Source organism: Castanea sativa, chromosome 7 (assembly GCF_040712315.1).
Source record: "Castanea sativa cultivar Marrone di Chiusa Pesio chromosome 7, ASM4071231v1".
Taxonomy (NCBI): domain Eukaryota; kingdom Viridiplantae; phylum Streptophyta; class Magnoliopsida; order Fagales; family Fagaceae; genus Castanea; species Castanea sativa.
Window position 1 is genome coordinate 531,929 of NC_134019.1, and position 110,406 is coordinate 642,334.

The 110,406-nt window shown below is 34.8% G+C and overlaps 2 protein-coding genes across 5 annotated transcripts; both read left to right on the top strand.

The window, feature by feature from the left end:
* The first annotated feature begins 34,008 nt into the window (after positions 1-34,008).
* Positions 34,009-37,510, top strand: LOC142642573 (arginine--tRNA ligase, cytoplasmic-like). Its single transcript, XM_075816954.1, has 5 exons — positions 34,009-34,279; positions 34,733-34,785; positions 36,624-36,693; positions 36,859-36,963; positions 37,192-37,510. The coding sequence occupies exons 2-5, from the start codon at positions 34,763-34,765 to the stop codon at positions 37,348-37,350; spliced, it is 357 nt and encodes a 118-aa protein (XP_075673069.1). The 5' UTR covers positions 34,009-34,279; positions 34,733-34,762; the 3' UTR covers positions 37,351-37,510.
* Positions 37,511-61,051: 23,541 nt separating this feature from the next.
* On the top strand, positions 61,052-94,845 carry LOC142642073 (cyclic nucleotide-gated ion channel 1-like). 4 transcript variants are annotated; one of them, XM_075816422.1, is made up of 12 exons: positions 61,052-61,169; positions 63,441-63,561; positions 64,371-64,524; positions 76,949-76,972; positions 78,982-79,124; positions 80,717-81,096; positions 82,714-82,781; positions 84,717-84,929; positions 91,874-92,157; positions 92,643-92,754; positions 93,038-93,271; positions 94,137-94,845. In XM_075816422.1, the coding sequence occupies exons 5-12, from the start codon at positions 79,087-79,089 to the stop codon at positions 94,575-94,577; spliced, it is 1,770 nt and encodes a 589-aa protein (XP_075672537.1). In that variant the 5' UTR covers positions 61,052-61,169; positions 63,441-63,561; positions 64,371-64,524; positions 76,949-76,972; positions 78,982-79,086; the 3' UTR covers positions 94,578-94,845. The 4 variants fall into 4 exon arrangements, with proteins under 4 accessions (XP_075672537.1, XP_075672538.1, XP_075672541.1 ...); XM_075816423.1 differs by having other exon boundaries at positions 94,170-94,845; XM_075816426.1 differs by having other exon boundaries at positions 94,130-94,341.
* The last annotated feature ends 15,561 nt before the right edge of the window (positions 94,846-110,406 follow it).

The window sequence follows — 110,406 nt, forward strand, 5'->3', positions numbered from 1 at the left end:
AATACCCTTATACCCAAGAAATGTAGAAAGCTTCTAGAGAGAATTTTGAGAGAGAAACCCTAGAGAAAAACAAGATTGACTTATCCACAATCTTCATCATTTGATTTTCCAAATTCCTCTACTCTCACCCTCTCCATTATCACATCCTTGAGAGGTATATTTAGCCAAATCCTTATCTCACCATACCCATACCAGTGAGGAGGAGTTTTGGTGCTTGGGAAGGTTCAAAGGGACCAATTCATTTAGTTGATGCAATGAGCTTATTGCGAGATCCGGTAAGTTAGAGAAGACAAGATTCGGCGAAACCCGTTGGAGCAAGAAACTTGGAAGGCTTAGGTGCACTAGGTAGATTAGGCTTGGAGGGTCTTCTGCTATTCATATATCCTAACTTCATTCTCTAGTAGATTATTGACCGCTTAGAGGGCGGCGGAGAGGTTTTTTGCTGAGTACTTCAGTTTCCTCTTCGATAACACATCACCGTGTTATCTTTGTGTTTGCATCTTTCTTCCCTTACTCTTTACCTTTTAATTGCTGCTGTGTTTGTAATTAATTATGGTTTAGAGTGTGTTACCAATTTGGGTTAAGCTCATATTCATCATTCCGCACATATATTGTTTGTGTATAAGCTTGTGTTGGTAATTTTGGAATTGGGGGTCTAAACATTCATCTTTGCAAGTTGTTTCTATAGTGAATGGTGGCCGAGCCCCTCCAATCTGAGTTTTTGGCTCGGTGGGTTTTTGGGTTTTCAATATGGGTTTGTGAGTTTTTTTTTTTTTTTTTGGCTTTCTTTTGGGTGGTTATGGAGTGGTTTGGTCGGATTTGTGATTTAATGCTCATATATTGTGGATTGTTGGTGGTTTGTGGTCAGATTTGTGGTTTAACAATTAGATTTTTAAGTGGTGGCTATCTTTTTTTCTCTTCCAGTATTTGGTTTTTGGAGTGGTTGGTGGTGGTTTGATGGTTTATGTTGGGGTGGCTATTGGTGGTTTTTGCTCATTTGGGGTGGCTTGTGGTGGTTTGCATTTTCACGTATTTGGTCATTCCAAAAACTTGAAAATATTTTACATCAAAACAAATGGAACGTAAGTTTAAGCAAACGAATTCTAATCTTTTTAAATCGAAGGAGCTTTTATTATTATTATTATTATTATTATTATTATTATTATTATTATTATTATTATTATTATTATTATTATTATTTTGGGTTTTTAGAATCTTTAAATGTGATTTAGTAATAATAAAGAGTTTTACGGTTTTAATTATAATGATTCAATTTTATGTAAGTGGAGTATGCGGTGTGTTTTTATGTTAGAAGTTAGAACCTCATCCTTTCTCCTTCTGCGCCCTTTGTGTGTGTATGTGGATGTGTTTGTTTATCCACAAAAAAAATTCTATGATTAATTTCTGATTACAGACTATAACATAATTATGTATTTTATCTGAATTTTTAATACTAAATATTAGTCATTTAGTACATGTATAGCGTATCAATTTATTGTAGATAAAGATAGCAACTTGAGGCAACTATAAGTTTTTAGATCTAACTTATATATAGTGTATCAATTTGCTGTAGATGAAGATAATTACTTGAAGCAACCATAAATTTTCGAGATATAACTTGTATTATCTTCAAGTATAAGATATTGAAGTTATACGTGCCTTGCACATATACATGCAACGACAAGCACAATTAGAAACTTCAGCACCTGCATGCAGCTCCGGTCTCATAACAATATCCACGACCTTCTCCATAGTAATACTGTGCACACGAGTTATTACAACATTGATCATTGCACTCAGCACTGCAAGATCCTATGTCCGCCTAACATGTTTTTTCCTAATCATTGGCGAGGGGAAATTGAAAGACCAATGACCACCACGACCTCTGAAAAACCATGACTTCGATTTGCAGTCAGCATCAGATCCACCAAATTCTTCAGAGCACAGCTTCCTGTCCACCATTACCAATAGTTCACAAACTAGATTATGACAATAAAATTGAGAAGTATCAGTTACTAATCAATGCCATATTTATTTTAGTATAAAATGGAAACTAACACACATTATTATTATGTTGTTGATAACTTGATATAAAGAGAGAGAGTGCTTTAAATCAATGCTTGTGACGTGATGTTATTATATAGAAAACAATCAAATGGTGAATATGATCAAACTTCATTATTTTCTGTATGAATTTCCTGTATATCTATAATTTTCTTTGGAAAACCAAATGATATTTGATGAGCAAGAACAACATGGATAGAAATAATATATATAAAGAGAATTGTACTTGACGCAAAGGCAACAAGGGTAATTGTTGGGAGACCACAATTTAACTCTCTACAATCACTCTAAAAACAGACTCGTATGGTGTGATGTTGAATGCCATAAAATATTTGAGTGTGTCTTCTTCATCACTAATTAATTTTGAGGTAGAATAACATAGCTCATAATCCGACAATAAAAAAGTAATAAGTTGGGGAGAGCTTTCCCATCTTTATAGAAGTTTTCAAAAAATATTTGTGTTCTTCATGATTGCTATGCATTGGTATTTAAAGAATAACAAAATTAGGTTGACACATTTATGGGGGAGGAAATTTGCCTTTCCAGCTTTGATATATGGAAATCCCCGGATGTGGATGGTCTTTGTGTCGTGTCTGTAAGTGCACATGAATTTAGAAAAAATAATTTACTTGTATATGTTGTGGATATTTAAATAAAAAAAAATTCTCTATCCAATTCTAAGTGTTCCATTTCTATTTCATCTGATATATATTTTTTTTTTAATCATTGGATATATTTTATGAGAAAAAAAATTGTGACAAACTACAATTAGTAGAACATAAAGTAGACATGCAACATACGCTCAGAGTGAGAAACAAGATTTATGTTTGTGGATATACAATGGTTGAAATAACGGGACATGCCATGCATATAATTGATACTAATATGAATCGTGAAAAAATTTTACATTGAAATTTCATAATGAATTTGATCGAGAATGAGTGTAGCCAAACATTGTCATGATACCAATATCTAAGACCCTTAATACTAAATTGCACATTAATCTTTGGTTGTAGCAATTGGCTTCTTATTTGATGAACAAGAGGTGCTTAAAACCAGAGATGCTTGAACGAGTAAATTTGATGAACTCATCAGAACTACTTGGAATAAATGAATTAGATTACTTTTTTATTTTCGTTCATTAGAAAAAGAAAAAATAAGTTGATTAAATTTTTAAAAATGCTAAGATTACTACTAATTTTATAAATAAATAAAATTAATTACAAGGCTGCATGTAAGTTACATTCAATATGTCATACCAATCTATTTAATTATCATATTTCCATGTGGATGTGGGTTCAAGTTGGTTTAATTAGTAAAAATATATATATATATATATATATATATTTTTTTTCTGTCAAATAAGAAACTTGGCTTGAATTCCATCCATGTGAAAAAAAAAATTCATTAGTGTCTTGACTTGATGGTGAAGAACAATTACTTTCTTAGCCTAATAGTTTACATGATTCATCTTCAATGAGCAGAAGCCATAGATATGAATCCTATTGAATCTATCCCAAACCATGTCAATTAATTAATTAATTTTTCATTGTCCAGAGAATAATAATAAAAATTACTCAGGGCAAATTACACCCTATAATTAAGATTGAGTTTTGATTTTGATTTTTTTTTTTTTTGGCGAAGGAGGTAATTTTGATTTTAGTTCTTAAAATTCAAAAAAAATTATTTTATTTTCTAATATTTGAGATTGTTTATAATGCTTTCTTTCATGTTAATGATGTAATAGTTAAAAACCACCTAAGCTGTAGCAAGTGCTAGTTGGTTCAATTAGGACATACCATCTCAATCAAAACAAGCCAAAGCCATATAAATTAAATTTCAAATCATTTTCTAAAATTTAAAATCTACATAGAGATATAAAACAACCTAGAGTTTTTGGCATTTTCTCGGCATCAAAACAAGAAATTGGCAATCCCAATCTCTAAATAGGCTACAAACAAAGCAATCTCCATATCTCAGTGACGGTTTTAGGAATTTTTTTCAGGGTAGTCATTATGAAACTTAAATTATACAAAATTTAATAAAAAGAAAACTTCATATTTGTAAGGGTATAATATATTGTTAATGGAACTAAAGTTTAAGGACAAAATTTGGCTACAAACTTAGTTATAGTTTATGGCTACAACTCTCACTAAACAAATTGACATGATTACGTATTTTAAAAATCTAACCGTTGAATTGTATACTCTTTATATTTTTAAAACACATGTTATTTACTATTCGATCCATAAACTTATTTTATTGTGTATAATTTTATATTACAACTCGAAATTTAAACATTTGATTGATCGATAACATAGCTATTAATCTTTGATCTTGTTGAACTTTTGTAAGCATGGAAGATATAAGAGGAAATGGAATCCAGTGGTGAATTTATCAAATTCACATCAAATAAAAAATAAATTAAGCAGAGTTATAGCCTTAGTCTATAACCAAGTTTTTTTGGTCAAATTTTATCCAAAGTTTAATTATGTTGGGCATAAAAATATTTAGGGTGATCACATATTTTTCAAAGGTAAAAAATCTTTAAATTTTTAAATTTTATATATAATATAATTTTTTTCTGTACGTTTTTAGACCCCCTTTAATACAAGTTGTTTAACCTAGTTATTTAGTCAAGTGATTACTTAGATAAGTTATTCAGTTTTAGGTTAACACAATAAATATCATATCATGCAAATAATGCGAAAATATAAAGAACACCACGATATGATGACCTAAGAAAACCTAACCGGTAAAAAACCTGGGAATGATTTAACCTAACTATTCTCAAGATAAAAAACATATTCACTATGAAAGAATTGAAGTTTTTACAATAGAATTTCGACCACTAACATCCTATTGCTACCTCGAGTAGAAAACTTATTACCATGACCACGTGACAGCTCCGAGTCCACGGACTACTTCTTTCCTTAATCTATAGCAACCACAAGTTTTTCTATTTGTGACTTTGAGACTCCACTCAAAGGTTTCGCATCTTATTTAAAGTTCTTTATGCAGCAATTGAAGAGATCATGAAGTTCTTGATGTGAATCTCGATCTTGACAACTCTATGTGTGTGTATGAAGGTAAACACCTTTAGATCTCAAAGAAGATTCAACACACAACACTCAAAAGACCTCTAAAATGCAGCTAGGGTTTTTCCTTTTATACTTGAAGTAAAACACTTAACCCTACACGTCATATAAGCTTGGGCTGAATTGGAATTTCTGCAGAAAATTAAATCTGCACGAGTTTCGATCGATTGAGTCTAATTTTCGATTGATTGAGCCTTACAGATTTTGTCCAATAAATCCTGCAATCACTCGATTCCAATTTTACGTTAAATCACACTTTGAGCAAGCCTAAACCTAGACTTTATGTTTTGATCATGATTTGCCAACATAATACACATTGAAATTCTAATACATTAGTTCCTAACATCTTAGAATCTAACATTTCCACATCAGGCTAGTCCTGTGACCACCCTGGGTTTGATGTGGAGCTACCTTACCATAGCCAACTCATCAATACTACAAAAAATCAGGCTTTCTGCCAAGTTGCAAGCAGTATCGCCAATCTCTAAAACCACTCAAGCATCTATGTGTTCTAAATAGTAAGAACGAAATAAATACAGAGAATTTGTTGAAGAAAAACGAAACTAACCTTAAAAGTTGAGGATTAAAAAACATATTTACTTATTTCTTTTTATCTATAACATTTTTTTTTTTTTTTGATGAGTATCTATAACATTTGTTGACACCATTATTAGTGGAGAAAGTACATGAAATTGTTTACTAATACTGTGGTACGTAATAGTGTAATACGTATTTTTTGTTGTGGCAAAAGTTTACAAAAACTTCTATCGAGTCCACAAAAGTTTACGTACCTGTCGCTGAACACGTATTTGATCGAATTTTTTGAAAAGAATGCGCGAATTTGATCTAAGCAAAGAAAAATGTTTGGAAGGAGTTTGTTCATGGGAAAAAAAAGTCTTACTATCAAAGTATCATAAAAAAAAAAATCATATATATATACACTAGTATATATAAAACCGAAACTTCTGCTGGCACCACTATTTTTCACGTCAGCATCATTTAAAAAAAAAAAAACAAAAATTCTGATTTTTTTTTTTTCTCTAGAACCCGATAATACATAAAAACCTAATAAACCTAAGAAGATTTAGGGCCTATTTTGTAGAGTGATTCAAAACCAATCTACCAAATTTTAAATAATTTTACACAAATTTTCATACACTTTTTCACCTACCACACGTATTTCAAAAAACTACAACTCAACTCCAACTCCTCTACAAACGGGCCCTTAATACCCACAGTCCCGACTTGACCTATTATGCGACTCATTCTCTTGAGAGATTGATTGAAGATTGGAGAGCAAAATCTGAATCCCAACGCTAAAATCAAGGAATCTGCAATTGAAGCCAGCCTTCTTTGAAGAGCAAATTCTGAACCTGAGGTAAGAATTTCAATTGAAAGACTATCTACATGTTATTATTTTCAGCAATCTTACTTGTTTTAGGATAAGTGCTCCGCATATTAGGCCAAGAGCAGCAGCTTTTGTATTTAGTTTTTTTTTTTTAGATTATGCCTATGTCTTAGCTGTAAAGGATTAGGAGTTAAAGTTTTAATTTTGGAAGTTAATAACCTGTTGTTGATGATTTGATGCTTGTGTTTGTCCTTTCTTCCTTATGATTCTAAGAGTTTGTTTGGCTAATTTACTTTGTTCAAACACAATCTGTATTTTGTAAGTTTCACTCAAGCCATAAATTCAACGTTTTGTTTCTTTTGCAGGAAAAAAAAGTTTACATCATTGGTATTGATTTTTTTTTTTTGTATCATCCAACTTAAAATTCATTTAAAAATATGTAATATGCCGTTTGATTTGGCATAATAATAGAGGCATTCATTAAAGCTTGCTATTTGTTAAGTCTTTCTCAACCCTTTCTCTAAATCTCTTCCTCAAATTTATAATATCCAATACCATGCCCATCTTGCATAATCATATATAACTGAGTTATATAACTTATATTTTTGACCAAGTTACAATTTCAACAACAAATACTGACATAGGAATTATATTTGTAGCTTAGTGGTTCAACAGCCCCTGGTGAATGAGGGGAGAGTGGGAAAGCTTAAATCTTATTAAAAAACTCACAGGATATAAATGGAAAAGGCCTGATGAATGTCAAAAATGGAAATAGGTACACCACTGTAAGTTATGGTAATTCTAATATTGATTTTTAATCTACGAATTTTATTGTTAGTTATGGTAAGGTTCGTACAGTTCACACACTAAAGCCATTGAATGTCAACTTTGGTGTTTGTTTGCATCTTGATTCTTTTACAAAAAGACTATAAATTTTTGGTTTGTTTATTTCTTTTTACATCCTACTGCTTAGAATGGTCCCCAGCCACATGGTAAGGTTGTTTTTGCTCACTTGGTAGGGACTTAAAACTATTTGCCGCTTTACTTATACTTACCAAACTCTATTGTGTTAGTTGGCCTATTTTGAAAGTCCCTTCAGTTAATATTTAATATATTATGTTATCCGTTTATTGAGCCAAGCTTGGTTTTGATGCAGGGAATGCAGCTGGAGCTGAATTTGAATATGAGGGTATAATTCCTATTATAGAACTTCAACTTAATATGTACAATTTGTTTGACTTATTGCAGTCAGCAATTTATTTATTTATTTTTAGAAACCATTTTGTAAGCAAGTTTGTGTATAGCTGAGTGATGAAGGCAAATCTTAAATAGGGACATTTTTTGGATGTTCATGGTTCACTGAAGAAAATAAGTGTCTACGGCCAAGTAATACATGATGAAACTCCATACTGAACCACATGCTTCACTTTCTTTAACTCATCGTCATTAGCACTTGAAACAAAAACATGAAAACTAAATGAATACCTTGCAGTAGGTCTATCAAATCACATATACACTAATTTGCAAACTTTCTACATTTATTGTTAAGGTTTGTGGTAGAAATTTATTTGTTCTGTTAAGTCTTAGAATAGGCAAAGAAAAATGAAATCTTATAATCTTAATGTTTTTAGATTTCTATTTGTATTCAAATTAAAGATGTGCATTTCAACATTTTATCAGGGACGTGTCTGGGAACCCAAAGATGGATGATTTAGTTGATGATAATTCAAGAATCTCATTTGGTCACCAATTGATACTTCTATTAGATGAACTCTATGAGGTATGCCACGTCTCATCTTGCTTCATTTGTTCTGTTCATTCTACTGCACATCCCTAAGCTAGCAAATAGATCGTCTTTTAATTTGAATTAAATCATTCTAAATCAGTGTAATGTTTCATGCTTATGTTGTCAGCCAAAGAAAGCTGCAATGGTGATTGTGTGAATTTAAATGAGAGCAACATATAATGTATATTGGATATTCAAGTGATCAATGAGGTCGGAGGGTCTTCCACTTTCTGATATGCTTAGATATATCCTTATCATTATTAAGCCATGTGCCTGTGTGGTAACCTTTTTTCAGAATACTTTTTCTATAGGAACAGCCTTTTCAAATAACCCCATTTTCCAAAAGCTGAAAAATAAGCTATACCAATCTGGCACGTAAGCATTTAAATAATTTTAAATTTTAGCTATTACAGTTGCTGCTTCAAATAAACCTCATTTAACTTCTGCATCTCGAAGATCAAGTAAATAAATACCTTAATTGAAGATTTCTCAAAGAGAACTCCAATGAGAGTCTTCTTTCTGTAACAAATCCTGCATATTGGTGTTAGGTAAGCCTTTCCCTCTTTGTTTATGTGATTTTTTTAATAACATATATAAATGTCCTTAAGTTTTTCACATTACTTTTGTTGTTTTCTAAAATAAATTTGTTCTTTGGTGTTAATTTCCCTATTTGATGCAAAAAGCTTTGTAGTTTTCTAAAATAAATTTGATGTTTGGTGTTTATTTCCTTATTTGATGCAAAAAACAAAATATTATAAACAATTATTCTTTTTTCCGTTTATAATGATATTAATCAGATAAGAATGATCTTATTTTGCAGATAATATTTTCAATTGTAGATTAGGAGCTGCGTACTAAAGAATTATGTTCTTCCACCCTTTATAAAGACAAACCATGTCATCGTTTATGACATTATTAATAACAACGATTGATTGATATTGACATTAATTCAAATGTTACAAATACTGCCTTACCTTATGACAATAGTAAGCTAGAGGTTCAGTTTTTATCTTATTTGTAAATTCTTACAATCATGGACCAACAAAATCAGTGATCTGCAGTATGCATCAGAGCTAACAGTGATAGTTTAATCATAATGATTGGTGTGTAGGTGTAGAGAAAAGTTCTAAACACCTAAAAATGGATATGGTAGGCAAGATCCCCATCATGCAATTGCTGCTGAAAAGCTGCCAGACTTGAATTGCACAAGCGTAGAATCAGCAATGAGAAGTATAGCACGGACATTCTTTAAAATTTGGCCATAGTTGTCATAGCTGTCATTCTCTATTTGCTTAATTGCTACAAATTTTATAAAATTTGGCCTAGTAGAAAGAAACCTAAGAAATCATGAAAGAATTTTATAGAGCTACTAAATGTTATGGTTTGTGCCTTTGAAAAACTTTTTGAACAATTTGGTGGGTTATTCTTATGAAAAGCATGACAACTATGAAGTTTTGAACTACTTATTGCTTATCCGGAAAACATAATTATCTATATATATATATATATATATATATATATATATATATATATATAAATATATATATATATAAGGAAGAGTTTCTTAGAAAAGAAAATAAGAGTTTAAATGAGAACCCATATCTAAAAAATTTGCCACTACCAGATAAGGTTTTTATTTTATATATTATTATTATTTGGATTGGTTTTCATTAAGGTATTTGGGTTTTAGTTGTCTTAATTGGTTGTAGTTCTTTTGGGCACTGATATATATTTTATTATGAAGGATACTTTGAAAAGAACAATGTTAGTCGAAGATGCATATCAGTTTTTTGATGAATTTATTGCAAGAGAATGGGTGCTCAGTGGCACTAAATTAAGTGATCACATTATATTTTACTACCATCCTTTCACTTCTTTCTTTTCGCATGTGTGTGTGTGTGATTTTTTTTCAATTATTGTAAAAAAAAATGTAGGAAATGCGGGCTATTTAAATAAATTAGAGCTTTTTATTTCTTTTTATTTCAATTGTTGTAAAAAAAATGTAGGAAATGCAGGCTATTTAAAAAGAGAATTTGTGATTTTTGCTTATATGACAAAAAGCTTTGAGTTCTACTTTTGATTCTTTTGTTTTTAATTCTTGAAATTATTGATGCTTGGTTGAATTGTAATTCTATTTAGAATTTTACGCATTAATTTTGTTTCAGATTTGTTCACTTCATAGAAACAACATTATCTCATGCTAATTTTGTTTGATGATGCGCAATGTTATAAGATGTCAAAATTCAAGAAAGTCTAAGGTGTTTTTATTTTTATTTTTATTTTTTCTGCATAGTAAGAGCACACAACTACGAAAGGCAAAACCTACTCATATGCATTTTAATGAGCAAAAGTTTTATGCATTGAGTACGACCTTTTAATGAGCAAGACGTTATAGTTGTAAAATGAAATTATAAGATTTTATTAGCTTAATTATAAGATGTAAGGTGAGTTAGGTTGCTTAGATTTTGTGTAAATGTAATATTTGCTAGAAATCACTTTTGACATGCAAGTTTAAAGGAAAGAAATGAGATTTTATAAAGAGAATGCTTGGGTCAAGATTGTCTAATTGTAGTTGCTATTGGTTTATGTGTAAATTAAATGTCTAGAACAAAGATAGAGGCGGCAATAGTGTTTATTGAAATTCTTGACACATTGAATGTTTAGGAGCATGATCTCCAAAAATATAGTAGAGCGAAAACTAGATTCGTGTAGTGAGGTTGATTTATAATTAATATGAAGTTGTATGTTTTTATTGTTGAAAAATTAAATTTGGATTCTAGCTTTGAGCCAAGCCAAGTAAACATACAAATAGTTGCAATTCTTTGCCAATAGTTTTCCCTTTCTTTTACTTTTTTTAAGGTTTTTTCTTGATGAACAAATCAACCTCTTATCGATTCCTTTAGCCTTTTCTTTTACCGTGAGGTTGATTAATTATTTTCTTATTTAACTATCACGTGCATCACACGAGTTAGCGACTAGTTTGACTAATTACAGAATTTAAATTGATATAATCTAAAGATTAAAAAAGACAAATAATTTCTAGTGTGAAAAAAGAATGAGTATCTATTTAGTGTTATGTGCATTGCATAGTTGGACATATACTATACAATCAAATAGAATAATTACTAGAATGATACGTGAATAAATTTGAAATATTCATGAGAGTAAAGAGTTATTATTGAAAGATCTAAAACTAAAATGATATTTTATAAATTTTATAAATCATAGTCTATAAAAATTTAAATATAATCATGATCTAAAAGAAACGTATTTCCTTCTCAAAAAAAAAAGAAAAGAAAAAGAAATGTATTCATTATAAATAATACTTAAAAAAAAAAGACCCCCTTGATTCGTTATAATCCATTAATTTGATCTCCTAGTATTAATAATGTAAAAAAAAGAAATGAAATAAGAGACTTTGCAAAAATGAGTATATTTCTCTTTTTCACCCGAAAAATTCCCCCGCCCCCCCCCCCCCAAAAAAAAAAACCATTATTTCCTACCTTGGAGGAAGGGTTTGTTCTTATGTGAAACTTTATAGGTATGGTTAGAATAGTTGGTATCTTGTCAAAGTCCTGTAATTTAATTGACATTTTTGTGTGTTTTTAACTGACATTTAGAGTGTGAATTGCCCCTCCCCCAATTATCAAATTAAAAAAGAAATTTGATAGCATCCTATACTTCAAATTGTTGAATAGATGAGATAATAATTTAAAAAAATTTTATCTTGTACCTCAAGTTTGAACTATTTATTGTAAGCATTATATACACACACACACACACACATACATACACGCGCGCGCGCGCACACACAATAAAATATTAACTTATAACATCCACTCTATGATGATTTCTTTTTAAATTTTGGAATAGGTCAGGTTTAAATCAATGTAGTTGATTTCGTACCGTACCAATCGGTACGGCCAGTATTTACCATACCGAAACCTAGGTTAGTACCGAAACGCTAGTATTTCATCTCGGTTTAAATACCAGCCGTATCGGAGTCATTCTGGCAATACTAGAGCGAATATCGAATTTCATCTGGTAAATGGATACCGGGCCTAAATTAAAATTAAAAAAAAAAAAAAAAAAAAACTTCCTTTGTTTTGTTGTAGATTTCTAAGAATTTGAAGACCTTTGAAGAAGAATAAAAATAGAAGAAGTTGTTGAGGCTTTTGTGAATCTTTGAAAATTTTCTTCACCTATTACTGCAGATCGATTAAGCTATTGCTTCTTTTCAGTTCTCTGATGCTGCCTCATGAACTTCTTCTCCTTCTTCATGAACTTCTCTTCTTTTACTTCTAGCAAGTTCTTTCTTCCCCACTTTTTCTTTTTCTTTGTTTTATCCGGCTATGTGAATCTCAATGTAAAATTTTGAAACTTGTGGTCAGTGGTAGGAAGTGAAAAAACAAGTCTTCATGTTCACTTTTTACCCATCCAAATGGTCATGTCACTCACGTGGCCTATATTTTTTATTCCCTTTAACTGTGTTATAGTACTAGTCTTTAACTAAAAAAAAAGTGCAATAGTATATATATATATATATATATATATATATATATATATATATATTATAATAAACAGGTTACCAAAAAATATATATTATAATAAACTATATATATTGTGTAGGATTAAACATGGTTTGTATCTTATACAAAACATACGCAGTGGAAATTTAACGGATCTACTTCATTCACAATCGATAACATGCACTATGTAAGTTTCAGAATTCAAGAACAAGAGAGCGTACCTTGGTGTGTTGAATTTCAAAAACAAAGATCGGAAGCACTCGGAAATACTTTTGATTTTCACTCCAATTCCACTTTTCGCCCAAGATGTGTGGTCCCTCAATCAGTTTTCAAAGGTGAATGTTAGAGTGTCTCACTCTCACATATATCTCGAATATAAAAATTCCTACAGAAAATCCTGTATGTTTCTCCTTTTGTATCTAACCGATTATTTAATCGAGCTGGCCTTTTGAGCCTTTCCAATTGGGCTTTAGTATATAGCTTGGAGTAGGACCAAAATGGACCAATAAGATACCAGCTTCAATGGGCCTTGGGCTTTTCTGTCAACTCTTGACAAGTCCAAAGTTATCATTAACTATATTTAATACCACTATATAAATATAGTTGCACTCTAGGCCTTATCTATAAATTATATCCCAAGACTTTATTGTACATGCAACCCCTTTATAAAATATTCGTAGTAATACAAAGTCATGAATGTAGACTGCCACTTTGTAAATTACTACATCTTATCATTGAGTTCCCGGTTTAATCCTTTAAGTTATTCATCATATATTTATGAAATTCAATTTTATAAATATATACTCTAGCAATAATTTACTAGAGTAGTTAGGCCTAACATTCTGAATAACAAACCCATTAAATTTATCTCAAGGGAATATTTTGTATCTCCGTTAAGAGATTATGAATTCCATCTTGAGAATATATATTCCATCAACATTAAATGTAGTTGCCCAATATACTGAGGTTTTTTACTGTAACTCTAGATCTCACTCCTGATATATCAAAGCAACCTATACCTCATGATCAAGTCCATTATTCTTTCAGGATTAAGAGTTCATGTACATATAAGTCATGAGTTTATTATTCTTTTGACAGTCGTTAGGAGAATAATAAATCTCACACCGGTCTAGTTTAATATGTTTTAACTCTTAAAACATAACAACATATCAACTAGAAATCTCCATTTTCATGATCAAGACAAATCATCTTAGTTGATGTGTTATAGTCTTTGCAGATGAAACGTCCAATTTCATCAATGACTACGAACTAAAATTCTGAGTTTACAAAGAACTTGTGAGTTATATCTTCTGTGACTAAATCCCATAAATCACATACTATGCATCTCATGGACTATATGATAATGTCCAAATATTCATGTTACAATTATTTTAGATAAAAATAAAACAACTTTATTAAACACAACATTAAGTCATACATAATGTCATACATAACATCATGTAATAAGATTTAAAGACACTAATCCTAACAATCTCCCACTTGCCCTAAAGGCTATTGTGCACTAGTCTAACTCTCATTTCCTCCAAATGTGACTCGAAAGTCCTTCGAGGCAAGGTTTTGGTAAAGGGATTCGCTAGATTCTTTGCACCATCAATCTTTGCTACAACTCCATCTCCACGAGCAACAATGTCTCGAATGATGTGGTACTTTCTTTCTATGTGCTTTCCTTTCTTGCGATTCCTTGGATCCTTGGATTGTGCAACCACTCCACTATTGTCATAGAACAATGTAATAGGAACTTGCTCAATTCTCACAACACCAAGATCAAAAAGGAATTTCTTGAACCAAACAGCCTCTTTTGCTGCCTCACAAGCAGCAACATATTTGGCTTCGATGGTGGAGTCAGCAATACAAGAGTGCTTAACACTCCTCCAACTTATGGCTCCACCTCCCAAGGTGAAAACACATCCTGACGAGGATTTTCTAAAATCTAGATCCGACTGAAAATCTGAATCTGTATAGCCAATAGGAATCAAATCCTCACACCGGTAAACAAACATATAATCTCTCATTCTCCTAAGATACTTGAGAATATGCTTTACAACTTACCAATGTTTAGGTCCTGGATTAGATTGATATCGACTGACCATGCCAACTAAATAACAAATATCCAGTCTAGTACAAAGCATGGCATACACGAGACTTCCCACAGCAGAAGCATAGAGAACTTGTCTCATCATATTTTCTTCCTCTTGAGTCTTAGGCCTTTGGTCATCAATTAGAGGAACTCCATGTCCAAAAGGAAGTAATCATTTCTTGGAGTTTTGCAGGCTAAACCGTTCTAGAACCTTATCTATATATCTAGCTTGTGATAAACCCAACATCCTATTTTTTTGATCTCGCCAAAGCTTGATCCCTAGAATATAGTTAGCTTCGCCCAAGTCCTTCATATCAAATTGGCTAGACAACTAAACCTTAACCGATAACATGACCCCTACATCACTTCTAATGATTAGAATATCATCAACATAGAGCACTAGGAACATTACTACTTTGTCTTGATGTCCCTTGTACACACATGGTTCATCAAGATTTTGTTCGAAACCAAATGATTTGATTGCACGATCGAATCGATGTTCCATGACCTAGATGCTTGCTTAAGTCCATAAATAGGCATTTTCAACTTGTATACCATATGCTCTTGATTCTTTGCTATGAAACCTTCCGGTTGCAACATGTAGATTTCTTCTTCAAGATTGCCATTAAGAAATGTAGTCTTGACATCTATTTGCCAAATCTCATAATCATAATGAGCAGCAATGGATAAGAAAATTCTGATAGATTTAAGCATTGCTACTGGTGAAAAGTTTCTTCATAATTAATACCTTCTTTTTATGTATACCCTTTCACCACTAGTCTTGCTTTAAAGGTTTCAACCTTTCCATCTATCCCTCTCTTCCTCTTGTAAACCCATTTGCAACCAACAGGTTTAATGTCGTTAGGCGCTTCTACAAGATCTTAAACTTGATTGGAATACATAGAATCTAATTCAAATTTCATAGCTTGAACCCAATAATGTGCATCTATATCATTTATTGCTTCATCATAAGTGTAGGGATCCGATTCAGCCTCTTCTGAGATAGCTTCATAAGTTTTTCCCAAACCTATAAATCTCACAGGAGGCCGAACAATTCTCCCACTACGACGAGGCACTTGTGTACTAGACATCTCATGAGTAGTATCTTGTGGTGCATCTAATACAAACACATCATCCTTAGTTTCATACATTGGTTGTGTAACTACAGGTTCATTCATTTCAGCCAACACAACTCTACTTGTAGGAGTAAAATTATTCATATAGTCAGTTTGCAAGAATTTGGCATTTGTGCTAACAAACACTTTATTATCCTTATGACTATAGAATAAACCTCCAACTATTCCTTTTGGATACCGTACAAAGAAAACAACTTTTGTTTTAGACTATAACTTGTCAGACTTTCCTTTTAACACATGTGCTGGACAGCTCCAAATATGGAAATGGCTCATACTAGGCTTACACCCATTCTACAACTCTACAGCTGTTTTAGGAACAGACTTTGAAGGTACTAAATTCAAAAGATACATTGCAGTACTTAAGGCATATCCCCAAAAAGAAATTGGTAGAGTAGAATAACTCATCATGGATCTAACCATATCTAAAAGAGTCCTATTCCTTCTTTCTGCTACACCATTTTGTTGTGAAGTTCCAAGTGCAGTCAACTGTGATATAATCTCATTTTCAGTCAAGTAATTCTTAAAATCCCCAAGAAGGTATTCGCCACCTCAATCAGATCGAATGGCCTTTATGCGTTTACTCAATTAATTCTTAACTTCAGCCATAAACTCTTTGAACTTGTCAAAAGTTTCAGACTTCCATTTCATTAGGTACACATAACTAAATCTAGAGTAATCATCAGTGAAAGTAATGAAATACTTATAACCACCTCTTGCTTGGATTGGCATAGGACCATATACATCTGAATGTACTAATTCTAGCAAATCTTGAACTCTTCTACCTTTTGCATTAAAAGGTCATTTGGTTATTTTACCTTCCAAACAAGATTCGCAAACTGGGAATTCATCAAAGTTCATGGGCCCCAAGAGTCTATCTTTAATAAGTCTTTGAATTATGTTTGAATTAATATGACCCAAACGCAAGTGCCAAAGATATGCTTCACTAATTGAAGGAAACTTTTTCTTTAATGATTTCATATGTGAATTATTATCTAATTCAGAATTGTATAATTCATACTTATCAGGAGTTAAAACATAAAGACCATACACAATATTGTCAAAACAAATAAACATTTTATCCTTCTTTATTACAACATTGTCTTTCAGGATAATACAATACCCATGTTTACCTAAGTAAGTAACATAAATTAAATTCCTATGAACATTAGGTACAAACAGACAATCTTACAATATTAAAACCCTAGACTCGAAACATAAATTAACAACACCAACAGCTACAACTGGAACTCTACTCCCATCCGCTAAGGTAAGAAACAATTCTCCTTCATTCAGCTTTCTGGTCTACTGAAACCCCTGCAAAGAATTGCAGATATGATTAGTACAACCTGAATCCACACACCAGAAATCTATGGGACTCTGTACCAAACATATTTCAAGAAGAAAGGAAGTTTTCATACCCTTGTTCTTGGCAGCCTTAAACTTTGGACAATTTCTCTTCCAATGTCCTTTTTCACCATAATGGAAACACTTTCCCTTGAGCTTCTTTCCTTTGTCTACAACTCCCAAGGCAATTTGCTTACCATCCTGTTTATTGAAGTCTTTCTTCTTCTTTTCTTTTTCTTACCTTTGTCTTTCGACTTAGGTTGAGAAGTAGAAGCTTCACCCATATTGGCTTCAACACTAGAAGTACCAAGGATGTCTTCCACCGCCACTAATTCATTCATTAATTCAGACAAAAAATAAACCTTTTTGTTCATATTATAATTCAGTCTAAATTCTTTGAATGATTCCGATAGTGACTGGAGTATCATATCCACTTGGGATTCTCCATCAATGTCGGCACCTAAAACCTCTAATGTATTCAAATTAGAGATCACTGTAAGACAATGCTCCCTAACTGAAGTACCTTCAGCCATTTTGGTATTATAAATTTGCCTCATGGTTTCTTGCCTGGCTCACCAAACATCTCCTTCAGACTATGCATAATGTCCGAAGCTAGTTCTACATCCTGCATTTGATGCTGTAGAACATTTGAGATAGATTCTAGGATATAGCACTTGGCCATTTAATTAGATTTCTGCTAACGATCATATCTCTATTTTTCCTCAAGAAGAGCATCTAATGAAGGAAAGCTAGGACACGGTTGAGTAAACACATATTTGTGCTCTTCAGCTGTTAAAACAATGTCCAAATTTCTTTTCTAGTCAACATAGTTGGATCCAGTTAGTTTGTTTTAATTAAGAATAGAAACAAGTGGGTTAAATGATGCCATGTTCAAATCTGAAAATAATAAACATGAATATAATAAGTAAACTAGATATTATCAATTTAGCATATAAACGTATAGTATGGAACCTTAATAAAACCATAACACAATATATGCAACGATAACCTAATCCCATATTCGATATCCCTCAGCATAGAGTGAACATTAAATATTATGATTGATTGAGAACTATTCTTATTATTAGTGATATCATAATAACTCTTATCAAACACTAATAATATGTCGTTTTACATTTAGCCTCTAAATAATAATAGTAAGAACTCAGCATAGAGGATACTATAATACTTAGTCTAGTGTATACCATTGTCTAGAATCATGTGTAGCCACATTTCATCCCTTTAACAGGCTTATTTTGTAGTACCATGATAAAACAGCCTCCGCATAGAATGCAAAGCTCGAAGCTAAGACAAGGCGTTTGATCAAACTACTATAAACCAAGAAATCCAATCTTGTAGGACTATAAAATAAATACTCTCCGCGTGGAATGCTAAGCTCGAGGTAAAGACAAAGTATATATTTTACACTACTATGAACCAACAATGGATGCCGTGAGATCCAACCCTTGTATCTCTCTCCCACTAGATGTTTTAAAATTATGGTTTTTATTTGAAAATTATGTGTAATCTAATCACACACAGCCTTGCACTTTTAAAAACTTGAAAACACAGAAAAAATTCTAAATTTCCTTCTTTCGATTGATCGAATATGCCCTTTGATCGATCGAAAAAATTAAAAAATTCGAACCTGACTGTCTGCCTTGCTCGATCGGTACTCGATCGCTTCTCGATCGATCGAAAAATTAAATTCAATCGATTGACTAGCAATCAGGTATCAATCGAAACAAGCAAAATGGCCACCAATTCACTCGATCGATCAAAAGCAATTTTCGATCGATCGAAACTCGTGAACTTCAAATTTCCAGAATTTTTCCTAAAACGTTTTCAACGGTTTTTTATGAACAAACAATCATCATATGAACATAAGAGACAGAGATTGATATCTAAACTGATTTCCATTGATGTTAAAGTCTTAAAGTTTAATTTAACATACTTAAATTCAAATTTAAACATCATAACATCAATATCAGTTTTTATCAAACCATAGTTTCAATCAACCAAGTAGAAAATCAATTTCATAACTTTCTAACATCATGAAACTATCATTCTTGATTCCAAAACTCACAAAACATGTTATGCAAATTGGAAATTGAAAACACCTTTGATACCAATTGTAGGATTAAACATGGTTTGTATCTCATACAAAACATACGCAGCGAAAATTTAACAGATCTACTTCATTCACAATCGATAACATGCACTATGTAAATTTCAGAATTCAAGAATAAGAGAACGTACCTTGGTGTGTTGAATTTCAAAAACAAAGATCGGAAGCACTTGAAAATACTTTTGATCTTCACTCCAATTCCACTTTTCGCTCAAGATGTGTGGTCTCTCAATTAGTTTTCAAAGGGGAATGTTAGAGTGTCTAACTCTCACATATATCTCATATATAAAAATTCCTACAGAAAATCATGTATGTTTCTCCCTTTGTCTCTAACTGATTATCTAATTGGGCTGGCCTTTTGGGCCTTTCCAATTGGGCTTTAGTATGTGGCTTGGAGTGGGACCAAAAGAAACCAATAAGACACTAACTTCAATGGGCCTTGGGCTTTTCTGTCAACTCTTAACATGTCCAAAGTTACCATTAACTATATTTAATACCACTATATAAATATGGTTGCACTCTAGGCCTTATCTATAAATTATATTCTAAGACTTTGTTGTACATGCAACCCCTTCATAAAATATTCGTAATAATATAAAGTCATGAATGTAGACTGCCACTTTGTAAATTACTACATCTTATCCTTTAAGTTATTCATCATATATTTATGAAATCAAATTCTATAAATATATACTCTAGCAACAATTTACTAGAGTAGTTAGGCCTAACACATGAAATAACAAACCCATTAAACTTATCTCAAGAGAATATTTTGTATCTCCGTTAAGAGATTATGAATTCCATCTTGAGAATATATGTTCCATCAACATTAAATGTTGTTGCCCAACATACTAAGGTTTTTTACCGTAACTCTAGATCTCACTCCTGATATATCAAATCAACCTACACCTCATGATCAAGTCCATTATTCTCTCAGGATTAAGAGTTCATGTAAATACAAGTTATGAGTTTATTATTCTTTTGACAATCGTTAGGAGAATAATAAATCTCACACCGATTCAGTTCAATATGTTTTAACTCTTAAAACATATCAACATATCAACTAGAAATCTCCATTTTCATGATCAAGACAAATCATCTTAGTTGATATGTTATAATCTTTGCAGATGAAACGCCCAATTTCATCACCGACTATGAACTAAAATTCTGAGTTTACAAAGAACTTGTGACTTATATCTTTTGTGACTAAATCACATACTATACATCTCATGGACTATATGATAATGTCCAAATATTCATATTACCATTATTTTAGATAAAAATAAAACAATTTTACTAAACACAACATTAAGTCATACATAGTATCATACAATAAGATTTAAGGACACTAATTCTAACATATTGTACATTAGTTAAATAGTATTAACTTTTTAAAAAATATTGTATACTTTTATTATTATTATTATTATTATTATTATTATTATTATTATTAAAGAATTAGTGGTGATCCCGAAACGATATACCGGTATTGACCGGTACCGAAATATATCGTTTCACTGACCAAACTGGTACGACCTCCTGTACGAAATTGACTCCCTTAATTTAACTCCCATGTCTATTTTTCAAAGAGAAAATACTTTAACAATTGAACTTAACTAGAAGCACTATATTTTAAGTATGCTTGGGAAAAATGGGGATGGGAGAGAGAATGAAAAGGAAAGGATAAGCAAAATATAATAACAAAGAGAGGTAAGGAAGGATGGGAATATAAACGCATGCAGTGCAATGAAACATATAGATTTAACTTCAACCCTTGCACTTGAAGAACCAAACTAACCAACTTGTGTTTAATGTACATGCATTGAAGAGAGGAACAAGGAAAGTATGGCTTAAACCTTATATATTTACCACCATGCACCCTTGGCCTTGGTGCGATGGTTTCTCGACAAGTATAAATGCTTGTGGGGTGTTGGAGGGTAAGGGTCAGGGTTCAAGTCTCTAGGAGGGAACTTCATACACATATACACTTAGATTAGGCTAGAGTAAAAATCATATCTTGTATATAAATTTTTTTTTTTTTTATAAAAAAAACCTTATATATTTATGGGTAACACTAGCTTCACACAAGTTTTTTTCATGCACCTTATTTCTACACTAAAACCGTAACTTGATATGATGATTTGTATCAATTTTTGTGCAATAAATGCAACCTTACATTTATTATGACACCACAAAAAAGAACTCCTATCAGTCCTATGTCAAGCCCAAGCTAAGACCCCATCACAATGTTTACCCCCCACCCAAGACCGAGTGTAAGGGGGAACCCTTTTCCTACGAAGGTGGTCAGATTAGGGGTGTCCACAGAACTCGGTCACCCGTTCAACCCATCGTACCTGCTGGAAACTGAATTGCCACCACCCGAACCGACCAATCCTACAGTCGGCGGCGGGTCGCCACCCACAGAACTCGATCCCTTTGGGTCAGTTGGCAGGTTTCCTCTCCAAAAACCCGAGCCACCTAACCCGACCTTAAAATCAACAAAATCTGACGAGATCCAAAGGTTTTTCGACAAAGAGCTACATGAAATCCACTACAATCCACCAGATCCAGCATTATTTTTGATTTCCAACGAGGAGAAATCCACCAGATCCAACAAGATCTAGCCCAGATTCGACGGATCCGGCCAAATATCGACCAGATCTTGACCGATCTGGTGAAATATCGGCACTAGCGGTGAAATATCGACACCGACAAAAAAACACGAAACTGACTGACACCAACTCGAAACTTGACTAACCCGAACCAGATGATCCTACCATTAATACGGGTTGGTTTTGGTTTTGATTTTCACCCACCCGAAAAATTCGGGTTGGTCCGGGACAGGCACAAACCCGACCCGTGGACACCCTTAGGTCGGATATATATGATTTGGGAGAGGGCAATAAGTACAATTATTTTTTTTAGGGCATGGATCCATACAGTGTGCCTAATAAATTTTCCGTTTGGGGAAGAAGGTGAGCACCAAAAGTCATAATAAGGCTTTGTTCTCTTTCTTTTCTTTCTTTTGCTTTTTCATTTTATATATCTCTGTCTCCTAGACCTTTTTTTTTTTTTTCTTTAGTGTACAAATTTTCCTTACATCTCATATATTATGAGGTTTTTTTTTAAAGAAATAAACTAACTATTAAACACATATACACACACGTGATTACACTCTAACACTAAGTTCAAATATATTACTTAACCTAAAGTACCACTACAAAATGGCCTAACTCTTGTAGTGATAGAGTGGGGTTTTAAGCAATAGAATAGAGTTACACTCAAGCAATGTGGGACAACACCCACTTTATTTTTTTGAGAAACAAACTAACTTTTAAGCACACACGCACACACACCCACACATACACTTAATTACACTCTCTTACCAAGCTCAAACACATCACTTAACTTAAAGTACCACTATAAAATGGCCTAACTCTTGTATGTATATACTATGAGATGAATGAACCTAATAATTCATTTTTTTGTAAAGTAATTAAGGAAAATAGTAATTTAATACCTATTTATGATGTTGTTGAAAGAACACCAAGCAATCAACTACATTATTGTTACATTAATTTATAAGTATATTTTTAATAAAATGTGTAGTAACTTTAGCATTTTTCTAATCAATTTTACTATAGAATATTTAAAAACTGGAATAACAATGGATATAATAGATATTGCAAATAGAGTAATTTATAAATTTTCTAATTAATTATTTTGTATCTAAAAACTTGCATATTAATTTATAAAATTTATATAGAAAAATATGTAGTATTTCTAGTATCACTCGCTAATCAAACAAGTATGATCTCTAGTACTCACAAAGTCAATTGTGACTTAAATAGCTTCAATTACTTCCTAGTGAATTAAAATTTTACAATTTCTTTATTAAAGAAAACAAAAGATGAAGAAAATAAAAACAGTGATGTGGTACTTTCTCTTTTCACATTATAGTGAGTCCCATTAATTAGATTTATGATGGGATTCACACCTACCATTTATATGAAATAATGATATACCACATGTCAGGGGTGGTTTTTTGCGCATAGTCACGTGTCTTCTGGAGGTGTGACTTTGCTAGACCCGAATTTGTTTTGGGGAGTCCAATCCGGAACTCGACATTGGGCTGCATAGACCAATGGCTTCTGATGCATTTTTAACCCTAGAAAATAGATAAAGCCCAAAGTCTTGGAATCGTGATAATGGTTGAAATAAATAAATAGTATATTTAATTGAATAGCTTTGATTAAATGATTAGTTGAACATCATTATTATGTTTATTAAATGATATCCAATATTAGAAAGTAATTAATTAAGTGTCATAAGTCCAATAATAGGATGAGTCCAATAGTCCATATCCAACTGTGGTATAGTTCATGAATAATATAATAAGGTATGTCCAGTAATGTTTTATGTCCAAATCATATATGTCAATTGGTGGTATATGTCAAAATAATATATGTCCAACGGTAGTTTATATCCAAATAATATATGTCCAGCGGTAGTTCATGTTCAAATAATATATGTCCAACTATGGTAGATCAATTTATTAATATGTATGTTCATTATTGAAGTACTAGTGAGACCATGTTTTATTAAATAGTGAGATGATATTAAAGTAACTTGCATCCAACGATACAATAATAGTGGGTTAACATATACTTAATAATGTAATTTCAAAGATAGAGAAAACATTGACTTATCTCTTATGTTTCTGACTCCAGCGGTATAACATCACTTTATTCCTTATATGATTTGTGGCTCCAGCTGTATAGCATTAGTAAGCTGATAGCATTCTAGCGGCATAATAATATGAGCACAACGGTACAATGATAATAAAATAAAATATATTCAATAATGTAAATATATTCAATAAAGATATAATGACTTATCTTCATAGTTTGTGGCTCCAGCCATATAACATCAGTAGACTTATAATATTTTAACAGCATGATAAAATGAGTCCAGCAGTACAATATGATATTATGAGTCCTTTCATGGTGACTTCATGATTGAAGGGGAAAATGGGTGCAACTAGAGGGAGAAAGAATATGTCCAGCCGTGTGCATTGGTTGGTTAAGTTTATCCATTTTATCATACACTTAAATGATTTTCCCCATGTAATGCTCTTTTAGTTATTAGTCAAATATGAGTGATATTGCCTTCCATCTATTTTCTTGGAAGAGTGTTTGGTATATTTTAAGATGTATGAAAATGGTAAAAATATATATATGTTTTGTGAGATATGGTGTTTGTAATACATATAAAAATTATATGTAGATACTTTGTTGAATATGGATCTTGTATATAATTACTTTGTGAGACATGGAGTTCAAAGATATATGAGAAGTATGTATGGATATTTTGTGAGGGATGTGTTTGTAAATTATAGGGAAATATGAGATATATTGAGATTAAATACAGTAAATACATGAGATTAGAATTGCAGCAGGAGTGGTTTTTGTGTTATGTCATGGGTTACATTGCTTTCTCTAAAAAAGGAGATTTTGTATGAGAAATAAAGAAGGAGATGGAGATGTGTTTTTTGTTCAGAAAATGATGAAGTTTCAAAATATTAAAGTGTGGGAGAGATGGGTAGTAGTGTGTATAATAGGTGTTATCTAAAAAGAGAGATTTTGTAAGAGAGATGAAGAAAGATATGGAGATGTTTAGAGATATGGCAACAAAATGAATAGAGTTTCAGAATATTGACAATGAGAAAGGGATAGATGGTGTCTCAGTGTGTGGCTTGGTCCTCTTTATATAGAGCCAAACATGTAACTAGATTAGAATTAGTTGAAGGGAAATTTAGCAAATAAGAAAAAGTCTTTGACGAAGTAAGTGATTTCATTAGTGGGTTTTTGTTTTTTAGCCAAAAAAAGAAAGTTTGAGCCTTTAATACTGTTGGAGCTATTTATTACTGTCGGCTCTATAGCAGTAGTTGCTGGATGATGTCATCTAAATGACATCTTTTGTTGGAGGAAAATATTTAGTATTAAATTCATGGTTTGGCTGAAAATGATATAATAGCCTTTATGAGATCCTTCTATTTTTGGTATTGCAGCTGGAGGGGAAAGATCTTAGTTTAAAATGGTATGAGTTCTTTTATAGGACCCTTGTTTTTTTGGTTATGGCAGCAAGCTGCTGGGATTGGGCATTAATGGGTTGATGATGTTACTTTTGGACATATGTCAGTTGCCTAAGCTGCTATTAGAGCTACTGCAGCTTCTACTGGAGTTGTTGCTGTTTCTACTAGAGCTGTTGCAGCTTCTGTTGGAACCATTGTTGGTATTTTTGGCTAAGTTTTTTTTTTTTTTTTTTTGAAAAATTATATGTTTAGTCCATATATAATTTTGGTAAGTAATAGAATAATTGGTTGATATTTGATGATGTTTTAAAGATGTAATTATAGGTTTTTTTAAAACCAAATCTTGGAGAGCAAGGAGAGCATTTAATGCTAGATATGAGATATTAATATAGATTTAGCCATGTGCTTGGGATTGATTTAAATGAAAATAATAATATAATTTATATGAAATAATATAATTACATTTTAAAACTTATATTATATGATGAACATTAATTTTTACGTAAAGAACATGAGTAGTTTTATCATTTTAAGTGTTATGTGATATGAGAGACTTACCAAATGTTTCCTATTGCACACTGACCCGTCAGAGTTCAGGGAATTGGGAAAGACATGCCAAGCAACATGTTTTCCTTTATCAACTTTGAACCACTAGAGTTTTACTGAACATACTTCTTGGCCCTCCAAACCACAATTTCCAAAATTCTCCCGATGAGACTCATAAGCTTGGATCATGAGTTGAAAATGAGATATTGTGCCACGAGCTTGAACCATGGGCTTTGATGAGATAATATCGCCATGGGTTTTGTACCATGGGCTTTGACGCATTTTTGTGTGAATATAAGCTCTTTTGGGCTTTAAAAGAGATTTTTTCAAAATCCATGATAATGTTGATGTGGTGCAGGTTGACAATGAAATAAAGCCGCACGGTGTGAAAAATTTGTCCTCAACACCACATAATTTTACTCTGATAGTGCTAATAATTTTTCTCCTCTTTATTATATAGCTTAAATATCAATTTATGCAAAATAATCAAAGCTTATTTTCAGAAGACTCAAATGTCACACTCTTTCTAGATCATATTCAAAATGAAATTTCCAGTTAAATTTTCACATGATTCATATTAGTATCATATATGTGGTATATCTTGATTTCTTTTTTCTTTTTCTTTTTTTCTTTTTTTTGAGAATCTAGTATGCCATGCTATTTTATCCATAGTATATCCACAAATGCAATTCTTCTATCTCACTCTATGTGCTCGATTTTTTGTTCCATCAAATGCAGCATACCATACATATTTTTTATTTTCTTATAAAATAACTATCATTCAAATTGGAAAAGATCAGACGCATGGCATACTATAACTGGTGGAAGATAAAGTGAAACACTTAGAATGAGATAAAGGATTTTGATTTGTTTATCCACTGCGTATATATTTATTTTATTAATTTCTATGCACTTAGTGACACAACATTTTTTTTTGATAATTAGATAGATACAATGGGACAAAGAAGATTTGAACCTTGGATGTCTATTGAAAACACTAAAAGGTGGTGGTTGAGCTACAAGGCATTAGGAAACTGATTCAATACTTAGGGGCTGTTTGGATTTAGTGTTTTCCATCAACCATCACTCTATTTTCATCACCCATAACTCAAAACTGGTAGGTCCCACAGTTGTTTGGTTTGTTTGGATTTGTTTTCAGTTTTTATTTCCATTACTCAATTCTCTGATTTTTGAGTGATGAGTTATGTAAACTGAAAACAACTTTTAGGTGTTTTTGAGTTAGGGAAATAGAGTTATGATGACATTTTGGTAAATACACACATATTTGAGGGACCCATAGTTAGAGTAGTCAAATCCGATCTAGTCTTCTTCTTCTTCTTTTTCCTTTCACGCTGGGTTTGGTCTTCTTCTTCTTCTTCTTCTTTTTCATCTTTTCTTTCCTTTTCACATTGGGTTTCTAGGTTTGGTTTTTTTTTTTTTTTTTTCTTTCACGTTGGGTCTGGGCTTGGTTTTTCTATTCTTCTCTTCTTCTTCTTCTTCTTCTTCTTCTTTTCCCTTCTTTTCTTTCCTTTTCACATTGGGTTTCTGGGTTTGGTTTCTTTTTTTTCTTTCACGTTGGGTCTGGGCTTGGTTTCTCTATTCTTCTCTTCTTCTTCTTCTTCTTCTTTATTTTTTTTTCCCTTTTTTTCTTTCCTTTTCACACTAGGTTTCTGGGTTTGGTTTCTCCTTTTTTTCCATTCCTTTTTCACTAGGTTCGGTGAGTTTGGGTATTGGGGGTTGAAGGAAAAAATAATAATAAGAAGAAGTAAAAGATGCACCAAGTCAATCCGTGGGTCCCACCAAAAGTAAAATTTTTTGAGTTATCAAAATTGGAAATAAGTGCCAAACATGCAACCTTAGGAAGTTGTGATATTTTTCAGTGATAAGTGATGAGTTATAGAGTGATCAAAATTAAGTGAGGAGTGATGAGTGATAGTTTTTTTCAAAACCAAACAGCCCCTTAACAATCCACATTATAGTTTTTTTCAAAACCAAACAGCCCCTTAACAATCCACATTATGAATTATTCAATGAGAAGGTAAAAATAATTTTGATTATGCATTTATTTGGTACAGTTAATGACAAAAGCAAGACCTCTAATTAGTTGGTACTTTAATGTTTCTTAATATCACATAATAATGGGTTCTTTTAATAAAATTTATGACAAGACTCATCATTTTTATGAGACAATGAAACAATACTTTGAAAGCATTGAAAAATAACTTTTGCTAATAAATGCCCTTAAGTGCAGCGGTTAAGATGCATTTAATGCTTCATTAAATTATGTTTTTTACATTTTTCAAAATCCTTTGATTAGTGATTTTTTTGTTTTTTTTTAATACAAGAAAAAAATTCTACTTTAGCCTAATCAAAATGTAAATAGGTGTGAAGCTTCCTTATGGAAATCTGAACTTTGGTCCTTTCTCCCCCCTCCCCCCAAACACCCCACAAACACTTATACTTGTCGAGTGACCATTGTGCCAAGAATGTGCGGTAGTTGACTGATTAAAGTTAGATTTGCATGAAATATTGTTTTAACTTTAAGCCATTTATTACTGTAGTTACTATTTCACTTTCATTTATAGAAACTTGAAAGGAAAATTTACTCCCCCATTCAATTCTTGATATTGACTATTGGATCATAAATGTGTCACCTTAATATTGTCATTCTTTAAATATCACTGCATTTGCCTAGCAATCACCATAAACACACCCAAAAAAAAAAAAAAAACATTGATTTGAAATCTTGGGAAGATGGGCAAGCTCTTGCCAGCTTATTGTATTCTTACACTTCTTGCCTTGGCTTCCGGTACAACTCTCTTCTATACTCTATCTATCTCGGTCTTGCACGTTAAATATCATTTGGTTTAAACTTGGTCTTCCCAAAAAATTAAAATCTACAAGAATTCGAATAAAACAGAATGGGGTTTTGATGAGAATCGACACTTGATTGTTTTCAACAATAATAAAAAGTTAATAATATCACCTCTCAAGCATGATTTAAAGCTCTATTTTTAAATCAGGTTATAAAAACATAATAAAGTGCTTTAGTCTTAAATAAATTTACATGTTTATATATCAATGGCATTGATCAGTGGTTAATACTACTCAATTTCTTGTCATAATCTAGTGTGCGAACTACTGCCAATGGTGGATGGCAAGCTATGCTCGGAAGAATTTGATCGATCTAAAGCTGACTGCCAATCGAAAAGTGTATCCAACAATCCATGTAGTTCTAAAACATGCACTACATACATAAGATATTTCAATGATTCTAAAATATGCAATGAGTTTTGGTGTAATATCGAATGCAAGGAAGTATATGGTTTTCGTCGATGTCATGGAGTTTGTACTCAAACTGAATGTCGTTGCATCTGTAGCCACTAGTCATGTAAAACGACATATATTATATAATAAAATATAACAAAGTTAAATCTTGAAAATTATGCTTGTCTCAAGTGGTTATCTTCATATTTACTGCGAATTAACTTTTGTGAACAATCCTAAGCATAAAGGATGAAACATGTTTTTACCCTAAGTTTTTTATTTTTTTGTGTGTAAAACTATTCATTTTTACTTAAAATTGTGCATAAAGATAAAAATACAATAAAAAAATACAAAAAGTCAACCTAAGAAAAATGTATGTGAAATAGTGAATTTTGGCTTAACAGAATGGTACAACATTTTCATAATATCTTTATAATTTTGTTATATTTTATTTTGACTTATAAAAAATTGACACTTCAGTAGTTGTAAATATGTTATGATGACAAGAAGATGTCTTAACATTTTCACAAGTTAAATGTTATGTCTACAACATTTTCACGACAAATTATAAGTAATAAGTTGTTATGAGTTGTTATTGATGGGAAAAATAATAATTTCATTGGTAAGTTTAAATTAGAACCAATAACAATTTACCACCTATGATTTTTTATGAAAAATATTATAGATGTAGCACTTTTTTTTTTCACAATACCTTTATTTTTAGTTGTGGTTAGTTCTAGTATGATATTTTATTTTTACCTATAAGGAATTAACACCTCAACATTTGTGAAAATATTGTGACAATTTGTTGTGTTAACTAACCGCTCTATATAAAAAAAATTTAAAATAAAAATAAAAAAGAGTTGACTAGGCGATATTACTATAAAAAAAAAAAAAAAAAGAAGTAGAAGAAGAAGAAGAAGGCCAATGAATTGAAAAAACCAAAAAATAAGCTGTAGCTACTACTATAGCTTTACAATTCACACTTTTGTATGAAATTGTTGTGAAAAATGTTATAGATGTAGCATTTATATTTTCATAATACATTTATTTTCTGTTGTGGTTGGTTCTAATATAATATTTTATTTTTGACTTATAAGGAATTAATACTTCAACAATTATGAAAATATTGTGACAATTTGTTGTGTTAACAGCTCTGTATAACAAAAAATAAAAAATAAAAAGTTGACCAGACTATATTACCCAAAAAAAAAAGAGGCCAGCAAAACACTGCAAACATTGAACAAACCAAACTCTTGTAGCTATTTACCGTAACTATGATGCATTGGCTCTTTATATATATATATATATATATATATATATATATATATATATATATACACACAAAATGAAATTTTAACTTATAACATCCATTCTATTATAATTTCTCTTTATTAAGACACTAATTGAATTTTGGAATAGGTTAGGTTTGAATCCCATGTCTATATTTTGAAGAGAAAATACTTTACTAATTGATCTTAACTAGAAGCACAATATTGTAAGTATGCTTGGAAAAAATGGGGATGGGAAGAAAGAAGGAAAAGGAAAGGATAAGCAGAATATAATGACAAAGAGAGGTAAGGAAGGATGGGAATATAAACGCTTGCTGTACAATGAAACATATATGTTTAACTTCAACCCTCGCAATTGAAGCACCAAACTAACCAACTTGTGTTTAATGTACACACACTGAAGAGAGGAACAAGGAAAGTATGGCTTAATGCCTTAAACCATATACATTTATGGGTAACACTTGCTTCATGCACCTTATTTTTAAACTAAAACCGTAACTTGATGTGATAATTTGTAGCAATTTTTGTGCAATAAATGCAACCCTGCATTTATTATGCCACCACAAAAAAGAACTCCTATCAGTCCTATGTCAAGCCCAAGCCAAGACCCCATCATAACCTTTACCCACCTAGACCAAGAGCAAGGTGGAACTTTTTTCCTATGAAGGTGGTCAGATATATATGATTTGGGATAGGGCAGTGAGTACAATTATTTTTGGTACTGTGTGGATCCATGCAATGTGCCCAATAGGTTTTACCCTTTGGGATAGAAGGTGAGCACCAAAAGTCATAATAAGGTTTTTTTTTCCTTTCTTTCTTTCTTACTTTTGCTTTTCATTTTATATATCCCTGTCTAGACCTTTTTTTTTCTTAGCGTAAAAATTTCCCATACATCTCATATATAATGAGATTTTTTATAATTAAAAAAAAAACTAACTATTAAACAAATATACACACACACTTAATTACACTTTCTTACTAAACTTAAACCCATTACTTAACTCAAAGACTTACTACAAAAGAACCTAACTTTAATAGTAGTAGAGTGAGGCTTTAAGTAATGGGAAAGAGTTACACTCAAGCAATATGAGACAACACCCACTTTATTTTTTTGAGAAACAAACTAACTATTACACACACACACACACACACACTTAATTACACACTCTCACCAAACTCAAACACATTATTTAAACCAAAGTACCACTACAAAAGGGTCTAACTCTTGTAGTAGTAGAGTGGGGTTTTAAGCAGTAGGAGAGAGTTACACTCAAGCAATGTGGGACAACACCCACTTTTTTTTTTTTTGTTGAGAAACAAACTAAATGTTCACAACACACACACACACACACACACTTAATTACACTCTCTCACCAAACTTAAACACATCATTTAACTCAATGTACCACTACGAAATGACCTAACTTTTGTACGTATATATTATGAGTTGAATGAACCTAATAATTCATTTTTTTTTTTGTAAGGTTATTAAGGAAAATAGTAATATAATACCTATTTATGATGTTGTTGAAAGGATACCAAGCAGTCAATGACAATATTGTCACATTAGTTTATAAGTATTTATTTTTAATAAAATGTGTAGTAACTTTAGCATTTTTCCAATCAATTTTACTATAAAATATTTAAAAATTGGAATAACAATGAATATAATTGATATCGCAAATAGTATACTATATAAATTTTCTAATTAGTTATTTTGTATCTAAAAACTTGCATATTAACTTATAAGATTTATATAGAAAAATATGTAGTATTTCTAATATCACTCGCTAATCATACAAGTATGATCTCTAGTACTCACAAAGTCAATTATGACTTGAAGTAGCTTCAATTACTTCCTAGTGAATTGAAATGTTATGGTTTCTTTATTAAAGTAAACAAAAAAAGAAGAAAAAGAAGAACGATAACGAGGTACTTCCTCCTTTCACATTATAGTGGGCCCATTAATTAGATTCACAATGGGATTCACGCCCAATATTTATATGAAATGAAGAAATACCACATAATTTTACTTTGAAAGTGCTTATAATGTTTCTCCTCTTGATAATTTTTCAAAAGACTCGAATGTCACCCTCTTTCTAGATCATATTTGAAATGAAATTTCAAAGTAAAATTTTCACATGATTCATTTTAGTATCATATATGTGGAATGTCTTGATTTCTTTCTCTCTCTTTTTGTGTCTTAATTTTTTTTAAGAATTTGGTAAGCCATGCTAATTTATCCATAGTATATCCACAAACACAATTCTTCTATCTCATTCTATGTGTTCCATTTTATGTTCCCTCAATTGCAACATACTATACATATTTTTTATTTTCTTATAAATAACTATCATTTAAAATGGAAAAGATCAAATGCATGGCATACTATAACTGGTGGAAGATAAAGTGAAACGCTTAGAATGAGATAGAGGATTTTGATTTATCTATCCACTAAGTATATATTTATTTTATTAATTTCTATGGACTTAGTGACACAACACTCTTTTGATAATTAGATAGATACAATAAGGCAAAAAAGATTTGAACCCTAGATGTCTAATGAAAACACTAAAAGGTGGTGGTTGAGCTACAAGGCACAAGGATACTAATACAAGTATACAACACTTAACAATCCATGTTATGAATTATTCAAAGGAAAGGGTAAAATAATTTCGATTATGTATTCGTTTGGTAAATTAATGACAAAACCAAGACCTTTAATTAGTTGGTACTTTAATATTTCTTAATCTCACATAATAATGGGTTCTTTTAATTGAATTTATGATGGAACTCATCTTTTTGTGAGAGAATGAAACATTACTTTGAAAGTATTGAATAGTAACTTTTGTTAATAAATGTCCTTAAGTGCAGTGGTTAAGATGCATTTAATACTTCATTAAATCATGTTTTTGAAATTTTTCTACTCTAATATAATCTAAGTGTAAATATGTGTGAACATTACAAGAAAAACGAGCTATTGCGGCGGGTGCGAAAATTGCCGTTATATGTCGCATATTGTGGTGCTTTTTTGGCCCACCGCTGTAAATGAGATCTATTGCAGCGTTCCATTGGCCCGCCACAATAGTTCTAGTCTTTTGCAGCGAACTACAGCGGCAGGCCAATGACCTGCCACAATAGACCTGTTTTAGTGGCCTTAAACATAGATATAGCAATGTGTACCCGCCACAATAGACCTCTAAATTGCCCCCACCTAGTCCTAAATTTTCCCTCTACTTTTTTTTGTCCCTTTTCATTTTTAGCACCTTTTCATTTTTAGCCATTTCATTAGTCTCCCACACGCACACACCCTCTCTCTCTCTCTCAAACACGAAAATCTCTTCACTGTCTCCCACCTCAGTCTCCAAACCTCTTCTCTACCGCAACAACCCAACATACTCCCACCTCTTCTCCACCAAATACGTCCCTTTCAACCATCTCACCAAACCTCCAACGAGTCCTACTCCGTCGACGAAATCGTGCACTGCTCTCAATCGCCGCTCGACGTCCAGCACGATATCACCACTCTCAATCCGGTGGGCTTTGGAGGTCAGTCTTCTCTTTCCTTTTCATCAGATCTGTGTGTGTTTCTTTCGAAGCTATTTTGATTCGTTTTGAGTTTCTATTTCTCTGTTTCATTTCTAGGGCTTCAATCACAATCTTGTTTGGTAGTGCAATTGGGTCTTATTATTATTATTTTTATTTAAATGCAATTGGGTTGCCTTTTTCTAACTTATTTTTTCTGATTCAGGTACAAAAGAATTGCAATTTTATAGTGCAAATATTTTATGGGTTTGACTCATGTTTTGAAGTGAAAATGTCCTCTCTGTCACCTTTGTGATTTATTTAAAAACTTAAATTTTCTAAACATGTTGTTTTATACATTACAAATTAGCGTATTTTTGTGCAAGGATTATAGATTGTGTTTTCTTTTGGACTTATTTTCAATTTTTTTTTTTGTTTTATTTACATACAATTGGGTTCAATTTTTTTTTTTTTCAGGGAAGTTTACTAATTCAGGTACACAAAGAAATGCGATTGTATATTCTACAAAGGTAACCCAACAGTTTTCCTATATTCTACAAATTAATAAGATGTCATTTCTCACTCTTTCTTGTTTTGTTTTGTTCACAATTTCTAACTGTAGCTTTTTTTTTCTTTTAACTATCAAACTGAACATGGGTTTCTCATCTTTCAATGGTTTAAGATCTAGGTTTTTACTACCCTTTCTCTAACATGGCAAATTTGACTGAACCCGTAGCTTTAGACCTTGAGTTTGACTCAAACTAGGCTTTGTGAAGTTTATAGTTTTATTAATTTGGAAGACTAACTGAGGTGCCAGTTACAAAATAATGACTCTCTCTCTCTCTCTCTGTTTATTTCTAAAAAATTTTAAATGCTTGGTTTAAACCAAATTAGGACTTGCCCAAATGCTCAATTTTGTGCCTAAGTCTGTACAGGTTGAAAAAAAAAAATCAAGTTCCTTTATAAATATATGTACATATGTATATTCTGTCCAGTTTACCCGTGTTTTACCAAGCTTCTTTTGTTTTGGTATGTGTAAGTGTTATGTTTTTATTTTTCTTATTCAAAATTTGTGTTTGTTGAGGATTCATAGTTGACACAAAATTTCAGACTAAGGATTGGTGGTAATTGTTGTTGTTGTATCGTTCATTACCTTCAAATGTTACACAATTACTACCAAATTTGCACCAAATTGTATACAGAAGTTTTCTTGGCATCTAATCTTGGGAGATCTTTTATGACTATTCACTAAATTTATGATCAATCTTAATGGCGCATGTCTCATTAAGATTTCTTCCCGATAAGGTTTATGATAACTCACAACCAAGTTTGCACTTAGCAGAATTGGTTCTTTGGGGTAAGTTTAATTTCATCTACCCATGAATTTGGTTGAGTTTGCATTACCAACCTAGGGTTTAAAATATTGCAATTTACCCACATGAGGTTTTATTGCAGCTAGTTGCATCTGATATTACTGCTTGAATTAACCTCATTGCTTAAAAAATCTGAGATCATGGTGATGGTCTTGATGGAAGAAGGATAGCGAATTTCTTTGGTAAAACAGAAAAAAGAGGTTATTTTATTTTTCTTGTATTATAATATAGATTGGTGACATAAACAGGGGGCATATTTCAATTCTTGATACAGATAATTTTGATTCCTAGAAACCGAACACCTATCTAGCCAAACAAAGATTAAAAATTATATCCTTTTAAGGACTAAGAAAGAAAATAAATTATGGAAACCCCCCCCCCCCCCTGTAGAAAAAATCATGCCAACAAGCCCTGCAATATGCACATGATATATGTTTTGCATGCTACAAATTTATCTTTCTAAGTTTGTTGCATCACTTAGGTTGGTTCCATGAATGTGATGATTGCTAATTTTAGGCTGTTCAAGACGCAATAGCGAGCAGAAGATACCAATGTATAGGAGTTGAAATGCTGTAGTGAACAAACAGATGACGTAGTATTTTATTAGAGTTCCTTTTGTATGTGGACCATGTGGTAATTAATGCACAAATGGCATGTTCAAAAATACACTTAAATGGGTTAATGACTTTGTTATTCTATAAATGGAATTTGCTTCCCCAAAACATTGTCGTTCTTTTGTAAATGTTGATTGTAAGACAACATTAAGTGCCATTAACTCTTGATTTGAGCAAAATGTGCCTCAAGTGCCATTGACTCTCAGATTTGCATGAATTGTGCCAGCTGACATATTTTTCTACTTTTTCCTCTCTTTTTGCAGGTCTGTTTTTTTGCATCTCTTGCTTAATGATAAGACGTGATCTCTTGTCGATGGTATTAAATTTTATAGAAAATTGATTGATTTATGGCCATTTATGTTATCTTTTTATTTTTTGTAGAGGAAAAGTTGGAAAAACTTATTTGCATACATGGGCTCGGTTTCTATTTTATATATTGATCCAGGAAATTGTAAGATTGTGTGTGTGTGTATTTCCTTTTGTGCCCACATAAATCATGTGTTTACTAATAAACATATATACCATTTTTTTCTCTTAACTTGTACCTAAACTAATGACACCAATATGTTTGTTGAGTTTCTCTTTTACTAATTTTTTGTGGCTTAACTTTCTACAGGGTGGGGAACAGAAAGATCGTGAGGCATGGACACAGATTTGTGAAATCAGTCGAAATGAGTTTAACAGGGTTTATCAGCGCCTTGGAGTTCAGTTAGAGGAAAAGGTATGTGAATTTCAATATCTTATAGTTTTTTTTTTTTTTTGGGATAAAATTACCACTAATAGTGTTGATTCAATAAATTGAAAATGAGGATATAATAGATTTCAATAATTAAAGCTGCCTGAAATGCAAATGGTCCTTGGTGCATATCAACTGCAAAGATCTTTGTTTATAGTGAGGTTTCCAGAAAATTAGGCAACCAACTAACAGTTATACTTTTCTTGCTGACAGGGGGAAAGCTTATACAATCCATACATTCCTAACATTTTGAATAAATTGACTAGTATAAATTTAGTTGAGGAAAGTCAGGGGGCTCGTGTGATCTTTCTTGAAGGGTTTAATATACCGCTTACTGTATTTGATAATATTTCTATGTTAATATTACATTAGTTTGGAGACATTTGTGGTGTTGTTAATTAATTACATTTGTGGTATTGTGTTAGTATAGCTAAAACTATTACAGGTTCTTTGTAACAGGTTTGAATAATATATTTGATGTAAAAAATGGTTTTAAAGCCCATTGAAAAAAAAAAAAAAAAAAGAGAGAGAACCTATAGCGGCGGTCAAAAAGCGCCGCAATAGGTGCACATTTTATGTTTTAAATGAAACCCTATAGCGGCGCTTACCGCCCACCGCTAAAGGTACGCACATATAGTGGCTTTTCCACCCGCTTAATTGATTGCCTATAGCAGCAATGTGTACACACCACTAAAAGTCAATTAACACGAATTCAAACGTCATATGGCGGCGGTTTTATGCCCACTGCAATAAACCAAAACCCCCGCCAAAAGGTGTATCTATAGGGGTGCTTTTTGTTACTGCCACAATAAATCTATAGTGGCAAGACAAACCGCCGTAATAGCACCTGCCGCTAAAGGTCAAATGTACCTTTAGCGGCGGTTTTGGCCCACTGCAATAGGTCTTTTTTTTGCAGTGGAAGCTTCTTCTTGGAGACTTAAATTTCAGTCATTCTCCCTCCCCTTCCCCTAATACCCCACAAGCACTTATACTTGTTGAGTGACTTTCGAACCAAATGTATGTGGTTGACTAGTTAAAGTTAGATTTGCATGAAATATTATATTAAATTTTAAGCCATTTATTACTGTAGTTATATTATTTCATTTTCATTTATAGAAACTTGAAAGGAAAATTTACTCCCCCATACAATTCTTGATATTGACTAGTGGATCGTAAATGTGTCACCGTAATTTTGTCATTCTTTAAATATCACTGCATAGTAATCACCATAAACACACCAAAAAATATATATAGATTTGAAATCTTGGTAAGATGGGAAAGCTCTCGCCAGCTTATTGTATTTTTACATTTCTTGTCTTGGCTTCAGGTACAACTCTCTTTTATACTCTATCTATGTTGGTCTTGCACATTAAGTATCATTTGGTTTACACTTGGTCTTCCTAAGAAAATTAAAAATGTACAAGAATTTGTATAAAACATAATGGGGTTTTGATGAGAATCTACACTTGATTGTTTTCAATAATAATTAAAAGTTAAGAATATCACGTCTCAAGCATGATTTAAAGCACTATTTTTAAATCAAGTAATGAAAACATAATTAAGTACCTTATTCTTAAATAAATTTACATGTTTATATATGAATGGCATCGATTAGTGGTAAATACTTCTCTATTTCTTGTCATAATCAAGTATGTGAACTACTGCCAATGGTGGATGGCAAGCTATGCTCTAAAGAATTTGATCGATCTGATGCTGACTGCCAATCGAAAAGTGTATCCAACAATCCAAGTATTTTTAAAACATGCACTATATAGACATAAGATATTTCATTAGCGGTTGCAATGCGTTTTGGTGTAATACCAAGTGCATAGCAATTTACGGTTTATTTCAAGGAAGTTATGGAGTATGTACTCAAATAACTGGACAAGCAGGTCCTATTACTAATTTTGTTTGACGTTGCACCTATAACTGCTAGTCATGTAAAACAACATATATTATATAATAAAATATAACAAAGTTAGATCTTGAAAATTATGGTTGTCTCAAGTGGTTATTGTAAGCGCACAATTGCACCTGGACCCAAAGACAACTACGGGCTCAGGCCCAATGAGCCTTAAACAATAAAATTTGTAGAGCGTGGGCTTGAAACCTAGGTTAGAAGTACTGAGAGCTTGATAACAGGCTAAGAGTTACAAAACACATGTAAATAACAAAAGATAATTGTAAATAGGCCTCTTCGGACGTAAGCCGAGGACTACTTCTGTATTATTTCTATTTCTTACTTAAAAGTTACAATTCTTAGTTTTTTTCTTTGTTGCAGATCCTCCCCTTTCTCTTTGGCCTTCACCCACCTTAAATACTTTCTTCCCTGATACTTTTTTGGAAAGTGACTAGAAGTTTCAGCCCTACTGTTTAGGGGTCACTTCCCCATTAATGCGGCTAGGGAGGTAGGTGCAGAGCCTTTAATGCGGAGGTGGCAACCTTTGCTCTTGATATTTTCTTCAACACTGGTGCATCTAGAAGGTTCAGGGTGTCTCCCTTTAACCATTAGTCTTCCCAGAGTTGCCTTGACCTTCATAATGAAGTTTTGAGTTCTCTTGGATTTGTCCGAGGAGAAGCTCGCCCTAGGCTGTATCCTCGGATCCTCGGCGTATGGGCCAATTCGTAGAGTTTAATTCTGGAGCAGGTCGGCCTTCCATGCTACAGTCTAAAGGCCCATATGCCCACTTGGGTCCTTTTACTCCCCACAATAGCCCCTAAAAACTCTATTTTTCATCATCCGAGGAGAAAAAATAGGGTTTTGATTCAACGAGGACTTACCCCACATATTTTGTAAATAACTGCACGTGTGGAAATCGTTTCGCGTTCCAGAGGATGCCACTTGGCGGTTTTATTTTCAAAAACGCGCGCATTTATTACCGTAAGTTACACCTTGTCCCCCACGTTTAACAATGAGATGAGCATCCAACGGCCCCTGTTACTCCATGAAAATTTGGGCAGGACAAATGCAATTTCGAGGCCGTTTCCCGCACGTCGTGACGCTTCGGGAACCTGCGCCCTCATTTATTTCCTCAGAGGCTAATCCCATCAAAACATCAATAACCACCTTTTGTCTGCAGAAGCCCGTGGAAATTCGCACAACTTGAAATTTGTAAGTTCTTATTCCTTTTCCTTAACCCTTTCTCCTCGGATCCTGTCCTCGGCCCCCCTTTTAACTGTTCCATCTCTTAGAACTTAGTCTTTCTTTTCTTTCTGATGGGAAAGTTTAAGTGTCTAGTAGATACCGCTGCTGGGATGGAGGGTTTTAGAGCTAAGTATCATATTCCCAGCGACGTAGGTCTAAAATACTGCCCGGCGGAAGCCGTGGCCGGTTCTAGGAAAACCGGAGAGGTCATCATCCCCATGGTCGCCTTCGTAAATGGTGGGATGACCCTCCCAATGAAACCCGTAACCAGGGAGTACCTCCGCAACCACCGATTGTGTCCCGATCAGTGCGCTTCAAACATTTTTAGAGTTTTAGGAAGCGTCGATGCTCTAAACGAGCAAATGGGTGTGAACCTCACATGGCATGATGTCATCTTTATGTACGAATGCCACAAACTCACTGGAGTAGGTTATTACATCAAATCCCGCTCCAGCGTAGTTAGGTTGATCTCCTGTTTGCCCAAGTCCAATAAAGGCATGAAGGATGACTACCTCATCGTCTATGGCAACTGGCATGACGGCCCCCACTGCCCAGTTGAGTGGGGAGATCCAGGTGCGACACCTTAGGATTTAACTTCCCCCTCCATAACTCCCTAAATCATCTAGGCATGTGCATTCGCATTTACTTGAGCGTCTAACTTTAATTTATTATATGTTCTACGAATCTGACCATGTTTGTTTATTTGGATGTTTTTCTTTGCAGATAAGCAAAACGTGCGCCCACACTTAAGCCACTGCAACGTTGCAGATTTGAATAGAGTGCTACGCTCCGAGGTGTTCGTTAGCAGAGACTTACAACTTAGGGCGGCCCACTTGATTCTGGGGTACGATCCCTTCTCCTCGGACTTCCAGGAGATCGAGAACGCAATAATCGCGGGTGACCAAAGGCGTAGGAGAATTAACGTAGCCAGACCCCACTTATTGGCCGACCACGACATCCCTGACGCCCCACACACAGTGTTGTACACACAGCCCATAACGGCAGTTCCCCTCGCTGTGCACTCTCAGGCAATTGATGTCCCAGAGGAGCGAGTGTCTTCTTCGAACACGTTGGACGAGGAGATAGAACAATTTCAATTCGAGGACTCCCCACGACCTCGCGGAAACACGTTCGTTGTTCTTTCCGACGAGGAAGAAGAAGCAGCCGAAGCCTCTGGGATAGAAGGTCTAGTGATAGCGCGTCCAGACGACAGCTCCATTGAAGAAGAGATGGACGAGCTGAAGGGCCTTATGACCGCAAGAGGTGCACGAGTGGCGAAGAAGGGGACAAAGGGGCCCCAAGTTCCCCCAGCTTTACCACTACTTCCTCCTCCTCCAGCCGACCCTAAGCCTCCAGCCGAAGATCCCAAGAAGAAAAGGAAAGCGGAAGCCGAGGGGGCTGGAGGTGAAAAACAAAAGAAGATGAAACAGCCCGCGCCAGCCCAGCAGCAGAAATTGGACAAGGGCAAAGGGCGCGCCCGCTCAGTTGAAAGCGGGGAGATCAGAGACGTGGCCGAGGTGCGCCGAGCACGGCTGCCCCTGGTCTCCGACTTAAAGCTGGACGGCGCACCCATTCCCTGTCACTCCGGCATTAGGGCGGTCCAACAAGGCCACGCCCATCATTTGGCCGAGGAGTTGGAGTGTCACCTCTTGCTGCCCAAGGACATGGAAACCTTGGAGAAGATGGGCCAGCCGCAGTTGTTCCTCTCCTTAAAAAGGGGTTTAGCACTGATAAGTTCCACCTCGCACTCGTACTTTATATTTATTTGTAAATACTTTACCGTATTTAACCTCCTGGCATTTTTGCAGTCCATCCAAGAAGTTTTCGCGGCCGAGAAGTTCGTGGAGGATTCTCGGAAGCGCGCTGGGATGGAGCAAGAGCTGAGGTAAGAGGCAGAAAGGTCCCTAGGCCAGGCCCTAGCAGAGAACGGGAAGATCACGTCACAGCTGGCCGACTTGAAAAGAGAGAGAGATGGTGACAAGGCCAGCTTGAAGACGATAGAGGGCCAAGTGGAGGGGCAGCGTAAGCTTCTCCGCCAAAAGGATGACGAGCTTGCCCAAGTCCAACAAGCACGCTCTGACTTGGAAAAGGAGCTTACGCGGGCGAAGGAGGAGGCTCGCGCCCACAAGCACGCACTGGAGGCCGCGAAGAAGGCCGGCTGAGGAGGGGTAACCAGCCAAACGGAACGACAGAGGCTTTTGCGGCCTTGTGCGAGAGTACCTGTCGGCAGGGTTAGGGGAGAGGCCATGAATGCAGCAGGGGTTCCTCAAGCTTCCGAGCTGAGGAAGTCCGAGAACATTTGGCTTGCCCTAGACATACAGGAAATTGAAGACCCTCCTATTGCTGCCTCTCCTGCCCTTCCTCCTGTGGTGCAAGAACTTGTTCCTGATCCTACAGAACCTGAAGGTTCCTATAAAGAGAAGGACAAGTGTGATGGCGCCGAGAAGAAGCGAGTTCAAGACATGAAGCCCCTTGTCCCTTCAACAGACAAAGGGAAACAAGTTTTGTCCACCTTTGAACTAGAGTTGAAGAGTACCGAGGCTGGCAGCAGCTCCCTCCAAGACCCCCCTACACAAGCTTAAGGCCTAGGATAGAACCTTTTGTACTCCTCCCCCTTTTTTGTATATAATTAATGAAGAACATTTTTATTCAACTTTCGTTCATGTTGTCTTTGTTTTACCTTATTCTTTTTGTGCTTACCATGAAAGTTTTCAATAACAAATAGTTAAAGGGAAAACAGAATAAATAAGTCTAACTCCACCATGCAAACAACTATGACTTCAAAACAGCCACATAACTTAATTTAGATATTAAATAAGGTCACAGTTAGACAACTCACATGATGATTAAACCTTTGTAATCTGACGTATTGCTTTCAGTAAGATGTAAGGTCCGAAGACCATTCCTTACAAAAATTTGTTTAACACTTAAAAATGTGGAACTTGAGATCCAAATTAATGAATGGTGAGATACTGATTTCCATAAAACGTATGATAAGAATAAGAACAGTAACAAGATATTAAGAACAGTGACAAGGTTTGTGGTCCGAGGACTATACTTAACCAAGTTTCTGTTTGACTCTTAAGAATAGTAACCCCAAATGTTAATTTCCCCAAAGTAGGAGATCCGAGGACCTGGCATAACTAAGGTTCTGTTTAACAAATGATAAGATATCAATTTCCACAAGGTTTGTGGTCCGAGGACTACACTTAACCAAGTTTCTGTTTAATTCTTAAGAATAGTAGCTTCAAATGTTAATTTCCCCAAAGTAGGAGATCCGAGGACCCGACATAACTAAGGTTCTGTTTAACAAATGATAAGATGTCAATTTCCACAAGGTTTGTGGTCCGAGGACTACACTTAACCAAGTTTCTGTTTGATTCTTAAGAATAGTAGCTTCAAATGTTAATTTCCCCAAAGTAGGAGGTCCGAGGACCCGGCATAACTAAGGTTCTGTTTAACAAATGATAAGATATCAATTTCCACAAGGTTTGTGGTCCGAGGACTACACTTAACCAAGTTTCTGTTTGATTCTTAAGAATAGTAACTCGAAATGTTAGAGGTACTTATAACTTTGAAATGTTAACTAACAAAAGCACATTTTATTAATAATAATATCTTCTAAGGTTATTTACATTCCACGGGCGTGGTACAATTCTTTCATCTAGGTCAGCTAGCCGATATGACCCTATGCCTGCTACTGAAATAATGCGATAGGGGCCTTCCCAGTTGGGTCCTAGCTTACCCCAAGCTGGGTTCTTAGAAGTGCCCACAACTTTTCTTAGTACAAGATCACCAGGTGCGAGCGGCCTTAGCTTCACGTGGGCATCATATCCCCGTTTTAGCTTCTGTTGATAATAAGCCATTTGGACCATAGCTGCCTCGCGTCGCTCCTCGAGTAGATTGAGGCCTTTCCCCAGGAGTCCATTGTTATTCTCCGGGCTAAAAGAACTTGTCTTCAGGGTGGGAAAACCAGATTCCAGGGGTATAACCGCCTCGGCTCCATAAGTCATAGAGAATGGTGTTTCTCCCGTGGACCTGCGCGGCGTAGTCCGATACGTCCACAGAACATGTGGGAGTTCCTCTACCCATCTGCCTTTCGAATCGTCCAACCTTTTCTTGAGCCCACTAACTATGACCTTGTTAACAGCCTCGGCTTGCCCATTTCCCTGAGGATAAGCTAGGGTTGAATATCTATTTATGATACCCATATCACCACAGTATTTCCTAAAAGCCTTGCTGTCGAATTGAACGCCATTGTCTAAGATAAGTGTGTGTGGAATACCGAATCTAGTGACGATATTTTCCCAAATAAATTTCTTGGAGTCAACGTCTCTAATATTTGCTAAGGGCTCGGCCTCAACCCATTTAGTGAAATAGTCTGTCTCCACGAGAAGCCATCTTTTGTTTCCTGCAGCTCTCGAAAATGGCCCCACTATGTCCAATCCCCATTGTGCAAAAGGCCAAGGACTGGAAAAAGGGTTAAGAGCCCCTCCAGGTTGATGAATATTAGGGGCGAACCTCTGGCATTGATCACACTTTCGAGCATAATCCTGAGCCTCCCTCTGCATATTGGGCCACCAATAACCCTGAGTCAGAGCTCTATGGGCTAAGGACCTTCCCCCAGTGTGGCTTCCACAAATTCCCTCATGCAGTTCCTCCAGTAGTGCTTCCGTTGATTCAAGGTGCACACACAACAAGTACGGTCTTGAGAAGGATTGTTTGTACAGTTTCTGGTCCTCGGACAACCAGAAACGTGGCGCCTTTCGACGTATCTTATCTGCTTCAGCTTTGTCCTCAGGAAGGGTATCATTCTTAAGAAAAGATATAACCGGGTCGATCCAACTAGGTCCAGGCCTTATCAGATGAATGTGAACTGTGCTGACAATGGTAAAAGTTGGCTCTAACAAATCCTCCACGAGGATAATCTTGGGCAAACCCTGAGCCGAAGACGTTGTGAACATAGGCAAAGAATATGCATGAGTATTTCCACTTCTAGAAATGTGAGCTAAGACGAAGGAGTCAAATTCGGCTTGCTGACGCTTGACCTGGGCCAAATATTCCTGCATTCTGGGGTTTCTAGCCTCCATGGTGCCCGTGACTTGGCCGACCACTAACTGAGAATCCGAGAACGCCTGGAGTACCTTTCCACACATCCTATGCACCATCTTCATGGCCACCAAGACTGCTTCATACTCGGCCTCATTATTGGTAGCCGAGAACGCCAATCTCAAAGATTTTTCGAAGACAATTCCCTCAGGGGACATTAGGACAAGTCCAACACCAGACCCTCTCTGATTAGCTGCCCCATCCACATACACTTTCCAAGTCGGAGGTACTGCAGTTGTGATCACACCAACTGGCTTTTCATCCATGTGTGCCTCTTTCAGGGTTTCTTCTAGCAATGGTTTGGTAAACTCTGCCACCAAGTCAGCGAGGACCTGGCCCTTCACCGAGGTGCGAGGCTTGTATTTAACATCAAAAGCTCCCAAAATGGTTCCCCATTTTGCCACCCTGCCAGAGTAATCAGCACTGCGTAACACCGCCTTAAGAGGCAATTGGGTTAGGACCACCACAGTGTGAGACTGGAAATAATGAGGAAGCTTGTGCGTGGCGTGAATTATGGCCTGCTTTCTCCAGAAGCAGATAGCGCACCTCGGCCTCATTCAAAGACTTACTAACATAGTAGACCGGTCTTTGCACCCCGCTTTCATTCCTTATAAGGACCAGGCTGACCGCGTGGACGGCCACTGCCAGATAAGCGAACAAGACTTCGTCCGCTTCGGGGCGAGACAAAATGGGTGGCCGAGAAAGATATTGCTTAAGCTGTTGGAAAGCTAACACGGAGTCCTCGGTCCATTGAAACCCTTTCCACTTATTCAACAATTGGAAGAAAGGACGGCATCGGTCAGCTGACCGAGAGATAAATCTATTCAATGCAGCGATCATTCCGGTCAATTTCTGGATCTCTTTTGGGTTTCGAGGCGGCTGAAAATCCTGAATAGCCTTGACCTGCGCTGGGTTCACCTCTATGCCTCTGTGAGTAATCATGTATCCCAAGAACTTTCCGGACCCCACGCCAAAAGAGCACTTTGAGGCGTTAAGGCGCAGCTTGTACTTTCTTAGCACCTGAAAGGTGTCGGCCAGATCTTTCAGGTGTGAAGGTATTGTTTTACTCTTCACCACCATATCATCCACATATACCTCAATGGTCTTCCCTAGTTGCTGTTCAAACATTCTGGTCATCATTCTTTGGTAGGTAGCCCCAGCATTCTTCAACCCAAATGGCATGACCTTATAGTGGTAGTTCCCTGTTGGAGTAATAAAAGGAATCTTCTCTTGATCCTCCAATGCTAATGGAATCTGATGGTAACCCTGAAAGGCATCCAAAAAACTCATTCGAGGATGTCCGACAATGGCATCCACCAGTTGATCAATACGCGGCATTGGGAACGAATCCTTGGGGCAGGCCTTGTTCAAATCTGTGAAGTCCACACATACTCTCCACGTTCCATTCTTCTTTTTAACCACAACCGTATGCGCCAACCATTCGGGGTAGAAAACTTCTTTAATAGCCCCAGCCCTCTTGAGTTTGAGCACCTCTTCTTTTACAGCCTCGGCATGCTCTTTGGAAGAGCACCGAGATGGCTGCCTTCTCGGCATAATGGCAGGGTTGACATTTAAACGATGACAAATGAAGCTCGGATCAACGCCTAGGGCCTCATAAGGGTCCCACGCAAAAACATCAATATTGTCCTTCAGAAATTCCAACAACTTCATCTTCTCTTGGTGTGGCAAACGTATGCCAACTTGGAAGAACCTCTCCGGGTCATCTGCTATTAAAAACTTCTCTAACTCCTCACAAATAGCGTCATCTCCTGTCACCGCCCCAGATGCATCCGGAGCTGTTAATTGCTATGACTTTTGGATGGGCAAAAGGCCTCCGATTGACTGCTTTATGAAAGCTCGTTGCGGCCGATATGCATTGCCTGGCCACTGATTGGCTGCCAAGGATTTCCTCAACATACTCCCCCGAGGGAAACTTAACCTTAACATGCAAGGTAGAGGAGACAGCTCCCAGAGCGTGCAGCTATGGCCTGGCGAGGATGGCTGTATATGGGGAGTAAGCGTCGACCACAATGAAATCCACCTCAACCGTTTCTGAGCCGGATTGGACGAGTAAACGTCCCTTCGGCACAACGGCCCTTCCTTCGAAGCTTATGAGTGGCGAGTCATAAGGAGTAAGATCTTCCAACTTCAGCCTTAACCCCTTAAATAAATCAGGGTACATGATATCTGCACCGCTGTCCTGATCAATCATAACTCTCTTGACATCATAACTCCCTATCCTGAGAGTGACCACAAGAGCATCGTCATGGGGTTGAATGGTACCAACCTTATCTTCCTCCGAAAATCCCAAGACGGGTAAGGTCACCTTCAACCTCTTCGGCCTGCAGCCTGGTTCCTCGGCCTGAGAATGGGAAACCGCCATCACCCTAGTGGGGCCTGAGCTAGTCCTGCCAGGTGCAGCGAAAATAACATTGATCGTTCCCAATGCGGGCCGAGATGGATTATTCTTCTGATTGTTCGAGCCAGATTGGCTGCCCTGTCCACCAGGTTGACACAAGTGCTGCTTTAGTTTCCCTTCACTGACCAGCTGCTCCAAGTGGTTCCAAAGGGTCCGACAGTTCTCCGTAGTGTGGCCCACATCCTGGTGATACTGACAAAGAGGTTCTGATTCCTCTTCGCAGGGTCTCCTGCCATCTTACCAGGCCATCTGAAGAAGGGCTCCTTACGAACTTTCTCTAGCAGCTGATGTACTAGCTCTCGGAACACAGTGTTCACGGCCTGAGGTATTGCCGACCCGGACTGCCCAACATAATCTCTCCTCGGCTTGTTGTTGTGGTACCTGTCCGACTTGAAATCCCTTCTCTCCTGCGGGATAACCTTCTCATTACCTTTTCCTTGCTGCTGGTCTTCCTCCACTCTCTTGTACTCGTCAATACGATCCATGAGGCGACGTACGCTGCGGACGGGCTTTTTGGTCAAAGACTTTCTCAAGTCGTGATCAATAGGAAGGCCTACCTTAAAGGTATTGAGCGCCACCTCATCAAAGTCACCATCTATTTCATTAAACATTTCCCAGTACCGGTCGGAATATGCTTTCAACATCTCCCCTTCCCTCATGGTCATGGATAGCAGTGAGTCCAATGGCCGAAGTACTCTACTACACGTAATGAACCGCGAAGCGAATGCTCTAGTGAGCTCCCCAAACGAACCTATAGACCCCGATTTAAGGCCGTTGAACCACCTTATAGCAACAGGTCCCAAGCTAGAGGGGAAAACTTTGCACATCAGGGTCTCGTTGTGAGAGTGCACCGCCATCCTCTGGTTAAAGTGACTCACGTGTTCCACCGGATCAGTCCGGCCATTGTAGATGGTAAAGGTGGGTTGGGTAAACCTCCTAGGAAGCCTCCCTTTCTCAATCCTCCGTGAAAACGGAGATTTAGAGAGTTGGTGCAACGCCCGGCTCATAGCATCGTTCCCTAAGCCCCTTGAAGGAAGTTTCTTGCGTCTGCAAGCTGGCTGGTCGTCCTCCTCACCAGAGGACATTGCACTGGGGGGTGAGCATGACCTTGAGCTGTAGCTACCTCCCTATACCTCCTCTGAGGAAGGACTAGATGAGGACGGTGAAGACCTCCGTCTGGCGCGGCGTAACTTCCTCTTCAAACGATTAATCTCCTTCTGCATGGCTTTAGCACCATCCTCATGGGTGGTACTACCCCCACCATGAGTACGGCTAACCCCGGGGTATTCTGTATGGACACTTCCCTCACGATCCCTTCGACGCTCAAGACGCTCGAAAAGATCCTCCGGTTGTGATCCCTGTGACTCTGCATGGTGAGAACCCAGGCCTGCCATAGTATCACAACTCCTTCTAGACTAGATTCCCACAGACGGCGCCAATTGTAAGCGCACAATTGCACCTGGACCCAAAGACAACTACGGGCTTAGGCCCAATGAGCCTTAAACAATAAAATTTGTAGAGCGTGGGTTTGAAACCTAGGTTAGAAGTACTGAGAGCTTGATAACAGGCTAAGAGTTACAAAACACATGTAAATAACAAAAGATAATTATAAATAGGCCTCCTCAGATGTAAGCCGAGGACTACTTCTGTATTATTTCTATTTCTTACTTAAAAGTTACAATTCTTAGTTTTTTTCTTTGTTGCAGATCCTCCCCTTTCTCTTTGGCCTTCACCCACCTTAAATACTTTCTTCCCTGATACTTTTTTGGAAAGTGACTAGAAGTTTCAGCCCTACTGTTTAGGGGTCACTTCCCCATTAATGCGGCTAGGGAGGTAGGTGCAGAGCCTTTAATGCGGAGGTGACAGCCTTTGCTCTTGATATTTTCTTCAACATTGGTGCATCTAGAAGGTTTAGGGTGTCTCCCTTTAACCATTAGTCTTCCTAGAGTTGCCTTGACCTTCATAATGAAGTTTTGAGTTCTCTTGGATTTGTCCGAGGAGAAGCTCGCCCTCGGCTGTATCCTCGGATCCTCGGCGTATGGGCCAATTCGTAGAGTTTAATTCTGGAGCAGGTCGGCCTTCCATGCTACAGTCTAAAGGCCCATATGCCCACTTGGGTCCTTTTACTCCCCATAGTTATTTTCATTTACCGCAAATTGATACACTTCTTCAAGTTAGATCTTGAAAATTATGGTTGCCTCAACTGGTTATCTTCGTCTACAATAAAACCATAATCTATAATTTATAATAGTATATTTAAAATCTAAGACGTTTAACTTTTAGTTGATCTCTAAGACCTCGCAATTTTACAGATCAATATATTAATATATATTTTAATAGTTTCTTTAAATAATAGAATAGATAGTTTAATATATAGTTCCATGTAAAGCACATTTATGATAAATACTCATTAATATAAAATTATCATAATGCCAGCAATCATTATAATAGTTAATTCAAAAAAAAAAATTGTTAAAAGTCTTGTAATTCAATTGATTAATACCTCCTAGCCTTTTCAACAAGAACATCCAAAGTTTTTTTTTTTTTTTTAAGAAAGTAGTTTAAATTATTTTGGGTGGTTTGAGCTTTACATATTCTTTGCCTTTACACATTCATATACATTAATTTATACGTTTATAATTGAAAAAAAAATTATAAAATAAAAAGCCATGAACCATTCAGTTGCCGAATGTGGCAAAGTTCCATATGGATACTTAACCCCAATATAATAAGTGTAAACATAGTTTATCTTGCTTTTGACATTTAGGATCTGTTTGGATACCGCTTATTGCTAAAAACTGAAAACTTATTACTGAAAATACTGTAGCAAAATAATTTTTAATGTGTGAATAGTGCCGTGAGACCCAATTTTAAAACAAAATTTGCGTTTTTCCTTACTTGTGAGTCTTCTGAACAGCACACGGGACACAGGGAAAAACGCCAAACACCCAAAGCATCAGTGCTATCCAAACTCACACTTAGATTTAAGAATAAGCTACAATGTACTAAATGAAATAAATTTTGACAAATCTTAAAAAGTCGTTTGCAATACTACTTATACAAAATTGTAAACGTTGTTCTCGTATAAGGACAAGAACAACATTAGAAAAGACATCCATGAAGAAGATATGGATTTCCTTTATTAAGATTCAGATGTGCTTCCCATGATAAAATATTGTTATCCAATACATCGCCCTCATCATAATTTGGTATATATTTCAATGTGTTTACAATAATCTTGATTTTCTCTCTATTTTGTTACTCTTTTTCCACGTCTTACTCTCTCTTTTTCCCCTTTATATTTCTATCTATTTTTCATTTGAAAAATAATTTTAAATACAATTAATATTAAACTGTTCAGCTACACACCTGAATCTATTTCTTTCAAGAAAATGTTAATGGATGCCCTTAGGGCAATAGCTAATAATCCATTTAAAAAAAAAAAAAAATTTATGAAAAAAGGAAAAAAAAAAAGTAATTAATGTTTTGACAGCTTTTTTCATTTCTCATAAAAGTGGTGTCAAAATTTTCCTAAAATAGATTGTTAACAATTGCCCTAAGGGCACTTGTTAACATGTCCCTTCTTTCGAAACCAATTACTCGTACTAGATGGTGTCTTTTGGTGTTTTCAAATAAGACATTCATTTAAGATTCAAATCTAATAAATCCTCCTTCCTCAATTATCATTTTTTTTTTTTTTGCAAAAATACTATTTTGCTCTCTACATTTTGAAGTCACAATCAATTTGGTCCCTACATTTTGGTAGCAATCAATTTAGTTCCTGTTATTTTCAATTTTTAATTAGTTTAGTTCCCATTGTTAACTTTTAATGGAAAATACTTACGTGGCAAACAGATTGCACAATTGGCAAATTTAATATTAAAAGATTAAATATATGTTAATGTGTCTAAATTTTACTGGCCACGTCAATGATTAACTGGCAGAATAATACCATCTGGGAAAAAGAAATTTTTAGAAGGATGAATTTAAAGAATTAAATTAATCAAACAAAATAAAAATTAATTAAATAAAATTTTAAGTTTTTCTTGAACTTTCTTGACAGCTAAACACCAACCCAGTACACAAAGGTTGGTACACAATTTTTCATCCCAATTCAAGGAATCAAAACCTTACATAAAACAAATCCAAATCCTCCTAAAAAACCCAAATCTGACAACACCGATTCATCAATAGATAGCACATCAGATTCTGATAAAGATGGTTTTGCCAAAAGATTGCTACAGTTCCATGAAAGATCTGTGAAATTCCTAATGGGCTTCGTGCCTTCAAGCTTGATCTTCCGTATGCGCAGTGCGCATATGCTAGAGCCAGAGATCGATGATCCTTTGCTTGCTTTTGGATCTGATCCAATCAAGGCGTGTGAGGATCCGATCGCTAATACAATAATAATGATCTTCTTGGGCAATAAAAAAAAATAGAAAATAAAAAATAAACTTAAATAACAAGTCTTTGATACGTTTTCTAGAAAATTCAATATCAAAAACAAGTTTGTTTCCCAAGAAAATCAAAACAATTACCAATCCGGAAATGAAAGCTTACTTTCAGTAATGAAATTCATTCACTTCAATTAAAACAATATAAACTTACGAGGAGGTGGAGGTGGGAAGCGTGAGAATGAGAAATGAAGATTTGTTTTCTGTGTAAGCTATTTTGATTATTTGAATTGGTTGTGTGTCTCTGAGTTGCACTTTGGTTACGAAGAAAGTAAAAGAAAATTGAAAAATTATTTAATTAATTTAATTCCTTAAATTCATCTTTACAATTTTTTTATTATATTTGTCTGATGTGTATTTTTTTGCCAGTTTATTAATCACTGACATGTGATATGGCCAATAAAATTTATACATATGTGTCAATTGTATAATCCATTTGTCACATAAACATTTTTCGTTAAAAGTTAACGGTAGGGACTAAATTAACTACAAATTGAAAATAACAAACACTAAATTGACTGTTATCAAAATGTAGGGATCAAATTGGTTGTGACCTTAAAATGTAGGAACCAAAATGGTGTTTTCGTCTTTTTTTTTTATTAATTTATATATGTAATGGTAAGTATGCAAAAATATTTAAAGCTATTTTTAGGATCCAAAACATTTTTTTTTTCAATTATTCTTAATTATTTAATACCTCCACAATTTTTTTGGCTTGCCTCCTTAACACCCCAGTTAATTATCCTCCCCCATTAAGTTATTCCTCTCTCCATCAAACAAGTTCATTTGCTCTTTTTTTTTTTTTAGAAATGCTACACATTCACAAAAATTTCATGACAAATCAAGTGTTAAACATAAGATTCACTCTGAAACAAATACTGCAACAAATTAAGTGACACCGTTTATGAAAAAAAATTGGAGCAAAACTGTATTTCGTCTAAGAACACGTGTGGAAAAATCATTTCAAAAGATCACATGTGAAATAACTAAGTCACATGAAGTCGATTTACTAAAAGATGTGCATAGATCAAAACACGACAATGTTTTGTCTAAGCCATCCTTTCCCTCCATGAAATACAAAATACAGTTATAGCAGTTATGGTCGATCTCCCCCGTAAGCCCGATTTGTTAAACAAGCATGGATCACATTGAAAATCCGATATTTGTGGAGTCAGTTTTTTTTTTTTTTTTTTTTTTGAAAAGAGAAGTTCCATTTCACTCAGCAACTGAACTACAACAAAGCACAGAAAGCAGCCCAGCTACAGGCAGTCTAAATGAATCAGATTGCTCACAATAGGGGGAGACACACCCCTCCACATCTGATTAACATTATCAGTTTTAGCAAACCTGGCCAGCTCATGTGCAACCTTGTTGAAGTCCCTTTTCAGGTGCCGGATCTGCCAACTGCTAAACTCATCAAGAGAGCTCAAAATACCATTGACAATGTGGCCGAAACCTCCATTGGAATCCTTGGACCGAATGCTATTAACCACTGATAGTGAATCTGATTCAATAATAATCTGTTGAAGATCCAGCTCCCTTGCAAGAAGAATCCCCGCCTCAATTGCTAGAGCTTCGGTCTCTTCCACAGTAAAGTTCCCTGGGAGAACACGGCAAAGAGCAGCAACAGTTAATCCCCAACAATCCCTTATGATCACCCCTATACTTGACCGCCTCCCATCATCTGCAGTGGCCCCATCAGTATTGATTTTGAACATCCCAGTTGGAGGCTTTTTCCAACTAATCTCACATGACGAAGACCCCAGCCACCTAAACTTTGTAGCTTCCTTAAAATCTTCAAGCATGCTAATTGCAAGATTCCAGACTTGCTCCGCCCCCTGACTAACTGATTCGAACACCCTCAGATTTCTATTATGCCAGACAGCCCAAGCTACCCCACACAACAACTCCATGTCTCTAGGGGTGCCAACATTTAGCATTTTTAAAGCCATATCAGGGAAGTCCAATTTTTCAGCTCCAAAGGCAGTTGGACACTCCTTCCATTGGTTCCATATTCCCTCCACAGCACTACAATAAAAGAGAGCGTGACCAATAGATTCAGCCTCCAAACCACACACAGGGCACATTCCATCAGTATTCACCCCTTTTCTCCTTAAATTTAGCATAGTTGGCAGGGCATTAGCACAAGCTTTCCAGATGAATATTCTAATTTTTGGGGGAATCTTTAACTGCCAAATCCGCTTCCAAAGGGGGGTTCTAGGGTCACCATGAGAGCACTCACCCCTTTCTGATGGATTTATTACAGTTAAGGCTACATAATAAGCACTTTTTACAGAAAATTCTCCCTTTTTATTTCCCACCCAAATTATTTTATCCTCAGGAAGATTGTAGCTCAACGGGATATTGAGGATTGTTTCAACCTCAAAAGGAAGGAATAAAGACTTCAATGTATCAACCTTCCATCTTCTAGAATCCTCATCAATTAAGGCCGACACCATAGGATAGTCATCAAAAGGTTGAGGAGGAGAGATTACTTTGTAAGTTGTTGGGGTGGGGAGCCACTTGTCCTCCCAAATGTGAATGAGCCTTCCATTTCCAACCCTCCATCGGGTACCCTTCCGGATCACCTCTAGGCCTTTAAAAATGCTCTTCCATGTATATGACGGGCTGCAGCCAAGCTTTGAGCTTAGAATGTCTCCATTTGGGTGGTATCTGGCTTTAAAGACTTTGGCACAGAGGGAGTCCGGGTTTGACAAGAGTCTCCAACCTTGCTTGGCAAGCATTGCTAGGTTGAAGGCTTTGAAATCCCGAAAACCCATTCCACCATTTGACTTTGCTTTGCACATTTTCTCCCAACTCACCCAAGCAATTTTCCTCTCTTCATTTCTTTGCCCCCACCAGAAATTTCTTATCATCCCTTCAATCTCCTCACACAAGCCTTTCGGGATTAGGAAGCAGCTCATGGTATAGGCGGGGACCGCTTGCGCTACCGCCTTTATTAAGATTTCCTTCCCTCCTATGGACAATAATTTCCCTTTCCATCCCGCTAATTTCCTTCCAACTTTTTCCTTCACTTCCGCAAACACTTCGGTTTTTGATCTTCCAATAATGGAAGGTAGCCCCAAATATTTGCCATGCCTAGTATCTTGCATTGGACCCAGGATGTTCAAAACTTCACACCTTTTTTCCGGAGGGGTGTTATGACTGAAGAAGACTGAGGATTTTTCGGCATTAACTTTCTGGCCAGAGGCAGCTTTGTAAAGCTCCAGGATCTCAATGAGTTTTTGGCATTCTTGCTCAGTGGCTTTGCAAAACAAGAGACTGTCGTCCGCAAAAAATAAATGAGTGACCATAGGACTTCCTCTACAAATAGAGATCCCATTCAACATCTGATTCCTTGCTGCATCCTGAATTAAAGATGAGAAACCGTCTGCACATAACAAGAACAAATAAGGAGATAAGGGGTCCCCTTGTCGGAGGCCCCTTGTAGGAAAAATACATCCATGAACCGTTCCATTAATAATCACAGAGTAAGAAACAGTAGAAATGCACTTCATTATAAGTTGTATCCATTTCTCATGGAAACCCAATTTTTCCATTACTTTCTCAATAAACCCCCACTCTACCCGATCATAGGCCTTGCTCATATCGAGCTTGACTGCCAAAAAATTTTCCCTCCCCTCTTTTTTGTGTTCAAGGTAGTGCATCAATTCAAAGGCAACTAATACATTATCAGTAATGAGCCTCTCTGATAGGAAGGCACTTTGGTTTTCCGATATAATTTGAGGGAGGATGTTTTTTAGGCGATTTGCAATTACTTTAGATACTAGCTTATAAACTACATTGCATAAGCTTATCGGCCTAAAATCAGTTTGGTATTCAGTCAGTGAGTTGAGGGATGTATAAATATATACATTGTGTATTGAATTAATTTTATGAAAGCATATACAAGTTTTATCTACTGGCTCTCTCTCTCTCTCTCTCTAAGTTCCTCCATTATTGCTTAGCTTAAGAAACACAAAATTTCTTCATGGTATCAAAGCCTTCCTTGGAAAGCTCCGACGTATCATCTAATTCAACTTCGTCTGTGAACTTGATGAATCAGCCTCTGTCGCTTCTTTTTAACATGGGGAATACGAAGACTGTCAAGCTGGATAGTGCAAAGTGCAAACTATATTGTTTGGAAGCATTAGATTACTATGGTGCTTGAAAAATACTCAATGTTCGATTTACTTGATGAGTTTCAACCGATTCCATAGAAATTTTTCAAAGATCTGTCTGGTTCAATTACTGCAATACTCAATCTAGATTACCAGATTTGAAAATCTAAAGAGAAGGCACTTTTAACCTTCATGAGCTCAACTCTTTCACCATCTGTTCTCGCACTTACAGCACGTTGCACTTCAGCAATTGATGTGAAGAAAGTTCTAGAGAATCTTTATCAATCCATTTCTAGGTCTAATGTGATGAGGCTTATAGACATTATCAACTAATGCTAGAATATTAAAAAAATTTATCAATTTTTTTTTTTATCAATTAATGTATCGTATTGTATCATGTATCAGACTATATACAAACACCAAAAAAAAAATTATAGATATACATGTAAAACGCATATTTATATAAATTCAAAATAGATTCAACTAATAACTAGTTTAATTATTACTTATGAAATAATATTTAACAAAACTATCTAAATAAATCAAATTAACATGTGTTTATAATATACACATTCAAATTGATTAATGCCTAATCAACTCCATCTAAGTCAATGTTATCATAATGTTCATCATCTTGCGAAATTATTTCTTTATTTAAATTTTTTTTCTTCATCATCAACATTTATTCTATCTTCTTATTCTTTAATTTTGAATAATTTTTCTGTATGTCCTATAATCGAATATGCAAAAGTTGCTGCCAGAGCAGTAGGAAAATGGGACTTCTCACATGTGATAGACAGGCTAATGAAGTTGCTCATTGGATGGCTTGAAATGCCAAAATAAAAACTTGATTTAGAGAATGTATATATGGATTAAGACTATCCTAACTGTATTGTTGTTATAATTGCCAATGAAGCTTTGTAATATTTTCTTTTAAAGTTAAATGAAATGAAGTTATTGTTTTTCCACAAAAAACAAATAAATAAAATAAGGCTATGTTTTGTGTGAATATTAACATAATTACCATTCTCTAATTGACCCAAAAGTGGACCAAAAAAATACATGTTCTCGTCTAATTGATAAAAAAAAATGATCAAAAAGTCAGTTCTTAAAGAAGATAATTATAATAAAGATAAAAATAAACACAAAAGAGGGATAATGTTGGAATTGAGAGAGAGAGAGAGAGAGATTTGTCTCCCACCCTCATGCCTCATGGAGATAAACACAAAAGAGTGATGATGTTAAAGGTTGAAAGTAACTTAATAATAATAATAATAATAATAATAATGATTACGCCCAAGCCCAAGCCCAAGCCCAAGCCCAACCCTCCTGTGTTGGTCTCAAAGCTTAGGTAGTGGGGAGCTAGTTTATTATGCATGAGTACTTTGCTACCACAATCCCACTATAGGAGGAAAAAAACAGAAGAAACAAAAGCATCAAAATGTGATTGTAAGACTTCGTGTTCGTTTGGCATGATTAATTTTGTCTTCTTATTTTATCATTCAGCTTATTTTTGCTACTATTTATGGGCTCCACTGCACTTTTTGGTACTATTCATGGGCCCATTGTACTATTTCAACTAACTTTTATCTTTATTTACAATACTTTCAGCAAAAAAATTTCAATTTTAGCAAAATAAGCGAATCTCAAACAAACCCTTCACATCGAAATGAACAAAGTTAACGAAACAACCTGAGCATCTCTGGTCTCTATCAATTGAGTCACGTCTCATGATTTAAAAGTTTTGCCCAAAGTTGTTGTCCGATTAACCCAAAAATAAATAATAATAAAATATATACAGGGAATAACCATTTAGCTACTATTATGGTATGTTTGGGATTTGCTTATTTTACTGAAACTGAAAACTTTTTACTAAAAATACTGTAGATAAAGATAAAAGTTAGCTGAAATAGTACAGTGAGACTCATGAATAGTACCAAAAAAGTGCAGTGGGACTTATGAATAGTAGTAAAAATAAATTGAATAGTAAAATAAGCTGAGTTTTTAATTTGGAGCCAATCGCACACTTAGGGTTTGTTTGTGATTCGCTTATTTTGCTGAAACAGAAAATTTTTTGCTGAAAATACTGTAAATAAAGGTAAATGTTAGTTGACATAGTACAACGCCCGTTTGGCTTCAGATTAAAAAACTAGTTTATTTTACTATTCAGCTTATTTTTGCTACTATTCATGAGCTCCACTGTACATTTTAGTACTATTCATAGGTTCCACAGTACTATTTTACCTCACTTTTACCTTTGTTTATAGTATTTTCAGCAAAAAAAGCGAATTTCAAACAGAACCTTAATAAATATATATATATATATATATTGCATACTCAAATAATTTTAAACTATTATTTATAATAGTTGAATTGGACCGTTTTTATTTGGGCCCATCTCTAATGTTATCTTTTTACCTCTCACTAACAATTTATCATATTACAAGTTTATTTGGAACAGCTTATTCTGTTGAAAATGAAAACTTTTTGCTGAAAGTATGATATATAAAGCTAAAAAATAGTTAAAATAATACAGTAGGATCCATGAATAGTACCAAAAAGTGCAATGAGACCCATGAATAATAGCAAAAATAAGTTAAATAGTAAAAAAAACTAGTTTTTAAACCAATACCAAACGCACACTATGTATGATTTTTTTTACTACAGACTTTCTCTTAGTAAAAACACAGGTAATGCGTACATGCATGATAATTGTATAAAAATTCCATTTTTTATAAGTAATTTTATAAAAAATGTTCATAATAATTTATTTATCAAATTTCATTAATATGTGAGAACACTAGTAACATTACTTTTTTATTTACTAATAACAACTTCCTACTTTAGTAGTTGTTAAATTTATTTTACCTTTAGACTAAATTTAAAAACACATTTTGAGCTTAACCTTGCCAATTTGTGTACATATGTTATTCCTATGGTTTTTATCTCAATTTAACTCTCATCTATGAACCCATAGATCAGAATAAGTGCATGAACCTAACCAATTTGCATACACATTTTCGTCAACTTACAAAGTTACAATTGCTCACACTCGTTATCATATGCTACTGTTTTGTAACAATAAAAAAACGATAGCCAGGTCTGTGCTTATACTCCAAAAGGGCTAGACAAGTTGCAATTGAGGCTCATTGTAATCTATTATAATTTTAAGATAAACATAGTAAACACCTATTGTGGGGCTTAGTACACATTTGCACAACCCACACTCAAACAAATCAATTCACCCTGATTTGAGATGTCATTAAATTCTTAACGTCATCATTAAGGTTCATGTTGAACTATAGTTCCCTTGAGCCACATGGTGTTACCAAGTTTGTTATGATACCATTTGTAACGATCCGTGGAGAGTGCTAGTCACATTTGCAGATACTCTTGACTATATTCCACCACTGCTTGTGGTTTCCATTGTCTCCTATTACATGGAATGAGAGGCATGTTGATTTCAATATATGGAGGCATCAAGACTATATGTGAATTTGGTGGAATACATATGTAGCATACAATGTTAGTTTCAAACACTAATTCTTGATGCACCAATGGAGGCTCTACTAAAGTTTCCACAATTCAACAATTGGCAATCCAAGTATGATCTATAAATTGAATATGTGAGAGCAAAAAATTCCAATGATTCAAAATTCAAATGAGGTCTTAAGGATCCAAGATTAATCCAAGGTTTGAAGAACTAACAAGACCTTCATAGTTTGAACATATATGAAGAAATAACTTTAATGTACATGAGGCTGCTTGTCAACATGGTGATCAAGATGCCACCAAAAAATTGTTCCACTTAAAGATCCCTTTTAATTAAGAAGCAAGATGAACATTTGGCAACACCACCTTGTGGGAAAGGTATTTAAAAGGGGAGGGAAATATTAGGAACCCCAATAACTTAGATGAATGATATATAAATGGTGAAAGTAGATTAGAAAAATTAATTATTAATTAGTTACAATTGGATAAGCAATGGTAACTTGGTTAGTAGTCTAGCACGTTAATCACATTTACCACATGTGCATTTCTTATGAACACATGTGATATTAGTAAGAAGTTGTATTTGTGCATTGTCTCTCTTAATAAGTCAATTGGAGAAAAACTACACTAAATTAAGTAAATTTACAAACAATTCTTATCTATTTTTCTATAGGAATTGGTGGATTTATAACATAAATATTCCATCCCTCTAAAATGTGTTTAGCCCAAAAAAATAAGTCAATTTCAGGTTAACATGCTTAACCTACAATCAATATGAATCAATACGATTAATTATTTGTGGCATAATGGGTCCAATTTTTTAAGACATAAAATACAACCATTTAATGCATATAAATAAGACAAAACTTAGGTATAGTTCATTCAATGTAATACATTACGTTGCCTAAAAAAAAAAATCATGGTTATATTGACCAATTATATGTTTAAATTTAATTGGACAATATAATGCAGTGCATCTAAAATTTTATTCTAAAAAAAATTATATAAGAAAGCCTTACCTAATAATTTAGTTTAATAGGTTTTATCATATAATTAAGTCTAAAGAAAAATTTCCTTAAAAAAAAAACTAAAGAAAACTTTTTAAACTTTTTTTTTTATATATACAAAATAGAAATTCTATTATAGGATAATCGAAGTGTATGCGTGTATGAAACTTTTTCCTGGAGATTTATACTTGTGAAGTGACATTCGTACCAAGGTGCGCGGTGGTAAAACTTTTTAATTAATTGAAAATTATTATTTTTTTCAAAAAAAATTATACTCTATTTGTTTTAAACTAGTCAATTACGTTTTTTACACAACCTGCATTTGAATTTTGGAAAAGAAAAGAAAAGAAAAGAAAATTAATTTTAATTTTTGTAAGGGCTGCATCAGTCTCTCTCGCCGGAGAACCTTCTCCTTTTAACATCGTGGAGTTCTCTTTCTTTCCGGTGAGTCCTCTTTCTCATGGTTTTTTTTTGGGGTTAATATCTTTCTGATCTTTTGCTTTTTTTCGTTCTGTCGTTTTGCTGAGTAGAGCGATGAAAGAGACTAGCTTGGCTGTATAGTACAGCCTGCATTTGATACTTGTACAGATTTATCATTTGGGGCTTAGGGTTTTGAATGAGTAGAGTGATGAAAGAGACTAAATTCCTTTTTGGGTCTTAATCTTTATGTATCATCTTATGCTTTAATTTCAAATTTTAGTTCCAATTTTTTGAATCTCTGGATAATTCTGATGGTGAAATGTATTGGAGTATTGGAATGGTGAAAATATATAATGGGGTGGAGCTGTTTATTCAATCATAATTGTGTGGTTGAGTTTTTGAGCAAAAGGGTTGGGTTGAAAAGGTGTTTGTAAAAAGTTCTAAAATACTAGTGATTGACATCATGGTGGGAGTTTCAAATCTTCAATGCTAATCTTTTGAATTTTGGTTACAAATGTGAGATTCTATGAAAATTTTCAGCTTTAATTTCTATTTGGTTGCTCTGAAGATGGATGAAAAGGCTGATGAATTGAATTTGTGTCTTGTGTTTTATTTTTCTTTTTGTGGACGTTTCCTTCATCGTATTCAATCACTTGTAACAAATGAAGAAGATGGCTTATAATGTTAGATTTGTGCTGGTACATACTTTTCATATTTGCTTCAGTTTGTAGGTGTTTGGATTTTGGCTATGGAAGCATTAACTACTTACTGATGGTTATATGGCCTGAATGGTTTTGATTGTACACTTATTTTTTACTTTTTTGGTTGGTAGCTTAAGTTAATTTTGATGTTTTTAATATTTGAGATGCACCTTCCTGGTAATTAACATCCAAAAACTTAGTTGCTCTTATGATGATCCAAAACTTAGGATGTATACATTCGCACAATTGAATTTCATGGTAACAAGAGAAATTATTAACTTTTAGGCAGCCAACATAAGAGAGAACATAGCACTGTGTAGCTTTTGTAAAGGATGAATCTATATCTGGAAAGCACAGACACGGCATTTGGGGCTTTACTTTTAGGCAGCCAACATAGGAGAGAACAAGTGCATGAGCTAAAATAAATGAGAAATAAAGAAATTTTGGTGTAAGACTTATCTATTCTGCCTATTCCGTTTCTAAATTTAGTTGTGTAAGTAGTATTTCCCCTTAGCTGTACATAGCTATTTATTTGGATTCAATATAGTATGGTTTTTGTATTACTAATACATTTCTTGAGTTAATTCCATGATCCTAATTTAATTTCATGTTGTTCTTACCCTTGATTCAATAATTATGCATGCATGTGACAACTTGCGTTCATGATGGTATTTTTAAGCTCTCTCTATGATGTACCTTGTTTCTAATAAATGGTTCAGCACCTTAACCTCTTTGTATTGAACATCTTAAATCCGTGGAGTTGTGCTAATGTAAATCTTAACCTTATGCCTTGTTAATGACTCATTGTAACAACTTTTGCAAAATTGTTGATCATGGCTGTAGATGTTTATTGTACAATCATGCTATGGCGTAAGACATGGTTGTACTTTATTTTAAGCAATTTCTTGTGCCCAAGTATGTGTTTCATGTTTTATGAAAGCCCTAAATTGTATGGGTCTGTCCAAAGAATTGATTTAAGAAGCCTTAAGTAACTATCTTGGAAATTGGTTGTATTTCATTGTCATAGTTGTTGTTTTGTGTTTTCTTCCCTTAAGTTGTATGGCTGTCCAGCCCTTGAATGCATTTAACTAAGTATGTTAATGCATGTAAGAAACTCAAGTAAAAGGCTCCTTAAGACTGTCATTTGATTTATATGACAAAAGCTTGTTTTCAGTATGGTTCATTAAGCTAGCTTTGCTAGACAAGTCATAATTCCGAAGTGATTCTTAAAACCAATGAACTTGACTTTAATATGTCTCCATTGTGCCCTTTTTGAAACCTAAGGTTCTTATGTATATGCATGCAATATTGCTCCCAAACTCAAACGCACTTTGAATTGATTTCAGCTTTGTTTGACATGATATGAATGTGAACATAAAAAATAATGGTTTCTCCATAGTTTGGCACTTCATGTTGTTTGATATATTTATCTTATGTTTGGGCAACCTCCTTTTTTTATTTTTTTATTTATGTTTGGGAAACCTCCTTGAGGTGGGATTAGGCTTTTCTTGATTTTAAGAAGTAGGCTGTGAGATGCATGTGTAAATTATGCTAAGCTAGAATTGATGGTAATTAGTTTTAATACTTGGCTTAGGTGTTGTGAGCACCCAATGATGAGCTTGCTGCGGTTGAGACTTGGGACAGAGGAAAGCGATATGACAAGGCTACTAAAATTGAAGTTCCAATGGTGGCAAGTCTAATGTGATACTACGTTGGTATATCCATTTATATAGTTCATCTTATGCTTTATAAATTTTTAGTGTTAACGACGTTCTATATATTTTTGTGAGATTCCTATATAAGAACTTTTAGGGTGGGTGGATAAGGTCCATGGTCTCACATTATATATTTTCTTTGATTGTAAGAAGTTAATTCTAGTATTCGCAACATAGGATTGAAGGAAAAAACAGGTTTGCTTCATTAGTAGAGTAGTAAGTGTCATAAAGGATCACATTTTGTTCTACTTTGTTGAAAATTGTGTGAAAATATGTAATAGACCATAAAAAGGTTTTGGGCAGCCAACTATGGTGTCTAACAGCTCTATACAAAACTCCAGGCTTAGTCTAATTTTTTCTTTTGAAGAAACTGTCTTTCAACTTCCAAATTGGAAACGAAACTTTTTTTTTTTCCTCAATGGTTGAAGATTTACATTGGAGGCTTGTGTTATCTACTCACTCAAAGTGTTTGAGGAAATGCTTGGACCAAACTTTCCATCACTTAGGGATTATAAGATAAAAAATGTTATAGTTTCCATCCTTACTAAAAGTTGTTTTTTTATCTTTTGATTTGTTTTTTGAGGAATCAAAAGTTATTTTGTATCTGAACTTTACTAAAGCCACCGATGATATCTTAACTAGAAATCGATTCCCAAGAATTTTTTATGTTAAATAGCAAACTGGTATAGTTTGTATCGTATTTAGCATTGAATATGTTCAAGTTTTATTTTAACCACTTTGGTACTCATTGTTCCCAGTTTTGGTAATCTATCTAAAAAATAGATGTTGCTCTATACTCTCTTATGTAGGGGAAGGCATGAGTACATTGTCATTATTAGACCGTGCTACTATTATGTCTCCTGGTGCAACCATGGGCTTCTTTGCAGTTGATCACGTCACTTTGGAACATCTAAAACTGATTGGCCAATTTTCAATTAATGGCCATGGATTGTTCTTTGGAGGGTAGCCGCTCTTATCTCTTATTTTTCTCTGTTTTATAGTCACACACACACACACACACACATATGGCCTAGTTTCAATAATTTGAGTTTAATTATTAATTTTTTTGGCCTTTTGAATGTCTTCATATCTGAGAGTTTTTTTTTTTTTGGGGGGGGGGGGGGGGGGCGCTGCTTATTTAAGTGCTAAAAGTTAGATCTTTTGAAAGATTTGTAACCTACATGATTATTTGACTTATGTTAATTTTTTGGAATTGTGGTTTATCTTCTCAATCTAGTGTTTTTTGGTTACAAATGTGAGATTCTAAGAAAAATTTCAGCTTTAATTTCTGTTTTGTTGCTCTGAAAATGAACAAAAAGGAGATGAACTGAATTTGAGTCTTATGTTTATTTTTCCTTTTGTGGTTGTTTCCTTTATGGTATGCAATCACTCATAACTTTGATGTATCGATATGTTTATTTACTAATAACAACTTCCTACCTTAGTAGTTGTTAAATTTATTTTACCTTTAGACTAAATTTAAAAACACATTTTGAGCAAAACCTTGCCAATTTGTGTACATATATTCCTATGGTTTTTATCTCAATTTAACTCTCATCTATGAACCCATATATCAGAATTAGTGCATGAACCTAACCAATTTGCATACACATTTTCATCAACTTACATCGATCACACCCGTTATCACATGCTACTGTTTTGTAACAATAAAAATACGTTAGCCAGATCTTTGCTTATACCCCAAAGGAATAGACAAGTTGCAATTGAGGCTCCTTGTAATCTATTATAATTTTAAGGTCCACATGGATACATATGATGTGGGGCTTAGTACACATTTGCACAACACACACTCAAACAATTCAATTCACCCGATTTGGGATGTCATAATCTTACTCTCTCAAATTCTTGATGTCATCATTAAGGTTCATGTTTTACTATAGTTCCCTTGAGCCACGTGGTGTTACCAAGTTTGCTATGATACAATTTGTAATGATCCGTGGAGAGTGCCAGCCACATTTGCACATACTCTTGACTATATTCCACCTTTGCTTGTGGTTTCCATTGCCTCTTCTTACATGGAATGAGAGGCATGTTGATTTCAATATATGGAGGCATCAAGACTATATGTAAATTTGGTGGAATACGTATGTGGCATACAATTTTGGTTTCAAATACTAATCCACCAATGATATTTTAACTAGGTATAGGTATTGGAAAAATAGTGGTCACCATGGGTCCTAAGGTATTTCAGAGCTACCTAACCACTTAATTTCTTAACTGATATTTATACTCTTGCTATCTATACAACTCATATTTCAATAAGAAGTATTGTGAGCTTGGTGTTCTCACCGAGTTTAGGTCCCAAATTCATTATCTTGATATATATATTTTTGGTAAAGGAGGATCTGGGTTTGTGTTTTTTGTATTATTAATGTTTGAATAAAACTATATAGTACCTATTAAACAAGTTATAATACAATTTAGACCTGTTTCACCTTTTTTTTTTTTTTTAATTTTAAAATGTACCTGTTTCAAATTTTGTTTAGTTCTATTTCCCCATAAGTCATTATATAACTTATAAATGTATACATTCAGTGTCACTTATTAGGTATCTGGTTTTTTTAAAAGAAAAATAATAGATGAAATTGAAGCAATGTGGGGAAGGGTGCATAGGCAGCATGAATTAATTCTAAACTTCCTTTCAAAATCACCATGGTAGTAGTTTACATGGGGACGTAGATGGCAATATGGTATCCAAGTTTGATCACCAAGTTATCACCTCAACAACTGTGAAGATATTCAATTGTTTTTTTCCCCTCTTATCTCTTATTTTTCTTTGTTTTGTAGTCGTGTGTGTGTGTGTGTGTGTGTGGCGGGGGAAGGGGGGGGGGGGCCCTTAGTTTTAATAATTTCTGAGTTTAATTATTAAATTTTTTTGGCCTTTTGAAAGTTTTTATGTATGAGATCTTGTTTTTTTTGTTTGTTTGTTATGTTTTTTTTTTTTTTTTGGGGGGGGGGGGGTGGTGGTTATTATGGTGCTAAAAGTTGAATCTTTTGAAAGATTTGTAACCTACATGATTATCTGATTTATGTTAAATCTTTTGATTTGTGGTTTAACTTCTCAATCTTGTACTTTTTGGTTACAAATATGAGATTCTTAGAAACTTCAGCTTTAATTTGGTTGCTCTGAAAATGGACGAAAAGGAGATGAATTGAATTTGTCTTATGTTTTATTTTCTTTTTGTGGTTGTTTCCTTCATGGTATTCACTCACTCATAACCAAATGAAGAAGATGGGTTATAATGCTAGATTTCTGCTGGTACATACTTTTCATATTTGCTTCTATTTTTTTTGATAAGTAAACGAAATTTTATTCAAGAACTTAATAATGAGTCACCTGAGTATACAGGAAGTATACAGCCGGGGACCAACATAATCAAATACATAAGTTACAAACATCCATCAAATCATAGTGACGTAGGACAACCACAATAGTATAATAGAGAAGAAAAATGAGAGGATAAACCCTAGGAGTCAGCACCTAAGGGCTGCTTGGAATCGCCACCAAGCAAACTGGAATTGGCACCAGTGTAAAGGAAAACAACGTTTTTTTTTAATTTCTCAAAAGCTGTGTTACAATAATAAAAAAAGTGTTTAAATAGCTACAACACAAAACCCTAACAACACAAAACCCTAATTATTAAATGTTCGGGCTTGCTTAATCTCAAGCCCAATAACTAATAGGCTCCATCCATAAGGCCACAGGCTGGGCCGTCTTCTTTTTGTTCTTCCTCCCATACGTGTGTATAATTGGGGGCCTATATCTCGTGTCCGCACCAACTCCCCCCGGGTGAGAGGAACTCGACCCCGTCGAGTGGAAAGCTGAAGAGCTCTGATAGTACTCCAGTAAGTCAAGATCTAGTCGCTGTAGCTCATCTCTAGTAATCCATGTGCAATCAAAATCTGGTCGCCCGCGCCACCGAACTAGGAAACGGTGAACTCCTCTGTTCCTGATAGAAACAATTTGCTCATCTAAAATAGCATCAATAGATTCTTTATGTGCATATGGCAAATTTAATGGTAAAGGGGTAGGCATAGGGGCATCAATAGGATTAAGTAAAGGCTCATCAAAAGGAGTATCAGGAATAGCTGTAGGGCTTTTATAAGCAACTAGATCCTCAATATTAAAGGAGGAGCTAATACCATAATCATGAGGGAGGTCAATGACATATGCATTTGGGCCCATTCGTTTCAATACCCTGAACGGACCGGCACTACGAGCCTGCAATTTCTTAACGGTCCCAGAGGGAAACCGTTCAGGTCGGATCCGAATCATGACATAATCTCCTACCTGAAACTCTGCATGACGCCGATGAGTATCAGCATGAATTTTATATTGAGAATTACTTACCTGAATTTTTTTGTGAATCTCAGTATGCAAATCATGAACATGTCGTGCGAATGCCTCAGCAGATTCAGAAATCCTAACATGTGGGGACATGGGCAAAAGATCTAAGGGCTTCCTAGGTGTATATCCATGCACAACCTCAAAAGGACTAACGCCTATGGACTTATTGACAGAGCTATTATATGCAAGTTGGGCTATGGGAAGAATTGAATCCCAATTCCGATTGGCTTCACCCACTAGACACCGAAGGAGGTTCCCTAGGCTACGATTAACTACCTCAGTTTGACCATCAGTTTGAGGATGAAATGCCGTGGAAAATTTCAATTTGGTGCCTACTAAATGCCACAAGGTCTTCCAAAAATAACTCATGAAGCGAACATCCCTATCTGATACTATGGTTTTGGGGAGACCATAAAGCTTGAGAATCTCATCAAAGTAAAGCTTTGCAATTTTAGAAGCGTCAGAAGTCTTAGAACATGGTAGGAAATGAGCCATCTTAGAGAAGCGATCAACAACTACTAGGATAGAATCATGCTTCCTAAAGGTGCGGGGCAAACCTAGCACAAAGTCCATACTCACGCTCCCGCCACGGCGATCCGGCACGTAAAGGCGTGTACGTACCATGTTTTGCTTGCGATGTTTGGCTAGTTGACATGTACGACACTGACCAACTATCTTAGCAACGCCCCTCTTAAGACCAGGCCAATAGAATTGACGTTCCACTTCCTCAATTGTCTTATCTCGGCCAAAATGACCTGCAAGGCCTCCTGCATGTATCTCCCAAACTAGAAAATCTCTCACTGACGACCGAGGGATACACAACTTGTTGGCTTTGAACAAGTAACCATCTTGAAGGGTATAATCATACAAGACGGGATGTGAAGCATTACTTAGGCTAGTGTAGAGCTCCCCAAAATCTTGGCATGATTGATAGTCATCCTTAAGTCGTTCAAACCCAGTGACCTTAACACTCATGACTGATAGCAAAGACACTCTTCGACTCAGTGCATCAGCAGCCTTATTCTCAACTCCCGCTCTATCTTTCACCACAAAGTAGTAGCGTTGTAGAAATTCAACCCAACTACCGTGCCTAAAATTTAGCTTCTTTTGAGAATTGAGATAACGCAAAGCTTCATGATCAGAGTAGATAATAAACTCTCGAGACAACAAGTAATGACGCCAATGCCAAAGAGCTCGTACAATAGCATAAAATTCTTTGTCATACGTGGAGTACTTCTGCTTAGCATCATTCAACTTTTCACTGAAATAGGCAATTGGGTGACGCTCTTGACTAAGGACTCCCCCTATGCCAATACCTGAGGCATCACATTCCACTTCAAAAGGCTTGGTGAAATCAGGGAGACGCATGACAGGTGCCTCAGTCATCTTCTGTTTCACCTCTTTGAAGGCCTTAGTAGCAGCCTTTGTCCAAGTAAACTCCCCATGTTTCAAGCAGTCAGTGATGGGAGACATAATGGTACTAAATCCTTTGATGAATCGGCAATAAAAGGAAGCGAGCCCATGAAAGCTTCGAACCTCATGTATAGTTTTGGGCTCGGGCCAATCCATAATTGCTTGAACTTTCTGGGGGTCGGCAGAAACTCCTTCAGATGACACTATTAAACCTAGGAAGACAACTTTATCTGTAAATAAAGAGCACTTCTTGAGGTTACCATATAAACTCTCCTTCCTAAGGGTTGTGCAAACTTGAGTTAGGTGGTCTAAGTGTTGCTCCCTAGACTTACTATAAATGAGGATATCATCAAAGTACACAACCAGGAATTTTCCCATAAAAGGCTTGAGCACTTGAGTCATCACTCTCATAAAGGTACTAGGAGCATTGGACAATCCAAAAGGCATAACCATCCACTCATATAAACCATCTTTTGTCTTGAAGGCAGTTTTCCACTCATCACCAGGACGACCCCTAATTTGATGATAGCCACTTTTCAAGTCTATCTTGGAGAAGATCGTTGTCTACCCATCATATCCAACATGTCATCCAACCGAGGGATAGGAAAACGATACTTCACAGTGATCTTGTTGATGGCACAACTATCAACACACAACCTCCAAGTCCAATCTTTCTTTGGAGTTAAGAGTGCAGTGGACCCCACAAGGGCTCATGCTCTCACGAACAAAACCCTTCCTAAGTAGTTCTTCTACTTGTCTTCTCGGATGTTCCGTGTGCTCATCCTATAATGGGGCAAGTTAGGTAGGGTCGCTCCGTGCACAAAATCTATGGCGTGTTGGATATCACGAATGGTCGGTATTTGTTCGGGGAGTTCCTCGTGGAAAACATCCTTAAATTCCCCGGAGCACTGACCTCACTTCTTCAGTTGCTCCTCACAGTCTCTTCATGAAGTTCCCTAGCAACCAAGACAAACACAATGGATTCCTCGAACCGCTACCCTCTCAAATGCCTTTGGGCTTATGATGTTCGACCTTTCGCCTTCGTACTTCCGCGCTTCTTGCTCATGTCGATTGGCTTGGGTTTCAAAGGATTAAGCACAATCTTCTTGCCTCCAAACATAAATGAGCAAGAATTGGATCGCCCATGAAGGGTGACATCCAAATCATAAAGCCAAGGTCTACCTAAGATAATATGCCCTACATCCATGGGAATTACGTCACATCATATTTCTACCTTGTAGGTGAGGAATTGAAGTGGGACAACGCATCTTTCTTTTATGGCTATGGAGGAAGTATCCACCCAAGAAACTTTATATGGGTTAGGGTGTGGGATCAATTTCAAGCCTAGGCGGGAAACAATGTTAGAGGACACCGCATTAATGCAACTCCCACTATCTATAATAACCTTGCACGTTTTGTCTCCACACTTAGTGTAAGTCTGGAAGATGGCACTTCTTCACCAATCATCAGTTTCCCTTTGTTCTGTCAAAGCACACCTTACCACATTCACTTTAGGGACACCAAAAACAGCCTTGGAATCATCAACCTGAGGAGAGATGGCTCTAATGCACGTGAGGTAACTGGGATCATCTTCCCATTCGGCCTCAACATCTTGGCCTTCTTCAGCATTTGGGTAATACACTAGCTCTTCAACATCTTCTACCTTTTCATCATTCTCTTGAATGACAAGGGTTCTAGAGGGACATCTAGCTACAACATGTCCAATCCCATTGCATTTGAAGCATTGGAGGCGAGAGCCTAATCTTGAGGGCTCATTGATCACACCTTTTCCCTTATCCTCTTTTTGTATCGGGGTGCTATTGGGGTTGACCTTATGGGGTAAGGTAAGTTTAGGTTTGCTACCAAAAGGTTGAGGGTTGGGAGGAATGCTTCGAAGCTCAGAACGTCGCCAAAAGATAGATTTGGATGCTAACTCACAATTCCTAGCAAGGTCATAGGCTTTTCTTAAGGTGGTGACTCCTCGGGTGATAATCTCGCCTAGTAGGTTAGCATTTAAACCTTTCTTGAACCTATTGAGTGTGACAACCTCTTCCTCAACGATTCGAATTCGCCTCTGGAATTCCTTGAATTTCTCTATGTATTCGGTCACAGGAGCAAAGGCCTTGTCTTAGGCGATCCCATTCCTCAAGGAGGGAGCTCCTATAAGTTGGAGGAAGATAATTCCTCGAGAGGGCGTCCTTCATCTCCATCCAATCAATAATGGGGGGCTCACGTCGTCACCTAAGGGTTTCCTCAAGGTCCTCCCAGAAAAGATCAGCTCTCCCAATTAACTTCATCCTAGCATACCTCACCTTCCTATTCTCCGATGCCCAATGGTAATAGTCAAAGAATTTCTCCATTTGACGTAACCAATCGCAAAAACCCATGGGTCTAGGCAGCCATCAAAGGTGGGTGCTTCTATCCTTTCCTTAGACATCCTATCATCATAATCCCTAGGACCATAGTGATTATAGTGATCATGTTCAAAGTGTGGAGCTCTATTAAAGTGACCATTATTATTTTGCCCATGCATGTTATCTCCTTCATGGTTAGTGGTCTCTCTTTGAGATGTTTCAATTCGCTCTACCCTATCCAAGAATCACGGACACTCTTAGCTAGGTCTCCTATGGTTTGCTCTAAAGAGGGCCTAGATTCGGAAGTGGATTGATGTTCAGGGTTTGACATGACGCGACCACTACGTAGATGCATGCAACACAATAATTATGAATGCAGTTGAGATTCCCAAAAATTCAAGTAATCAATTCTCAATGTAAAATTAAAGGTCAAACAAGAGTGCATGTAGAGACTAGATCGATGAATCAAATGAAGGAATTGCAGGCAAATAGTGACAGTGTTCACAATATTAAAAGATAGCCCAAATAAACGTCAAATTCCAAGAAACTCCACAATTAATAATAAGAATCAGGGATTTCACAGAAATTGGTTTTTTTTTTTTTTTTTTGGAATTTTAGAGTGGGTACTAAAAGAGGGCACAAACAGTAAAACGATTAATCTGAGCACAAATTGGATAGGATAATGGAGTATGGTGGGATATGCACATAAAAAAACATAAAGATAATATTTTTTAATGAGATAAAATTGAATCCACCAAAAATATTGAGTCAGAATTGTACCCTAGTCAGTGGCTCCACGTATTGCATTAGGCAGCCATGGTCTGCTCTTCAAGTAGTGAATTGACTTGGACTGAGGAACCTGTGAAAACAATTAAAGCCCAATACAAGCAATGGGCTGTCACAGCAACAGTCTCTTTTTTTTTTTTTTTTTTTTTTTTGAAATACAATAAAATAAATTATTTATTTATTTATTTATTTATGGGTGAAATACAGTAAAATACTACAGCTTAAAACAAAATCTGCTAACCCAACTCCCAAAACATAACATTGAACTAACGAAGCTAGTAGAAACAAAAGAAACTAAAAGGGGAAGAAAAAAAAAAAAGACAGTGGAGTCATTGGCTGGTGCCATCGACGGAGGCGGCGGCTGGAGTCGCCGGAGCTGGAGGCTGTTCGTCTCAGCCTAGGCATCGGCGGTGGTCGAAGTCCTCGGCCAGCCGATGACAAGCCGGGGCTTCGCGGCGGCCGGTGAAGTGCCGGGTTTCGCTGGCCGGCGGCCGGTGACGGCTGGGCTTCACCCGCAGCGGTGGCTGTGGTGGCTGTTGGGCTTCGCGGCGACTGATGGTGGTTGGGCTTCGCGGTGATGGGTGTAGTGCTGGGTCCATGGGTCTCTGCTTCTCCTTCCTTTTTTTTTTTTTTTTTTTTTTTTTTTTTTTTTTTGTGGGCTGTGGGTTCTGAGATTAGAGGCGGGCACGGATGGTGGTCACCGGCTGGGGGGCGCCTCTGGCTTCTCTGTTGGTTTGGGGGTGAGAAACTCATGTGGGGCTCGGGGGAATACACCTGACATTGCAGGGACTGGCTTGGGCTTGTTTAGAATCTCATGGGGCAGAAACTTGAAAGGTACCGTCATTGTTGGCTTACTCCTTTGTTTTTGATGGCTTTGCGTGGTTGTCTACGGTTGTGTTGAATGGACCGGAAGTCTGCTCTGATACCAAAACTGACGTAGGACAACCACAATAGTATAATAGAGAAGAAAAATGAGAGGATAAACCCTAGGAGTCAGCACCTAAGGGCTGCTTGGAATCAGCACCAAGCAAACTGGAATCGGCACCAGTGTAAAGGAAAGCAACGTTTTTTTTAATTTCTCAAAAGCTGTGTTACAATAATCAAAAAAGTGTTTAAATAGCTACAACACAAAACCCTAACAACACAAAACCCTAATTATTAAATGTTCGGGCTTGCTTAATCTCAAGCCCAATAACTAATAGGCTCCATCCATAAGGCCACAGGCTGGGCCGTCTTCTTTTTGTTCTTCTTCCCATACGTGTGTATAATTGGGGGCCTATATCTCGTGTCCGCACCACATAGACCGAAGAAATAGAATGACTTCCTATGATAGACATCCAGTCTGATAGAGTTTTAAAGAAGAAGAGTTTTAAATCAGCTATAGTCCTATCAGAATCTTCAAAACACTGGTTGTTTCTCTCCCACCAAACGCGTCACATCAAATAATGAAGGACAGCCATCCAAATAACACCATTACAATGATGACCAAAATTTCCTTGCCAACAAGCAAGGAGCTCAACTACAGTCTTTGGCATCGCCCAGTGGATACCAAACAAGGTGAACACCATAGACCACAACTCATAAACAATAGGACAATGTAGTAAAAGATGGTCTACCGATTCTCTATTTGTGGGTGTTTCGTTTTTGGCTATGGAAGCATTAACTACTTACTGATGGTTATGTGGCCTAAATGGTTTTGATTGTACGCTTAACTTTTTACTATTGTTGGTAGCTTAAGTGAATTTTAATTTTGATTTTTTTAATATGTGAGATGCACCTTCCTGGTAATTAACATCCAAATTTTAGTTGTTCTTGAGATTTAACGAAGCAATGAACTATAGCTTTGCTATTATTTTTTCTCTAAACTTACAAAAAGGAAATATTAATTCTTGGGGTTCGCCTCTCCTTTGCTTTTCATGAGTATGATACTATGATCTCTAATTGTCATGTCATTAGCTGAGATGATAATTTATTTTCTTGTTATTATTTATCTGTTCTTTAAAGTGAACTCCACATGCTTGACATTTGTCTGAGTTAAATTTTATGGATAATTTAAATAGGTTGGATAAAGATCTTGCATCGTTTCTATATAGCTTAGAGGTTATACCACATTTGGATGCTAAGATATGGTAAGAAAGCAGACGAAATCAATCTTGATTAACTTCCAAAGTTTTGTAGTGAAAACATCTCATTTTAGCAATTAAACAGAGCAATACAACTTTAAACATGAATAATTCTTAAATGACACATGAATGATGCATGAAGATATTGGTAGTGCCAAACCCTACTGGTTTAAATTGATAATGCCCAACATTGTAGCTGATGCCATCTTATTGGTATTTGGTAGCATAAGTGTTGAATGGTTTTAAAATTTCTAGTATTAGGTTAGCTGGAATTTATTATTTGAGTGCTCAAAAGATGGCGTGTTGGTATGCTATACATGTGCTCTTTTTTAGTTTATGATATATTGCTTGTTACTGAACAACTGCTCATGCAGCTAATACTTGTCTTGCCAAGTAAAAGTTTCACTAATGTAGTACAGATGAAAGTACTACATAAAATACCTTAAGAAGCAGATTTTGATAACCTCACAGTCATGGTGAAACTTTGCCAAAAACAAAATTCTTAAGTGTGTTTATTGTTTCGACTTTGATTACTAAATACCTCTAGGATTCTTGTTATAATTCATTTTGTTATAAGTGGTGAAATGAGTGTTTATAAGTGTTGTTTGACATTTCTAATGAGTGTATAAAAATCCCCAGACGATAATAAGACAATATAAAATTATTTTATGATTTTGTGTAAATGTGTTAAATCTGCCACTACGACAGATTCTGTGTTCTCAACATGAAAATGTTCGATTAAATCCTATTCTGTGAATTTGGATGCTAGGGGCAGTTCTTATGAAAGCTAATGTACATTTTTATAATAGAATTGGTCTCACAGCAATGGGATGAATATAGAAATAATAGTGCAATTTATAAGTTGACTGAAATTCTGTTAAGGCAGATTTGAGTATATTGGCTTATATGAATTTTAATAAATAATGGCTTTATTCTTTGACTCTGAAATTGTTATGGCAAGTACTAGACATTTGAAGGAGTAATTCTGTAAATTGGCATGAAAATTGGAACTCTAGATAATGATGAGGCCGGAAGGGATTTACTCAATTAAAAACCACGTAAGCTTAGACTAGTAACTTTGTAAAGACTGTCGCTTTAGTAAACAATTGTATATTATGACATTGCCCCGTATATGGGATTTGGATGGCTTTGAAGTACCCTTGATAACAAGATGTAATGTAGGGGTAGGAAAACTGGCTTCAATCTACCTGGTTAGTTTTGCTTTTTATTTTTTTATTTTCTATATATTGTTTTTTCAAAATGGTTTATAGTTTGGGGATTTTGAGTGCTCATGCCATTTGTTGGTTTCATGTTTGGCCTTGTTTACTTATATTCTTTTTCTAGGCATTAAATATTTGTGTTATAACAGAGAGATTTTACAAAGTGACCAATTGAAAAAAATTATTGCATTTGTCTGGCCATATCTTCTTGGTCTATTAAATGGCTGTAGAAGTATCCTGGAAAGATAGGAAAATTTCGTACAGCACAAATTAGTTTTGGGTTTACCTATGATTATCATATAATCAGCTCTCACAGTTAATACAAGCTGTTAACAGAAATATTTCATTCTTAAATTGGCCTAATTAAATATTAGGAATGAAGATATTTCATTGTTTTGACATATATTTAGGAGTATAATTGTAATGATATTTCTAAACCACTGTTATTTTAGGAAATTATTGCTTTTTGCATAAAAATATCTCATAGGCTAAGGTATATGATTTTGATTCTTTTTTTACTCTTGTTCACCCGAGATGTTTGTTTGCCTTCAGCATTATTATCCAGGCAGTAATTTTTTTTATAAGCATGCTAGAATTCTACTTATCATATAATTAAGTTAACAAACATGCCTAAATATTGTAGATTAGGTGTCATCACCTGTAATTGTAAGACTTGTTTTATTTCACTTAAGATTCTTGTAGGCATTTGGTGATTATACTTGGCAATAACTGCTTTAATGCATGTTTGGAGTATGTTTTCTTGAAGTTTTAGTTTGTGGACCTTGCGGTCATAGTATGTTTTCTCTAAGTTTTAGTTTGTGATCATACTTAATGACCTATCTTTTTTGAGCATTGACCTTACAGGCTGATAGCAATTTTTATTCACTTGTAATGTTGATACATGCAATCTACCATAATTATGAAATCCTGTTAGATTTCCCTTTTAAAGTCTCATGTTAGCATTCCTTGCACACATATCAAGCATTCCCTTTATTTTTTGCATTTCTTTTTATGGAACACATTGTTTCCTTCATCTTAAATCATATGATTTTGTTTAGGTTAATACTGATTTCATTTTGTTCTTTTCAATTTGTAATGGTTGTTGATGCCCGTGACCCGTAGTTCTACCGCTGCCTTGATCTTGTGGTAATTCTCTCTCTCTCTCTCTCTCTCTCTCTCTCTCTCTCTCTCTCTCTCTATATATATATATATATATATATATATATATATATCTGTGTGTGTGGACAAAACTTAGATATAGTACCTTAAGTGTTATTCCTGGGTTCTCTTTTTAAAATTCAGCTATGTGGTTTTTTTCTCATGAGATGAAAGTGTATTTTTAGTTAAGCAGCGACGTGACTGAATTTTAAAAAGGGAACCTAAGGAAAAACATCTAAATACTATACTTAAGTTTTGCCTTATATATATATGTCATTTAGAAAATACTTTAGTTACAGTAATTTGACATGATCTGGGCTCTCTGGGCTTTTTTTTTTTTTGGTTGTAAATATGATACCTCTACTAGATTTGAGAGAAACTGAGCAACATTGTGTGTAAAGATATGTGTATGAAGCACATTATCCAAACCTTGACATTTCAACATTTACTTATTAATTAAAAGTGAAAATTTTAATTCTTTACAGTCTTGATTAGTTTTGTGCCAAGAAGGGGAGGAGCATGATGTTGTAATTTAGGGGACTGAATTAATATCTTTTGTTGCTCTGGTTGAATCTGTTAAACTAATAATTAATGATGTTTAGTATGCTTTAGAACGTCGAAGTACAGTATATAAATTGTTGATTGTTCTAGAATATCAATGTCAATATAGAAACTTTATTCAAAACCTTGAGATCAAGCTTTTTAGATAGCTATTTTAACAATAAAGATGGCAAGTGCTACCAAACACACCTTTCTTTTTTAGAGATTTATAATCTTTATTTTAGCATATATCAAGATATTTACGTTGTATTATTAGCGAATTTGTCTACTATTAAATTTGATTTTAGCGGATTTCAAGAATGAGTTAATGAATTTGTTAGCCGAATTTAGCCTAATTTTTTTTTTGTTTTTTTTTTTTTCCTTTTTAGTTTTCTGTATTTTGGGATACAATGAGGCCTTTTTGATGCATTTTATTGACCAATAAAAGGACTTAAATTTTTTTTTTTCTAAATTAAAATAAAAAATATTATATTGTATTAGTTAAAATTGGGGACCTTATTTTATTTGGGGGCTTAGGATATTCCATCACTTACTTATATATGCTTGAGGCTGGCCTTGCTTTCACTAATTCTATTAAAACATTGCCATTAACTACGTAATTATTTAATGAAAATAAGATTTTTTTTGAAAAAATGTTCCCATAAAAAAAAAATTATAAAATATTTTTATTAATTTTGTAGATTTATTTTATATTTACTCATAATTTACCTCATTAAAGTTGTAGCAACAAACTGTGAAACAGTTTAGGATTTTAAAATCAAATCAATAGTTGTTGAATTAGGATGCGGTACTTTATAACCAATTGACTTGTACTTGCTACTGCCTAGTGCCTAACTATATAATGAAAAACAATAAAATAAAATAAAGTTTGCAATCTTGCAAAAATACATTCAAGTTGGCCTGTTTTTGAGGGTGAGATGAGTCAAGCTGTAAAACACAAAGTTTAAAATTGAGTTCTTATTGGTTGGAGAAGAAGACAAATGCTAAAGGAAGACTAGACCATTGTCCATGGACCATGGTCCACACTACACACACTACTAGTCTGAGCAGATGGAGTTGACCGGGTCTTCTTTTATTAATAAAAAAAAAACAAAGACTTGCTGAAATAGGACAACATTAGAAGACTATTGAGTATTGACCATAGTGAATGGCTCTCACACTTCACACGCTAGTACTAGACAACATTAGCAGCCAGGATTGACCATTAGCAGCCAGGATTTGCTCTTGCTTATTATTACTTGCATCTGCCTCTGAGCACTCTTAAAACCCCATTACAAAGCCAACTTCTGCCACTCTATGCATTGCTCCACCTTCTCACACTTCACACACTAGTAAGTAGTAACACCATTTGGTGAAAATCTTTTGCTTCTCTCGAGAAAAAAACAAAAGAAAAAGAAATTTGCCTTATTTGTCTAATCTGTTTCCCATTTCTCCAGGTATCAAGATTCATTCAGATTTTCCTGTTTAAGTTGGTTGGGCCTACACATAGTTTCAAGGCTGATTATTTATTTTGGACATCGTTTCCTTGATAAGCTTTAGTTATGAATTCTCCTTCACATCAGCTAGGGAATGGTACGAGGTTAGTTTCCTTAGCCCTTGACATCTTTTTTTTTTTTACCTCATCTATTGTGTCTTTAATATCTATTCAAAATACTATATATCCTTTCAAATTAATTAATCATATTTAGTTAATTATTATTCTTTTTCGCCTCTTTTTATGTTCTAACAATAACACTTGTCTCTTTTTACTAGTCTAACATATTTCTAAATTGGTTACTATTAGGTATCCGTTTGGGATGAGCTGAAAAATTCAGCTTATCTACACTTTTAAATTATTTTTGCTACTATTTATGGTCTCATTGCACTTTTTAATACTATTTATAGGTCCCATTAATGCAGCCCACTTTTGCTATAAATTTAGCATTTAAGCAAAATGCCTACACCAATACTAATGCTTAAGTGTAGGATATGTGGCTGGAAAAATACCAAGTGGGCAATGATATTGTTACTCATTGGTGCACTTACTTTTTGTTATTTGAAAGATTAAAAAATAACTAAAATACTTTGTAGTGGGCTTTGGGTTTGTGGCTGCCTTTATACGTTCTTATTATTATTTTGTGAGGTGGTGTCCAAAAGTTGGTAAGTTAGGGTATGTTTGGCAGTAGTGTTTAAATATTGTTGTTCAAAATGATGTGAAAACTGTGGTTTAAAAATATTATGAAAACATGTTTAAAGTACTCACAATGCAAAATGTGTTTAGTACCATGTTTCAAATAACATATTTTAAAATATGAAAAAAATATAATTGTGTGTTTGGTATGTGTATTTATTTTTTTTAGAAAGTGATAAAAAAAATACTATTTTATTTAAGGAGAGAGAAAAAGAAAGAATAAGAGAAGAGAGAAGGACAAAGTGGTGGGCCTGTGGGAGAAAAGAAAGAAAAAAGAAAGAGTTTGGTCTTGTCAATGGGCCCCACAATTGTTAACTTATTTACAAAAAGACCATTCAACAACGTTAATTGAAAACTAAAAACTGGTATAGATGAATTTTGAAAATACATGTTTTAAACACCTTAAATCTGTGACTCAAACACTCTTAATAAAAAAACTCCTACCAAACACACCTTTCCTTTTGGGGCCTATAGTTTTCAGTGTTTAAACATTAAAAATTGTTGTTTGAGCTTACATACATTAGTTTAATGTTTTACTATTATTCAATTTTTTAGTTACAATGAACAGTTATAAAATTATTTATTTATTTATTTATATAATTTTATAATTATTAATTAATTATTTATTTATTTGTCATCATGGGTTCGACCATTGATTTGACTTTGGTTGGACCATAAAACTGAGAACCATTTTCTATTCTGATACTTTGACCATACAATTTTTTAAAACTATGGGCACAATAGTCAAATATTTTAAATGGACTCTCTAGTTTCTCCTTTCTCATTTCACACCACCATAGAATCGAATAGATGAATAGATTTATTTACTTCTACTAGTTAGAGTTGGGCTCTCCAATATTGACATTCCACTGAAAAGCCATTAAGAAAACCGCCAGTGGGGAGGGGGGGAATTTATGGTTTTGTATTTTTTGGGTTCTTCTGCATCGTACATAAGATAAGAGTCATATAAACTAATTTTATGTTTGCCATGCTTTGTTTAGGAATGATACTGAAGAGCAGGCTCCTGAGGTTGGCAAAGTTACATTTCCATGGGATTGGAATATAATAATTATATTGGTGCGCATGATCGCATTATCACTGGAACCCTTGTTCTTGTACGGTCTCATGATCAATGAATACAAGAAATGTGTTGAGATAGACAAAAAGTTGGGGATCACAGCTATAGTTTCACGATCTTTCCTTGATATCAGTTACCTAGTGCTGCGATTTCATACTGGGTTTTTAGGCAACCAATTTCGGAAATATAGGAGAAAATTAAAAAATAAGTTACACGCAGAGAAGAAAGGAGCCGCGTCAAGACCAACGGAGACCATGGCCTTCACTGACCCAATCGACTCCTCCCACTCAACACTTGTTAAAGGTAAATATCAACATAATTACATGCTATCTAAATTGTAATCTACCTAATATCTCTCCAATAAAAATAAATAAATAAATAAAATGAACCTAGTTAAATAATAATAACAACATAAGAAAAAAATAATGATATCAACAATCCAAACTACACCCCCCAGTTTTTTTACTAAATATTTATTCTAAGTTGCTTTCTTGATCTTATATATGTTGCATGTACAGGTGTCCACGTGTGTGTTTTTTCTTCTTCAAAATTTTGATGGAATGGTAGTAAATTTGAAGTACACACTTATGAAGCACGGGTGCGTTTCGGGATTCGGGTGCGGGTGCGGGAGCGGGAGCGGGTGCGGGACTCGGCAATTTTTGAAAAAGTAGAGTGTGGGTGCGGCGGGGTGCAGCGATTAAAAAATTATTAAAAATATTTTTATTTATATTTTTAATATATTGCTAAACGTACTTTTTTCACATTATATAAATATATACCAAATTTAAGAGTAATGGTAAATAATAACTAGAATACAGAGAATAGGAGAGAGCCTAGCTGAAGAGTGAAGGTAGAGAGTGGGAGAGAGGCTCAAGAAAAATGAAGAGGGAGAGGGTTGGGTCTTGGTTTTTTTCGAAACGGTGCGTTTGCACTTTTTTTTTTTTTTTTTTTTTTTTTTTTTTTTTTTTTTTTTTCCAGCCATACGCACCTGTTGTTGTTGTTGTTGTTTTTTTTTTTTTTTGAATTTCGGCCGGTATCGGCCGATATCGGCAAATTTCGGCCGGTATCGGCCGATTTCACTCGATACCGACCGATTCGGGCCGAATCGGCGCGATTTTGCGCGCGTCGGCCAGAATCGGCGCCGTATCGGCGCGAATCACGCCGAATCGCGCCCAAAAAAATGATTTTTTATTGCCGGATGCGCAGGCAGCGGCGTCGCCTGCGCGTCGCCGCGTCCGGCCGCGTCCGACGCGGGTGCGGCGGCCCAAACGCCGCACCCGTGCTTCATAGGTACACACACACGCGCACATATATATAATTTTTTTTTTTTATAAAAATCATTCACCATTTCTTTTTGAATGGTACCAAATGGTTGATAGTGATCTAAAGATAAAGATCTACCAACTTGTTTATAAAGTGATTGTAATTATGCTTAATAGTTACTCTTATGGAAAATGATTGTTTAAAGGACTACTTGATTTTGTTCATTGAAAGGAAAATTACCCTGAGTTTAATATAGAATCAATTATATCATAAATGATTTCCTGTACTTAAAAGAGTGTCAAATTTCTTTTTGATAAATGATTTATTGAATGCATTGAGTAATAATTATTTTTCTTTTTGATAAATGACTGATTGAAATGCATTGAGTAATAATTATTTGTCTTTTCATTTGTTTATATATTGTTATATTGAATTGATACTAGTTTTATTTTTTTCATAGTATTTAGTAATGCATCTTATGTGTATTTGGGACTAGCTTATAAGCTAGCATTTTGTTTTTTAGCTAAATAAGTTGTTAGCTTTAGCTAAATAAGTTATTCTCAAACGGACCATAAGTAAATATTTAATTCTTAATGAAAAAAATAGTTATTTATAATTTGGCTCCCCGAAAACTAAAATCCTGGTTCCTTTATGCAGATCTCAGAAAATATTTCTTGCATCAACACCTTCTATTTGACATTTTAGTTTTTCTTCCCATCCCACAGGTAATGGAGTAGACTAAAGCTAAATTCTTGGTTGCAAAATACATTTTTCACATCTTCTTGTAGTTTGGGACTAACAAAAGCACATTCATGTAGATGGAAATTTAACGACACAAAAATGTAACATAGTTCAACAAATCACATGTTTTCATTCACATGCAATAACAGTTAAAATTTATAATCAATGATAAGTATTACACATTTGATAAATTTTTATAGACCCCACTTACGAACTTACAAATATCAATGCACTCACAATCCTTTAAAAAACACAAATTAACCTAAATCTCATTAAGCTCAAAACAAATTCTCAAATATTTTATTGGGAAAAGGAGTCAATTAATAGATATGACACACAACAGACTATTTCCTTGCCCCCTGTTTGTTCGAATTCCTTGCCCTTCCCCTAGAATCCACTCTGCGTTGAAGGAGCAGCCAGTCGCTTCCTGAGCAGCTGAAAGCATAAAATTTAGCAACAACCTAGAATCAAAATACCAAGTTTTCATTGGATATTTTGTATATCTAAATAAGTTGTAGTAAAAGTTTGATCCCACTTTGGTAGTGGAATATTGTCGTTTGATTCCACTTTGCAAGTTGAAAAGTGTTATTATCTCTTTAGAAGAGATAGTGTGAAAGAAATGATCGAAAATCAAGTGGAAAATGCATTTATAATGTTTGGATAGATGTTGAGTTGATTGAAATTGTGTTTTCAAATGATTTAACATCTAACAAATGTATTCTGAGAGTTTTTGTCTGAAACTCGATAGACTCATTGACCAAATGTCTTATGAGATTATGCAATTTTTTTTACAAAGTTATTGCCAAGAGTTGCACCATTTCATATTTAAACATTTATGAATATTTGGAGATTGTTTTTACCATTTTTTAAAGCCCTTATAACATTTTATTTTTGAATTTTCATGGTCTATATATAATGTATAAACCCTCATTATTCTCCCTAACAAAAAATTTTAGAAACGCTAGGTATTCTCCAAAGTTGCAATTTGTAAAACCCAATAGGATTGGTTGTATGTTGGGGGCAAGTTTACAATTACCCGTTAGCTACTTGAGTATGGGGGAAAATATTATCTAAGGAAAGCAATTTTGTCGTACCTCCAAGCCATTGCAGTGGAGTCGAGATTGATATTGAGGCAGCAGATTCAACAGCTCTTTAGTAGTTTCTTGTGTCTTCAATATATTCCGTTTGGTTATGAATATGAACACATTTAAACTAAGACTCAAATACATAAAAAGTGCGTTTTGAATCTTTTGATTCAGATTATGCCAAAATACAAAAATATGACCCAAACAATACTCAATGTGTTCACCCATGCAAATAAACAAAAAATCACGCTCCTGTATCTTTCGACCAAAAATCCAATAAGATATCTATCAACCTCCAAACACAATCACGTTTTTTGCACATGTTTCAATTCTTTAATTGCTTATTAATAGCAGTGCCTAGATACCGCTCTAACACATTATAAGTTTGTTTTAATTTGAATTACGCCATCTACAAAAATATGATATCTGTATCTTTTGACCACAAAAATAAACATAAAATCATGCACCTGTATCTTTTGACCACAAAACCAATAAGATATCTGTCAACTTCTAAACATAATCACTTTTTTTTTTGTGCATATATTTAATTCTTAATTACTTATTAATTGCGGTGCCTACATACGGCTATAACACCTAATTTTTAATGGACAAATAATACTAATTCTTTTATGAGGAAAACTAAATTATTTCTTTGACAAATAAAACATTTTTCTTCCACAACAAAAGGGTTCAAATAGAATAATTATAAATTTAAAGCAGAAATTCGAAGCAATTTCTTATACACCGTACTATCTTCTTTGAATTAACATTGTCCTACACATAATTAGATTTTATTTAGCGCCCTAATCATGGAACTACTTGTAATTTGTTCAGGTGGTAATGTTATGCATACTCTTAGACGTGAGAGCCATGAAATCTTTGAAAACATTACAGATCTTAAACATTTTTATTTTCTTCCAATATTGGCCAAGAGTTTTTCAAATTTACCTGCCAAGGAAGGATCTGGGATCAAATCATGAGCTACTTGGTGAAAGGCGATGGGTCCTAGGTCCACTGGATTTCTTTCTATACATCATTGCCGGCCATGTAAGTTTGATTGTGTAGAAATTTCATATTCATTAAATTTAATCTTGGCGAGTATGCAAGTGTTGAACCCATCTCTCTCTCTCTCTTTTTGAGAGAGAGAGAGAGATGGGTTCTTTTTTTTTTTTTTTTTGAGGAGTTGGGTTAAAGTTAGATCTTATATAACTATGGTATAGTACTTAGATACTGTTACTTAGGTTCCCCTCTTAATATTAAGTAGTTTCATATCTTAAGAGATCAGAATCACATGTGGTCAAAACCGGTTTCATGTAAGTGCACCATTGTTGTTAAAAGTGCGCCTACGCTCAAAGCTTGAAGCCCCAATCTCTCAAAGCTTTGCGAGGCCAAAAAATAGACCATTTAATGAAGCAAGCCTTGTGCATGTTTTTTTTGGAGCTTTTTGAAGAAGAATAAAGCACGAATAGGCACGCTTTTATTTTATTTTATTGCTAAAAAAGATATATATCATCAAAATTAATTGTTTAATCTTGAAAGAAATAACATGGACCAATGATTTACTACACAACTATTATCTTTAGGGTGTCGTATTACACATTATTATTTTTTTTTTTTATGTGTCATAAGATAGGTTAATTTACAATTCTTGTGCTTTTTGATCTTTGACTTCTAGATGTATGTTGATTGAACCACATACATCGTTTGATTATAACTATCATGGTTATGTACTTTTATAAAGCACAAGAGAAATATAAAAAAATTTACGTATAAAACTTTCTATGACTAGATTATTATGATATTGACCATTGATAATTGTTTTCAATTTACTGTATAAAATTTTTAAGAATTGAAATAACTTAGGTAAAAATTGAATTTACAAACATTATACAATTGACTTCCCTAATAGGTAAAAAATAGAAATTTTGGGCTATTATTACTTTTTGAAAAAAGTTTAGCTACAAAATTGGAGGTAAATTTTGACAAATTCATAATTGAATTATATTTTCTTCTTATACCCTCCTTACTTGCAAAATTTCTAGAAAATTAAAAATTAATAGTTATGTCATCAATAAATTGTTTAAATTACAAGTTTTTATAGTTTAAAATTATGCATAAAATATAAGCTTATAAATCATATAGTAAATAATATCCAATTGGCACAAATTTGACATGTGTATTAAAAGTATAAAGAACATGCAATCAAATTGTTAGATTTTTAAAATATGTAGTAATATTAATTTTTTTTAGATCCTTATTTTTTTTATTATAATATGTTACGAATATTTCTATTAGAAGTTATGAAATATTATATTTGAAAATTGTGCATTTCACTTCAATCAAGTGCGCTTTTTGTGCTTAGGCTCCAAGAGGCTTATGCGCTTAAGTGTGCTTGACGTTTTTACCAACATTGAAGTGCACTTTACCTTTAAACTGTTTTTATTTTTTTATTTTATTTTTATATCTTTTAATCCGGTGATCCGATTAATGCTCATGATGATGCGAACCTCAATCGACACGCTTTGAGACCTAAAAAAATATTGGAATATTTACCCAGGAAAGCTAAAATTCAGATTTATGATAGAAACCCTGACCCAACGTTTATAATCGAAACACGAACCAAAGGTATAAGTTGACCTTGACCCAATGATTATAAAAAATCACGAACTGAAGGTATAAAGTTTGAACGCCACAAGGAAGAATCCCTGATAAGTTCACAATTCTTGAAGAACCAAAAGAGAGCAAAACCTCACATTTTTTGAATTTTATTCAATAATATTATGAAAAACGTTTACAGACTTCAGGGCCTATTTAAAGGCTCTATAAAACTTGACAAATAAGAAAATATATTCTAAAATAACTCCTAATTGATACCTTACCATATCAGGAATCAAATTTGACTTAGAAAGCATTAAATGCACCTAAACACAAGGAAAATACCTAAAAAACGTACTAAATAATAAAACCCTAAGTAAAAGTTGATTTGGTCTGAAATTAGCAGATCCAAGATAGGAAAAAAAATCTGCCTTAACTGATATAGAGCTGGAAAGTCAATCAGCCAATAATTCACGCCATAAATCACTCCCAATTAAGCCAGATCAGCCCTAAATAGCTTGAATTATATTTGTTCTCTATATGTTGCCGTACACTTTCATGGAGTTTCTTCACCATCTTAGCCTTCTTTTCACGATCCAAACTAGTCATTTCATTAACTGGTAATGGTAGCAATTCCAAAGGAGTTAGTGAATTAAAACCATAAACAATCTCAAATGGTGAAAAATTAGTAGTAAAATGAACACTCCGATTATATGCAAACTCAATGAATGGCAAACGATCCTCCCAATTTTTCAAGTTCTTCTGAATTATAGTATGCAACTCCTTAACTTGACTTTGAAGTTCCTTTTTCTCCTCCGGATTACTCCTGTAGGCTGGTCGGTTAGGAGTTGTCACACCTGGTACAAAATCAATTTCATGCTCTATTCCTCTAATAGGTGGCAATCCACTAGGAACATCATTAGGAAACATGCCCTCATATTCCTGCAACAAAAAGACAACAAAACTAGGCAAAGATTCGTCAAGTTCATTAGTATTAAAACACACCTCTTTGTACAAGAGTACAAATATAGGCTGGTTTGTATAAAAAACACTCTTGACATCACTCGCCTTAGCATAAAAACTCTCTTGTTTTTTTGTTTTTCTCTCATTTTTTCCACCCTCAACTGTCTTTTTACTCTTTTTTATGTTTTCACTTACTTTTTTCTGTTCACTCTCTTTCTCATCATCTTTTTTTGCATTCTCAATCTCGCAATTTTTCAAGTCATTCTCTCTTTTCAGTTTCACTTGATCTTCATACACTTGTCTTGGAGTCAACGGTACAAGAGTAATGGTTTTATTATCTTTAACAAAAGAGTACCTATTCTTGAACCCATCATGATTGACCTTCTTGTCAAATTGCCATGACCTGCCCAATAAAATGTGACCCGCTTGCATTGGAACAACATTACAAAGTACTTCATCCTTGTACCTCCCAATTGAAAAAGAAACCAGTACTTGCTTATTTACCTTAACTTCTCCACAATCATTCAACCACTGCAACTTATATGGTTTAAGGTGTTTCAAGGTAGGTAAATTCAATTTTTCAACTAAAGTAGTGCTAGCCACATTAGTACAGCTTCCCCCATCTATAATCATACTACATACCTTGTTGTTGACGTGGCATCTAGTATGAAAAATGTTCTCCCTTTGTTGTTCCATGTCATCCTCTTTGACTTGGGCACTTAAAGCACGCCTAGCAACAAGTGACTCACCCTCCACTGGATACTCCACTTCATCATCACAAGCATCCTCAAGTGATGGAATTTGGTCATCATCTTCCTCGCTTTCAGTTTCCACCTCTCCATCAATACGTGCAATCATGGTCTTCTTATTTGGGCATTGTGAAGCAACATGACCTACTCCCAAACAACGAAAACGCTTAATATCACGATTACGAATTTGGGATTCATTTTTACCTTTGTTGAAACTGGGAGCATCATCTCTCCTTTTTGGTGGTTCGACTTTGGACTTGAAAACAGCCCCTTCGTCTTTCCTCCCATTTGACCTCCATGAAGTAGAGGAGCCCAGATTTTGAAATTACCGAGTTCCTTTCCTTTTAAGCTGTCGTTCCACCTTTATTGCCATGTGCACCATATCCTCCAACTCCACGTAGTGCTGCAACTCCACCACGTTGGCAATGTCACGATTCAGACCATTCAGAAACCTTGCCATGGTAGCTTCTCTATCCTCCTCTACATTTGCCCGAATCATGGCAATCTCCATCTCCTTGTGGTAGTCATCCACGCTCCTATAGCCTTGAGTAAGACTCTGTAATTTCTGATACAAGTCCCTATAGTAGTGACTAGGAACAAACCGTCTCCTCATGATTGCCTTCATTTCCTCCCAAGTCTCAATAGGTCTCTCATGGTTTCTCCTTCTGTTCATCACAAGTTGATCCCACCATATAATAGCATAGTCAGTAAACTCAATGACAGCAAGTTTTTCCTTTTTCTCCTCAGAGTAGTTGTGGCACTCAAAGATTAACTCCACCTTCTTCTCCCACTCCAAGTATGCTTCTGGATCATTTTTCCCTTGGAATGTGGGTATCTTCATTTTTATGTTTCTTAGGTTCCTGTCAGTCCCATCTTGCCATCTTGGATCTCTTCGGAAACCTCTACCACGCCTTTCTCCCCTTGGCACAAACCTGCCATCATTGTTCAATGAAGCTTGATCTTCTTCATCTTCAAACTCATCATCGTGGTAGTCATCAGAATCATTCATGTGAGAACGCATTTCTTGCCTTCTAGCATTAGGGCCTCTTTGGGGACGCTCCTCACGCAAAGTAGCAATAACAGTGTCTTGCCTATCTATCCGATTCCGAATCTCATTAAACACCACGTTCATGCGTTCAAATTGTTGATGCATGGCCTGCAAAATGATGGACGACTCCTCCCCTCCTTCCCTATTTGATGTTTCACACCTGAAAGACATACTTTTGAAACAACAGAGAATTGTTAGAAATAATTCCTCACAACACTCCCTCACGTGTTTGCACTCAAATTATGTCACTCCCACTCGTGTTTCACTCTTAAATTGGCTTTTTCCAGATATTAGTCTCACACTCTCTTGCCTTTTTCCACTCGTAGCTTCACCTTTTCAGTTCTGCATTAAACTAATAAACTTGATCAAGAAATTCAACTTGTAGTGTTAAAACAAATACCAACGGCAAGAAAAAATGACAGAAATACCAAGTCAAAGGAAGAAGACAAAAGAAAACAATATTCTGGTTTGAGAGAATTGAAACTACAAACAATTTTTTTTTTTTTTCTATTTCCTTTCAGATGTTTTTTTTTTCAAGTTTTTTTTTTTTTTTTTTTGGGAACTGGGGGCACGATTTTAACCTAGTGCACTTCAACAAAAAAAAAGAAAAAAAAACAAGAACGATGAATGAAGAACACAAAAGAAACAAGATAGGATGATAACAGGAAACAAAAGATAAAGGGATAGGAAACTGATTTTAGAACCTGTGCTCTGATACCAAATGATGCGAACCTCAATCGACACGTTTTGAGACCCAACAAAAATATTGGAATATTTACCCAGGAAAGCTAAAATTCAGATTTATGATAGAAACCCTGACCCAACGTTTATAATCGAAACGCGAACCAAATGTATAAGTTGACCTTGACCCAATGATTATAAAGAATTACGAACCGAAGATATAAAGTTTGAACGCCACAAGGAAGAATCCCTGATAAGTTCACAGTTCTTGAAGAACCAAAAAAGAGCAAAACCTCACATTTTTTGAATTTTATTCAATAATATTATGAAAAACGTTTACAGACTTCAGGGCCTATTTAAAGGCTCCATAAAACTTGACAAACAAGAAAATATATTCTAAAATAACTCCTAATTGATACCTTACCATATCAGGAATCAAATTTGACTTAGAAAGCATTAAATGCACCTAAACACAAGGAAAATACCTAAAAAACGTACTAAATGATAAAACCCTAAATAAAAGTTGATTTGGTCTGAAATTAGCAAATCCAAAATAGGAAAAAAATCTGCCTTAATTGATATAGAGCTGGAAAGTCAATCAGCTAATAATTCACGCCATAAATCACTCCCAATTAAGCCAGATCAGCCCTAAATAGCTTGAATTATATTTATTACGCTTTCATCTTCCTTTGGGCCAAGCTTGGAATGTCCTGCGTTAGAATCAGCCCAAATCTCTTAAATCAGCCCATTAAGTGCTTCTTTGATCTTCTTGGATCTTGCTCTTGTAATAGGCCCAACTGGAACATGCAATAGATCCTTAAATGCTTGTTGATTCTCATCACATGAACTGTCATTTTGATTTTTGTAGCCTCAAGATTTGTATTTTGAAAAGTATTTAGATATCAAACAGTCAAAATCAGTCTTGCCTTGGAGAAATGAGATGGTGATGATATGCAAATGTAATGCAAGTGAAGTTAAATGAGAGGTTTAAAATGGGGTGTATACACTTGTTAGTATCTTTGAGATGTATTTAAAGTCCAAGACATGTGCCCTGGACGACTAATGAAGTTCTACAAGGTTTGAAATCTCAATATGTTGTCTACACATAATCGATCAATTGAGATGTTGACAAATAGCTTTCTAAATTTGATCGATCAAGAATCCTTCATATAGAGTCCTAATTTAGCTTAATCAGCCATCCAGGCTTTGACCCCATAGCCAAGGTATAAAATGAAAACCTAGAGGACATGAACTTAGACTTTTGGAGAGCTATGGATTGTATATCTAGGGTTAGGGTTAACCAATTCCTCTCAAAGCATCACCCAGTGATCAAGGATTCAAGACTTGGTGATCAAGTTGAAGTTGCTGCAATAAGAACACAGTCAAGTTGCTATGAAGAATCTTCAAGAGGCTCTTGAATTTGCAAGCTGAACTTTCATGTGAAATAGAGTTCATGATAGAAGAGTCAATGGTCATGGAGTTGAGTATAGTCATGTAACTAAGTACTACGTGAGGTAACAATAGATTTATTTATGGCAAAGTATATTTTAAAACTTTCATTCTATTATAGTGGCTCTGTTTCCTTGAGGGTTGGTAGTAAACTCCTAGAGAGTTTTTTGTATATAGGGTTTTTTCTTTGTAACTATATTGTCAATGTCATTTATTTTCTACAATTCGTTATTTTGCGATATGGTTGCATATTGTGATAAATCACAAACAATATTACTTGAGCATAATTGGCTAATTAAGTAAACTTGGCATTTACACTGGAATTCAGTGTATTACTTCTTTCCTTTTTTAAATCTTTTAATTAATTAAGTAGTTTCATATCTTTTGAATTCTCTTCTCTTCTTCTTTTTTCTTTTAATTTTTATCATTTTAGTTGAAATAGTTATTACATTTGGTTATGATATCTAAAAAATTTACTGATGTTAAATGATTTGCTCGTCTTTTAGGTATTAGGAGCCTTTTGGTATTGTTTCTCTATTCAACGAACTGTGGCTTGCTGGTACATGGCGTGTGAAAATCATGGTGGATGTGTCCGAAATTCTTTTTACTACTGCAACCACAACTTTGGCTATCACTCCGTTTTAGATGATTTTTGCCCTAAAAATATGCCAAACGCGGAGCTCTTTGATTTTGGAGTATATCTCGACGCTCATCAGTCTAATATCTTAGAGTCCAAAAATATTCCACAAAAAATATTCTACTGTTTCTGTTGGGGCATGCGAAATCTGAGGTTTGCACATATTAGACTCTGTACAATTCCATATTAAGCTTCTTTTTTTTTTTTTTTTTTTTTTTTGAGAAGATCCATATTAAGCTATTTCAATGCATTAAATTTGTTTTTTGCTTACATTATGGACTAAAAGAGTTACTATTAGTTTCCTAGGTGGTTTATACCATAGCATTTATCCACTATGGAGACTTGGATTTCGCGTTCAACATACAGACCTCCATACTTGATGTTAAAACTGTTACCCTGGTAGATGAGTATCAGCAAAGTGGCTCAGGACTTCTCTGATTGCCAAAAACATTGTCGTTACTCTATGTCTTGTATATTAGGATTGGAGGGCCTAAAACCTATGCATGCACGCGCACACACACCAACACACACACATGTTCTCTAAGCTTATTCATTCCCTATAAAATTTTGTAAATTCATTGTAGTTATAAATTTTCAAGATTAGCATCTCATACATCATAGTTGTGCCACTTTTGTAGTTCTTTTGGTTCAAACCTCCGAACAAGTAACGATGTATGGGAAAACTGCTTTGTACTTTGCGTTACTATCTTTGGCTTGTTGCTATTTCTATATTACATGGGAAATTTTCAGGTGTGAATCCAATTCTTCTATTTATTTATTTATTATTTGTCATTTATTATTTAATGTTAGGCTCTTAGTTGTACAATTATAAAGCAGAGAGACAGTGGTTTCTATATAGGAAGAATGAAACACCATAATTTTCCAAGTAATATACTAATCATCCTACTATATTATTACATTGATACGATTGTCATGATGAGATGTTGTATACTTATAGGTATACTTTTTTTATGCCTAAATGTATATTGTAAGATATTGTGAATTGAACTTACTATTTATAGAAGTGGGACAGACGTGCATGCAGCGAAGTAAACGAAGGAAACGAAGGAAACGACAAGAAGCAAACATTGAATTGTGGCTTTCCAAGGAAAAGGTCCCTACAATAATGAAAAGCCGTATAATTGGGTTCATACATAACAGATTTGACGAAGACGAAGATGTTAATGTGGAGAACCTGATCCCTGATCTTCCTTTGGAACTTCAAAGCGATATCAAGCGCCATATCTGCTTAAATCTGCTAAAGAATGTGAGTTTCTTCACCTCTCCACAACTTTTCTAAATAACTCTGTCCTATGCATAATGATCCACAACTTTTCTAAATAACTCTGTCCTATGCATAATGATTGTGAATGGTACAATAACTTAATTTCATCCAAAATGAAAGATGATACATAATATCTATATTATATCATATACTGTATAATACACTTTGGTCAAGTCATCCAAAAAGGGTTGAAACACAGATTTCTTGCTCTGTCGCTATATCTTTATATATATATATAAAAGTTGGATTTAAGTTGACTAGTTAAGGATGCACTATAAATTAACCATTTTGATATCTGGTTTTCATCAAAGATACATGTCGCTATCACTGTGACATGATACCCTTAATATTAGAATAAAAAGTGAGCCTTAAATTCTCATTAAATCCTTTTTTAACCTATTCTTTTATAATATTTGAAAGTTCTTTTATAATTAGTTAGTAAAATTGTTAGTTTTGTACTTGATAAAAATGTATAATATTAAAGAGTAGTGCTTATTTCTCGCATGTTAATACATGCACCTTTTTTTTTTCTTTAACTTCATCGTGACTTAAAGTCAAAATTGTTTGGAAATCGTGATTTCACGATTTCTGATTTTTTGTGTGCGCATTAATGTATGTGCATCAGGTTTTTGGTTGATATTAAAGTTTGTTGCAGCCTAAAAGTTGTAATAACCATGCAATCATAGTAAAATACAACTCTAAATTTATATATTATAAAAAATATTTGAAATCTCTTTTTGTGTTTTTTGTTTTGTAGTTAAAGAAAAAAAAAATTGAATTTTATGGTAATTTCGACTTAACCATCTCTCTTTCTCCTTTTTTTTTTTTTTTTTTTGTTAGGAAACAGATTGTAGTTCAACTAATTTGTTTCCTTTCTCAGCTCAATATCATAACAAAGAATGGCTTGACTAAGCATCAACAACTTTTGCTTAACATTTGCGACTCACTCAAGCCAGTGTTCTACAACGAGCAAAGCTACATTGTTAAGGAGGGAGACCCAATTGATGCAGTATTCTTGATTACGTACGGCATTGCATGGACCTATCCAAGCAGTAATAATGGTGAAGGAAAGCATGTTGAGCGTCTTGATAAAGGTCACTTCTTTGGAGAAGAACTTCTTGAATTGCTTTTGAATCCTTCCTCTGTCAACGCGGATAACCTATCCAAACTCCCCGTTTCCTCCAAAACCCTCAAAACCCACACGAAAGTGGAAGTCTTTGCCCTGATGGCCAACGACTTGAAGGATATTGTCTCAGCTTTCCCTCAAGGAATCTTGCTCCACGATTAGAATCCAACAGAGCTTGATGTTGTTGTTGAATCCAAGGAAGTTTCTATTTAATTTACAACGAGTCCGGTGCTGCAATCAACCTAGTGTTGGTGCTTCAAGAAAACTTCTAAATCCAGTAGTACTTGACATTGTTGTTGCAAAGCAATGAAGCGATGCATTAAGATTTGTCTTTTGAGTAATGCTACAAACACAAACTATAGCCAACCTCTTATTGGTTTTCATTTTGGTCCACTATTAATATCACTTGGTAAAACAAGCTATCCTAAAACAAGATCCACTATGAAAGAATTGAAATTTTACAATAGTGACTTAGACCACTAACATCCTATTGTTACCTCGAGTAGAAAATTTATTACTACGATCACATGATAGTTCCAAGTCCACGGATTATTTCTTTCTCAGATCTACAGCAGCCACAAGTACACCCACTTGTGTTTTTCTTTAAACTCTTGAAACAGCAATCGAAGAGATCACCAAGTTTTCGACATCAATCTTGATCTTGATAACTTTAAGTATGTATGAAGGTAAACACCTCTAAATCTCACAAGAGATTTACATATGCAACATATCAACAACCTTTAAAACGTGGCTAGAGTTTTTCTATTTATATGAGACATAAAACATAAAACCCTACACATCAAACGGGCTTAGGCTAAGTTGGAAAATTCTGCAGAAAAATAATCTGCACTAGGTTCGATCGATCGAGTCTAATTTTCGATTAATCGAGCCTTGTAGATTTAGTTCAATAAATCCTGCAATATTTTCCCTTTTAACCAAAAACTAATAATATTAAATTGTTTAGAGTAATATGTTTGTACTTTGACATGACATGTAATTACTGCTATGTCTCACATTCTCAATACTTTTTTTTTTTTTTGAGAATCTAGACGGGAATCGACCTAGTAATCCAATGGTACAAAATGAAAGTCAACATCTAACCAATTGAAATTGGAAATTTTATATTTTTATATAGGGTAAATTTAAATAACCTCCCCCGAGGTTTGGGAAAGTACTAAACACGCCATTTGAGCACTATATATCAAACCAAATTTTCTTCTCTTTCTTCATCATGAATCACGCCAGAAAATCTCTCTCTCTCTCTCTCCTTCACGCAAAAAAATATCTCTCTCTCTCTCAAGGTCAAATCTGAAGTTTTAGACTCAAGACCAACAACTCCTCCACCAGAATGGTTTTAAAGCCAATTTACCCAAAAATCTCACACCATACGTCATCGTTAAAAGCTTTGTGGTTGGATCACGAATCATGATGAGTTGTAGATGGCAATTGTTGGGTCAAGATGAGTGGGGATGGTGGTTGCAAGGTCAGTCTAGTGGAGCTACAGTTGTGGGTATGGGTATTTTTTAATTTTTTAATTTGGGTTTTGTTTGGGTTTTGAGGTATGAATTATGTGATGTTTGATGGTTGGAACGGTTTGGGTTTGAGGAAGATGGGTGGGTAGTGATGGGTGGTGTCGTGGTGGACAGTGGTTGCTAGGTCACACAATGCTTGACAATGGGTTTGCTTTTTTTCTTTTTTTCTTTTTTAATTTAGGTATTGTTTGGGTTTGAAGTGTGAATCATATGATGTTTGATGGTGGGAACGGTTTGGGTTTGAAAATGATGGGTGGGTAGTGATGGGTGGTGTCGTGGTGGACAGTGGTTGCTGGGTCACACAATGCTTGACGATGGGTTTGCTTTTTTTTTTTTTTTTTTAATTTAGGTTTTGTTTGGGTTTGAAAATGATGGGTGGGTAGTGATGGGTGGTGTCATGGTGGATAGCGGTTGTTGGGTCACACGATGCTTGCCGATGGGTCTGGGTTTTTTTTTTTTTTTTTTTTTTTGGGATTGGTTTGAGGTGTGATGTTGGATGGTTGCCTTGTGTGATACTAGATCTAATTGGGTTGATCTTGGTTTGATGTAGTGAGGATTTTTGTTTTTGGAATGTAATGTAAATTTTTAATTTTCCAAATGAGAATGTATGGTTTTGATTTGAAAAATGGATACTGGTTTAGTGATATATATATATATATATATATATATATATATATATATATATATATATATGTTAATCTTTCTCAAAATACATGGTTTGTGTATATCTTTTCTTTTGGACTAGTTTGAGCTTCAAAGAGAAGCGTTTATGTTATGGCGCAAAGAAGAAAGTGAACAAATAGAGAACATGGATAAAGATCGTTTGGAGACAGTGAACAAACGGCAGTGCACGCTGTTTGTGTTTAAGTAGCAAATTGGTCATTTTTAAAAAATTTTGGATGTGTTTGGCAATTCCCCAAACCTCAGGGGAGGACTTTACCCTTTTAAATATTGTTCAATATTATTTTGTTGGGAAGTAGCGAAGACGGGTCTTTTTAATTTGTTACACTACCATACATCCCAAGGTCATTTTTTTAGTTAAAAAAATTGTAAAATATACTTACTTTTTCTTTCTTTTCTTCACCCCAAAAGAAGCAAACACATGGATTTATTTTTAGTCAGGTTACCAAGTGCCTCAAGGCATTGGTTAAGGGGTTTTTTTTTTTTTTTTTTTTTTTTTTTGAGAAGGTATTAAATAAGGTTGAATTTTTTATTGTAATCGATCAAGACATTCTTTGGGAGAATTGCACAACAATATGTTAAAGAATGTGTTTATTTGCTTTTATTCCTCTCCAATATAGTGGAACCCCATTAAATTCATCCTAAAGAGATAGATAAATACACACGTTAACTAAAAGCTTTCATCCTTCTTTTAACCCTTATATTTCTTTACTTCGCACATGGAGCTCAGGCTGGCCCAGGCAAATTAGGCCTAGACCTAAGGCCCCCACCACACACACACACACACACACACACACACACACAACCCGTAAGGAAAAAAAAGGCCCCATCCCTCCATCCCAGATTGTAAAAAACCCAAAATTTTATAAAATTATATGTGTGTGCGCGCACACACTTTCTTTCTTCTTAGTAATACTAAGGATAACACAAAGTTTATTATAGGATTATAAATTGACATGTCACTGATCACAAAAAAGATATTTAAACATTTATAATTAGGTTGTTGAAGTTTATCAATCATAGTCATTGTCATATCATATTGTGAACATTTTGTAGTACCTTTAATGCATTTTCCCTTCCCATTTCTATTAACACTTCCAAAATATAAGACAAATAGGCAATAGCAACCTAACCCAATTTAAACCATAAAATGTTTCAAAAAATGTTGCAAATGTGTTAAATCACCAATTATAGATTAATCTCTTTTAATAGTTTGAGACTTTAATCTTTGTAAACCGATCTCTTACAAAGCCACACACCAAATAATATATCTCTCACTCTCTCTCTCTCTCTTAAAAACAAGTAATAAAATAAAAAATTAGATTACAATTTGACTTAACTATGCTTTTTCATATATCCAAAATAAAATATCTTTTTTAATCACAATATATTTTTATTAAAATTAATGGTTTAACTATGATATTCAATTCTCTATAAGAAATTAAAATTAGTTAAGTTGGTGTTAATCATCAAATTATGTATTTAATGTATCAAATTAACTTTGATTTGATTAGTATTAAATAATTTGATTTAATTAATATTTACATAAAATGCCCTACAAGAATTTTTCGCCTTATGCCCCAAATTATTTGGGGGCAACCCTGATGGAGCTGCAATGTAAAATGTCAAGATCTTGTCCTGATAGCATGTACTTCTATCCATAAATTATTAGAAAGTTAAATTACGAAAACAGGAATCCTTCCTACATGCACGCAATGTCAAGGTCTTTTTTTTCTTTTAATGACAAAATGTCAAGGTCTTAGTTAATCTGATATTACAAATTTTTTATTTTAATGTTTTTGTTAGTCTGATTTTGTTCTTAAACTTTCCAAAGGTTATTAATGTAGTCATTCTGACTACAACTGTTAAACAAGCTATAATTAACACCACAAAAAAGGACATTATTTTATTTTATTTTTTTTGTTATTCATTTTAATCTTACTTTTCCCCCTCATTTGACTGGCATATCAATGCATGTTGCTGAAATTTTCAATCCAAAATTCAAAGTTACATTAGATGAGATTTATAACAATCCTCTATTATATGAGAAAATCTATTTTGCATGTATCTAACCTCTCACTTAGTGTGGGTCCTACAAGAGTGGGGTCTACTTCCATATAAGAGGAAAGATACATATATAAGATATATGTGTTATCACCTCCTATTACATTGAAGTTGAAATACTTGGTCACTCAAATGGTTGATGTAGCCTATCCTCAATAATTCTAGAATTCAAAAAAAAAAAAAAATTTAATATATATATATATATATATATTTTGGCAATGTTTAAAACCTGATTTAATCATGTCTAGAATTGAGCTTCTTTATTAAAAATAAAATTGTAAATTCAAAAAAAAATTTTAACTAACATTTTTTTAGCATTTTTGAAACTCTTAAAACCAAATTAGAAATTTTGATGTCCCTTTTTAGTTAATTTTTTTCTATAGATGGAATTTGATAATTATGGTAGTAATTAATATAAAAATTTTATGTATCTTTAAAAAAAAATAAGAATTCATTATGATTATATTTAAATATGAAAATACTTACTATGATATGGTAAGATTCTAATGGAGTATGAAAATATAGAAAGTTGTAGTTATAGAAAATTTAAATTCAATTGAAAAATATTTATTTGAATAATGACGTGACAAATTATGAGACCTCCAAAGATTATGTAGCATAGTATTATGATACTCACCAAAGTCCAACATCTTTGATTTTATGTTTTTCCTAAAGATGAAATTTGATGATTATGATAGCTATCAATAGACATTTGTTGTGATAGTGATGATAGTATATGAAACTATATATTCTAACATTAAATATTTATTATGATTTTATTTGTATTTTTATATGAAAATATAAATAGTATTATTTAAATAAAATATGATTTATTATGATTCTAATAAATGGTTTTGTAAGGACTTAATTTGGTGCTTAAACCTAAACGAAAAAGGATCTTGGCCCAAGGAGCCCAATACAATGAATTTGTAGAGAGTGGGCTAGAAAACTAGATTTTAATGAATCAGATAATAACTATAGTGAGCCCAGATGAAAAGAAAAACAAGAATAAATTGTTATGCTCAAGGTAAATCGTCATCGACACAATCCGAGGAGACTGAATCTCTTATATATTTCCTTATTGAAGTTGATTACAAGTCCAGTTCTTGCTTCTAAAGTATTTTCTTCTACCTTTTTCCTCCCTCATTTTAGATACCTCTTTGTAAGAGGATTCCCTTTTCATTATATATCCCTCTTTTCTACATCTTCACCGTCCACGTGTAGGTCAAGCATTTTTGTCCCATCAGCACCTTCCTGAAGTCTTTGGGAGTAGCTGTAAGGCTACTTGCTACTGTTCAGACACCACCTCCACATTAATACAGCCAAAGGATTAGATGTAAAATATTCAATATGGTGGTAGCAGCTTTCTCTTAGATATTTCTCAACTTCCCTTCTTTCTATGCTTCCATGAAGTTTATCCTTATCAGTGGAATCTTTTGGAATGTTGCCATCGAGGGCGAATCAATCCTTCTTACCTCTGCTTTGCTTAGTTGAGGAAGCATTCCTCATCAGACTATTTTCCATAACCCTTGCAGCTATAATTTGTTCGGGGCGTTCTAACTCTTACGTCTTCCCTATTGTCTATATGTTCTCGGACCACTAAGTGTCCTTGGACAAGGCCCAGGGCCCAACATATTCTCCTGGGCCTTGTATCCTTACAATAGTCCCTCAAAAAATTTTTCTTTTGTTCCTCGGAAGAGAAAGGGATTTTGACACCGTAATCCCCATTCTGCCCTTCCTTCACATCATTTCTGTCTATGTAGATGTCCCTTCAATTGCCTAGAAGCACGCTCCTGACGCTTCGACATTCGGGCGCATCTGTAATTAGTTTTTTCAACTCCATGCTCCCCATGTTCTACAATACGATGGGGATCCAAAGGCTGGGGATTTTTATGGGAATTCGAGCGTGAATTCTCCTGCTTTCATTTCTGTCTCATAAATATACTATTCAGAAACCTCATTTACATCACTTTTTATACTCTCAAAGAATCAAAAGCTAGTCCGAGGAGCTTCTCATCATGCTTGTAAGTAGTTCCTAGTTATCTGTTCCTTCTTTCTTCACTTCGGCCTCCCTCATTTTTCCTTTTATTCAGAGTCCTTTCTCTCCTCGGCCCACTCAATTTTACCTTGTCTACCTATTTCCTTTCATTTCTCCTCTTCAAATGGGTAGATTCGCCCACCTAGTAGACTCCGCAGAGGGCATAGAGAGCTTTAAGGCTCTGTATAGAATCCCTCCAGAGGTTTCCATTAGGTATTGTAAACAAGGGGATTGGCATGCTCAAAGGCAAAAGGGAGAAGTGGTCATCTCGATGATTGCCTTATGTAAGGTTAAATTTATTCAATCATTTTGTTGGTTTTATTCCGTGCAAAATTTGCTTGTAATTCAACATTTAGAAACCCTATATTTAGGTGGGAATCATGTAAGGGTAGTGTGTGAGAGATTGTGAAGAAAAACTCAAGAGTGTGCATTCAAGAAGAGCTTCGCGACTGGCTCACGACCGGCGAGTTGCCAAAGGAGGCACATGTGTGAAGCATGTAGGGGGAGCTGAAGGGTTATGCCAGCTGTTGCACTACCACACAAAACCTCCAACTGGCTAGGCAGTTAGCTCGCGACTCAAACTCATGACTCGTTCCAGTCGTGAGCTCGAGTCGCCAGAATGCCCTGTTTGGCTGTAACTGACTCTTCACATTCTATACTCACCCTACTATAAATACCCTTATACCCACGAAATGTAGAGAGTTTCTAGAGAGAATTTTGAGAGAGAGAGAAACCCTAGAGAAAAACAAGATTGACTCATTCACAATTTTCATCCTTTGATTCTCCAAATTCCTCTACTGTCACCCTCTCCATTGTTACATCCTTGAGAAGTATATTAGTCAAATCCTTATCTCACCATACCCATATCTATGAGGAGGCATTTTGGTACTTGGGAAGCAGTTAAGAAGGGACCAATTCATTTTGGTTGATGAAATGGGCTTATTGCGGGATCTGGTAAACTAGAGAAGACAAGGTTCGGCGTAACCCTGTTGGAGCAAGAAGATTCGAGGGCTTAGGTACACTGGGTAGATTAGGCTTGGAGGGTCTTCTGCTATTCATGTATCCCAACTTTATTCTCTAGTGAATTATTGACCGCTTGGAGGGCGGCAGAGAGATTTTTCGCCGAGGACTTTAGTTTCCTCTTCAATAACACATCGTTGTATTGTCTTTGTGTTTGCATCTCCTTTCCTTTAATCTTTACCTTTTAATTGCTGCTGTGATTGTGATTAATCTTGGTTTAGATTGTTTTACCTATTTTGTTTTAGCTTATTTCATATTCCGCACATACACTATTTGATAATAAGCTTGTGTTGGTAATTTGTAAATTGGGGGTCTAAACGTTCATAGGTGTTATACACACTTTTTGAATATTCACCTTCATAGAGGGGTGGATGAGAATCCCTATGGGTAGATTTACTAGGGACTATCTAATAGCCCATAGGTTAGCCCCCACCCAATGCGCCCCTAATATGTTTAGGATTTTAGGCAGCGTAGACGCCCTTAACGAAAAAATGGGATTAAACCTCACCCATCATGATGTCAACTGGTTTTACAACCTCCATATCCTAAAAGGGCAGGGGTATTACTTAAAAACTAGGGTTCTTGAGGTTAGGCTCATCTCACGCCTCCCTGGCTCCAACAAAGGCATGAACAAATTTTTTTTGATAATCTCAGGGGAGTGGCACGATGGCCTCCACTGCCCGACGAGAGATGGGATAGTAGGTGGGGTTCTTAGGTCTAGGTTTATTACTCCAAAGACACCCTTTTTTCCTCTTAGACATTCTCTGTGCCTATTTCTTTTTGCTTGTGTTTACGGTTGAACTTTTCTTTGAGTTAAACTATTTTTCTATAAAAAAAAAAAATTAAATGGCTTTGCAGATAAGTATGCTGCTATTCCCAACCTAAATCTCGTCAACCAGACAGATCTAGACAAGATACTCAAAGCCGAGGTCTTCATTCACAGTGACAGTCAGTTAAGAGTGGCCCACCTCATCCTCAGTTACAAGCCTATTTCATCCAATTTTCAGACGCCGAAGTACGTAATCAAGGCAAAAGATTTGCTCTTGCACCAAAAAAGCATTGTTGCTCTGGGTTTCCTCCTCCCCGGCCTTATCCCAGAAGGCGTGCAGCAGGTAGAATTACCACTTCAACATATTACTGAGGAAGTAGCCACAACATCTCTATCAGCCATCAAGGAAAAGGAGGAAGTGGTTGAAATCTCTGAGTCCAAGGACGAGTTTGAAGTTTTTAACCCCGACCAGTTCCTAGAAGCCCTTGTCGAGGACTTCAGTCATCTTCTCCTAGCAAAAGTAAGTCAGATACCAAAAGATCCTTCCATTCCTGAAGCAATGGGGTTACAGCGAAGGATGAGGACAAGTCTACATGACTTGCTGGAGTCCCAGGTTGAGAAGGCAGCCTAATCCAAGCCCCTAACCCTTCCCTCCACCCAAGTTTTCCAGATTGACCCCGCTGACAAAAAGAGGAAGCGGGATCAAAGGGAAAGGAGGTGATGGAAGAAAGGAGGACAGCTCAACCAAAAGAGTCCGAGCAACAAATAGGGGGAAAAAAAGCCAAAGTTGTTCAAATAAGGTCCTCAAGTGAGGAGCTATCACTGAAAGGAGGGACGACCACCAGGTTAAAGTACCTACTTGGACCCCTTCCCTGGTGCTGGACGGAGCCCCCTTTCCCAGCGATGCCTTCGTAAGAGACTTCCAGCAAAGGAAGGCTGGATACGTTGCCAATGCTATAGCGAAGGCTCTGCTGCTACCTGCCGACATGGCTGACCTTAGGGGGATGAGAATTATGAGGTGTTCCTCACGTTGAAGAGGGATCTCGCTTTGGTAAGCATCTCAACTAGAAAAGCTTTCTTTCATTTCTCTATCTTTGTCCCCCCCCCCCTCTTTTTTTTAGTCATAACTATGTTATTATTCCATTTATCTTACACCTTATACCCTTTTCTCTGGTAGGCGGTCCAAGCTACACATAAGGTCGAGGTGATAGTCAGATCCACCCACAAGTAAATGAAGGACGAAGAGAGCCAGTGCATTGTTGCCGTGGATGCCTTCAACGTGGCTGACAAGAAGATTAAGAAGCTAACTGTAAAGCTGAACGAAGCTGACCGGGATAAGAAAAGCGCTATGGCTGCCCTGGAAGGAGCTGAGAAGCAGGCAAAGAATTAGCGTAAGCAGCTTCGCCAAACCGATGACCAGTTATCCACAACCAAAGAGCAAATCTTAAGCTTGAAGAAAAAGCTTATAGAGATCGAGAAGGCTAGGGACCAAGCCGAGCAGGACGGCTACGAATGGGGGTAACCGAGACCGAGGAAGCCTTCAGGGCTGAGGTTACAGGAGTATGTAGGGCTTACTGCCTCCAAGTATGGAACGAGACCCTTGACCAGGCTGGGGTTGAGGCCTCCTCTGCCCTCAGGAGAGCAGAGAACGTTTATTACCCCCCAGAAATCCGTGTGTCAAGCTCTTCCATTTCCACGGATTCTAAAGTTGATCCTATCCCTAAAAAAGTAGATGAGGCCAAGGATATCCAGACCTAGGCTCCTCCTCCTTCAACCAGCCCTACCGAGGACGTGGAACCGGCCATGGCCACCGAGAAAGAAAAAGGGACTTCAGAGGGGGTGGTTCTTGAAACTACCCAACCCCCACCTGTGCCTAAGGATGCTATTAAGGGTGGAGATGCTCCACATGATATGGAGATAGTTCTGGCTACAATCCCTCTTCCTGCCAAAGAAGATCTCAAAGGCAAAGGTCCAGCTTCTACAGCTACTAAAGCAACTAAATCTACCAAAGGCACAGGGAAGGTGAACCCTCCCTTGAAGATTAACTAGGACTTAGACTAGAATTTATAGGGTAGTTTTTTTTTTTTTACTTGTAACTTAGACTTTTATTTCTTGTAATTGTTTTGCCTTTCGCAAGGTTCAATCCAATGGCAGTTATAAAGTTTTATGGTGCATGTTTTTTGCAAGTTTTGACATTTCCTATGCTTTACTTTACGTTTAATTGGCATAAGAATAAAGGATAATAGTATCTAAATTAAAATATGCTTACATATTTAGCTTGAGCAATTATCTATGTAAGTGATAACACCATCGTTTTACTTTCCAAGTTTACATTCTTCAACAAGGAGTGACTTTAATTTAAAATGGCATACCATTCATCTTTAGTCAATGTACGTTTTTAGACCCCTTAAAACATAAGTTGTTTAACTTAGTTATTTAGCTAAGTGATTAACTTAGGTAAATTATTCAAATCTAGGTTAACACAAGTAAATCATATCATGTAAAGCAATGCGAAAAAAATAAATAACACAAAATATGATAACCCAAGAAAACCAAACAGGTAAAAAATCTGGGAAGGATTTAACTTAGCTATCCTCAAGGTAAAACAAGATCCACTATGAAAGAATTGAAGTTTTACAATAGCGACTTAGACCACTAACATCCTATTGCTACCTCGAGTTGAAAACTTACTATCATGACCACGTGACAGCGCCAATTGTAAGGACTCAATTTGATGCTTAAACCAAAATGAAAAAGGATCTAGGCCCAAAGAGCCCAATACAATAAATTTGTAGAGAGTGAACTGGAAAATTAGGTTTTAATGAATCAGATAATAACTGTAGTGAGCCTAGATGAAAAGAAAAACAAGAATAAAATTGTTATGCTCAAGGTAAATTGTCCTCAGCACAATCTGAGGAGACTAAATCTCTTATATATTTCCTTATTGAAGTTGATTACAAGTCTAGTTGTTGCTTCTACAGTGTTTTCTTCTACCTTTTTCCCCCTTCATTTCAGATACCTCTTTGTAAAGGGATTCCCTTTTCATTATATATCCCTCTTTTCTTCATCTTCACCATCCATGTGTAGGTCAAGGTATTGACTTTGATCCTTGTCCCATCAACACCTTCCTGAAATCTTTGGGAGTAGCTGTAAGGCTACTTGCCACTGTTCAGGTATCACCTCCACATTAATGCGGCCAGAGGATTAGCTGCAGAACATTCAATGCGATGGTAGCAATTTTCTCTTAGATATTTCTCAGTTTCCCTTCTTTCTATGCTTCCATGACGTTTATCCTTATCAGTGGAATCTTTTGGAATGTTGCCCTCGAGGGCGGATCAATCCTTCTTACATCTGCTTTGCTTAGCTGAGGAGGCATTCCTCTTCTGACTATTTTCCATAACCCTTGTAGCTATAATTTGTTCGGGGCGTTCTAACTCTTACTTCTTCCCTATTGTCTATATGTCCTCGGACCACTAAGCGTCCTCAAACAAGGCCCATGACCTAATATATTCTCTTGGGCCTTGTATTCCTACAGGTTTAATTGTGGAATAAAATTTAAATTCAAGTAAAAAAAAATATGTTAAAATAATGAAATATAAATTTATGAGGCTTTAAAAGCTTATATGACACATATCATAATGTCAATCAAAAGTCAAATGTCTTTGGTTTTATATATATCATAAATTGATATAGATTATAAATTAGAGATTTAATTGATTATCATATATGATATGGCCAAATTCAACCTACCCATTTTATAATGGATAGAGAGGATCTCAGGTACATAAGAGCTTTAAGAAAATTCTTTAACTGTATTAAACTACATTTTATTTTTTTGTGTTGCTCTAATGACATGATTGGAACTCTGTAGGAAACTACATTATTTTTGTGGTGTGTTTACAACTTTAACCATTTCGACTGAAGGAAGAGCCGCACCAGTGTAAGGTACGAGGTTGTTTTTTGTTGAAAATTTCGGGGTTGGATACTGAAATGTCAGTTCCCCAGTCTATTTTTGTTGGACTACCCCTTGCGATTGCTAATTCAAGGTTTTAGTACAGGATTAGGGTTTTGACTTTCACTCTCCACTATTTCACATTTATTTTTATGCGTTAACATGTGATCATTTTCACCTCAATTGTGGACACAGAAATGTTGTGAAAATAATTTAAGTGACGGAATCAAATTAAAACTAGTAACAACTTACTATATAAGATTATGTTGTGAAAGTATTGCAAAAAAATGTTATAGACGCAACACTTCTCATTAAAAATAAAAATATAATTGTTAATGTTATTTGGAATTTGAAAAATATAGACATTACGAATGAATAAAGAAATATTTAAAAAAAATAAAGAAATAATGATGAAATAATATTTTAATAAAATAGAGAAAAAGATAGAGAGTATGTTAAAAAGTGTATTTAAAAAAGTAAGTAGGTGAATCCTAAAAGTACAAAAATTTAGAGAGACTGTTAGAGATACTCTTATATCATCTCATGGATTATTAAAGTTGCGTTTGAATAGATTATATTTGATAGTTTATTTTACTATTTAGCTTATTTTTGCTATTATTTATAGGTTTTATTGTACTTTTTAATACTATTCATGAATCCCTCTATACTATTTTAACTAACATTAAATTTTAACTTTAATACTTTTAACAAAAAAATTTTAATTTTAAGTAAATAAATTATTTCTAAAGGGTCCCTAAATAAAATACTCGGGCCTTTCACGGACTTGGTTGCTCTACTTGTGCTATTTTATTTGCTGACAAGTCAGAAGTCACGACTAACAAGTTGCTCCCTTTCCAGCTGAAAGTCTATTCTAAAAGTCCTAGTAGTAGTAGAGACTTTGACTCACCTCATCACCGTAACCAAAAAAGGAAAAAAAAAAAAAACTAATATAATAATTAAAATGTTTACAGAGATGGAAAAGTTTTACTGCATACTTTGCTGCAAAATAGATTACGTAGCAGAAAAAAAAAAAAAAAAAAAAAAAATATATATATATATATATATATATATATATATATATTTAAGGCCCTATATATTTATGTGCACTGCTCTTGACTCTTAAAGCATTAGCATTTAAAAATGAAAAAAAAAATTATATATATATTTTGTATTCTCAAATATTTATTTATTTGACCAACTTATTTTACAACTCACCTTATATTTTAGTTTTTATTTTTACATTTAAATCAATAAAATAATATAAATTATTTAATAAAAGTATTATTCTCTCTTTTTTTCACGCACATTTTCTCACACACAACTACATACTAATATATATAAATATATATATATATATATATATATATATATATATTTTTACAAATTTTTTAGGTTGCAAATTACTTATAGGTTGCAAATTTTTTTAAATTTACAAGCCCAAATAGAGTGGATTTTAAATAGCTTTAGTTGTAAAATAACGATCAGGAGTTGTTTATATGCCCAGTACTTGTGCTCTTAGAGCATCTTATCAAACATTCTAAAAAATTTACATTTACCCTCTCAAAACTATATTTATAATATATATCACACCACTTTACAATATAATCTATATCAAAATTTCTAATTTTTTTACAATTTCCTTCAAATATTGTTTTTTTATTATTTTTCACTAATTTTTTATTTTTCTCCTTTTAAAAGTAATATAAAAGTGGGTTTCATGGAATAAAAAAGTAATATAAATTTTTACAATTGATGAATAGTGTCATTTTATATTTGAAATGACACTATTCATCAATTACAAAAATTTTACAATATAAAAGGTTTGATGAAATAGGCTTAAACCTTTCAAATACTTAAAAAATAAAATTTTTAACATTTAAAAGGTTTGATAAGAATACTCTTAAACGATGCTATTTTTTTTTTTCGCCCCATAACAATTATGCAAAAATTGCTACGTATAAAAGTACACATTAAACCTTTCACATACGTTTATGCTTTTCTGCATCACCGAATTCAAATCAAATCAGCTGTGATCGATGATGTATTTTCAATTGCTCCACGTTCCACATGTCATCTTGTCGCCTTTCATGACGCAACGACACTTTAATCAAATGACATCATCAACCCAACATCATCATCATCATCATCATACCATCAAACTCTTTTGACAAAAATCCCATGACAAAAACCGCATATATTAGAACCAGACTTTTAATACTAAAATAGGCCCGATTGCCAGTCTTTTATAAAATCTTCTCTATATTTTCATAATTAATTTTAAGTAATATGTTATTATGGGTTATTATAAGTAAGTAAAAAAATAATTTAAGTAGTAAATTTAAATAAGAAGTAGTAACAATTTATCACCTATGATTTATTGTGTAAATATTGTAAAAATATTGTAAGCATATTATTTCTTATATATAAAATAGTAGATGTGAATTGGGTGCGAAAGAATATATTCTTTTAACCTAATTGGATTAAAAGGAGAGGAAGAGAAAGTGGAAAGAAATAGAGTAGAGTTGGCTGAAAATAAACTAATTTTTAACCACTTTCATCTACTTTCCATTCCTCCTCTCAATCCAAATATACCATTAGTTTGTAGTCAATTAGCAATATGAAAATTTAAGCTTATTTTTTTTATCATTTGTTTACCAATTTTTAATTGCTGGGAAGACGGGAAGTTGGACTGTTTTTTTGCTACAGTACTACCACATGTAGAATTGCAATTTCAAGCTTATAGTTAATTTGTAAATTGCAAATATAAGATTATTTTATTCATTTGTTTACCATTCTATTTTACTTGGAAGTCGCGAGGTTGAATTTTTTTACTTATGTTTACACCACCAGAGTCCTAGGTTAGTTGGCTGAGTTGAATATGTAATAAAGTGAAACTTTATCATGTGGTTGGTTAGAAAGATAAGTTTAAAGAAAGACTTAAGGTGGACTAAGAGGGCGTTTGGATTGCACTTATTCCTGCGTCTGCGTTTTCAGTTTTTTTTTTTTTTTTTCCTCCAGCCGCAAGTGTTGACCCAATCTGCTGTGAACAGTGCATTCGTGCACTGTTTACGGACCTACAAATTTCACTTTTCAGTAACTTTTTCATTAAAAATGGGTGCCGCGGTACTATTCACACATTTTAAAATTATTTTGTTACAGTATTTTCAGTTTTCAGTTTTCAACAATAAGTTCTATCCAAACGGACCTTAACTCTGCTTATTACTTGGATGTGCATCTTCATTTGCATCTATGCACTCTTAACAAAGCCAATTTCTGCCTCTCTTTGCTTTGCCTCCGGCTTGTAATATGCTTCCTACTTGAGTTATTAACTACGTAATTATCTAAGGAAAATAGGATTTTTTTTTATGAAAAAATGTTCCCACATAGAAAATTTATAGAATATTTTTATTAATTTTATATATTTATTTTATAATTACTCATAAAAGTTGTAGCAAAATTTTTTCCAATACTTTGTCTTAAAATCAAATCAAAAGTTGTTGAATAGGCTGCGGTACTATATAGCCAATTGACTCGTACTTGCTACTGCCTACCTATATAATGAAAAACAATAAAATAAAATAAAGTTGTAATCTTGCAAAAATACATTCAAGGTGGCACGTTTTTTGAGGGTGAGTTGAATCCAGCTGTAAGGCACAAAGTTTAAAGTTTCTTTTTCCATATTTACCCCCTCCAAAAAAAAAATTCCCATTATTTAGTCTCACATTAAAGTATTCACATTTATTTTTTCTAATTCTATCCTATTTTACCATCTAAAAAATTACTTTATCAATTATACCATACCATTTTTCAATACCCCAACATCAAAATTTTTATTTTTCTATTCTACACATTAAAATAATATATCTTTACAATAAAATATATATATATTTTTTTCTCAAATCTATCCCCACTAAACTTTTCACCTCTTCTCTTTC

What these genes read in the sequence shown, in the direction of transcription:
- LOC142642573 (XM_075816954.1), top strand. Translation starts at nt 34,763, where the DNA reads ATGCGATTGTATATTCTACAAAG. An exon ending in CGATTGTATATTCTACAAAG is followed by an intron (nt 34,786 to 36,623) that starts GTAACCCAACAG and finishes TATTTTTTGTAG; the next exon opens with AGGAAAAGTTGGAAAAACTT. An exon ending in GAGTTCAGTTAGAGGAAAAG is followed by an intron (nt 36,964 to 37,191) that starts GTATGTGAATTT and finishes TCTTGCTGACAG; the next exon opens with GGGGAAAGCTTATACAATCC.
- LOC142642073 (XM_075816422.1), top strand. Translation starts at nt 79,087, where the DNA reads ATGAATTCTCCTTCACATCAGCTAGGGAATGGTACGAG. An exon ending in CAGCTAGGGAATGGTACGAG is followed by an intron (nt 79,125 to 80,716) that starts GTTAGTTTCCTT and finishes TGCTTTGTTTAG; the next exon opens with GAATGATACTGAAGAGCAGG. An exon ending in TGGGGCATGCGAAATCTGAG is followed by an intron (nt 92,158 to 92,642) that starts GTTTGCACATAT and finishes CCACTTTTGTAG; the next exon opens with TTCTTTTGGTTCAAACCTCC.